Source organism: Gigantopelta aegis, chromosome 7, assembly GCF_016097555.1.
Source record: "Gigantopelta aegis isolate Gae_Host chromosome 7, Gae_host_genome, whole genome shotgun sequence".
Taxonomy (NCBI): domain Eukaryota; kingdom Metazoa; phylum Mollusca; class Gastropoda; order Neomphalida; family Peltospiridae; genus Gigantopelta; species Gigantopelta aegis.
Genome location: NC_054705.1, coordinates 26,861,120 through 27,003,343, shown reverse-complemented (window position 1 = coordinate 27,003,343; position 142,224 = coordinate 26,861,120). Strand labels below are relative to the sequence as shown.

The following is a 142,224-nucleotide window of genomic DNA, read 5'->3' as shown; positions in this document are numbered from 1 at the left end:
ACCGGCCTCGATGGTGTCTTGGTTAAGCCATCGGATATAAGGCTGATAGGCACAGGGTTCGCAGCCCGGTATCGGCTTCCACCTAGAGCGAGTTTTAAGGACTACTACACTCTCTTTTCTATCACTAACCACTAACAATTAACAACTAACCCACAGACAGTCCAGATAGCTGAGGTGTGTGCCCGGGATAGCGTGCTTGAACCTTAACTGGATATAAGCACAAAGATACGTTTAAAGGAAAGGAAAGGAAATCTTCTTTTTTGATACGGATATGAAGGCAACTGATGGAACGTAAAACACGCGCAGTTCCACCTTTAGTCTCTGTGTACTGAATTATCGACCACTTCAGTGACAATGCAAGTGAAGCTGCATACCTTGGCTGTTCTAGTATTTTGTCTTCGCCAGTGTATTAAAAATGAGATTTAATCTATGTAATTTTATGCTAATTTATTACGAAACGTTTTTATTTATACTGAATTTTTGTTTAAAAGGTTATTTGAATTCATATTAGTTTTAAAAGTTATCATATGAACATTATGGAGTTTCATGCCAATTCCTCGATTTCTTTTTCCACGTAAACGGACTCATAACGTTTTGTTACAACTTTTGTTTACAGATACTAATAACTTTTCTTGTAGTTTTATTATTACTTTCGTTTAAGAGTTCTAATAATGTACTGTTTCTGACAAAGAAATGTATAGTTTTATTTGAGTGTTCTAGCAGAGTTACTTTATTATATAATATAATTATATCTTTTATTAAAGAATGCTAATACTATCACGTTTCTTATAGTTTTATTAGTGTTCTAGTCGAGTCACTTTAATATAAAGTATAATTATAACTCTTGTTAAAAAGTGCTAGAACTATCGTTATTATTGAGAGTTTAATAAAAAATATGTATCGTGTGTTAATGAGTATAACGTATACATATATTTGTTAATAACTTTATTACCATGGTCGTACTCAACTGGGGTAAATAGGTGCAGTTGCACCTCAAACTATACGGAAAGGTATCTGTCTCTATTACTGTTGCCCCACTTAGACTAGGTACGGCACTGATTACAGAGTATATTTAATTCTAACCTTAGGCTAGGCACGGTACTGATTACAGAGTATATTTAACTTTAACCTTAGGCTAGGTACGATACTGACCTTAGGCTAGGTACGGCACTGATTACAGAGCATATTTAACACTAACCTTAGGCTAGGTACGGTACTGATTACAGAGTATGTTTAACTCTAACCTTAGGCTAGGTACGGTACTGATTACAGATATATTTAACTCTAACCTTAGGCTAGGTACGGCACTGATTACAGAGCATATTTAACACTAACCTTAGGCTAGGTACGGTACTGATTACAGAGTATGTTTATCTCTAACCTTAGGCTAGGTACGGTACTGATTACAGAGTATGTTTAACTCTAACCTTAGGCTAGGTACGGTACTGATTACAGAGTATGTTTAACACTAATCTTAGGCTAGGTACGGTACTGATTACAGAGTATGTTTATCTCTAACCTTAGGCTAGGTACGGTACTGATTACAGAGTATGTTTATCTCTAACCTTAGGCTAGGTACGGTACTGATTACATAGTATATTTAACACTAACCTTAGGCTAGGTACGGTACTGATTACAGAGTATGTTTATCTCTAACCTTAGGCTAGGTACGGTACTGATTACAGAGTATATTTAACTCTAACCTTAGGCTAGGTACGGTACTGATTACAGAGTATGTTTAACTCTAACCTTAGGCTAGGTACAGTACTGATTACAGAGTATGTTTAACACTAACCTTAGGCTAGGTACGGCACTGATTACAGAGTATGTTTAACACTAACCTTAGGCTAGGTACGGCACTGATTACAGAGTATGTTTAACACTAACCTTAGGCTAGGTACGGTACTGATTACAGAGTATGTTTAACTCTAACCTTAGGCTAGGTACGGCACTGATTACAGAGCGTATTTAACACTAACCTTAGGCTAGGTACGGTATTGATTACAGAGTATGTTTAACTCTAACCTTAGGCTAGGTACGGTACTGATTACAGAGTATGTTTAACTCTAACCTTAGCCTAGGTACGGTACTGATTACAGAGTATGTTTAACTCTAACCTTAGGCTAGGTACAGTACTGATTACAGAGTATGTTTAACTCTAATCTTAGGCTAGGTACGGTACTGATTACAGAGTATGTTTAACTCTAATCTTAGGCTAAGTACGGTACTGACCTTAGGCTAGGTACGGCACTGATTACAGAGTATATTTAACTCTAACCTTAGGCTAGGTACGGTACTGACCTTAGGCTAGGTACGGTACTGATTACAGAGTATATTTAACTCTAACCTTAGGCTAGGTACGGTACTGACCTTAGGCTAGGTACGGTACTGACCTTAGGCTAGGTACGGCACTGATTACAAAGTATATTTAACTCTAACCTTAGGCTAGGTACGGTACTGATTACAGAGTATGTTTAACACTAACCTTAGGCTAGGTACGGTACTGATTACAGAGTATATTTAACACTAACCTTAGGCTAGGTACGGTACTGATTACAGAGTATGTTTAACTTTAACCTTAGGCTAGATACGGTACTGATTACAGATTATATTTAACTGTAACCTTAGGCTAGGTACGGTACTGACCTGATTACAGAGTATGTTTAACACTAACCTTAGGCTAGGTACGGTACTGATTACAGAGTATGTTTAACACTAACCTTAGGCTAGGTATGGTACTGACCTGATTACAGAGTATATTTAACACTAACCTTACGCTAGGTACGGTACTGATTACAGAGTATGTTTAACTCTAACCTTAGGCTAGGTACGGTACTGATTACAGAGTATATTTAACACTAACCTTAGGCTAGGTACGGTACTGATTACAGAGTATGTTTAACTCTAACCTTAGGCTAGGTACGGTACTGACCTGATTACAGAGTATGTTTAACTTTAACCTTAGGCTAGGTACGGTACTGATTACAGATATATTTAACTCTAATCTTAGGCTAGGTACGGTACTGATTACAGAGTATGTTTAACTCTAATCTTAGGCTAGGTACGGTACTGACCTTAGGCTAGGTACGGCACTGATTACAGAGTATATTTAACTCTAACCTTAGGCTAGGTACGGTACTGACCTTAGGCTAGGTACGGTACTGATTACAGAGTATATTTAACTCTAACCTTAGGCTAGGTACGGTACTGACCTTAGGCTAGGTACGGTACTGACCTTAGGCTAGGTACGGTACTGACCTTAGGCTAGGTACGGCACTGATTACAAAGTATATTTAACTCTAACCTTAGGCTAGGTACGGTACTGATTACAGAGTATGTTTAACACTAACCTTAGGCTAGGTACGGTACTGATTACAGAGTATGTTTAACACTAACCTTAGGCTAGGTACGGTACTGATTACAGAGTATATTTAACACTAACCTTAGGCTAGGTACGGTACTGATTACAGAGTATATTTAACACTAACCTTAGGCTAGGTACGGTACTGATTACATAGTATATTTAACACTAACCTTAGGCTAGGTACGGTACTGATTACATAGTATATTTAACACTAACCTTAGGCTAGGTACGGTACTGATTACAGAGTATGTTTAACTCTAACCTTAGGCTAGGTACGGTACTGATTACAGAGTATGTTTAACTCTAACCTTAGGCTAGGTACGGTACTGATTACAGATTATATTTAACTGTAACCTTAGGCTAGGTACGGTACTGACCTGATTACAGAGTATGTTTAACACTAACCTTAGGCTAGGTACGGTACTGATTACAGAGTATGTTTAACACTAACCTTAGGCTAGGTATGGTACTGACATGATTACAGAGTATATTTAACACTAACCTTACGCTAGGTGCGATACTGATTACAGAGTATGTTTAACTCTAACCTTAGGCTAGGTACGGTACTGATTACAGAGTATATTTAACACTAACCTTAGGCTAGGTAAGGTACTGATTACAGAGTATATTTAACACTAACCTTAGGCTAGGTACGGTACTGATTACATAGTATATTTAACACTAACCTTAGGCTAGGTACGGTACTGATTACATAGTATGTTTAACACTAACCTTAGGCTAGGTACGGTACTGATTACAGAGTATGTTTAACTCTAACCTTAGGCTAGGTACGGTACTGATTACAGAGTATGTTTAACTCTAACCTTAGGCTAGGTACGGTACTGACCTGATTACAGAGTATGTTTAACTTTAACCTTAGGCTAGGTACGGTACTGATTACATATATATTTAACACTAACCTTAGGCTAGGTACGGTACTGATTACAGAGTATATTTAACTCTAACCTTAGGCTAGGTACGGTACTGATTACAGAGTATATTTAACTCTAACCTTAGGCTAGGTACGGTACTGATTACAGAGTATATTTAAAACTAACCTTAGGCTAGGTACGGTACTGATTACAGAGTATGTTTAACTCTAACCTTAGGCTAGGTACGGTACTGACCTGATTACAGAGTATGTTTAACTTTAACCTTAGGCTAGGTACGGTACTGATTACAGATATATTTAACACTATCCTTAGGCTAGGTACGGCACTGATTACAGAGTATATTTAACTCTAACCTTAGGCTAGGTACGGTACTGATTACAGAGTATATTTAACACTAACCTTAGGCTAGGTACGGTACTGATTACAGAGTATATTTAACTCTAACCTTAGGCTAGGTACGGTACTGATTACAGAGTATATTTAACACTAACCTTGGGCTAGGTACGGTACTGATTACAGAGTATATTTAACTCTAACCTTAGGCTAGGTACGGTACTGATTACAGAGTATGTTTATCTCTAACCTTAGGCTAGGTACGGTACTGATTACAGAGTATGTTTAACTCTAACCTTAGGCTAGGTACGGTACTGATTACAGAGTATTTTTAACACTAACCTTAGGCTAGGTACGGTACTGATTACACAGTATGTTTAACTCTAACCTTAGGCTAGGTACGGTACTGACCTGATTACAGAGTATGTTTAACTTTAACCTTAGGCTAGGTACGGTACTGATTACAGATATATTTAACACTAACCTTAGGCTAGGTACGGTACTGATTACAGAGTATATTTAACTCTAATCTTAGGCTAGGTACGGTACTGATTACAGAGTATATTTAACTCTAACCTTAGGCTAGGTACGGTATTGATTACAGAGTATATTTAACACTAACCTTAGGCTAGGTACGGTACTGATTACAGAGTATGTTTAACTCTAACCTTAGGCTAGGTACGGTACTGACCTGATTACAGAGTATGTTTAACTTTAACCTTAGGCTAGGTACGGTACTGATTACAGATATATTTAACACTAACCTTAGGCTAGGTACGGTACTGATTACAGAGTATATTTAACTCTAACCTTAGGCTAGGTACGGTACTGATTACAGAGTATATTTAACACTAACCTTAGGCTAGGTACGGTACTGATTACAGAGTATATTTAAATCTAACCTTGGGCTAGGTACGGTACTGATTACAGAGTATATTTAACACTAACCTTGGGCTAGGTACGGTACTGATTACAGAGTATGTTTATCTCTAACCTTAGGCTAGGTACGGTACTGATTACAGAGTATGTTTAACTCTAACCTTAGGCTAGGTACGGTACTGATTACAGAGTATTTTTAACACTAACCTTAGGCTAGGTACGGTACTGATTACAGAGTATGTTTAACTCTAACCTTAGGCTAGGTACGGTACTGACCTGATTACAGAGTATATTTAATTTTTCAATTTCTCTTCTTCTTCTACAATCAACGGCACTTTCTTGTAACTATACAAATAGTTTTAACAATTTTTATCGTTTTAGGTGAGGCTTAAACATTATTTGTCTTAATGAGCTTAAGTAAACAACTGTATAATTTTTGCTTATATACTCCCATCCCAATATTTGTTATTGTGTTAACGATATCACAAACATACGATGATTGTGAGATTGACGGAAACATATTGTATTGCTTTTTAAAGAACAAATGGATTAGGCACAAGTTATACAACTTACTAGACCTTCTCCATACTACATACTGGTTACGACAGCAATATATTTTTGCAATTTAAATATGAACAGAAATAAATATTATAGAAAAAGAGAAAGAAGAAAGAATAATACAGGAAACAGAGAAAAAGACGCAATACAGTTTTCAAGTTTATGGATTAATCCTCTGTGTCACACTCTATCAAATGTTTTTAACATATCACAGAACACAGCACAGAAGTGTTCCTTTTGTCCAAAGATTCGCAAATTTGGGAGTATAATTCTAACAAATGATGAACAGCACTGTTGTTAGGGCGATATGCGCACTAATATTTATATTAGAAGGTCAATGGATTGTGAAAGAAATATTGTTGCTTGATGACCCTTCCAAAAAAATAAAAATAATAATAAACAAAATAATAAACCCACAAAAAACAATAAACAAACAAACAACAATAATAATAAATAAATAAAACATTATTGTGAAATATAAACATTATACCGTGAATAGCATGCCCACAAATAAAATATCCAACTAATTCCACTTGTTACCATTTATTAAGTTATATTCCTGCAAAGTTCAATAAGGGTGACGTCAGAACTTGAATTTGTTTTGGATACACTATCATGTTTTTCTAATATACTTTATATCTTTATCCAAGAAGGGCGGGACGTAGCCCAGTGGGTTTTATACGCGGTCGGTTTGGGATCGATCCCCGTCGGTGGGCCCATTGGGCTATTTATCGTTCCAGCCAGTGCACCACGAGTGGTATATCAAAAGACGTGGTATGTGATATCCTGTCAGTGGGATGGTGTATATAAAAGATCCCTTGCTGCTAATCGAAAAGAGTAGCCCATGAAGTGGCGACAGCGGGTTTACTCTCTCAATATCTGTGTGGTCCTTAATCATATGTCTGACGCCATATAACCGTAAATAAAATGTGTTGAGTGCGTCGTTAAATAAAACATTTCTTTCTTTCTTTCTCTAAGACTATATGTCAAAATTACCAAATGTTTGAAAACCTATAGCCGATGATTAATAAATCAATGTGCTCTAGTGGTGTCATTAAACAAAACAAACTTCTTTTTTTACCTTTTTCCACAAATTCATGATTATTGTTTCTTGGTAATAAATATTTACTTTCCATTCTTCGAACATTAAATACTGAAATTCTATTTTCCAATATTAATACTGAAACATTTATATACCGATGTTAAGTACTTTTGTATATTTATTTGCTGTTTGGTTATGTGTGAGTGTGTGTGCGTGCGTGTGTGTGCATGTGTATGTGTGTTCGCGCGTGTGTTTGTTTGTTAGACTTTTTGTGTTTGTTTACTTTTGTTTTGCATGAGATTTTCTTTTTGAAACGGATCTTGTTTAATTACTTAGATGTTTAAATGACTAGTATTTTTTTCCACAGTTCTGGACGCCTGTAATTCTGTGTCAGTTGCGTCACAGCAAACCAGCGCCAAAACTGCCAAAGCTGGGAAACAGATATTTAAGGTCGTTGGCGTGGACCCGGATAATGACCCAGTTTTCTACACCATGACAACCGACGGGTCGAACAACTTTGAAATTGGACTCAGTAGGTTTTTCGTAAAATATAGCTAAAACGCTTTGCGATTTATAAACATTTTGACTTTGAACAGTTGGGTAACACAAACTGTGGTATTTTTATACCCCCTCCCCATCCCCGTGTAACGCTAAGACCATTCCCACTTGAACACTCATAGAGACCTAGATCGAATATTTTTGTCTCTGTAAAGCTACGTTTAATATTTAATATTTATTTATTTTATTTTATTATTTTATATTTATATCTTATGTTCCGTGGCTTTAAATTGGCTCTGTGAAACCACTGAACATAAGATATAAATATAAAATTGACTAATAATTTAAAAGATAAATATAAAATATGAAATGTAGCTCAAGAGAGACAGAAATATTCCGTCTAACAGAGACCCATCTCCCCTCCCACTTTCCGTCATTGTCACTTATTAATTTGATCTACATTATTCGGTTTTCTCCTTATATTTTCATGTCGTTTTCTTTTGTAATAAATATATTTTGTACAAAGTAAAAACAAATCGTCTATTAAAGACATTTTTTTATGAATGGCTAGAGTTTACTTCAATAAAAATTAGACATTGTTACGAAAAAACAAAACATAACATTTAACAATCTCTTTGAAGAATTTTATATATATATACATAACTAAAAATATTGAAATTTATGGCGGGGGATAATTTTATTAAAATTATAATATAATGGTTATTTTTACTATAATTATAGTAAATCAGCTTGACATATTATTTATTTCCGTAAACAGCTGACGGAATTATCCGAGCGAAGGTTGACCTATCGAGCGAGTGTTGGCCTCAGGTGATCTTCCACGTGTATATCACTGACGACCTTCTCAACATCAAGAGACGAGTTGGACCCGCCGAGATCACGTGCACTTACACTGGTACGTAACTAATACGCTGTTCGTGCCATTTTCATCACCTAACCACCACTTTTACAAAAATAGTGTATATTAATATATGTACATTGACCTTTAGTGACAACTATTATATATAAAATGGACTGCAAATATGTATCTTTGTGTTTATGTAACTTTTTTCTATTACCATTATCATTATGACCCATAAGCCTATAATAAGCTTTTACAGAGAAACCCTAAATGTAATTGTTCGATTTATTATTTCAACAAATATTACCGGACAAAACTCCAGGAATGTGTCCCCTGCACGTGCTGTAACCTCACCGTGGTGCAGGGGTGTAACATTCTCTTTGAGAATGGTAAATACAGCACAAATTGAAGTTTAGCGTAAAATTCTGTGATATTTGTATTTGTGTTTTTGCACAGTTCTTTACACTGTTTTTGTTTAAACCTTGAATTTTTATATTGATGTTGATCATCACTTTATTTATTTGCATTACCATAGTTTGACACCCAATAGCCGATGTATTTTTCGTGCTGGGGTGTCGTTAAACATTCATTCATTCATTCATTCCAGGAATGTGTCTGACATAACATAACAGAGCTTGTTATAATTCGATCAAGAGAAAGAGAGGGGGGGGGGGGTGCAGACAGAGAGCGATAGGGATAGACAGAGATATAGACAAATATATATATATATAGAGAGAGAGAGAGAGAGAGAGAGAGAGAGAGAGAGAGAGAGAGAGAGAGAGAGAGGGGTACAGACAAACAGGCAGACAGAAAGCGATAGGGATAGACAGAGATATAGACAAATATATATATATATATATATATATAGAGAGAGAGAGAGAGAGAGAGAGAGAGAGAGAGAGAGAGAGAGAGAGAGAGAGAGAGAGAGAGAGAGAGATAGGGCATATATCATATAAGAGTTTACAGTAAAAGAGCAACTTTAATTACGTACATGTACATGCTATTTTTTTCGAAGTACTTAAGTTAAGTACTTACGAAGTTATCAAAAGTAACTGATGTATGTTGGCTATAATGGTGATGATAACAAGCATTATGGTCATGATGATGGTCATGATGACGACGACGATGTTGATGATTATGATAGAAATTATTAGTAATAGTATTGTTGATGGTGTTGTTGTTTTGCTGTTTGCAGTCACTAGATGTATTGTCAAGATATGATGACTAGATACAGTTCTATATTTTCGGTCGGTGACCACAAATATGGCTTTTTGGGACGGAGTTACTTATTATTTTATTACCAGTTGATTGTGTTTTTTATTTTAATAAACGTTTTTTATACACTTTTATAATTTAAAAATAAAAAATAAACTATTGTTGTTTAAGAACAATTTTGTTTTGGTGTATAGATATTGTATGTGACAAGGAATTCAACACGAGTGGATAAACGGCTCTGGAAAACGGTAAAGTTGTGAAATAAAACGTTCATTTCATTCTTTACTCGTTTTATCACTCATAGGTATTCGTTTTATGTGGATTACAGGTTAACTAAAATAACTGGGGCCTAATTCACTAAATTCTCGCATCTTTGCGATCTCGCAGTGCAGTGTTAAAAGACTTACAAAGAGGATGCTTTGTTGTCTAGCAGAGCCGAAGAGATCTTTGTGAATTAGGCCGCTGATTACTGTCTTTTAAGTTATTGGCTTGATCTTGCTCAGGTTAAAATGCTTAATTCGGTTCGGCAGAAACTCGAGCCATTCGCTGTTCTAACTTTCGCTGAATACAGCCGATATCTTAAAACACTTACCAGTTATTCTTTATACATGTATTATTTCAGACTACTACAAACCAGTGACCATTAGCAACGTGAACAAGGAAATAAGTCGGCCGGAAGACGAGGCCTTTCCAAATCTGCAGTGGTTTCAGTTTTTCCCCAACACTCTCAACACCATCACGTACGAACTGGCTACCGAGCCGACCGGCGCCCTCTACCTGTTTGATGTACAGCGTAAGCGACTTCTGTCTGTACAGTGTGTCCACGTCTCCTTTATTTCAAAGAATCTCCTTTATTTCATGATTCTGCTAGATCTCCTTTATTTCCTCCTTTTTTCAACAAATCTCCTTTTTGGAAAAAAGGAGATTGTCTGCATTTTTATTGGCTTATTTCCTCACAATTGAGTGTGTAATTGTATTCAAGTGACGTTTATACTTTCAAATTGAGCTCCTTCTGCAATAAAACACTGGTTTATAAGGGTGTATTGTCTATTTTTCCATTCATGTCTATATTATAAGTGTATAGCTCTCCATCTATGGTGTAACAAGATAGGTCTTCACCAGTCCTTGGGTTTTAAAAAAGGGTAGGCAGGGCTGAATAATGATAACAACCTTCAAGATTAGCGTTCTTGCCTATACCAGCTATATCTTTAGCCTTGTGCAGGATTGTTACACGTAGGGGGGCCAGTATCCAATGAGATCAGAGCATTGATACAATGTCTGGTTCTTTGATAAAAGGTAATAATATAATGCACTGTATATCATATAGGTGTTAATGAAGTACATGTAGGTGAGGATGGATGGCTATGAGGGTAAAGGAGGAGGCCATTCATTGAAATATCCTCTCTTCTCGAACTCATCCCCCCCCCCCCCACACACACACATACACACACACACATGGTCACGTTGCGGCCGCAAATAAAGCCTATGGCTTTATCTCCTTTATTTTCATTTCAAGTCTGTGGACACACTGCTGTATAAAATAATACAGTATTAATTATACACAACACTCTCAACACCATCCCGTACGACTGGCTACCTGTTTGATGTACAGCGTAAGAGACTTCTATCTCTAGTAAACAATACAGTATTAATTATACACAACACTCTCAACACCATCCCGTACGACTGGCTACCTGTTTGATGTACACCGTAAGAGACTTCTATCTCTAGTAAACAATACAGTATTAATTATACACAACACTCTCAACACCATCCCGTACGACTGGCTACCTGTTTGATGTACAGCGTAAGAGACTTCTATCTCTAGTAAACAATACAGTATTAATTATACACAACACTCTCAACACCATCCCGTACGACTGGCTACCTGTTTGATGTACACCGTAAGAGACTTCTATCAGTAGTAAACAATACAGTATTAATTATACACAACACTCTCAACACCATCCCGTACGACTGGCTACCTGTTTGATGTACAGCGTAAGAGACTTCTATCTGTAGTAAACAATACAGTATTAATTATACACAACACTCTCAACACCATCCCGTACGACTGGCTACCTGTTTGATGTACAGCGTAAGAGACTTCTATCTGTAGTAAACAATACAGTATTAATTATACACAACACTCTCAACACCATCCCGTACGACTGGCTACCTGTTTGATGTACAGCGTAAGAGACGTCTATCTGTAGTAAACAATACAGTATTAATTATACACAACACTCTCAACACCATCCCGTACGACTGGCTACCTGTTTGATGTACAGCGTAAGAGACTTCTATCTGTAGTAAACAATACAGTATTAATTATACACAACACTCTCAACACCATCCCGTACGACTGGCTACCTGTTTGATGTACAGCGTAAGAGACTTCTATCTGTAGTAAACAATACAGTATTAATTATACACAACACTCTCAACACCATCCCGTACGACTGGCTACCTGTTTGATGTACAGCGTAAGAGACTTCTATCTGTAGTAAACAATACAGTATTAATTATACACAACACTCTCAACACCATCCCGTACGAACTGGCCACCTGTTTGATGTACAGCGTAAGAGACTTCTATCTGTAGTAAACAATACAGTATTAATTATACACAACACTCTCAACACAAACACAGGGGCGGAGTGTAGCCCAGTGGTAAAGCGTTCACTTGATGCGCGGTCGGTTTGGGATCGATTCCCGTCGGTGAACCCATATGGCTATTTCTCGTTCCAGCCAAAGGCCGTGGTATGTGCTCTCCTGTCTGTGGGATGGTGCATATAAAAGATCCTTTTACTAATGGAAAATAATTAAGCGGGTTTCCTCTCTGACATTATATGTCAAAATTACCAAATGTTTGACACCCAGTAGCCGATGATTAATAAATCAATGTCCTCTAGTGGTGTCGTTAAACAAAACAAATTTCTTCTCAACACCATCCCGTACGAACTGGCCACCTGTACAGCGTAAGATACTTTTGTCTGTAGTAAACATAATTTACATTATAAATAACAACAGCTAAATAAACAAACACCTTCCACCCCAAAGAAAACAAAAACACGAAAAAAATGTTTTAAATTGTAGCCCGCCTCTCGGTTTTAAATTAAATGTTTTTGGTGTAACGTCGATAGCGAGTTTAGCCGAACAAAATTTCCGTAAATGACGTTAAACAGTAAGAAAATTAATGTTGATGGTCTATGGTGGTGAAATAATAATAATCATATAAAACCTATACTCGAGACAGCAGCTTTAAATAGTTTTCAGTCTCATCTATCTACTGTGATGTTTAAAACGGGGTGTGTCTCCATGCTGGAGTAGCTCAATGCTAGACTGCTCACTTTTGGGGTAGTGGGTCGAAGGACGGATCGTTCTCCGTGATCAGTTGCGGTTTCCCCCCTTATAACCAGTGCACTACGGCTGGTATATCAAAGCTTAACGAATGTGTTGAGATGACGTCACCCAGTCATTCTGTTCCATTATGTGTGCCCGACAATAAAATATATACTATATTACTTTTAAACAATACTGTATTACTTTTAAACAATACTGTATTACTTTTAGACAATACTGTATTACTTTTAGCACCACAGAATTTCCTGCGCCTGATGAACAAGCTGAACTATGAGGGCAGCTATCAGAACATCAACATCACCATCAAGCCAATCGAAACCTTCTGCGCAGCCATTGAGCACTATCTGTACCTGCGCGTCACTGATGCCAACGACCCTCCGATACTGACTCCAGACACTTGCTTCAAAACTGTTAATGAATCATTCGTAAGTGTTGCTCAGGGCTGTCCAAGAATTGGCCACACGGGGGAGGGGGCCAGAGGCACTGTTTTGAATACCCAGCCCCCACAAAGCTCATGAGTAAGTTATTATAGGCTCAGACTGTCAACTGTTACAACGACGTTGGCCAACTCGTCGATTGCATGGTAATTTCCACAACTCCCGACATACGACTGGTGCGCTCAGATTAACAAGTAATCGGTCGTAAGAGTTGTATACGACGAGAATCTAGTTGTAAGAGTGCTTAAACTAGCAACTGGACAGTTGCGAGATTGGCGATTTGGCCAACTCCGTCGTGACAGTTGGTAGTCTGGGACTAGCATTGGTTTACATTTTAAATAGCTCAAGTCGTTGTGAAGTACTCACAGCCCTTTAAGCACTCGAGTGGGATTTTATTTTTTATTTCTTCCTGACTGGTACATCAAAGTTTCTTTTGTTTATCGACTCCACATTGCACACCGATTTATTAATCATCGGCCATTGGATGTCAAACATTTGGTAATTCTGAGGGAAACCCACTACATTCCCTCATTAGTAACAAGGGGTCGTTTACATGCACCATCCCACAGATTGGATAGCATAAGACAGAGCGCAGTGGAATGGAAGGAAGGAAGGAAATATTTTATTTAACGACGCACTCATTACATTTTATTTACGGTTATATGGCGTCGGACATATGGTTAAGGATCACACAGATATTGACAGTGGGCATCCGCTGTCGCCACTTCATGGGCTACTCTTTTCGATTAGCAGCAAGGGATCTTGTATATGCACCATCCACAAACAGGATAATACATACCATCAGTCGTGGTGCACTGGCTGGAGCGAGATATACCCCAATGGGCCCACCGACGGGGATCGATACCAGACCGACTGTGCATTAAGCGAGCACTTTACCACTGGGCTACGTCCCGCCCCCACTCCCAAAGGTGTAACATTCAAACATTAGTTGTCGGTTTTGCTTCTTGTTGTTATTGTTTTTGTATCAAGGATATGGCTGACGAAGGTAAGAAAGTAAAGTCTTTGGTCTTATTCTAAGTGGTTCAACTATGGTTACTCAAAATGTGAGCTTTAATAAATATATAGAGACATTGGCGTAGCAGGATTTTCGGTGGGGGGTGGGGGTGGGGGGTGGGGGGGGGGGGGCACTCACACTGTCTATTAGTCGTAAAAGGACGTATGGTTGGGGGAATGCCCCTAACCCTGCAAGCAGAAACGTATTTTCTTGATGATGATAATAATGATGACGATGATCATGATGAAGGTGATGATAATAAAGACAATGATGATGATGATACTGACGATGATGATGACGACGACGATAATGATGATGGTGACGACGATGATTATATTGTTGTTAGTGCTGCTGCTGCTGCAGTTGTTGTTTTCACATGACTATCACTTTGCAGGTTTACGTTGACTGTGCATTTTCGGTGTTTGATGAGGACTTCGCCGACAGCTACTCGTTCTCCATCATCCAGGGCAACGCGCTGGGTCTGTTCTCCATTCACCCCACCACCGGCATCATCACGGCATCGGCCACATACGACGTCGACGGGGCCGTAAACCCTACCACGGCGACACTGTTAGTACAGGTAAACATTGTGAAGTCTCGTTCATTATGTACACTGTAAACTATATTATATATATATATCACCAGGTGAAGGATATGACTAGTAACTCAGTGTACACTATAAACTATATTATATATACACCACAAGGTGAAGGATATGACTAGTAACTTAGTGTACACTGTAAACTATATTATATATATATATCAACATGTGAAGGACACGACTAGTAACTTAGTGTAAACTAGTAACTTAGTGTAAACTATATTATATATACATCAATAGGTGAAGACATGACTAGTAACTCAATGTACACTGTAAATTATATTATATATACATGAACAGATGAAGGACATGACTAGTAACTCAATGTACACTGTAAACTATATTATATATACATCAACCGATGAAGGATATGACTAGTAACTCAATGTACACTGTAAACTACATTATATATACACCACAAGGTGAAGGACATGACTAGTAACTCAATGTACGCTGTAAACTATATTATATATACATCACAAGGTGAAGGACACGACTAGTAACTCAATGTACGCTGTAAACTATATTATATATACATCACAAGGTGAAGGACACGACTAGTAACTCAATGTACGCTGTAAACTATATTATATATACATCACAAGGTGAAGGACACGACTAGTAACTCAATGAACGCTGTAAACTATATTATATATACATCACAAGGTGAAGGACACGACTAGTAACTTAATGTACGCTGTAAACTATATTATATATACATCACAAGGTGAAGGACACGACTAGTAACTCAGTGTACACTGTAAACTATATTTTATATACATCAACAGGTGCAGGACATGACTAGTAACTCAGTGTACACTGTAAACAATATTTTATATACATCACATGGTGAAGGATATGACTAGTAACTCAGTGTACACTGTAAACTATATTATATATACATCACACGGTGAAGGATATGATTAGTATCTCAATGTACACTGTAAACTATATTATATATACATCAACAGGTGAAGGACACGACTAGTAACTCAATGTACACTGTAAACTATATTATATATACAACACAAGGTGAAGGATATGACTAGTAACTCAATGTACACTGTAAACTATATTATATATACACCACAAGGTGAAGGACACGACTAGTAACTCAATGTACACTGTAAACTATATTTTATATACATCACACGGTGAAGGATATGACTAGTAACTCAATGTACACTGTAAACTATATTTTATATACATCACACGGTGAAGGATATGACTAGTAACTCAGTGTACACTGTAAACTATATTTTATATACATCACACGGTGAAGGATATGACTAGTAACTCAGTGTACACTGTAAACTATATTATATATACATCACACGGTGAAGGATATGACTAGTATCTCAATGTACACTGTAAACTATATTATATATACATCAACAGGTGAAGGACACGACTAGTAACTCAATGTACACTGTAAACTATATTATATATACAACACAAGGTGAAGGATATGACTAGTAACTCAATGTACGTTGTAAACTATATTATATATACATCACAAGGTGAAGGACATGACTAGTAACTCAGTGTACACTGTAAACTATATTATATATACATCACAAGGTGAAGGACATGACTAGTAACTCAGTGTACACTGTAAACTATATTATATATACATCACACGGTGAAGGATATGACTAGTATCTCAATGTACACTGTAAACTATATTATATATACATCAACAGGTGAAGGACACGACTAGTAACTCAATGTACACTGTAAACTATATTATATATACAACACAAGGTGAAGGATATGACTAGTAACTCAATGTACGTTGTAAACTATATTATATATACATCACAAGGTGAAGGACATGACTAGTAACTCAGTGTACACTGTAAACTATATTATATATACATCACAAGGTGAAGGACATGACTAGTAACTCAGTGTACACTGTAAACAATATTTTATATACATCACACGGCGAAGGATATGACTAGTAACTCAGTGTACACTGTAAACTATATTATATATACATCACACGGTGAAGGATATGACTAGTATCTCAATGTACGCTGTAAACTATATTATATATACATCAACAGGTGAAGGACACGACTAGTAACTCAATGTACACTGTAAACTATATTATATATATACAACACAAGGTGAAGGATATGACTAGTAACTCAATGTACACTGTAAACTATATTATATATATACATCACAAGGTGAAGGATATGACTAGTAACTCAATGTACACTATAAACTATATTATATATACAACACAAGGTGAAGGATATGACTAGTAACTCAGTGTACACTATAAACTATATTATATATACACCACAAGGTGAAGGATATGACTAGTAACTTAGTATATGCTGTAAACTATATTATATATACATCACAAGGTGAAGGACACGACTAGTAATTCAGTGTACACTGTAAACTATATTTTATATACATCAACAGGTGAAGGACATGACTAGTAACTCAATGTACACTGTAAACTATATTATATATACATCACAAGGTGAAGGATATGACTAGTAACTCAATGTACACTGTAAACTATATTATATATACATCAACAGGTGAAGGAATGACTAGACTCATGACAAGGTAGGATATGACTAGTCAATGTACACTGTAAACTATACTGTTTATTTATATACATCAACAGGTGAATGGATGTACATGTAAACTATATTATATATACTAGGTAGGACATCAGTGTACACTGTAAACAATATTTTATATACATCACACGGTGAAGGATATGACTAGTAACTCAGTGTACACTGTAAACTATATTATATATACATCACACGGTGAAGGATATGACTAGTATCTCAATGAGGTGAAGGACACGACTAGTAACTCAATGTACACTGTAAACTATATTATATATACAACACAAGGTGAAGGATATGACTAGTAACTCAGTGTACACTATAAACTATATTATATATACACCACAAGGTGAAGGATATGACTAGTAACTATGTACACTGTAAACATCACAAGGTGAAGGATATGACTAGTAACTCAGTGTACACTATAAACTATATTATATATACACCACAAGGTGAAGGATATGACTAGTAACTTAGTGTACACTGTAAACTATATTATATATACATCAACAGGTGAAGGACATGACTAGTAACTCAATGTACACTGTAAACTATATTTTATATAAATCAACAGGTGAAGGATATGACTAGTAACTCAGTGTACACTGTAAACTATATTATATATACATCACACGGTGAAGGATATGACTAGTATCTCAATGTACGCAGTATCACAAGGTGAAGGACATGACTAGTAACTCAGTGTACACTGTAAACAATATTTTATATACATCACACGGTGAAGGATATGACTAGTAACTCAGTGTACACTGTAAACTATATTATATATACATCACACGGTGAAGGATATGACTAGTATCTCAATGTACACTGTAAACTATATTATATATACATCAACAGGTGAAGGACACGACTAGTAACTCAATGTACACTGTAAACTATATTATATATACAACACAAGGTGAAGGATATGACTAGTAACTCAGTGTACACTATAAACTATATTATATATACACCACAAGGTGAAGGATATGACTAGTAACTCAATGTACACTGTAAACTATATTATATATACAACACAAGGTGAAGGATATGACTAGTAACTCAGTGTACACTATAAACTATATTATATATACACCACAAGGTGAAGGATATGACTAGTAACTTAGTGTACACTGTAAACTATATTATATATACATCAACAGGTGAAGGACATGACTAGTAACTCAATGTACACTGTAAACTATATTTTATATAAATCAACAGGTGAAGGATATGACTAGTAACTCAGTGTACACTGTAAACTATATTATATATACATCACACGGTGAAGGATATGACAAGTATCTCAATGTACGCAGTAAACTATATTATATATATACATCACAAGGTGAAGGACATGACTAGTAACTCAATGTACGTTGTAAACTATATTATATATACATCACAAGGTGAAGGACACGACTAGTAACTCAATGTACGCAGTAAACTATATTATATATACATCACAAGGTGAAGGACACGACTAGTAACTCAATGTACGCAGTAAACTATATTATATATACATCACAAGGTGAAGGACATGACTAGTAACTCAATGTACGTTGTAAACTATATTATATATACATCACAAGGTGAAGGACACGACTAGTAACTCAATGTACGCAGTAAACTATATTATATATATACATCAACAGGTGAAAGACAAGAAAGGTAACGCCGTCGACAATACGACTGTGACGATCACCATCGTTGACGTGAACGACAACGCGCCCATCATGCAGGGCTCGTACGCTTTCTCCATCACCGACTGCGCCACCAGTGTGGGCAGCACCGTGGGTAACATCCTGGCGACAGACGCTGACTCCGCTTTCAACTACAACAACATCATCGAGTACGACTCCTCGACGAACGGGCAGCTGACGAGCCACGCCGACGGCAGCATCGTTTTGTCGGCAGTCATCCCAGCGGGCACTCAGTCTGTTATATCTGTAGGCTGTACCGACAAGGGGCTGTTCCCAGGAAATCTGAGGTACAGTACTGCTGTGCAGGTGCGTGTGCAGGGGGTGGGCTGATCGAACCTCTCTGTTTAGAGAAAATTGTCTTCTTTCTTTGTTTTCAATATATATTCCGAGGGAGCATGACTTGATCCCCCCCCCCCCCCCTCCCGAAACTTCGCCCGTCCCCTCTCCTGCATACATCCATGCACACGCACCTGCTGTTGTCGTGATGGTGATTAATATAACATTGATGATGGTAGTGATGATGATAATGTTCGTGATGGTGGAAGTGACGATTATGATGCTGATTAATACAACATTAGTGCATTTTAAAGCAATGATGGTGATGGTAATAATGATGATGATTACGATGATGATGATGATGACGATGATGACGACGGCGGCGGTGATAATAATAATAATGATGAGAATAAGAATTATATTCAATTAAGGTTTCAAAGGTGTTCGACTTTAAGCTGGTCATGAGTGTATAATTGTAAAACTAGAAAGAAACTCATGCTTATATTCTGAACATTTAATATGTTGTTACAGAATAATATTATTACGATATCACATCTTTCTGTCTCTGTCTCTCTCTCTCTCTCTCTCTCTCTCTCTCTCTTTGTCTGTCTGTCTGACTGTCTGTATATCTGTCTATCATTTTCTCTCTATTTCTATTTATCTGCGTGTGCTTTTTTAATGCAATTACGTATTTACCTTAAGATGTATCCTAACCGGACGCGAGTGACGCAAGCGATGGGAGCAATTATTTTAGAAATCATTTATTTCAATTGACTCGTCCTAACCGCACGCGTGCGACGCGAGCGATTATGTTAGAAATCATTAACTTCAATCGCCGTATCCTAACCGCACGCGTACGGAGTGACAGATAATTATGTCACGCCGCACGCGTTCGGTCAGGATACGGCAATTGAAATCAATGATTTCTAAAATAATCGCTCACATCGCTCGCGTCCGGTTAGGGTACAGCTTAACATTTATCTAGAACACGTCGTCTTTACCTGTTACAGATGCGTCACCTCAACAACAGTGACTGTCACTGGCACGGCCTGCCCCACAACGCCCACAGTACCGACTACCACGACGGTGACAGTGCCCACTGTGGCCACAGTGCCGACCACGACGCCGGTGTACGGTATCGGTGTCCTGCCCACCGGCCCGCCATCTGGCGACGTCTTCAGCAGCAAAGACAACGTCGCCTGGATAGTCGTGGCCGCTCTCGCTGGAGTTATCGGTCTTGGCATATTTGCCTATATGATATCAAAATTCTGCATCCCATTCTTTCAGAGCGGTGGGTCGATTTGGAACACGTGCAACATCCCGGACAGCTGGTGCAGAAACAGCAGCAAGAGAGTGAACAAGTAAGCCGGAGAGTTTCAAACACGTCCATGAGTCGCCTCTGTGTTGAGAGGCAATATATTGTTTACTTTGTTTTCTTTGGGGAATTCGTTAGTGGCAGTGTTGATTGTGTGACTATGACTGACGGTGGAGATAATGGTGTTGGGGGCCTCTCCGTGGTGATAGTTGTGGTAAACGTGGTCCATGCTGATTGTGGTAAATGTTGTCCCCTAGCACTGAATGTGGTTGGGTTGTTTGTAGGACTGATACTTGTGATAGTTGGTGTTGGTCAATGGTAATGGTGTTGGGGCGTCATAGTAGTGGTGGTCAATGTGGTTGAAGTTGATGGTTGTAAATGTTGCCTCTGCTACTCGAGATGGTGGAGAAGTTGCAAGTGGTTGGTAGTGGAGTGGTAGTTGTGGTGCTGTAGATGCTGGTGCTTGTTATGGTGGTGGTGGTGGTGGGGGGGGGGGGGGGGGCTTTTAGTGCTGGTGATAAAGGTGGCGCCTGGTCTTGCCCAATGAGGTGGTAGTTCTTGACGTTGTTGCTGAATATTGTTTTAATTTATTTTGATATTTTTACATTTACAATCACGTGACATCTGGTTTATTTATAGGATTCCCGTTACACCCCGCCAAGGTCGAACTGTCGTGACTCCTCGAGATATCCATCCTAAAGCTAACGAAACGAACGCACTGTAAGTATTAAACATGATGATGAACGTGACAACATCTCGTCGGACCAAGACAGCTGGCTCTGAGCATATGTCAGACCTGTTAATCCCAGTCTGTGGGCATACTATTATTGAACTAGTTCTCGTCCCACCCAGTGCACCACAAATGTTACATCAAAAGCCGTGGTATGTGTTGTCCTGTATGTGGGATGGTACATATAAAAGATCCCTTGCTACTAATGGAAAAATGTAGCAGGTTTCCTCTAAAAGACTATATATCAAAATTACCAAATGTTTTACATCCAATGATGATTAATAAATTAATGTGATCTAGTGGTGTCGTTATAGGAAACAAACTTTAAATAAACTTTTATATCAAAGATGTGTCTCAAGCGAGAGAAAACGAGTCAATGCTAAGCTCTAAGGATTCACTCATAGACGACGGTTTAAGCACGTTTAAGTAGTTATTGGTAATTTGACCAATTTGATCAACAATTCAGTAGCCAAATCCATGTTTAATGTTGCAATGAACACACTAGCTTTTTATGAACTCGTAATGATATATATCTGTTTCAACTTTTGGTGATTTTGTGAACAACAACATAAACCTTGCTTAAGTACTGCTCCTAAAACCGAACTCTATCACTGAAATCCAATAGCCGATGATTAATAAATCAATGTGCTCTAGTGGTGTCGTTAAACAAAACAAACAAACTGTAAACTAGATTTACGTTTCGTTTAGTATAGCTTTGTTCGTGTTACAATTGTGTATGTCGGGGATGGGTGGGGTGGCGGGTTTCGGACAAAAGGCTGTTCAGTTCATTGCATGTGTACTTGCAACATACCACAAAGGGCACACTTTCTTTATTTATAGACAGCCTTATAAGGGCGGCCAGAGTGGACAGGGCCCCCATGCAGGCCAGGGACCCCATGCAGGCCAAGGAGGAGGCCAAACCAACGACATCTTCTGGCGTGAGAGTAAGTACATTTAAAGGGAAAGTCCCGAGTTTGCTACCATTGTAAAATGTTTACGACTAACATTATTTTTATGATTAAATTTACCTATATTTCTCTACTGAGTGCTGAGGGTGTGTGCGGTCCTACTGTTGCGTCCAATGTGTCTGCGGTTTGCTTTTTGTGCAGACAGACAGACAGACAGATAGTTTATTAAAGTCTCACCTCATTAAACTATGTAAACTAAATACGATTATTTTATTGCTGCTGGCGGCATGCGTTTTGCAGACGCACACATCGCACGCATTGCACGCATCGAGTCTACGCTATTACTGAACCGTAACCATATGTCCGACGCCATATAACCGTAAACAAAATGTGCGTCGTTAAATAAAACATTTCCTTCCTTCCTTAATAAGCTAAAAGCACTCTTTTAGTCGGAAATAGCTTGCAATGACAGCAGATTCAGGATAGTCGCTTTAATTAGCATAAAGCTCATACTGCCACTCCAGCACTGCACTTGGGGTGGGGTGGTCGAGTTTACGCCTGAGGCGCAGTAAGTCGTGATCCTCGACTGACTCAGTGGTTGCTGTCACTGGACTTGTACATCAAATGTATGTACTCTATGGGGAAATGTGTTTAATATGCGAGATTTTAAATGTGGAGCAATTTGAGTAACACCTAAAACAAACATTCCTTCACGTTTCCATAAATAAATCAAACACAATAATTAGTAAATCGGTCTAAACGAAATTAGTGGCTTTAGATACTAAATACCTCATACATTCAGTTTGAACACGTTTCTATATTTCAGGGTACCCAAATGATTATTACTACAATCCACACCCGCCACCGGCAAAGAATGCGCTGCCTAACCCAGCAGATGGGATATAAATGGTACCAGTCTATATATAGTCATCTCTAAGGACAGGCAGATTGCGTGACGTCAAGCGAGTTCGGATTTGAAAACTACAACTCAGAATCATTAACATTTCACTGTGTATTTTAGTTTGATATTTTGTGTATCAAGGACACTCCTTATCAATGTTTTGAGCACGCCACAACAATGTTCCTTTAGCGGGCAAGTTTATTCAGATGTTTCTTATTATTGTTTGTCGATCTGGGATCAGTTTCATAAAACGCTATAGGCCAAGTGTTTTGCAGTTAAACGTAAATCTCCGACTAAAAAAGTATGTTGTAAGTACAACCAGTACAAATAATCCATTTCGAAATACATAGCAATTGTGTGGTTCTTTCGTCTTTACTGTGATCGGTCTTTCGTAATACTTTAATATTTGATGTAAAATAGATACCAAACTATAAAAACATACCACAGGTGTTAAACGGCTAATATAACCGTTAAGTACAATTACGATGTTTTGTGAAATTGTCTTCTGGCTCGTAGATCCTAAAGGCCGGGTTAAGGGCGAATTCATAGCTACAGCTTCAGAAATGAGTATTGGGCCGGGGTAGGGGCGAATTCATAGCTACAGCTTCAGAAATGAGTATTGGGCCGGGGTAGGGGCGAATTCATAACTACAGCTTCAGAAATGAGTATTGAGGTGGGGTAGGGGCGAATTCATAACTACAGCTTCAGAAATGAGTATTGGGCCGGGGTAGGGGCGAATTCATAACTACAGCTTCAGAAATGAGTATTGGGCTGGTGTAGAGGGCGAATTCATAGCTACAGCTTCAGAAATGTGTATTGGGCTGGTGTAGAGGGCGAATTCATAGCTACAGCTTCAGAAATGTGTATTGGGCTGGTGTAGAGGGCGAATTCATAGCTACAGCTTCAGAAATGTGTATTGGGCTGGTGTAGAGGGCGAATTCATAGCTACAGCTTCAGAAATGAGTATTGGGCTGGTGTAGAGGGCGAATTCATAGCTACAGCTTCAGAAATGTGTATTGGGCTGGTGTAGAGGGCGAATTCATAGCTACAGCTTCAGAAATGAGTATTGAGCTGGGGTAGGGGCGAATTCATAGCTACAGCTTCAGAAATGAGTATTGGGCTGGTGTAGAGGGCGAATTCATAGCTACAGCTTCAGAAATGTGTATTGGGCTGGTGTAGAGGGCGAATTCATAGCTACAGCTTCAGAAATGAGTATTGAGCTGGGGTAGGGGCGAATTCATAACTACAGCTTCAGAAATGAGTATTGGGCTGGGGTAGGGGCGAATTCATAGCTACAGCTTCAGAAATGAGTATTGGGCCGGGGTAGGGGCGAATTCATAACTACAGCTTCAGAAATGAGTATTGGGCTGGGGTAGGGGCGAATTCATAACTACAGCTTCAGAAATGAGTATTGGGCTGGTGTAGGGGCGAATTCATAACTACAGCTTCAGAAATGAGTATTGGGCTGGTGTAGGGGCGAATTCATAACTACAGCTTCAGAAATGAGTATTGGGCTGGGGTAGGGGCGAATTCATAACTACAGCTTCAGAAATGAGTATTGGGCTGGGGTAGGGGCGAATTCATAGCTACAGCTTCAGAAATGAGTATTGGGCTGGTGTAGAGGGCGAATTCATAACTACAGCTTCAGAAATGTGTATTGGGCTGGTGTAGAGGGCGAATTCATAACTACAGCTTCAGAAATGAGTATTGGGCCGGGGTAGGGGCGAATTCATAACTACAGCTTCAGAAATGAGTATTGGGCTGGGGTAGGGGCGAATTCATAACTACAGCTTCAGAAATGAGTATTGGGCCGGGGTAGGGGCGAATTCATAACTACAGCTTCAGAAATGAGTATTGGGCTGGTGTAGAGGGCGAATTCATAGCTACAGCTTCAGAAATGTGTATTGGGCTGGTGTAGAGGGCGAATTCATAACTACAGCTTCAGAAATGAGTATTGGGCTGGTGTAGAGGGCGAATTCATAGCTACAGCTTCAGAAATGTGTATTGGGCTGGGGTAGGGGCGAATTCATAGCTACAGCTTCAGAAATGAGTATTGAGCCGGGGTAGGGGCGAATTCATAGCTACAGCTTCAGAAATGAGTATTGGGCTGGGGTAGGGGCGAATTCATAACTACAGCTTCAGAAATGAGTATTGGGCCGGGGTAGGGGCGAATTCATAACTACAGCTTCAGAAATGAGTATTGGGCCGGGGTAAGGGCGAATTCATAGCTACAGCTTCAGAAATGTGTATTGGGCTGGTGTAGAGGGCGAATTCATAGCTACAGCTTCAGAAATGTGTACTGAGCTGGGGTAGGGGCGAATACATAACTACAGCTTCAGAAATGTGTATTGGGCTGGGGTAGGGGCGAATTCATAGCTACAGCTTCAGAAATGAGTATTGGGCCGGGGTAGGGGCGAATTCATAACTACAGCTTCAGAAATGAGTATTGGGCCGGGGTAGGGGCGAATTCATAACTACAGCTTCAGAAATGAGTATTGGGCTGGGGTAGGGGCGAATTCATAACTACAGATTCAGAAATGAGTATTGGGCTGGGGTAGGGGCGAATTCATAACTACATTTTCAGAAATGTGTATTGGGCCGGGGTAGGGGCGAATTCATAACTACAGCTTCAGAAATGAGTATTGGGCCGGGGTAGGGGCGAATTCATAGCTACAGCTTCAGAAATGTGTATTGGGCTGGTGTAGAGGGCGAATTCATAACTACAGCTTCAGAAATGAGTATTGGGCCGGGGTAGGGGCGAATTCATAACTACAGCTTCAGAAATGAGTATTGGGCCGGGGTAGGGGCGAATTCATAACTACAGCTTCAGAAATGAGTATTGGGCCGGGGTAGGGGCGAATTCATAACTACAGCTTCAGAAATGAGTATTGGGCTGGTGTAGAGGGCGAATTCATAGCTACAGCTTCAGAAATGTGTATTGGGCCGGGGTAGAGGGCGAATTCATAACTACAGCTTCAGAAATGTGTATTGGGCTGGTGTAGAGGGCGAATTCATAGCTACAGCTTCAGAAATGTGTATTGGGCTGGGGTAGGGGCGAATTCATAGCTACAGCTTCAGAAATGAGTATTGGGCCGGGGTAGAGGCGAATTCATAACTACAGCTTCAGAAATGAGTATTGGGCTGGGGTAGGGGCGAATTCATAACTACAGCTTCAGAAATGAGTATTGGGCTGGGGTAGGGGCGAATTCATAACTACAGCTTCAGAAATGAGTATTGGGCCGGGGTAATGGCGAATTCATAGCTACAGCTTCAGAAATGTGTATTGGGCTGGTGTAGAGGGCGAATTCATAACTACAGCTTCAGAAATGAGTATTGGGCCGGGGTAGGGGCGAATTCATAACTACATTTTCAGAAATGAGTATTGGGCCGGGGTAGGGGCGAATTCATAACTACAGCTTCAGAAATGAGTATTGGGCCGGGGTAGGGGCGAATTCATAACTACAGCTTCAGAAATGAGTATTGGGCTGGTGTAGAGGGCGAATTCATAGCTACAGCTTCAGAAATGTGTATTGGGCCGGGGTAGAGGGCGAATTCATAACTACAGCTTCAGAAATGTGTATTGGGCTGGTGTAGAGGGCGAATTCATAGCTACAGCTTCAGAAATGTGTATTGGGCTGGTGTAGAGGGCGAATTCATAGCTACAGCTTCAGAAATGAGTATTGGGCTGGTGTAGAGGGCGAATTCATAGCTACAGCTTCAGAAATGAGTATTGGGCTGGTGTAGAGGGCGAATTCATAACTACAGCTTCAGAAATGTGTATTGGGCTGGTGTAGAGGGCGAATTCATAGCTACAGCTTCAGAAATGTGTATTGGGCTGGTGTAGAGGGCGAATTCATAGCTACAGCTTCAGAAATGAGTATTGAGCTGGGGTAGGGGCGAATTCATAACTACAGCTTCAGAAATGAGTATTGGGCCGGGGTAGGGGCGATTTCATAACTACAGCTTCAGAAATGAGTATTGGGCCGGGGTAGGGGCGAATTCATAACTACAGCTTCAGAAATGAGTATTGGGCTGGTGTAGAGGGCGAATTCATAGCTACAGCTTCAGAAATGTGTATTGGGCTGGTGTAGAGGGCGAATTCATAGCTACAGCTTCAGAAATGTGTATTGGGCTGGTGTAGAGGGCGAATTCATAGCTACAGCTTCAGAAATGAGTATTGGGCTGGTGTAGAGGGCGAATTCATAGCTACAGCTTCAGAAATGTGTATTGGGCTGGTGTAGAGGGCGAATTCATAGCTACAGCTTCAGAAATGAGTATTGGGCCGGGGTAGGGGCGAATTCATAACTACAGCTTCAGAAATGAGTATTGGGCCGGGGTAGGGGCGAATTCATAACTACAGCTTCAGAAATGAGTATTGGGCTGGTGTAGAGGGCGAATTCATAGCTACAGCTTCAGAAATGTGTATTGAGCTGGGGTAGGGGCGAATTCATAACTACAGCTTCAGAAATGTGTATTGGGCTGGGGTAGGGGCGAATTCATAGCTACAGCTTCAGAAATGAGTATTGGGCTGTGGTAGGGGCGAATTCATAACTACAGCTTCAGAAATGAGTATTGGGCTGGGGTAGGGGCGAATTCATAACTACAGCTTCAGAAATGAGTATTGGGCCGGGGTAGGGGCGAATTCATAACTACAGCTTCAGAAATGAGTATTGGGCCGGGGTAGGGGCGAATTCATAACTACAGCTTCAGAAATGAGTATTGGGCTGGTGTAGAGGGCGAATTCATAGCTACAGCTTCAGAAATGTGTATTGGGCTGGGGTAGGGGCGAATTCATAACTACAGCTTCAGAAATGAGTATTGGGCCGGGTTAAGGGCGAATTCATAACTACAGCTTCAGAAATGAGTATTGGGCTGGGGTAGGGGCGAATTCATAACTACAGCTTCAGAAATGAGTATTGGGTCGGGGTAGGGGCGAATTCATAACTACAGCTTCAGAAATGAATGAATGAATGAATGAATGAATGTTTAACGACACCCCAGCACGAAAAATACATCGGCTATTGGGTGTCAAATTATGGTAATGCAAATAAATAAAGTGATGATCAACATCAATATAAAAATTCAAGGTTTAAACAAAAACAGTGTAAACAACTGTGCAAAAACACAATTCATAACTACAGCTTCAGAAATGAGTATTGGGCGGGGTAGGGGCGAATTTTACTCTAAACTTCAGAAATTGTGCTGTATTGGCCATTCTCAAAGAGAATGTTACACCCCTGCACCACGGTGAGGTTACAGCACGCACAGGGGCTTCAGAAATGTGTATTGGGCTGGGGTAGGGGCGAATTCATAACTACAGCTTCAGAAATGAGTATTGGGCCGGGGTAGGGGCGAATTCATAACTACAGCTTCAGAAATGTGTATTGGGCCGGGGTAGGGGCGAATACATAACTACAGCTTCAGAAATGTGTATTGGGCCGGGGTAGGGGCGAATTCATAACTACATCTTCAGAAATGTGTATTGGGCTGGGGTAGGGGCGAATACATAACTACAGCTTCAGAAATGTGTATTGGGCCGGGGTAGGGGCTAATTCATAACTACAGCTTCAGAAATGTGTATTGGGCCGGGGTAGGGGTTAATTCATAGCTACAGCTTCAGAAATGTGTATTGGGCTGTGGTAGGGGCGAATTCATAGCTACAGCTTCAGAAATGAGTATTGGGCTGTGGTAGGGGCGAATTCATAACTACAGCTTCAGAAATGAGTATTGGGCTGGGGTAGGGGCGAATTCATAACTACAGCTTCAGAAATGAGTATTGGGCTGGGGTAGGGGCGAATTCATAACTACAGCTTCAGAAATGAGTATTGGGCTGGGGTAGGGGCGAATTCATAACTACAGCTTCAAAAATGAGTATTGGGCCGGGGTAGGGGCGAATTCATAACTACAGCTTCAGAAATGAGTATTGGGCCGGGGTAGGGGCGAATTCATAACTACAGCTTCAGAAATGAGTATTGGGCTGGTGTAAGAGGGCGAATTCATAGGTACAGCTTCAGAAATGTGTATTGGGCTGGGGTAGGGGCGAATTCATAGCTACAGCTTCAGAAATGAGTATTGGGCCGGGTTAAGGGCGAATTCATAACTACAGCTTCAGAAATGTGTATTGGGCTGTGGTAGGGGCGAATTCATAACTACAGCTTTAGAAATGAGTATTGGGCTGGGGTAGGAGCGAATTCATAACTACAGCTGCAGAAATGAGTATTGGGTCGGGGTAGGGGCGAATTCATAACTACAGCTTCAGAAATGTGTATTGGGCCAGGGTAGGGGCGAATTCATAACTACAGCTTCAGAAATGTGTATTGGGCTGGGGTAGGGGCGAATTCATAACTACAGCTTCAGAAATGAGTATTGGGCTGGGGTAGGGGCGAATTCATAACTACAGCTTCAGAAAGCTTCAGAAATGTGTATTGGGCCGGGGTAGGGGCGAATTCATAACTACAGCTTCAGAAATGTGTATTGGGCTGGGGTAGGGGCGAATACATAACTACAGCTTCAGAAATGTGTATTGGGCCGGGGTAGGGGCGAATTCATAACTACAGCTTCAGAAATGTGTATTGGGCCGGGGTAGGGGCGAATTCATAGCTACAGCTTCAGAAATGTGTATTGGGTCGGGGTAGGGGCGAATTCATAGCTACAGCTTCAGAAAGTAGTATTTATTTACCAATGACGTTTAAACCAGCCACACATTGCTATCTAATGTGCTCTTCAGATGTTAGTAACTCGTGTCTAAAACACTAACAATTGAATTTTCACGATTACGTATGTCACAACAAGACAGACCGGCCGTTCTAATATCCTCCCTACCGGTCTATTGTGTATTGTTTGTTATTATATTACTTAGTAAGGTCATATATATATATATATATATATATATATATATATATATATATATATATATATATATAGTACGCATTATTTATTAATTTTGTTACAAATATATTTTTAAATCATTATATTATGTATTGTTAAAGTAATTATGTTTTTCATTTAATTATGCCCAAACCACCATTATTTAAAATAAAAAGTATTTATTACGTGTATATTAAATGTTCAAGAATGCACGTCGAGAAGTGTGAACATCTATTATTTAAACCCCTTTCATGTTACATAATTCTGAACGTCCATCCCGACACCTCCCGCCTAATGTGACATTGTGATGCCAACATCCAACTTTGGCTGCATATACCCCCTAAAACGTACCCATCCATCACATACAAACACTTCAAATTTGTCTCCAACGAAACTTGTACGTAAATAAATATGTCTCCGTACAGAGAGGAATTGTATTGGTAGTTTCCAGAAATACACGATTGTATTTTAAAACTTTAATGTAAGCGAACCTGTTGGACATATATCTAAGTACAACCCTTTCAACTTAACGCAGTTAAATAAAACAGTTCTTTCTTTCTATTCTTCAGTATACGTCATAGAAGTTCTATTAATATTTTGAGTTTAAAAAAAAAAAAATAATAAAAAAAAGTAAGTAAATAAGAAAGTAGTTAAGTAAATAAATAAATGAATTAATTAATTAATAATTTGTTATGTTAAAAATTAAAAGACTAAAATTGCAATAATGTACTTTTGACACGAACGTTTCAACAGCGAATTAGTTCAGACGTTTTATTTACATCAGCAGGAGCAGATTCGAGGTGTTCCAGGAAACCGAACCCTCCCACACCCACATACCCGCTCTGTTCACGACAAAAAAGCTTTCCCATGTATTTTAAAGTGCATTCACGCTTCAATTTAAGTAGTTGCACATAGACACTCCTTGGAAATATTTGTTGATCCGCACCTGGTACGTGCTTCAGGGTAGATCGATTTCACTCTATACCATGACAATGTAACCTACATTACAGCTGTTTGTACCGGTTATTCGTTAACACGTTATGTTATTAGGCATAATTTATTTATTTTTATGTATATTTATATCTATAAAATGAATACCGAAATAATAACTTTTTATTATATATTTTCATATTTTTGTGTTTTTTGGTTATTGTATATAAAAGAATGATATATACTGGCGAACAAAAGTTCCTGTGCACCAAATGAACGAATGAAAAAGTGCATTTACTTGGAATCTGGTGATGAACATTTCAAGAAATGATTGGGTAACTAATTCCTTTGATATTCCAGAGGTGTTCTGTCAATGGCACGTGCTATTCACACTTTTTGAGCAGTTTTCCTTCTGCGCATTTCGAGTGACGTTCCGACGCCATATAACTGTAATTCTAACATAACTGTCATATAAGCCTTTTCGCCATTAGTTAATTTTCGTGATAAATCGGACGATAGATGTACGCTGTCATGGGCAACCAGGATTTATCACAATGACAAAATTCCGAAAACTCGTCCAATATGCTGTCACTTGGCCTCGTGTGAGGTGTTTTCGTTAGTATATTAATTCCATTTTAGTGCCGACGCAGTGATCGGCCACGTTACTTTGTCACAAGTTAGTGAGAGACTATTAATTATTCCTCTGTTATGACTACACTTTGAGACGCTGGCGTATGCTGGGATAGGTGGGTGGGGTGGGTGGTGGTGGTAAATGACCTCTAACTATAATCACACCTCTCTTTTTTCTTCGTCAAGTTGTTTATTTGCTTGTAGACACATAACAATGTGCTTTCCCCTCCCCCAATATAGAATCATGTCTACGCCAGTCTTGTGGAGTAAAACAGTAGTTAGTGTAATTAATACTCGATCTGTCACCAAGTGTCACAAGAAGCTGCTTGACGCCCAGTATTGGCCAATACAAAAGATGATAGTGACGTATTAAATAAACACCCCTCTCCTTTCCAGCCGTGCGAGTACACGCCTGTATCATGCGCTTACTGTGGGGGAGGGGGTCGATCACAAGATTTACTTTATAATCAAAAAACAAGTAATAAAGCTGGCCTAATCTACGCCAAGTGCTTCTTAATTCCAGTGGTAAGCCTGAACACTTTCCGAGGCGGTCACACTAATCCCGATGGGCAGATAGCAGGTGTGTGGTCAGGGTGGCATCAAGAAACAAAGCAACGTGTGTGGGCGGAGATAAGGACACTAAAAGAAGTTTAAAAATAGGACGAGATGTCAGATCGGGAATAAAGAAGATGGAGTTCAATGGAGCGGCTTTATATATATACGACAACATCTATTCACTCATGCAAGATAAACGGTGTTGCCTTGTAGCTCGTTGAAATATTATATATATATAACAAAAAACATAACCTTTACAAAAGCACAAAACTCATGACAGCTAAATATTGCTATTTTGCTGAGATACTAGTAAACGACAATGGACATCAAAGGATCGAAGTTTCAAACACCCTTGACCCCGATTGTCTGTTCTGCCAAACAACTCACCACCTCCCCACCCTACACCCCAACACACACACAAGACACTCACGCAAACACAGAGCGAGAGCGAGAGCGAGAGAGAGAGAGAGAGAGAGAGAGAGAGAGAGAGAGAGAGGCAGAGGGAGTCACAGACATACATGCACGCGCGCACACACACACACACACACAAATGACCAAATAAAACATTACTATGTCTCAATGAGAAACTAATTTAACAGCATATAACGCAATAACAACACAATTGCTTCTAACATTATTTTATTACAGAAACATCATCGTGATAGAAAAGTAATTTTATCACAGAATTTAATGTACTAAAACATTTTACTTTAGTTCACATAGTAATTTTGTTTCACAAGCCGCCAAATGAAGCCACCAGTGTCTTGAACTTTGATAGACACTAGAACAACTGAGAAGAAACCAGCTGTACCTTGTATGTTCATCGAGGAACATTCTGAGCTACAAATCAAGACTGGTCCGAAAGTACCGTTCGAAGTGTTTTAGTCATTACGTAACTACACCTTTTCCCCCAGACCAGCATAGGTTTCAGAATTGGAGTGGCAACTCAAAACGTGACTCACCTAAAACGGAATGAAATTTTTGATCAATAATATTAGGTTTATTTAATGAGCTTCTGTTCTGTGGTTTCAGACATTTCTTTCTGAAAGCATTTCTTTCTTTCTTCTTTCTTTTCCTTTTTTTTATGTTTCAGCAAAACCAATGAACTAATTATACGCGAGAAAGTATTGAAAGGGGCATATGTATGCCACGGACACATATTTCTACGTTCTTCACACAAAATTGTGATCGTTGAAAATAAGAGTAAAATGAAAATATTATTTACAAATAAATTCACATCTATGACAAAAACATAAAAGCAGTATATTAAAATACACACGGCATCTATGCAGTAAAGTGTGATTATGTGAATCTCTATAATGGCTGCATAAATGAACAGCATAAAACTAGCATATTATCCAGGTCTGCTACCACCTTATACAGTGGCGGATCCAGAAATCCATTTAGAGGGGGAGGGGCAACGACATGAGGTGGAAAGCCAAGGGAACTTTGAGGAGCTTTTTAGGGGGATCGTAAAATATTTAAATTAATATATAAACATTTATAACTATCGCAAAATTTAGGAGGGCCCGAGCTCCTGCCCACCCCCCCCCCCCCACCCCCGACCCCACCCCACCCACCCACCCCGATCCGCCTCTGTTATACTTGTATCATCGAGCAGTGTAAAGCTAGTATATTATAAAGTATATTTTGGCATCTCATAACAACTGCATAAATGAAAAATATAAAACTAATTGTAATACGTGTAGTTTTCACAGGATGCATACTGTTGCTATTTGGTTTTGTTGTCATTGAATATAACTTTAAAAAGTAAAACGTTTAGACGTCTTACTATATTATGTTTAATCTTAGGCTTACATAAAAGTCAAAATAAAAAAAGTGGACACACACAAAGAAAATGCCCACAAAAACAATCCCCACTCCTTCCTACAAAAAATACCCATACAACAACAAACAAACAATAACACCAGACGTTTAAGTAATAAGATAATAAGTTGAAATTAAAACAATTGAATATGGATTTGTTTTAGAGTAGCTAATCATCGACATCTCCAGATACTTCTTTTAAAGTGTTTCCATTATTACTTTGTTTTAAAATGATTGAATAAAAGAGCTATTAAACAATTCATATAGATTCTAACAACATTAATTAATACATGTAAAAATCACTTCGGTGAATATAGTTCATTCCGAATCATATGTATGCATGTAAAGTACATAGGATAATACACTTAAATTTCATTTAACAGATCGATCACAACAGAATACAGGAACTATTTTCATAGAAATTGTTGACTGTAGTTGTCACATACATATAGAATACTATACGAGTTTTCGCTATATATCATTTTTACGAAACGAGTGAACTTCCCAAACGTATCTGACCGAACGAAAGTGAGGTCAGATACGTTTGGGAAGTTCACGAGTTTCGTATAAATGATATCTAGCGAAAACGAGTGTGGTATTTTATTTATTACCCTCCTTTAAATCACGCAAATTATGAAAAATAAATAAATCAATCAATCAATTTTGTATTTCAAAACCGGATGTTGATTTGCATAACTAGCTGGTGCACGACTATGTACTGCCGCATTGAGAAATAGTTCGTTGTACTTCCGCTACTTCTCAGTCACGTTTTCAGGGGAGTGGTGTAGACGTACTTCCCCATAAATTTCCATAGGGTTTCTTTTTTTAATTTAAAAAAGCTGTAAGGTACATGCATAAATATAAGTTTATTTTCATATTGGGTAAAAAATGGGTCAAACTAATGCATAATTCCATATTTTAACAAAACGCCCCCAAGAAACAAATGTTCCCGTTACGCCACTGGTTATGCTAATAATGATGAATTCACAAATCACAACTGACAATAACAATTTGTTGACCAAAAATCCAACCAATAAGAGAATAACAAGTGTTTTTACAGTTAAAAACGTGTAGCTTGCAAAAGCAGCTGAGTTCACGGGAAAACTAAAGTTATAAGTTTAAGGTCGACGACAGTCACTTTTAGCGCCCTTGTTGTGGCTTTGTACACAATAAATATAGCGTATCTTACCGTAATTTCACTTGAAATCCATATTTCGTAAAATGTACAATTTTTAATCACAGAATTTTCTTCAAACACATTCAGGTGCTTCAGTAATGTTTCAAAAAACCCAAACAAAACCAATAGGAATTTTGCACTGGATTTTTTCCAGCATTCTTAAAACGGAAACTTCATGTACCCAATTTATGGTTATTGTAAGGAGGTGCAAAGTGACGTCATTGGAATTCTGACGTCATTCAAATTTAAATTAGCTATATTATTACAATGCTTCGCCACATTAAAATAAAAACTGGTCTACTAACCTTGACCCCCTGTTAAATTTCTACAACAAGCAAAAACGCTGTTTACAGGTCGGTATATTTTAATTTTTCATAATTCTACAAAAAATATTAAGTTTAAGTTTTAAAAAATAAAAAAGTACCTTTTGTCAAATATATCATATGAAAAAATTAACGTTGGATATGTTTCATTTATTGTGTACGAAGCCAAAACGGGTCCAAACAGTGACTGTCGTCGACCTTAATAATGATGAATTCACAAATCACAACTGACAATAACAATTTGTAGACCAAAAATCCACATAATAAATAAAATAAATATGTTTAATTATTGTTCTTTTCATTATTTTATTTTTATTTTTTATTTAAAAATATTTCTCGCGCGATCCAGTTTACATCAACTTTTAATGAATGACATTGCAGAATCGGTGAATGACATTTGTAGTAAAAGTTGTGGATGTTACTGACCTTGACATTAATTATGAATGAAAAAAATTGTCCCGTTATGCTAATAAGGTCGCTGTCCAACCAATCGAAATTGACTCTGTTCTCTGTTGACAAATCAACATACAGTTTGTAATACGCACCTGGTGGTGCGTACGAAATTTGTACGACACCGCTATATCTTCACCAGGAGGGTAATAAAAAAATAATAAAATAATAAAATATATATATATATATATATATGCGCACTGGTTTCCATTGCATGTTTGTAAGAATACTAAAATAATTAACATTCACTGGTTATATATAATGTGCAAACCTGTAAAACAACTGTATATACCTGAACGAAATGTACTCAAATAAAACACCGGAGACATGTAAGGCCTTTTAAATATAAACGTTCAAATTTCTTTGATAAAATCTATTCACATTTCGATCATATGTCAGTCACGTGTTGTAGGTAAATGTTGTCAATTTAATCATTAACAGTTCTGCTGGTCATAATTGCTTTTAGGTCATGTGGGATTTTCTGTTGTCTCCAAAGTTTCGTTTAGCAGAGTACTGAAAATAAAACAACATAAAATAATCAACGATTCATGTGATGGAAGTGAAAATAGCTAAATATCTCAAAGCATTTTATATTATCCATGCACACCATGATACTCTTAGTACAGTACAACTTGCACATTTTACAGTCAGCAGCAGAAGCTTGTTTTAGGATGATACAATGAAAACACAATCCAACGTGTTGGTGTTAAATGCCATTTACAAATGTCATGAGTGTTGTGAAGACATCATAACCGGCCAATATTTATTTATAAAATCACACACACACATACACACACACAGACAGACACACAGACACATACACACACAGACACACACAGATACACACATACGCACACAGACACACACACACGCACATACGCATATACACATATACATACATACACACACATGCACATACACAAACACACACATACACACACACACACGTACATACATACACACACACGTACACACATACACACACACATACACGTACACACACACAAATTTACAATTATGAATTAACAAAATCAAACATGTAAATTGTGTTATTCAATGTATAGACAGACCATATAGCTGAATTGCTTCTCGTGTGTGTGTGTGTGTGTGTGTGTGTGTGTGTGTGTGTGTGTGTGTGTGTGTGTCTGTGTGCGTGTGTGTGTATCTGTGGGGGAGGGTAGTGAAACATAAATTGCATTATTATCATCACGGTGTGAAGTCCATCATCATATTGTTCACTTTATTTTAACTGATTAATAATATCATTCAATAAATAGCACATGCATGAAGATAAAGGGTGTTAGAGGCAAACAATTAGGCCTACTGTGCCCACCAAATAAACATAATTCTTATTAATTTAGTGATTTCTTTAAATATTCAAACTGTAGACATTACAATATATAATGAAATGACTAAGAAAACACAAGTACATGTTATATATGACACCCATTTTTGACGACGAAAATATGTAAGGGTTCGTCCTCCAAAACCCTCCCATTACACGCCTGCACACGCATTTTGGAATCAAGATGTTGAAATGATAATTAAACTTTTAAAAACTTAAATCACCCTCCCCACCCTCAATTTTATGACCTATTCTTAATTACCACATCCACCCAACCCGCTAACATATTAGCCTCTATTCTACTATATTAAGTGTTGAGAAATACAAACCGACGGACGCCACTACAGAAGATGGACGGAGCTGGCGACTGGCTGTTGCGCCACGGGGACTGTTTCCACTGACGTCATCGACTGCACGGGTTCATACTGCACCGACGTGCCCGTGTACACCCACTTAGTGTCACCACTCGCTGATCATAATGATAATAGTAATTATTATCATAATAATAATAATAATAATAATAATAATAATAATAATAATAATAATGATAATGATAATAATAATAAGAAGACTATTATTAACAACAACAACAACAATAACAATAATAATAATAATAATAATAATAATAATAATAACACCACCAATAATAATTGTAATAATATGTAATTTTATAGGGGGTCGAGTCATGTTCCCCAGGAAAATGTATTGAAAAAAAAAAGAGAGTTATAATTTGTTTTGTTTAACAACACCACTAGAGCACATTGATTTATTAATCAGCGGTTATTGGATGTCAACCATTTCGTAAAATATCTAGTCCAATGGATCGATCCTAGACAGTACACGCGCCTGGATCCGTCATCACAATATAAATAAATAAAGAAAGAAAGAAAGAAACCATAATAAATAAATAAATAAATAATAACAGTAAAATAACAGTAAAAACAAGAACAAAAAAGCAAACAAACAAAAACTAAACAAAAAATATAATAAAAATACAAAGTACAAGCGAAGTGCACAAGGGAGATAACTGTATACTGTTATATGTACTAAAATTACATAATGTCATGACGTCATAAAGGTTTTCATATTACATTTAGTTAGCAACGTTAACGTAACTAACAATGACTGCTGGACGTTGTAAGGATGATAGGGGCTTTCTTTCTGGATTTACTGCTTTGATCTCCCACTACACAGTGAATAGCTGGTAAGAACTAAGCTATAATCAGGCCAGTAGGCTTAGTTCCCTCTCGGGAGGGGGGCACAATATCTAGTGTAGGTTTTTGTTTAACGACACCACTAGAGCAGATTGGTTTATTAATAAACATTGGCTATTGGATGTCCGACATATTCTGACATATGGGGAACTAGCCCGAGTATTCTGCCGTTCGAGAGCTAGACGGACATTTGGACGGTTATGATCGCTGTTCAGTACACCCATCCACCCCCTGTAACGCTAAATAACATTTGGATCTGCATCATCACACTCGAGCGTTACGTAATATTTGAATAGCCTCATAGTCTTAGAGAGGCAACCCGCTACATTTTCCCATTAGTAGCAAGGGTTTTTTTTTATGCGCCATCCCACACACAGGATAACACGTACCATGACCTGTGAATACACCAGTTGTGGTACACTCCTGGAACGAGAAATTGCTCAATGGGCCCACCGACTGGGATCGACTCTAGACCGGTCGTGCATCAAACATGCCGTTTAATGCACGGGCGTTCGGGTCCTGGTCTGTGGTTATAGGTGTATGATTAGTAGTACCAGTCGATGGAACACCGTAGCACGCATCGCTCCTAGAACTACTACAGAGACATAAACAACTACCACTACACCATAGGCGTACAGCGCTCCCATTTTTGTGAAGGGGCAGACTGCTTTTTGCACCAATTTAGAGGTTTTAAACGAAAATGGCCCGTTTATTCTTATTTGCATTATTACCAGTTAAAAACAGAGTTGCAAACGAATCACTACGCATTTTTACAACTAATGAGTATTAATGTACACAATAGATATGTATTGTTTATATATGCAGTTGCTCTATTCACATGCATGCTGGCCTGAACAAAACATTCTGCTTTGGGAGGCATGTTTAGTCACCATCCCCCACCCCTACCACAAACACATACTGACTTAAAAAATGCACTCCTATAGATCTTGGCGGGACGTAGCCCAGTGGTAAAGCGCTTGCCTGATGCGCGGTCGGTTTAGGATCGATCCCTGTCGGTGGGCCCATTGGGCTATTTCTCGTCACAGCCAGCGTACCACGACTGTTATATCAAAGGCCGTGGTATGTGTTGTGCTATCGGTGGGGAAAATGCATATAAAAGATCCTTAAAATTTAGCGGGTTTCCTTTCTGGGATTATATGTAGGTTTGACATCGTGAAAGGCTGTACTTGGACGATGCAGCAGACTTGTTAGTATGGACAACAAAAGAGTTTGTAAACGTATTTTTATCTGGTCAGGACATTTAAAAAAAACCTACGATTTAAGAATTGGAATTTTAATGTGCACTAGTTTTGTTTGCAACAGAATATTCAGAACTTTACTAAAATGTATTATTAAAGAGAACTTCCGATCAGCTTGTAATGTTTTGGGCACAAGCTATTTTACAGAATACGGGGGGGGGGGGGGGAGGAAACAGATAAAGAAATGTTTTATTTAACGACGCACTCAACACATTGTATAATATTTACGGTTATATGGCGTCAGACATGGTTAAAGACCACACAGATATTGAGAGAGGAAACCCGCTGTCGCCACGTCATGGGCTACTCTTTTCGATTAGCAGCAAGGGATCTTGTATATGCACCATCCCACAGACAGGGTCATAATACAGGAAAACTAAGAACTTATCGTTTGTTAAAGAACAGTTATTGTGTTGAGCAATGTGTAGATTTTAATGCCAGGACAGGCCAATATTATAGGAGTGCCTTTGCGAACTGTTGATGTGATTTTGCTCCTATTCTGTTAGAGACCGGTGTAAAAGGAACGCAGGTCCTAGGAACGGTAGTCCTATCGAACCTCCATAGCTTAGTAACCATAGTCCTACCCGGACTTTCATACCTAGTTTATTTTTAATTTGTTTTTTCCTAGGACTTGTATTCCTACTGGACTTAAATTCCTTCTACAGCAGTGACAGAAATACTAGTCCGGCAAATTAGATGTCCGTTTGTTATACTCTGCAATTTGCACGAGCTGTCAGAAAGACACGAAAAAAAAGTGAGGTTTTCGCAGCCTTCCCTCGTAGTGTGATGAATAAGTGTTCGATACTTTTAAGATTATTGTTCAAATCTCTATGTCAAAAAAACATTTTAAAGTTTGAGTATCAACTTAATTATTTGTTTCCGTCATAGACTTGTGGATAAGACACGTAAGTGAATTTTTGTAATCGTCTTACATTTTTGTTAGCATATTGAAATAGGACGAGTATCTTGCTTTTTTTTAAAAGTATATAATGCAACTACAGATATAAAGTAGGCTCAACACGAAGACTCCACCCCCACCCCCACCCCCAGAAACCCCCAAACAATATGGAGCCCAAAATTGGTTTGTTGGGGGGTTTTTTAATATGAAAACTGGCAACTCCAAAAAACAAAAGAAAAGTCCGTGGGACTTTCATTACTGGTACTCCTAGTCCACAGGACTTTCAATCCTAGTATTCCTTGTCCGCTGGAATTTTATTTCCGATATTTTGCTTATTATATATATACATGTACATGACTCCTGAAAATCCCTGAAATAAAACTTTGAAAACTGTACTTCTAGTAGTTAGTACTAGTAACTAGTGCTATAATGTCCAGTTACTACAATATAAAAATAACAGGAATAATAAGCATGAAAACTGTTCTTAGTTCTAGCAGTTAGTACTAGTAACTAGTGCTATAATGTCCAGTTACTACAATATAAAAATAATAGGAATAATAAGCAGAACAAATTGCCTTTTATAGATGAACAATTAATAAAGATGAACAATTAAAATTAGCAACAAAACACTTCAAATTAATTATCACTGACTGCTTTATGGCACTTTTGATCATCATAAGCATACGAGACGATTTGGGAAAGGATCTCTGTATTATTATACCTGGCCGTTAGGAATACCATAAGCGTACGAGATACGTTCTGGCAAAATGAGCTGGCCTGAAAACTTCACCATGTATTTCCATCATTCTGCTCACAATATTAGTTGTAATTCATGTAAAAATACAGACTGATTTGTTTGGAATTCTATATAGCTTTTTGGTAGTAATGCGAATATAAATATACGTTGTGTTTCAGATTCGGACATTTTCATTTCATTCGGGCAATAAAAATCAGCCTGCCCCCACCCAACCCAACCCGTTCTTTCAAAAAGGGAGTTTGAGTACCTATTGTGTCCAAAACTGTCAGGTGTAAAAGTGTCATGAGTAGTTAGTCTGTTTAAAAGTATCTCTGTAAATTGTGTGTGCATATTACTGACATTATAATTGTTCATGGGTTATAATACTGTTTTGTTTTAGTCGGTGTAGTGACTTATTGAGCTGTTAAAACCCACTCTTAGTCATTGATATTTCTATTAATTGATAAAACTTAATGAAAACAATTTTATCAATAATATGGTTGGTTCGGACTAAGATATCATAGAGCCCAATATGCACGGGGTTGGGGGGGGGGGGGGGGGGGGGGGGGTCGATATTACACCAAATTAATTTTTGAAAATGAGCAAAATTGACAAAGCAGGCACATGTTCAGTGCGTTAGGCTGGTGAGGCTGGTGGAGGTCTAGACCGTGGCAAGTAGAAATTTGCTTTGAAGAGGGGTATTGAAACCACGCCACCCCACTCCACACCCTATGTACACGTGTCTGCAACATTATTGACAAACAGGCACAAACTTAAAATATAAAATAACGAGATAATTTATATAACTCAAATATCACATTTTTATAGTCCTTTTCGTTTTATTTACTTTATAATTTAATTTGTATGTGTACGACCGGACTTAAGTTTTGATTGCGGTTTGTACATCTCAGAAGTGTACAGATGAAGAATCCAAGTGATGTCACCCTGGCACCTTTTTTTTCTTATTACGTATGCAATGGTTACTAATCTATTGGATATGCCTCATTGCTAACGACATTCTAAATTGTACACTATTCTACTGTACTTTAAAAAAAGCATTGACTATAAGCAAAAGCACACAAGTAAAACCACCTTTCGTGTTATCATTTTGTGGGTTCCTACAAATGATACGCTGCATGTAGGAGTTTTAGCAACATATGTTGTTATTGTCGTCTTTCAGTGTGGACAGAACGAACATCGGTTTGTTTAACAAGAAACTAACATTTATATAAATTATGGTCAGTGGCCAGTCGACAACGATTTGATTTGGTTTTGTCTAACGACACCACTAGAGCACATTGATTTATTAATTGCCGACTATTGGATGTCAAACATTTTGGTAATTTTGACGTATAGTGTTAGAGAGGAAACCCGCTACATTTATTTTTCCATTAGTAACAATGGATCTTTTATATTCACCATCTCATAGGCTAGCACATATCACGACCTTTGCTTTTGACAGTCATGGTGCACTAGCTTGAACAAGAAATAGCCGAATGGGCCCACTGATTAGGATCGATCCTGTACTGACCGCACATCAGGCGAGTGCTTTACTACTGGTCTACGTTCCGCCCCAGAGAGAGAGAGAGAGAGAGAGAGAGAGAGAGAGAGAGAGAGAGAGAGAGAGAGAGAGAGAGAGAGAAATACAATTCGTTTCAGAAATTTGATTTAATTTCAATACCGAAATTTATTTAGCGATTTATGCACAGTGTTTGGTATAGATGAACAGTCACACTCTATATTATCCAGAAACTATACTCAGAGGCTAGTACACACACTAAATCATTTCTCTTTCTTCAATGAAAACACCGTGTTGCGCCACATGTTGAAGCGTGTCCTAGCCTTGTTTCTAACTAAAGCTTCTTGGCTCCTGATGCAAACTGTTGGCAAAACTTTTGTACTGACCTTTAGTGTCAAAACATTTGAAGACATAATTAGTCAAACTCCTAACCCTACCCTCGTGATTGTATTCTCCCCCATATGTTAGTAATACACAAACAGCTTAGCTTTAAACAAGTTGCTAACACAATCATATCTCTAAGAAAACACAAGTGGGTCTGTCATTAGATGTCTTTTTGTGACGTCAGTCTATATGCAACGTCAGAAAAAAAAGTTTATTAACGCCAGTCTAAATTAGTATGACGTCTGATTATGTTTCTGTGACGTCAGTCTACATTTGACGTATGAATAAGGTTCTGTGAAGTCATTCTACACGTGACGTATCAGCAAGCAAGTTTCTGTGACTTCAATCTACATGTAGCTCAGTCCATATTTAGGAGCTGTTGTAGTCGGTGCCGGCGTTTCAACTGAAAGTGAAAATACATTCTGTACGAGTTTCATTTGACATCTACATGTGAGAGATAGCCAATGACTTTCATTGGAATATTTACATAATATATCGACAGGACGAGAGAGGGGGGTGGGATAGTGATATTCAAAGGGTCAAAGTTCGAGGTGCACCCAAACTTTTGATAGAGTCCTGTGAAATATGAGTGTGTTGGTTGTAAAAACAATTAGTTTCATCTGGGCAAAAAAATAAAAAAAAAAAAAATGTACCACTGTGTTAAGTAGCCTTGTGCTTGAAACATGTATGGGGTACCTGTACAAAAAAGTAACAAAATGTTGTGCTGAGCTAGGGTAGTCATAGACGCTTCCCGTTATCTCTGAAATGAGCAGTTTGACACCCATTTTTTTCAGATTCACTTTAAGGGTAAGCGGCGGTAGTATTTATATCCGTGGTGTTTATGTCGATTGATACGCTGCATGTAGGAGGTTTAGCCACATATATTGCTATTGTCGTCTGCAGAATTTGATTTGGTAATATAAACCCTGACATACTAATGGTGTAACGACTGATTACAACGCATGGTACTGTACTCTGGAATACTGAGTGATGATGTAAAGATTGATTACTACGCATGGTACTGTACTCTGGAGTACTGAGTGATGATTCAAAAAATTCATTACGATGCATCGTACTGTACTCTGGAATACTGAGTGATGATGTAAAGAGTGATTACGATGCATGGTACTGTACTCTGGAATACTGAGTGATGATGTAAATATTGATTACAACGCATGGTACTGTACTCTGGAATACTGAGTGATGATGTAAATATTGATTACGGTGCATGGTACTGTACCCTGGAGTACTGAGTGATGATGTAAATATTGATTACGATGCATAGTACTGTACTCTGGAGTACTGAGTGATGATTTAAAGATTGATTACGATGCATGGCACTGTACTCTGGAGTACTGGGTGATGATGTCAAGATTTATTACGATGCATGGTACTGTACTCTGGAGTACTGAGTGATGATGTAAAGATTGATTACGATGCATGGTACTGTACTTTGGAGTACTGATCGATTACAATACATGGTACTGTAATTTTGAATATTGAGTGCTGATGTAAAGATCGATTACGATGCATGGTACTGTACTCTGGAGTACTGAGTGATGGTACTGTACTCTGGAGTACTGGGTAATGATGTAAAGATTGATTACGATGCATGGCACTGTACTCTTGAGTACTGGGTGATGATGTAAAGATCGATTACGATGCATGGTACTGTACTCTGGAGTACTGAGTGATGGTAGTGTACTCTGGAGTACTGGGTGATGATGTAAAGATTGATTACGATGCATGGCACTGTACTCTGGAGTACTGAGTGATGATGTAAAGATTGATTACGATGCATGGTACTGTACTCTGGAGTACTGGGTGATGATGTAAAGATCTGTACTCTGGAATACTGAGTGATGATGTAAAGATCGACTACGATGCATGGTACTGTACTCTGGAGTACTGAGTGATGATGTAAAGATCTATTACTACGCATGGTACTGTACTATGAGTACTGAGTGATGATGTAAAGATTGATTACGATGCATGGCACTGTACTCTGGAGTACTGAGTGATGATGTAAAGATTGATTACGATGCATGGTACTGTACTCTGGAGTACTGGGTGATGATGTAAAGATTGATTACGATGCATGGCACTGTACTCTGGAGTACTGGGTGATGTTGTAAAGATTGATTACGATGCATGGCACTGTACTCTTGAGTACTGGGTGATGATGTCAAGATTTATTACGATGCATGGTACTGTACTCTGGAGTACTGAGTGATGATGTAAAGATTGATTACGATGCATGGCACTGTACTTTGGAGTACTGATCGATTACAATACATGGTACTGTAATTTTGAATATTGAGTGCTGATGTAAAGATCGATTACGATGCATGGTACTGTACTCTGGAGTACTGAGTGATGGTACTGTACTCTGGAGTACTGGGTAATGATGTAAAGATTGATTACGATGCATGGCACTGTACTCTTGAGTACTGGGTGATGATGTAAAGATTGATTACGATGCATGGTACTGTACTCTGGAGTACTGAGTGATGGTAGTGTACTCTGGAGTACTGGGTGATGATGTAAAGATTGATTACGATGCATGGCACTGTACTCTGGAGTACTGAGTGATGATGTAAAGATTGATTACGATGCATGGTACTGTACTCTGGAGTACTGGGTGATGATGTAAAGATCTGTACTCTGGAATACTGAGTGATGATGTAAAGATCGACTACGATGCATGGTACTGTACTCTGGAGTACTGAGTGATGATGTAAAGATCTATTACTACGCATGGTACTGTACTATGAGTACTGAGTGATGATGTAAAGATTGATTACGATGCATGGCACTGTACTCTGGAGTACTGAGTGATGATGTAAAGATTGATTACGATGCATGGTACTGTACTCTGGAGTACTGGGTGATGATGTAAAGATTGATTACGATGCATGGCACTGTACTCTGGAGTACTGGGTGATGATGTAAAGATTGATTACGATGCATGGCACTGTACTCTTGAGTACTGGGTGATGATGTCAAGATTTATTACGATGCATGGTACTGTACTCTGGAGTACTGAGTGATGATGTAAAGATTGATTACGATGCATGGTACTGTACTCTGGAGTACTGAGTGATGATGTAAAGATTGATTACGATGTATGGTACTGTACTCTGAAATACTGAGTGATGTAAAGATTGATTACGATGCATGGTACTGTACTCTTGAATATTGAGTGATGATGTAAAGATCGATTACGATGCATGGTAGTATTTATATCCGTGGTGTTTATGTTGATTGATACGCTGCATGTAGGAGTTTTAGCCACATATATTGCTATTGTCGTCTGCGGGATTTGATTTGGTAATATACACCTTGACATACTGATAGTGAAACGACTGAATACAACGCATGGTACTGTACTCTGGAATACTGAGTGATGATGTAAAGATTGATCACGACGCATGGTACTGTACTCTGGAATACTGAGTGATGATGTAAAGATTGATCACGACGCATGGTACAGTACTCTGGAGTACTGAGTGATGATCTAAAGATTGATTACGATTCATGGTACTGTACTCTGGAATACTGAGTGATGATGTAAAGATCTGTACTCTGGAATACTGAGTGATGATGTAAAGATCGATTACGATGCATGGTACTGTACTCTGGAGTACTGAGTGGTGATGTAAAGATCTATTACTACGCATGGTACTGTACTCTGAGTACTGAGTGATGATGTAAAGATTGATTACGATGCATGGTACTGTACTTTGGAGTACTGATCGATTACGATGCATGGTACTGTACTTTTGAATATTGAGTGATGATGTAAAGATCGATTACGATGCATGGTACTGTACTCTGGAGTACTGAGTGATGGTAGTGTACTCTGGAGTACGGGGTGATGATGTAAAGATTGATTACGATGCATGGCACTGTACTCTGGAGTACTGAGTGATGATTTAAAGATTGATTACGATGCATGGTACTGTACCCTGGAGTACTGGGTGATGATGTAAAGATTGATTACGATGCATGGCACTGTACTCTGGAGTACTGAGTGGTGATGTAAAGATCTATTACTACGCATGGTACTGTACTCTGAGTACTGAGTGATGATGTAAAGATTGATTACGATGCATGGTACTGTACTTTGGAGTACTGATCGATTACGATGCATGGTACTGTACTTTTGAATATTGAGTGATGATGTAAAGATCGATTACGATGCATGGTACTGTACACTGGAGTACTGAGTGATGGTAGTGTACTCTGGAGTACTGAGTGATGATCTAAAGATTGTTACGATGCATGGCACTGTACTCTGGAATACTGAGTGATGATGTAAAGATCTGTACTCTGGAATACTGAGTGATGATGTAAAGATCGATTACGATGCATGGTACTGTACTCTGGAGTACTGGGTGATGATGTAAAGATTGATTACGATGCATGGCACTGTACTCTTGAGTACTGGGTGATGATGTAAAGATTGATTACGATGCATGGCACTGTACTCTGGAGTACTCAGTGGTGATGTAAAGATCTATTACTACGCATGGTACTGTACTCTGAGTACTGTGTGATGATGTAAAGATTGATTACGATGCATGGTACTGTACTTTGGAGTACTGCTCGATTACAATACATGGTACTGTACTTTTGAATATTGAGAGCTGATGTAAAGATCGATTACGATGCATGGTACTGTACTCTGGAGTACTGAGTGATGGTACTGTACTCTGGAGTACTGGGTAATGATGTAAAGATTGATTACGATGCATGGCACTGTACTCTTGAGTACTGGGTGATGATGTAAAGATCGATTACGATGCATGGTACTGTACTCTGGAGTACTGAGTGATGGTAGTGTACTCTGGAGTACTGGGTGATGATGTAAAGATTGATTACGATGCATGGCACTGTACTCTGGAGTACTCAGTGGTGATGTAAAGATCTATTACTACGCATGGTACTGTACTCTGAGTACTGTGTGATGATGTAAAGATTGATTACGATGCATGGTACTGTACTTTGGAGTACTGATCGATTACAATACATGGTACTGTACTTTTGAATATTGAGTGCTGATGTAAAGATCGATTACGATGCATGGTACTGTACTCTGGAGTACTGAGTGATGGTAGTGTACTCTGGAGTACTGGGTGATGATGTAAAGATTGATTACGATGCATGGCACTGTACTCTGGAGTACTGAGTGATGATGTAAAGATTGATTACGATGCATGGTACTTTACTCTGGAGTACTGGGTGATGATTTAAAGATTGATTACGATGCATGGCACTGTACTCTGGAGTACTGGGTGATGATGTAAAGATTGATCACGACGCATGGTACTGTACTCTGGAGTACTGAGTGATGATCTAAAGATTGATTACGATGCATGGTACTGTACTCTGGAATACTGAGTGATGATGTAAAGATCTGTACTCTGGAATACTGAGTGATGATGTAAAGATCGACTACGATGCATGGTACTGTACTCTGGAGTACTGAGTGATGATGTAAAGATTGATTACTACGCATGGTACTGTACTCTGGAATACTGAGTGATGATGTAAAGATTGATTACGATGCATGGTACTGTACTCTGGAATACTGAGTGATGATGTAAAGATTGATTACGATGCATGGTACTGTACTCTGGGGTACTGGGTGATGATGTAAAGATTGATTACGATGCATGGCACTGTACTCTTGAGTACTGGGTGATGATGTCAAGATTTATTACGATGCATGGTACTGTACTCTGGAGTACTGAGTGATGATGTAAAGATTGATTACGATGCATGGTACTGTACTCTGGAGTACTGAGTGATGATGTAAAGATTGATTACGATGTATGGTACTGTACTCTGAAATACTGAGTGATGTAAAGATTGATTACGATGCATGGTACTGTACTCTTGAATATTGAGTGATGATGTAAAGATCGATTACGATGCATGGTAGTATTTATATCCGTGGTGTTTATGTTGATTGATACGCTGCATGTAGGAGTTTTAGCCACATATATTGCTATTGTCGTCTGCGGGATTTGATTTGGTAATATACACCCTGACATACTGATAGTGAAACGACTGAATACAACGCATGGTACTGTACTCTGGAATACTGAGTGATGATGTAAAGATTGATTACGACGCATGGTACTGTACTCTGGAATACTGGGTGATGATGTAAAGATTGATCACGAGGCATGGTACTGTACTCTGGAATACTGAGTGATGATGTAAAGATTGATTACGACGCATGGTACTGTACTCTGGAATACTGAGTGATGATGTAAAGATTGATTACGACGCATGGTACTGTACTCTGGAATACTGAGTGATGATGTAAAGATCTGTACTCTGGAATACTGAGTGATGATGTAAAGATCGATTACGATGCATGGTACTGTACTCTGGAGTACTGAGTGATGATGTAAAGATTGATTACTACGCATGGTACTGTACTCTGGAGTACTGAGTGATGATGTAAAGATTGATTACGATGCATGGTACTGTACTTTGGAGTACTGATCGATTACGATGCATGGTACTGTACTTTTGAATATTGAGTGATGATGTAAAGATCGATTACGATGCATGGTACTGTACTCTGGAGTACTGAGTGATGGTAGTGTACTCTGGAGTACTGGGTGATGATGTAAAGATTGATTACGATGCATGGTACTGTACTCTGGAGTACTGAGTGATGATTTAAAGATTGATTACGATGCATGGTACTGTACTTTGGAGTACTGATCGATTACGATGCATGGTACTGTACTTTTGAATATTGAGTGATGATGTAAAGATCGATTACGATGCATGGTACTGTACTCTGGAGTACTGAGTGATGGTAGTGTACTCTGGAGTACGGGGTGATGATGTAAAGATTGATTACGATGCATGGCACTGTACTCTGGAGTACTGAGTGATGATTTAAAGATTGATTACGATGCATGGTACTGTACTTTGGAGTACTGATCGATTACGATGCATGGTACTGTACTTTTGAATATTGAGTGATGATGTAAAGATCGATTACGATGCATGGTACTGTACACTGGAGTACTGAGTGATGGTAGTGTACTCTGGAGTACTGAGTGATGATCTAAAGATTGATTACGATGCATGGTACTGTACTCTGGAATACTGAGTGATGATGTAAAGATCTGTACTCTGGAATACTGAGTGATGATGTAAAGATCGATTACGATGCATGGTACTGTACTCTGGAGTACTGGGTGATGATGTAAAGATCTATTACGATGCATGGTACTGTACTCTGAGTACTGAGTGATGATGTAAAGATTGATTACGATGCATGGTACTGTACTTTGGAGCACTGATCGATTGCGATGCATGGTACTGTACTTTTGAATATTGAGTGATGATGTAAAGATCGATTACGATGCATGGTACTGTACACTGGAGTACTGAGTGATGGTAGTGTACTCTGGAGTACTGAGTGATGATGTAAAGATTGATTACGATGCATGGTACTGTACTCTGGAGTACTGGGTGATGATGTAAAGATTGATCACGACGCATGGTACTGTACTCTGGAGTACTGAGTGATGATGTAAAGATTGATCACGACGCATGGTACTGTACTCTGGAGTACTGAGTGATGATCTAAATATTGATTACGATGCATGGTACTGTACTCTGGAATACTGAGTGATGATATAAAGATCTGTACTCTGGAATACTGAGTGATGATGTAAAGATCGATTACGATGCATGGTACTGTACTCTGGAATACTGAGTGATGATGTAAATACTGATTACAACCCATGGTACTGTACTCTGGAATACTGAGTGATGGTGTAACGACTGAATACAACGCATGGTACTGTACTCTGGAATACTGAGTGATGATGTAAATATTAATTACGGTGCAACGTACTGTACCCTGGAGTACTGAGTGATGATGTAAAGATTGATTACGATGCATGGTACTGTACTTTGGAGTACTGATCGATTACGATGCATGGTACTGTATTTTTGAATATTGAGTGATGATGTAAAGATCGATTACGATGCATGGTACTGTACTCTGGAGTACTGAGTGATGGTACTGTACTCTGGAGTACTGGGTGATGATGTAAAGATTGATTACGATGCATGGTACTGTACTCTGGAGTACTGAGTGATGATGTAAAGATTGATTACGATGTATGGTACTGTACTCTGAAATACTGAGTGATGTAAAGATTGATTACGATGCATGGTACTGTACTCTTGAATATTGAGTGATGATGTAAAGATCGATTATGATGCATGGTAGTATTTATATCCGTGGTGTTTATGTTGATTGATACGCTGCATGTAGGAGTTTTAGCCACATATATTGCTATTGTCGTCTGCGGGATTTGATTTGGTAATATACACCCTGACATACTGATAGTGAAACGACTGAATACAACGCATGGTACTGTACTCTGGAATACTGAGTAATGATGTAAAGATTGATTACTACGCATGGTACTGTACTCTGGAATACTGAGTGATGATGTAAAGATTGATTACGAGGCATGGTACTGTACTCTGGAATACTGAGTGATGATGTCAAGATTGATTACTACGCATGGTACTGTACTCTGGAATACTGAGTGATGATGTCAAGATTGATTACTACGCATGGTACTGTACTCTGGAATACTGAGTGATGGTGTAAAGATTGATTACTACGCATGGTACTGTACTCTGGAATACTGAGTGATGGTGTAACGACTGAATACAACGCATGGTACTGTACTCTGGAATACTGAGTGATGATGTAAATATTAATTACGGTGCATGGTACTGTACTCTGGAATACTGAGTGATGATGTCAATATTAATTACGGTGCATGGTACTGTACCCTGGAGTACTGAGTGATGATGTAAATATTGATTACGATGCATGGTACTGTACTCTGGAGTACTGAGTGATGATGTAAAGATTGATTACGATGTATGGTACTGTACTCTGAAATACTGAGTCATGTAAAGATTGATTACGACGCATGGTACTGTACTCTGGAATACTGAGTGATGATGTCAAGATTGATTACTACGCATGGTACTGTACTCTGGAATACTGAGTGATGGTGTAAGGACTGAATACAACGCATGGTACAGTACTCTGGAATACTGAGTGATGATGTAAAGATTGATTACGACGCATGGTACTGTACTCTGGAATACTGAGTGATGATGTAAAGATTGATTACTACGTATGGTACTGTACTCTGAAATACTGAGTGATGATGTAAAGATTGATTACGACGCATGGTACTGTACTCTGGAATACTGAGTGATGGTGTAACGACTGAATACAACGCATGGTACTGTACTCTGGAATACTGAGTGATGATGTAAAGATTGATTACGATGCATTGTACTGTACTCTGGAATACTGAGTAATGATGTAAAGATTGATTACTACGCATGGTACTGTACTCTGGAATATTGAGTGATTATGTAAAGATTGATTACTACGCATGGTACTGTACTCTGGAATACTGAGTGATGGTGTAACGACTGACTACAACGCATGGTACTGTACTCTGGAATACTGAGTGATGATGTAAATATTAATTACGGTGCATGGTACTGTACCCTGGAGTACTGAGTGATGATGTAAATATTGATTACGATGCATGGTACTGTACTCTGGAGTACTCAGTGATGATGTAAAGATTGATTACGATGCATGATACTGTACTCTGGAGTACTGAGTGATGATGTAAAGATTGATTACGATGCATGGTACTGTACTTTGGAGTACTGATCGATTACGATGCATGGTACTGTACTTTTGAATATTGAGTGATGATGTAAAGATCGATTACGATGCATGGTACTGTACTCTGGAGTACTGAGTGATGGTACTGTACTCTGGAGTACTGGGTGATGATGTAAAGATTGATTACGATGCATGGTACTGTACTCTGGTGTACTGAGTGATGATGTAAAGATTGATTACGATGTACGGTACTGTACTCTGAAATACTGAGTGATATAAAGATTGATTACGATGCATGGTACTGTACTCTTGAATATTGAGTGATGATGTAAAGATTGATTACGATGCATGGCACTGTATTCTGGAGTACTGGGTGATGATGTAAAGATTGATTACCATGCATGGTACTGTACTCTGGAGTACTGAGTGATGATGTAAAGATTGATTACGATGCATGGTACTGTACTTTGGAGTACTGATCGATTACGATGCATGGTACTGTACTTTTGAATATAGAGTGCTGATGTAAAGATCCATTACGATGCATGGTACTGTACTCTGGAGTACCGAGTGATGATGTAAAGATTGATTACTACGCATGGTACTGTACTCTGGAGTACTGAGTGATGATGTAAAGATTGATTACGATGCATGGTACTGTACTCTGGAGTACTGAGTGATGTAAAGATTGATTACGATGCATGGTACTGTACTCTTGAATATTGAGTGATGACGATGCATGGTAGTATTTATATCCGTGGTGTTTATGTTGATTGATACGCTGCATGTAGGAGTTTTAGGCACATATATTGCTATTGTCGTCTACGGGATTTGATTTGGTAATATACACCCTGACATACTGATGGTGAAACGACTGAATACAACGCATGGTACTGTGCTCTGGAATACTGAGTAATGATGTAAAGATTGATTACTACGCATGGTACTGTACTCTAGAATACTGAGTGATGATGTAAAGATTGATTACGACGCATGGTACTGTACTCTAGAATACTGAGTGATGATGTAAAGATTGATTACGACGCATGGTACTGTACTCTAGAATACTGAGTGATGATGTAAAGATTGATTACGACGCATGGTACTGTACTCTGTAATACTGAGTGATCATGTAAAGATTGATTACGATGCATGGTACTGTACTCTGGAATACTGAGTGATGGTGTAAAGATTGATTACGATGCATGGTACTGTACTCTGGAATACTGAGTGATCATGTAAAGATTGATTACGATGCATGGTACTGTACTCTGGAATACTGAGTGATCATGTAAAGATCGATTACGACGCCTGGTACTGTACTCTGGAGTACTGAGGTACTGTACTCTGGAGTACTGAGTGATCATGTAAAGATCGATTACTACGCATGGTACTGTACTCTGGAATACTGAGTGATCATGTAAAGATCGATTACGATGCATGGTACTGTACTCTGGAATACTGAGTGATCATGTAAAGATCGATGACGACGCATGGTACTGTACTCTGGAGTACTGAGTGATGATGTAAAGATCGATTACGACGCATGGTACTGTACTCTGGAGTACTGAGTGATGATGTAAAGATCGATTACGACGCATGGTACTGTACTCTGGAATACTGAGTGATCATGTAAAGATCGATTACGACGCCTGGTACTGTACTCTGGAGTACTGAGGTACTGTACTCTGGAGTACTGAGTGATCATGTAAAGATCGATTACTACGCATGGTACTGTACTCTGGAATACTGAGTGATCATGTAAAGATCGATTACGATGCATGGTACTGTACTCTGGAATACTGAGTGATCATGTAAAGATCGATGACGACGCATGGTACTGTACTCTGGAGTACTGAGTGATGATGTAAAGATCGATTACGACGCATGGTACTGTACTCTGGAGTACTGAGTGATCATGTAAAGATCGATCACGACGCATGGTACTGTACTCTGGAGTACTGAGTGATGATGTAAAAATCGATTACGACGCATGGTACTGTACTCTGGAGTACTGAGTTATCATGTAAAGATTGATTACGATGCGTTATACTGTAGTCTGGTGTACTGACGGTGCATAATTTCCAAGTTGCATTCCTTTCCTAAACAATATACATCCAATCCTCTACACAGGGATGATGTTACTGCGAAGTAGCTTATGATGCGGCGCATTTTTGCCCTGCCATGGCAAAAGGAAGAAAAATCACTTTTTGAACTTTTCGAGAAAATAAGAAAACACATAAACTTCGTTGGCTCTCACAGCTGAACATTAATGTGTAATACTCTTTTTTACCCTAAACCTTACCCGTAATATCCATGTCATAAACCCATTTGATATTCTTCATTAATAACTCAGTTAATAATATTTTGCTGTCATTCGTTTATAGCCAACAAGACTTGTATACCTGAGATTTAGTTAAAGTGTGTGACGTGATGTTACAGGTGAGGCGACTTCAGAACTTTGACTATTTACTATTATGTCTTATAATTATAGTACTGTATCGTAGTTACCGTTAATGTTATAATATTTACCATCTTGTCAAAATCGTGTTTCTGATTTAAATGTATATTATTAAATGAATTGAATTGAATTGAATTGAATTGACTTACTAAATATCGAATTAAAATGTTTAGAACTGTTATAGGATAAATATAATTCGCTACTCGAGATTTTTAATCAACCTCGTCTAGTTTGATATTTTTCATATAGAAAACCCCACTCATGACAAATCCTCTCTTCATTTAGTTCTTTCTAAACACTACTCTTTGATGTTACATTTGAAAGGCTAGTTTAAATTTTGGACCCTAATTTGGTGTTTGCTTCCTTTTGCCATTGCGCTATGGTAAGACGCATAAGTTAAAATAATCCAAATACACTTTATATGCAACTAATGTATTTTGAAATACAAAATAACTACAACATGAACGTTTTAACAGAGACAATTGATTTATTTCAGTCAATTTGATGTGCGCTTTTCGTTTAGAATTGGCCCAATAAATCTACCGAGTTATCATTCACTGATATAATTATTTATTGAACACTTTCTATGATTCTTGAGCATAAATGGACACATTCTTTTATGATGTTCTTCTTCTTAACCCATCGAGGTTTTTCACTGGATGAGACTTCACTGTCATCAAGTAATAAATTGCCAACCTTTTTTTCACAAACAATTAACAGCATCCACCGTTGGTTTCCAGTATAAAAGAGCAGACCTCATTGTCAAACATGTTGGTAGAAGCCCTGCCATACTTAGATATAACTGACTAAAAGTCATCGAAGTCACACATTTCCTTCTATGCACGCATCCCGTTTTCTATCCAAACGTGATAACAATCTGCCATTATAAATGTATGTCCCTTTTCTCAGTATTTTATAGTCACCTTTTCTGCATCTTGCCAGTGCATACATGTATATAAAAGTAATGAAAGACACGCCACACAGGGACTGTACAATCTGTACATTTAGGCCAATAATCGCAGCGCCCAACATACAAATTGGACTCATTACATTGATTTGACATTTGAAGGGAACAGTTAAAAGTTAGTTAAAAATTGTTTTGTTTAATGACACGACTGGAGCGCATCGATTAATTAATCATCGGCTATAGGATGTCAAACATTTGGTAATTCTGACTCGTAGTCTTCAGAGGAAACCCACTACATTTTTTCTCATGCAGCAAGGGATCTTTTATATGCATTTTCCCCCAAAAGGAAAACACATACCACGGCCTATGTCCAGTTGTGGTGCCCTGGTTGGAACGAGAACAACATCAGCTGAATGGATCCACCGAGGTGGTTCGATCCTGCGACGCAAGCACCTCAAGCAAGCACTCAACTCACTGAGCTAAATCCCACCCTTTGAAGAGAACAAGCGAGGAGGTTAAAAAGGAGACTTTAAAAAATACTTGAAAAGGACTTACGTTTATGCCAGCAGAATTTTTTTCATGCCAGTATAGCAAAACAAAAAGTATCGTACAAAGAAAGAAATTTGTGACATCGATGACTTTCAGTAGCAGGGCTTCTATGAACTTAAAACTTCTACCAACAAACCCTTTTGATGTGGTGTACAAAAAAGGAAGAACTAGGTTATATTGGAAAACAACCATGCATTCTGTTAAAAAAAAATTAAGTTGCCAATTTATTACTAAATGGCAGTGAAGTCTCATCCATGGACAAACCTTGAGACATCAGTAAGGTTAAGAAGAAGGACATCATCCAAAATCTATATCCATTAATACCCTAGAATCGCAGAACATTTTAGATAAACATACCAGTGAACGATAATTCGGTAGATTTATTTAAATGCACATCAAATTGACTGAAGTACATCAATTTTATCGGTTAAAACGTTCCATGTTACAGTTCTTTTGTATTGCAAATAAATTAGTTGAATATAAAGTGTATTTTGATATTTTAACTTTTGCCTTTTTAAATAAAAAGGTATCTTGCCATGATGCAATAGCAAAAAAAAAGAACCACACCAAATTTGATTCTAAAATTTAAGCCAGCATTTCAGATGTAACACCACATAGTAGTTTAGAAAGGGCTAAATTATCAGATAAACAATGCATTGTAATGTTTAGCTATAAGAGCCAACAACGTTAATGTCTTTTGCATGAAAAAGTTACTTGCTTCCGTTTGCCATAACAGGACAGCATAATGCATAGTTGTTCTAGAAATAAAAACAAACAACCTATCCCAAAATATGTCATACATGCTTGCCTTCTAAATGTACAAATATATCAGCAAATTTCATCGTTGTGTAGTGTGGTTGTGTGTCAATACTTGGAAGTGACTTGTTTGGGGAAATCTGATTGGATACATAAGTAGCAGAGTTAAATTATGATTGGTTGACACTTGCTTCCAACTGCCTCTGCTTATCTACTGTGGACTGTAACTTGCTTATTTTTTACAACTTCAGTTAAACCAATTTGGGCTATTAATATTGCTATATACCTGTGGCAGAACATGTAACATATTTCCTCAAGACTGACGGACGTATAAGTTACATTTTGAAGCAAAATGTCACTTACTTACTTTTTCTATGACTGAGCAGAGTTAATCACACTGGTTTGGGCTATGGCACCTTTGTTAAGCAATGTAATTGCTATTTAACACGTATTACGCCAGGCGTGTATGCAGATCAAGCGCTAGCTACATATAAAAGCATATACACGTTATTATAAGCACACAAGCATAATACTCAAGCATGCCAAAAGAAGCAATTTGTACCTAGTAATATTGCATAAATCCACATAAAATACTATTATTCAAGAGTGCCATCATCACATGTTATATTCAGCTTCATTATATTTTTTGAAGAAGGGATTACATGCCCCACCCCCTGCCTTAACTACTTATTGCTCTGTATATAAACTACACATTACATCTAGCTGCATATAAATGGGCTATCCCACCTTCTGTCATCTGAATGTCTGTGGAATCTCGAATTCGGTTCGATCCCCGGGAGGCGCCGTTAGAACCGCGCGATGCAGCCCGTTCACTGAAATGTAACATACGTAGAATTACCTTTATAAAAAGACAAGGAAAACACAACACAGGAATCCCTATAATAAAGAAACGAATGCCTGTTTATCAACACATCAGTACAGTGCTTGTTAAGTAGCAATTTTGATGACTATCATTATTATGGCAGTTCTAACAAAATGAACAAAGAGTACACGTATAAGCATTTATGTTACACGCGTTGCTGTTGGTGTTATTGTTATAGTTGTTGTTGTATTAATTACTGTTTCTCGTACTATTATTGTTGTTGATGTTGTTATTTACTTGGTAGTGCTATTATTGCTGTTAGTTATATAGTTATGCATACTGTAGTTATTAATATTACTGTTGTTTTATTTAATGATACTGGTTTTATTTTTATATTAGTTATTGACTGTGTTAACATTACTGTTGCTGTTGTTGCTATATTAGTTTTTGATAGTGGCATTACTGTTGATATAAAAGTTATTGATACAGTTATTATTATTTATACTGTTGTGTTTTATTTATTATTATTGCTGCCCTTGTTTTATTTATAGATAGTCTTATTATTATTAATTAGTTATTGATAGTTATCATTATTGTTACAATATAAATTATTGATACTATTATTATTATTGCTGCAGTGTTTTTTATATATTAGTTATTCATACTGCTATTATTATTATTGTCGCTGTTGTACATTAGTTATTGATATTGTTAATACTGATTTTATATTAATTATTGATACTGTTATCATTGCTGATGTTGTACATTAGTTATTGATATTGTTAATACTTATTTATATATTAGTTATTGGTACTGTTGTTATTATTATTGTTATTGTTGTATTTTAATTATTGTTGTTATATTAATTATTGATACTGTTATTGTTGTTATATTATTTACTGTTACAGACATTATTGTTGTTACAATAGTTTTTGTTATGGATGTTAATATTGTTATTATTGTCGTTATTTTTGTTGTTATTGTTATATTTTGTTATTAATACTGTTATTATTATTATTGTTGTTGTTGTTGTTGTTTTATTATTGATATTACTATTATTATTATTATTATTATTATTATTATTGTTATATTGGTTATTATTATTTTTCTTATTAATGTTGCTCTTGTGTTTATATTAGTATTTGATACTTTTATTAGTATTAGTCGTACATTAATTATTCTTAATGTTATTAATTATCGATATTATTATTATTATTATTATTGTTGTTGTTGTTGTTGTCACTGTTGTTATTATTGTTGATATTGGTTAGAGATAAGTTGCTATTGTTGCTATGTTAGTTATTGATACAGTTATTATTATTGTTGCTTTTTTATATTTGTTATTGATAGTGTTATTGTCAGACTAGTTATTCTTATTGTTATTAGAGTTGTACATTAGTTATTGTTAGTGTTATTATTGTTGTTATATTTGTTTTGATATTGTTATTGGTATTGCTGCAGTTGTTGATACATCCATTATAAATACTGTCTTATTGTTCTATATCAGTTATTACTATTGTTATTATTACTGTTTACCAGTTAGTCATAATGTTATTATTGTTGCTGTTATATTAATTACTGTTGCAGGTATTATTGTTGTTGTTACATTAGTTCCTGCTATGGCTGTTAATATTATTATTGTTGATGGGTTGGTATTTTTATTTATTGATGTTATAATTTGTTATTGATACTGATGCTATTAGTTATATTAACATTGTTGTTTTATTATTGTTAATGTTGTTATTGTTATTTTAGTTCTTGATATTGTTATTGTTGTTGTTATATTAGTTACTGTTACTTTTTTATTATTATTATTATTGTTGTTGTTGTTGTTGTTGTTGTTGCTTTCGTTTGTATATTACTTTTTGATAGTGTTATTACTGTTAGTCTTATATTAGTTAATTAATACTCTTTATTTATTTTGTTTTCAGTTCAAATTATGTATTGTCCCCAGAAACAATGTCAGTCCACAGTTAAAAGGGGAACAGCACTTTTCAAATTATAATTATTTTTAAAATATATAACATTAATTACACATTACAAGACACACACACATACACACACACGAGCGCGTAGACTTTCATCCACTACCTATCATATTGCATTGCTACACACGCGTCTAGAACATTGTAGTACCATAATGGCTAAGTTACAACACTGTATATATACATTTTACATACATGATGATACATCCACAAGTACATGATTCAAAACAATTTTTGATGTTATTAATCTTGGAGGGAAAGGACTGCATATTTTGGTCATTTTTTAAAAACAGAAATCAGCTTTTCTTCATTTTTCAAATTGATATCTTGTATATAATTCATTTTTTAAATATTCGATATTTGGTCAAATATTTTTCACGTTACATTTACACATTAAAACATTTGAAAAGAGAACTAAAAATTCCAGTCCAACATCTGTTAGCGGGGGGAGGGGTGTAGACCAAATATTATTAGTTCTGCACTTAATTTAAGATTTTCAATATGGAGGCAGTTAGTTTTGACCTATTTATAAATTGCGTCCAAAAAATATTTACAAATGATTTAAAATGTCAGTTGTCCATCTACAAAAGCTGTCTGCGTTTTTTATTTTATGCATAAATCTATTTGTAGTTAGATTCCCGTATATTAGTCTAAACTCAAATCACTCGAGTTTGGTTTCAGGAGTGGTTATATAAGGTAGTAAAAATACTTTATTCCAATCAATATTGGTACCAAACTGCTTTTTACATTTTGTTTTGGCTTTCCAAACACTGGAAGAATTTAACATTGTGAACTATATATCTTTTGAACCTTTCTTGGCTGATAGTAAGCATGAGTTCGCTGCTCTTTGGTCCAGTGCCATGTTAGTAGTTTCCTGTTCAATATCTAATGGTGTTCAACACATTTAGATTAAAGATATAATGCCAAAAAAGTCTACGAAAGAAATAGGAATTGTAGACACATTGGAAAATTGTTCATGGGACATAAATGTTCCATCTGTTAAATCACAAATTTCAAAAACGTTAGCATCTGTCCAATATTTTCAAAATACAAACTTTCTGGCAACTAGTCAAAGCATTTTAATAAATCATCTACTTGTTATACTGAAAAGATACATATATAGTTGTAAACATAAAGAAAAACTACCAAAATTTATGGATGCTCTTAGTTTTATCAAATATTATCAAATAGAAACATATATTTTAGGGTACAATGAAGACCGCTTCGCAGAAAAATGGAGCATTTTACCTCTTTAAAATTAATACTTTAAATAATAATAATAAGTCCATCAATTCAACTTAGTTTATTTTTACGCTAATGGAAACATCCTTACAGCTGGAGATAAACCATTTCTTTAATTTTCTTACTAATATAACTGTCCTCCATGACTTTGCCGATCCCTATCATGTAATAGATGTACATAGTTATTTTTCATTATTATTATTTTGCGATGTTATTTCTTCTAATATCATGTATACTATTTATTATGTATATGTGTGTATAGTATACCCAAGCCACGTGGGTATATAACACGTATGTCAATGTGGTGTAAGGTCGACAAATTGGAATTCGATTAATTATGTCAGGCTTCTGTCCCCACAAAAAGGAAAACAAGTATTTAATGCAATTCTTTTTATAAATTGATCCGAACGATTTGGGAGAGTAAGAAGAATAGAATTAAGTTTTGATATCGATAAAGCCTTATTTATGACTGCATTTTTACGTAGTGGAGTAATACGTCTCTTCGTCCAATTGTTTATTCTTTGTTTAATTTCATATATAATTAATTAAGATTAACCATATCTTCCACATTTGTTGACAAAATAATAGTCTGAATCTTGAAAGTTTAATTTTTAACCCAGCTAAATTAGAAATTCTACTGTATTGACTTTGATACCTTTGGTTTTAGTGTTATTCACCTGAAACCATGGGAGACCTCGACCATTCACAAGACAAGACCGGATGTTGTTATAAACAATATGTATTCATCTTTTAATGTTATTTCCAACACCTCTCCAAAACCAAACACAGTTAATGTGTATTTGTATAAAGGACCAGTAAACAGAATCAAATGCTTTCCCGAGGTCAACACTGAAACGAATTCCTGGAAACTGGTGTTCTTTGGTGTGATAGATAGTATCATATAAAGTACGAATTGATTAAATCCGATTGATTGTCATTTATTATCTCAGAAACAACAGTCTTTATTCTGTCTGCACTGCAAGAAGATATTAATTTATAAATTACATTAAGAAGTGAGATACATGTGTAGGTATCTATTTTTTTTTATAAATGGCTTAACTTTATCTGATTTCGGAATACAAATTATAATTCTTTGTTTCTGTATAGCAGAGAGTTCACCCTTTTAAATGCATAATTAACAGAGTTGAAAAGAAAATATCCTAAATTTTTCCAGAAGAATTTCACAAATTCAGTTAAAAAGGCATCGAAACTAGGACTTTTGTTGTTTTTAATTTTCGTAAGAGCTGTTGACAGTTCACTATAGCTTAATGCATTTTCTAGCGTCACTGATGCATCCGCATTTAGAGTTGTAAAATCATAATTTGCCAATACATCACCCATATTTCTATTATCATCCTGATAATTGGTACAACTTTTCATAAAAGATTTTGTTTCTAATAGAATATTGTTAGTTTCAGTTCTAATTTTCCCATCAGCTTTCACTAGTAGAGTTATTGTTTTACAGATTGATTTAGTTTTAAGATTACGAAAATAATTAGTAATTTTTTCACTTCCTTCTATCCATGTTAATATACCCTGCATTTTATTTTTTCTTATTTCTTCTAGTCCATTTCTCCTTTTTCGTTTTCCGATTTTTCTAGACTATTTATTACGTCTGTTTCAATTTGTATTCTTTCTTTTTTTCTTAAACAAAGCGTATGAAATAGGTTTGTTTTTTATCGGATTTCCATCAACAATATTAAATATTAGTTTTAGGTGAATGTCGGAGATTAGAAGATTATCAATATCATCGACGTTGTAAACCAAAGCTCAGCTGCTGCACTTTTGTTATCACCTTATGTACAGTTTTAACGTATAATTTTATTATATTTCAGAAGTGTTTGCATTGACTTGTTTACAATGGAGTTGCATTTGTCTTCATTCTACTTACAAAAGAACAAATATGTTCTGAAAGAAGGAAGAAATCTAACCGTGCTTGTTGTAAAGGGTTCTTTTTCCTCCAAAAAAAATTGTATTCATCAGGATTCTCCTCACGTCAGATATCAACGAGGTCAAACTCCCCCATGTTTTCTAGAATTTGTTTCCTAGCTCGAGGATTATTTATTTGTGTTTTAGTATTTTGATACTCTTTATTAATATTGCTATTATATTATTTATTGATATTATTATTATGGTTGTTGATATACTACTTATTGATACTGTTGTTATTGTTGCAGTTGTTATTAGTGTTGTATATTATTATTATTGCTTATTTATATTGTTATTATTGTTATATTTGCTATTGACACTATTATTGTTGTTGCTGTTGTACATTAGTTATTAATACTCTTATTTTTGTTGCTGTTATATTAGTTATTGATATTGTTGTTAATATTGATACTGTTGTATTTTAGTTATTGATACTGTCATTAATGTTGTCATATTAGTTGCTGTTACTGGTATTATTTTGTGTCATATTAGTTTGTTACATCGGTTATTATTGTTATTGATGGAACTTGTGCATATATTAATTATTGTTACTGCTGCTGCTGTTATTGTTATTATTATTATTATTATTATTATTATTATTATTACTGTTCTGTTATTGTGACTGTCATTAGTAGTACTAGTAGTAATAGTAGTAGTTAGTAGTATTGTTATTACTGTTATTATTCTTATTGTTTTGTTTTAAAAAACTTTTATTGTTTCTGGTATTATTGTATTTTTACATTTGTTATTATTATTGATAATGTTTCTGTATATTAGCTATTGACTATGTCATTATTGTTATTATATTAATTATTGATGAAGTTATTATTATGGATATTAATACTGTTATTATTATTTTTGCTGTTATATATTGTTGTTCTTATATTAATTATTGTTAATGTTATTATTGTTGGTTTCATATTAATTATTGTTATAGGCATTATTGTTGTTGCAATAATTCCTGTTATGGCTGTTATTGTTGTTTTGTTTTATTGTTGTTATTTTGTTATTAGTTTTATTGTTGTCATTATTATTGCTGTTGTACATTAGTTACTGGTACTGTTATTATTGTTATTGTTATGTTAGTTATTGATACTGTTATTGTTATTGCTACTCTCGATATATTATTTTTATAATGTTATTAGCGTTGCTGTTTTATATTAGGTCAAACAAAACAAAATGCTAGTCTCTGATCAGCGTGCGTGTCGATTGTGGCCCTCGCACTTGAACATTATTTTGTTTTAATTTCCCGCGGTATGACGTCGATTTTTGCTGGGCTTTTATTGCTAAGATATCAAAGCGCATTTGGAGCCAAAGTGGTCTATATTCTGGCTTGGACAATTAGCTTTATTTTATTTCTCTCCAAAACAGGTTCAGTTTTTTTTGAATGAGTAGCATGGCTTGTTTTACAAATATTTGTAGCTAGTCGAGTAATAAAAATTGCCTTGGATATGTGCAAAATGTTTAGGAAAATATTTAGGGTACCAAAGGAATAGTGGTGCACCGTGGCCATCGAGGATGGACGAAGGCAGATGAGGAGGACGTAAAACAGTAAATGTACTAGTACCCATCATTTCTGTGCAATCCATGAAAAAAAAAATCAATTCTGGAACTTCGGTCTAACCAGAGACCAATTCTTTTGGCCTTAGTTATCCATACTGTTATTATTATTGTTATATTAGTTACTGTTACTGATATTTTGGTTATATAGTTATTGTCACTCTTAATATTTTTGTTAATTATTGTTACCGATATTTTCGGTAACAGCTGTTGTTATTATTATTACTGTTGTTCTATTATTGTGACTGTTGTTATTCTTTTTCTTTTTTCTTTTTTTCGTTGTTGTTATTTTATTGTTACTGTTATTGTTTTGCTGTTTTTATTATATTTCTTACTGATAATATAATTATTTTGCTGGTTTTATTATATTTCTTATTTTTATTATTCTTAATGTTGATTATATTATTATTGTTCCTTTTTTAGTTACTAATAATAATATTATTGCTGTCATTATGTTAGGTATTGTTACTGTAATTATTATTGTTGTTGTTATATTAGTTCTTAATACTGTTACTATTGTTGGTGTTGTATTAATTACTCATGTTATTATTATTGTCACCATTGTATATTAGTTATTGATAATGTTATTATTGTTGTTTTTATATTAATTATTGATAGTGTTGATATTAATACTGTTATTATTGTTTCTGTTTTTGTTTATTGGTTGTTGTTACTGTTATTATTGTTGCATGTTAGTTATTTATATATTTATTGTTGTTGTTATATTAATTATTCATACTGTTATTATTACAGTTGTACATTATTTAATGATACTGCTATTTTTTTCTTGCTGTTGTGATATTTAATGATACTGATACTATTATTGTTGCAATTATATATTAGTTATTGATACTGTTATTGTTATATACATTAATTATTGTCCCTGTTATTGTTGTTTTTATATTAGTTAGTGATACTGTTATTATTGTTATTCTTATATTCGTTACTGTTAATGGTATTATTGTTGTTGCAATAGTTATTGTTAATGTTATTATTGTTGTTATATTAATTATTGTTACTGGTATTATTGTTATATTAGTATATGTTAAAGCTGTTGTAATTATTGTTATTGTTGTCATTTTAGTTGTTATTGTTTTTATATTAATTAGTGTTATTGGTATTATTATTGTACTACTACTGCTGTTCTATTATTGTGACTGTCAGCAGCATTATTATTGTTGTTATATTAGTCATTGTCACTGTTATCATCATTGTTGCTGTTATTGTTATATTATATTATATTATATTATATTATATTATATTAATTATTCATACTATTATTATTGTTCATGTGTTAATTATTGATACTGTTGTTATTGTGATTATTGTTGTTATTGATATTATTATTATTGTTGTTGCTGTTGTATTTTAGATATTGATGCTTATTTTTGTTAGCTACTGATACTGTTATTATTAATATTGTTGTTTTTACTATATTGGGTATTGATACTCTTATTGTTCTTGCATATTACTTATTTATACTGTTTTTCTTATTGTTCCTGTTGTTATTATTGTATATTACTTATTGATATTGTTGCCACTGTTTCGTTAGTAATGGATACTGTTATTATCCTTGTTATTATTAGTTATTGATACTGTTGTTGTTATTATTATTATTATTATTATTATTATTATTATTATTATTATTGCTGCTGTTTCTATATTAGTTTGATATTGTTATTATTGTTGTTGCATATTAGTTATTGAAATTTTTATTATTGTTATATTGGTTATTGTTACTGTTATTATTTTTGTTATTATTATTTATTATAATAATTTTTGTTTCCGAAATTATTGTTTTCACGATAATAGTTCCTCCTATTGCTGTTGTTATTGGCATTGGTGTTGTTGGGAGTTTTTTGTGTTATTGTTATATTTTGTTATTGTTACTTGTGTTAATATTATTGTTTTTAATGTTGTTTTGTTATTATTTTTACTGTTATTTTTATTGATGTTGTAATATAGTTACTGATATTGCTACTATTGTTGTTATATTAGTTATTGTTACTTTTATTGTTATTGTTGTTGTTATATTAGTTATTGTTATGGTTATTATTTTTGTTGCTGATTAGTTATTTACACTGTTATTAATTTAATTTTTTTACTTATTGATATTATTGTTGTTATCTTAGTGTTACTGTTATCATTGTTGTGTCTATTATTATAACTGTTTTTGTTTTGTCAATTACTGAAAGGAAGGAAATGTTTTATTTAACGGCGCACTTAACACATTTTATTTACGGTTATATGGCGTCAGACATATGGTTAAATATGATTTTTGCAATGCCTGGAGATGTCAAGATGAAACATTGTATATAGTTTTATCATCTGTATATAGCTTTACAGATGAACTTGTTTTATGGTGATTTACCCACTTTTCATAGTTATGGCCCTTGAACTTAGGAGATACGAAAAATTGTTGAGCCCAGTAGAGGACATGTATTGCTTTAGCAGTACTCTCAAAATGCTTGTTGATAATGTCATTATTATTATTGTTCCTGTTATTATTATTATTGTATATTAGTTATTAATACTGTTATTTTAATGGAGTTGCTGATGTACATCAGTTATTGATACAGTTATTGTTATATTGATATTGATATTGTTATTATTGTTCTTTTTATATTAGTTATTGATACTGTTATTGTTGTTAAATTAATTACTGTGGCTATTTCTGTTATTATTATTATTATTATTATTATCATCATTATTTATTATTATTATTTATTATTATTGTTGTTGTTGTTGTCATTATTGTTATGTTATTGTTGTTATTATTACTGTTGCTTTTTGGGGTTTGACGAATGAATTGAGAATACACACACTGTAACCATGTGTGTGTTTTTCCTCAAGAAACATGCTCTTAACTTTATTTTGTATTAGTTTATTCTGAGAGAAACAACAACAAAATGATTATGTATTTAAGACCACACATACCTGACATCATAGTGATTGGGTGTTTTTGCTTTTCCCTTTCCGCATGCACCTCTGCTCCATAATTTATATGCACCGAAAATACCAAGGGCAGCTAACCCTGCTCCAGCTGCGAGTAATAGGGCCATCATGGCGATAATCCCCGGATTGTCCAGCAGACTGCCGCTGGCGCCGCCACTCCCACTACCATTGCCACTTCCACTGCCGTTGCCGTTGTTGTTGTTGTTGTTATTGTTATTGTTATTGTTGGGGGGCTGAGTCATGGGAGGTGGCGTTGTAGGTGGAACAATGTACTGGACGTCAACAAAGCCAAGACTGCATTTTTTAGGATAACCTTGGTCGCAGACCTGAGGAAATAAAATAGTTTAGTTAAGAAGACAGTCCCGAGTTGTTTGCCTGTGTTAGATATTTCCGACTAAGATGGTTTCATTTAGATTCAAGTATATATACTATTAAAGGTGCTGTATCATAGTTACAGATGCCATATTTGGTTATTTTTACATTTATTTGTTATAGATAACTACATATTAATCGACCAGACCATTCCCGTGCATATCTTTTCAAAAATAACTAATTTTCAATTTTACAACCTGGAATATTTAGATCATATGGTATTTCAAACCAGATTACGACTTCCAAACAGTCAAAGTTTGTTTTGTTAAAGAACACCACTAAAGCACATTGATTTATTAATCATCGGCTATTGGATGTCAAACATTTGGTTATTCTGACATATAGTCAGAGAGGAAACCTGCTACATATTTCCATTAGTAGCACGGGATCTTTTATATGCACCATCCCACAGACATGATATCACATACCACGGCCTTTGATATATGAGTCGTGGTGCACTGGCTGGAACGAGAAATATCCAAACAGTCAAAGGTATTAATAGGCACTACGACATTGTACAGAAAACACTTCAGGCTTTGTGAAATTGAAATAAAATAGTAATATTTATAGGGAAAAGATACACAGGAGGTTACTATCTATCCCAAAGTCAACTGTCCAGTTAATAATAGCCGTATAAAACTGTGATTTAAAAATTGTCCGTTTTTCATCTGTAAACGCTCCTCGTGTAACCAATGTTCAGAACAAAAGAAATTGTTATGTTTTGTGTGCTCTCATATTATAAAGTATCCAGTATAAACCAATAAACAAGGTTCTTTTCTATAATATATATACTAGTATAAGATCCATTTTATAATAATTATATGAAGTTAAGTAAACATAGATGGATTGCAGGCCCATGTGAACGATATCTGGAGCGAGGGACACAATCTTTAGTAACGGAGAAGTCTCTTGCAATGGGCCACAAGCAATACTTTTTTGTATCTTTATATAGCTCATAAAAAACGTACATTTTCGTCCTCAAGTAGGGGAGCACAGGTCCCTTTCCCCGGACCTTTTAACAACACTTCCAAAGTCCCTATATCAGAACTGTCAGGGCAATGAGGGTGTCATAAATATCATCCCAAACACATAGTTGCAGGGCGTATACATACAGGGTTTTTTTTTTAGGAACAGCATCGTTCAATGTTTTTCTGTCTTTCTTTCTTTCTTCTTCCTCTTTTTAATGTGTTTGGATAAGCACACTTTACTAATTTTGTACATAGCCCACAACAGTTGATACGCGTATTTCATGAATAAGGCTGAAACGTTCTGCAGACACAACACGTGTCATTTTGATGTCAGACTCAGTTTCGATGTTATTATATATATATATATATATATATATATATATATATATATATATATATATATATGTATATGTATGTATGTATATATAGTGACTTTAATTGTTATTTCATTCTATTTTAAATCAAATAAATATTTTTTAAATACTTTATCTTAATAATTAATATAAAAACAAATTAATTAGCTAAATAAATTTGTTAAATGTATTACCCCGTTCAATTATCATCGAAGATGTATTTTTTAAGAAGCCTTGCAAAAGAAAAGTAGGCCTACCCTCAAACGCATTTGTTTGTCGTTTTTAAATAAAATACATACATACAATAGTGTGTAGGGTTTTTTTCTTAATCTTCTTGTTCTAATTTATAGGAATCATGTAATCATTTTGCTGTCTCCAGCTTTTCTTATTCTTTCTATTAAAAATCCGACCGCAAATGTCAAAAATGTGCGCGTGATACCAGAATGAACTCGCTGAGGTAGATAACGAAAATGGGTTAAAGTTAGTACATCTCGGAAACTTGGGGACTTTTAATATGTTATTACTAATGATGTTCTGCATGTATTCTGAAAAAATCATCTATGTACTAGCTATTTCTGGGTTAAACCCTAATATTCCTGGACTATATGTATTGTTTACCTTTTTAATTTTAGAATATGGGTAATACCGTGCGTCATTAGCAGAAAATGAATAACAACATCAACTCACTTCAATCTCCAGCTTGAACGTCTCCCCATTGGCCACCTTTCCATCCAGCGGCTCCTTGATTTTGATTTGTCCATTGGAGTCCATGGTAATGTACTGGTCGCCAGTGGCGGGGCTTACGCTCTTCACAGTGTGGGTGAGGGTGCTGTCCAGACTTTTCGCAAGATCTTTATCTGTCGCAGCCATCGTACCCAGAACCTTCCCAGCAGGGTCACCCTCGGTGATGGTGTAAGACACAGCGGGCGTGGTGTAGACCGGGGTGTGCTCGTTCGCCTAAGTAATATAAATATGCATCTGTTTATTTTGGACTGCCGATCGTGTCGTAGTGTAATCCACATATATATCAATGCATTACAGCAATACAATCCTGTTCAAGCCAGTGTCCCACGAATGGTATATCAAAGGTTGTGGTATGTGTTGTCTTGTCTGTGATAAGTATACAATAATATTCCTAGCCACTAATGAAAACATATATTGATTGATAGAAACATATTGCTTTTAATTTATTTATTCAATTTAAATATTAACAAAAGTAAGTATCATTGAGAGAAAGAATGAAGAAAACAAAACAAGCAATAAAGGTATACGTGTGTTCGATAATCAGACAGCCGGTTTGCTACAGAAACAAAACACACAAACAAGGTATCGCAATGATTGTGTAATGGCCACATACACACAAACACACACACACAAACACACACAAAAAACCCCGCCCATACACTATTTTGTTTTGTTTCGTTATTGTCTTCTTCATTTAGAGCACGTTAACCATTTAAAACCATTTTGTAACTTGATTGGTTGGAATCTGTGCAATGAATTACAGAGAATGCATAAGGTTTCCTTTAAATACTTTTCTGTTTAAGGGCAAATAGCCGATGATTAATCATTGTATACAAATATACAATTACAAGTGAAACTAATAAATGGTAATACACAATGTACTATTTAAAAAACAAAACGATTTGACAACATGAATGGTTTGTTGAATTTATCTTATTAGTGTGTCCTCACTGGTTTATGAAGTTGGGTCTCAAACATAATCGATATAACAAGGCAGAAGATGCCAACCAACAATTACAAAACAGACTACAGGCGAAGGGGCAGCATGGATGCATTAGCCTAATGATTAGGGGAGGGAGAGTGTGTTTCTTGAGACTTACATAACGTTTCCAAAACGAGTATCTCATTTCATGTATAAAGTATAACGTAAAAGTTTATTTTGTTCTTTAACAAATTATTCTCTATCTAGCATTTATTTCCAAACAAAACAAACATAAACTCAAACAGAACACGTACTAATATATAGATAATTTTGGTGGGGGGAGTCAAGTCAATGTTACAATACATTACATAGCGGTAGGTGTATAAAAATGCCACATTTTACATTACACCATTATTAATAATAAATGAATGAATGAATGTTTAACGACACTCCAGCACGAAAAATACATCGGCCATTGGCTGTCAAACTATGATAAAGGCAAAAATAACACACCATTAATAATGCACGACGCTTAGAAATCAGAAAGTATATGCTTAAACGAGACATATCAGCCTATAGAGCTTCAGTATTTAATTTTCAATTTGATCAATCGCAGATAATTTGTAAACACTACCTAGTGTCAAATTTTTACTTGTAGTCCGTCCCATAGGGAACGTTTTTTTTTATACTACGAAATTACTACAAGTCATTTATTTCTAAGTCAATTGTGTCAAACTGTACGAGAAGAAAGACTTGAAAGGAAAAGCTGACGGATGGACAAATCGGTAAGACAAAAACTCCGATGACTTAAACGTGGATATGACAGCAGACCTAACAAAAACTCAAGATACAAATTTATATTTCACAATAATTCATGCTAACAGACTAAAGTAAGAAATATATTTTAAGTGAAGACATTTTTTGACAAACAAAGCACCATCCTCGCCTAATGACTGTTAGTTTATCAGTTATCATATTTCACCAAGTCGATTATGTGGCAAAAGCCTTAAGTCTTGTTTGTTGTTACTTTTTGTTGTGTTTTGTTAATTATTTCAGCTGGGCTTGACATTAAATAAAATGAAAAGTGGTTTATAAATAACAAATATATTTTATTTGGATGTGCAGTTTGTAAAATCGAAACTTCCGTTAATGTATAACACAACAGCAATTATCACCCATGTCGTATTTCCATGGAGTCGGATATTGTTTTCTTTATTAGTTTATCTTACTAAGCTCCTCACTTAATTATTATTTTGTTACTATCTCTCAACTAGTTGGAGAACTATTTCTGGTGTATGTATGATAAAAATAGAGGCAATATAATTTCTAACTTTATCGGCACACTTCGTTATACATAAACAACACGCTAATACATTAGCACACAAAATAAATAAATAAATAAAAAGACTTCATGTTTACTTCTAAGATTAATATTACTTCCAAATAACTGACACACACACATACACACACACACACACTTGCACACACACACGGAATTACTGAGACGCGCGCGTGCAGACACACACAGACACACACACACATATATATATATATATATATATATATATATATATATATATATATATATATATTTATATATATATATATATAGAGAGAGAGAGAGAGAGAGAGAGAGAGAGAGAGAGAGAGAGAGACACACACACACACACACACACACACACAACACGCTAATACATTAGCACACATAAAAGAGAGAAATAAATAAAAAGACTTATGTTTACCTCTAAGATTAATATTACTTCCAAAAATTACAAGTTTATCTTTACAACTATAACTACTCCTAACATTGAAATTTATAAGTTCACCTCCAAAATGACAAGATCGATATCAGCAACAACTTTCAAGCCTCCTTTGTCCTCGACAGTCATTTGAATTGTGGATTGTGCCTTCGCCCCTTTGTCAAGATCGAGTTCCTTGGTTTTGGTAAGGACACAGTTGGCGGGGTCTGTGATTTTGAAATTGTTTGCGTTGGTTCCAGTCAGAGTGATCTTGAGGATGTCGTCCTTATCCACGTCAAAGACGTCGCAGCCCAGAGTGACGCTCACAGCCGTGTCGTTCTACAAACGAAATAAACACTTAATAATGCAACAAACAAACCTAGCATCATATCAAAATATTTTGTTTTAACATAGCACATTTTAAAGTATAATTATTTGTATTTTTCATGACATGTCGACACATGGTTGATTGATGCGGGACATGTCGACACATGGTTGATTGGCGCGGGACATGTTCACTGGACAGTTCCTTCAGTTTAAATGATGGTTGATTGGTGCGGGACACGTTAACTGGACAGTTCCTTCAGTTTAAATGATGGTTGATTGGTGCGGGACATGTTCACTGGACAGTTCCTTCAGTTTAAATGATGGTTGATTGGTGCGGGACATGTTCACTAGACAGTTCCTTCAGTTTAAATGATGGTTGATTGGTGCGGGACATGTTCACTGGACAGTTCCTTCAGTTTGAATGATAGAATAAGTTGGGTTTATTTTATTACTGAATAAATATTAAAGATAAAATTAGCTATTTGTAAGGTCTAATCCGGGGAACACGACAATGTGTCATGATCCTAATAATTCAAGTCTTAAGTAAGTATAATCCTTACCGATTGTATGACTTAAAGTTGAGCAGTAGATTCAAATCGATAATTCCAATATATTGCTAACACTAACAGTGAGAGATTGTGTTTCGTTTGTACTTAATTCTTGGGCGGTAGCATCAAGTTTTGGTGCTAGTGAAATGATTAAGACATCGGACTTAAGACAGGTAGGAACTGGGTTCGCATCCCAATAGTAGTTCCCACTACATCAACTTCTCTCTCAACAGCCACCATCCATTAAGTTTGTACTAAACAGACAGCCAAAATAACAGGTGTGTGCTCAGGACAGCATGTTTGAACTTTAATTAGATATAAGCAAGAAAATCAAATTGAAATCAATGTTCTTTCTTTAAAACCTCTTATTATACAATACTGTTATTGCGACTAAGGTGGTGAGTGCTGGGTGGTTTTTTTACTGTCGTGGAAGCATACCATCATGCAGGGCTTGACCTTAGCAGTAGCTCGGTGTGTTTTCGCTAGCGATTTCTCACTCAGACTACAAATTGTCTAACCCCGGTAGTCCGCCGGACTACCAAATGTTTTGGCTTGTCCAGTCACTCCACAATCAATAAGACATTTAATTAATCAGTGTCTGAAATTCCACCTTTCATGTGCTGTCTGCTTCCACAAGTCGCTGTAACTGTTAAATGCTCCCCTTGTCTAACCCACAGGTGGCGGTTGCGCAGTATGATTTAGTGAAATAAAGGAGTCATAGTTACAGCCCTCTCTGACAGGTCATAGTTAGAGCCCTCTCTGACAGGTCATAGTTACAGCCCTCTCTGGCAGGCTATAGTTACAGCCCTCTCTGACAGGTCATAGTTACAGCTCTCTCTCTCTCTCTCTCTCTCTCTCTCTCTCTCTCTCTCTCTCTCTCTCTCTCTCTCTCTCTCTCTCTCTCTCTCTCTCACCATGCATACCTCGTAAAACTTGGCACTGTATTTCAATCCATTGCGCATGACCGGATCTTCGTTGATGTCTTGGATTTCAACCCTGAGTTCTGACTTGGTGGAGGTGAGACAGCCGTCACTGGCCGTGAACGTGAACTGCAGCACAGGAGGTTGACCGGCGAAAATAGGATCCTCAAAATTAAGAGTCTTACCTGGGGCCAGCTTGACGACAGCATCTGTAAGTGAAACAAAGACAAATTTAATATTTAGCTACCTGTTATTATATACATTATTTTAAACTATGCTGATGAGGAATGGCATAGCTTCAGTTCTTAAGGAGGACCACAGTAACTGGTCCACCAATGTAAAATCCTGGCTATGTATGACTAAAGAACTGACTCTTTAGAATTTAAACATGGTTATCAAAAGCAACTTCTTACAATAATTGAATGTCCACTAAAACAATATAAATGATAAAATTATGAAATAGACCAGAAAACATACCTTGATCCTTCTTCTGCACCATTATCTGTTTAAAATGTTTGCACACATCGTACATTTCAAGTAACGAGACTCTTTAGTAGTTTTTCTTTAATACTTTACTGCCGTCCTCATTCTGACCTGGATCTACTACATTCTATAATAAATACATACTCTGTCAAAAAAGAAACGCATAGGCGAAATATTCATGGAATTATCTCTTTAATACAAAGTGGCATAATTTCGTTATTTATGATCGTATCACAGTCAAATTTGACATGAGTATGTGACAATGTTCTTGCTATGGACTGAAGGCAGTGGAGGCGTTTTCGTCACCAAACAGCGTCGCACGAGGGCGCTGAAATCAGTACATTGCGTGGCCACCAGCAGCAGCAGCAATCACTGTGCGACATCTCCTTGGTATAGACTGACTGAGTCTCTAAATCCGGGCACGTGGAATCCTAACCCATTCTTCCTGCAGTGCATGTGACAGTTGCGGAAGCGTCCCTGTCCCGAGTCAGACCCACGATCCTATCGGAGGCCGGACTCGGGATAGGCGTGTTCGAAACCCTAGTGGTATATGGACACATTAAACCAGTTACTAAGCTAAGCGGAAGCGTTCTAGGCTCTGGGTCATGCTGGCGTACACATCTGTCCAGTTCGTCCCATAGATGTTCAATGGGGTTGAGATCTGGCGATCTTGATGGCCATGGCAGCACATTAATGTTCTCATTCTGTAGGAAATCCATTGTTACACGTGCCGTATGCGGCCTGGAATTGTCCTGCTTAAAGAGTTCTCTCTGTCGATCCAAAATGGGAAGCATGTGACGGCGAAGAATTTCATCCCGCTAGCGTACAGCTGTCAGGTTGCCTTATACGAGCACAAGTTCACTTCTGCCGGTATATGAGATGGCTTTCCACATCATGACACTCCCTCCACCGAATTTGTTAACTGGGGCGACGCAGTTGTTGGCAAAACGTTCATTGCGGAGTCTGTAAACACGTTGTTATCCATCACGTCGCTGTAGAAGGAAATGTGACTCGTCGCTGAACCATACTCGCCGCCAGTTTCCCAAGTTCCACCCCTGTACATTCGTGCACCAGCGAAGACGTAAATGTCGATGTTAACGTCACAGGACGGGGCAAACATACGGTCTTCTAGCCCGTAAACCAGCTTCTCGAAGTCGATTCCAAATAGTTTGTGCAGACACCCTTCTCAAACCAGGTATGTGTCCAGCAGTGTTCGTTGCTGTGGCAGTTCGATGAAGCAAGTGCAGAACCCGGATGTAGCAATATTGTGCTGCAGTTGTTATGCGAGGTCTTCCACTTTTGGGCCGGTCTTCAGCTGATTGAAACTGCTGGTACCTGTCCCATAGACGTGAAATGAATGGTGCTCTGATGGACGTTCATGTGGCGTGCGACTGCTGACTGTGATTCACCTAACTGGAGGCGGCCTATTGCAATGTTTCGATTCGGCAGGCATAGTCTTGGCATCTTGTAACTCGTCTACATCAAAATGTAAATGAGGCATCATTGCCAGCATTGCAGATTTAAATACCCATCACTACCCCAATCTTTTCCCCGAGTTTCACGTGCATTCGCCAAAATCTGACCATTTCACGCCGATTTCCTGCAATAGTCGCACAACGTGCATTAAATTTGTTTTAGGGTGCATTTGGGCATGCTGTCCCATTCCAGGAGCATTAACAAACATGGTCATTCAGCAACATTGTATTAAAAAAAACCCGATATTTTGTAAAATCAAACACTTTTCTTCTTTCCCTATCGCCTATGCGTTGTTTTGTTTTTTTGACAGAGTATATAACACCACGCATTGCTTAGTTACCTCGACTGCATCATCTATTAGGAGAAACGAATAAAACTACTTGCCTGTTCCACTGACAGTGACGTCAAAGAGGTTCGACAGTTCGGGATAGTTTTCCAGTTTCCAGTTCATGGTGATACCAGGTCCACACGTAACTGCGTCTGTCATTTTGATGGTATAAATATCGGATCCGGATGCCAGGGTTTCTGGGACTGTCAGGATCTTTGGTAGGTTGTCCATTGTGGGAGGTACGTTAACATCTGTTGAAACAGATGGTAACTAGTTATTGTTATACGAGGCCTGTGGGAACTGAAGGTGGGGGTGGTGGGGTCTGGACAAGGGCTCTCACTTGACGCCTAAAACATATAATTGTTTGTCTTACTATATGTTTTAAGGAAAAACAAATTTGCATCTTCCCATAACTACACCCAATTCATATATTGTTTCTGCAGGTCAGTGTATGATACTGCAGGTCAGCTCTTCCAGTCAGAACAGTTCCCCACGACTGTTACATCAAAGACCAGAAGAAGTATGTACTAGAAAATTATATATCAAAAATCACTTGCTGATTTTTGCATTTGTGGATCCAACAGGTTCTCATAACATAATACGAAACACTTCTTCTTTAAGTTTCTATATACACGCTGCAGTCCATGCATTGCAACTACAGAAAGAATAACTACTACTACATAGAGGGCCCACGTACAGCCAAGCAGTGTCTCAGTTACGAGGCGTTGTTGGTCTTGTAAAAGAAAGACAATATTCGTTACAACATTAAGCACAGTTTAAACTACAGTTATTTGGTTTCTGTTACAACATTAAGCACAGTTTAAACTACAGCTATTTGGTTTCCGTTACAACATTAAGCGCAGGTTAAACTACAGCTATTTGGTATCCGTTACAACATTGAGCACAGTTTAAACTACAGCTATTTGGTATCCGTTACAACATTGAGCACAGTTTAAACTAAACCTATTTGGTATCCGTTACAACATTAAGCACAGTTTAAACTACAGCTATTTGGTTTCCGTTACAACATTGAGCGCAGCTTAAACTACAGCTATTTGGTATCCGTTACAACATTGAGTGCAGTTTAAACTACAGCTATTTGGTTTCCGTTACAACATTAAGCACAGTTTAAACTAAACCTATTTGGTATCCGTTACAACATTAAGCACAGTTTAAACTACAGCTATTTGGTATCCGTTACAACATTAAGCACAGTTTAAACTACAGCTATTTGGTATCCGTTACAACATTGAGCGCAGCTTAAACTACAGCTATTTGGTATCCGTTACAACATTAAGCACAGTTTAAACTACAGCTATTTGGTATCCGTTACAACATTAAGCAGTTTAAACCACAGCTATTTGGTATCCGTTACAACATTGAGCGCAGGTTAAACTACAGCTATTTGGTTTCCGTTACAACATTGAGCGCAGCTTAAACTACAGCTATTTGGTATCCGTTACAACATTAAGCACAGTTTAAACTACAGCTATTTGGTATCCGTTAACAGCCGTTGTTGTTCTTGTAAAAGGAAGACAATATTCATTACAACATTGAGCGCAGTTTAAACTACAGCTATTTGGTATCCGTTACAACATTGAGCACAGTTTAAACTACAGCTATTTGGTATCCGTTAACAGCCGTTGTTGTTCTTGTAAAAGGAAGACAATATCCGTTACAACATTGAGCGCAGTTTAAACTACAGCTATTTGGTATCCGTTACAACATTGAGCACAGTTTAAACTACAGCTATTTGGTATCCGTTACAACATTGAGCGCAGTTTAAACTACAGCTATTTGGTATCCGTTACAACATTGAGCGCAGCTTAAACTACAGCTATTTGGTATCCGTTACAACATTGAGCACAGTTTAAACTACAGCTATTTGGTACCTCTAGGTTTCCACACTTAAAAACCCGCATCCACCACAGTGTAATCCTATTACTGAAAAAGCAGTACACCGCCATGCCGGCAGAAATACTTACTGGTAAGCGGGATGGTGATAACGCACGTTCCAGCGTTCTTCTCGGGGTCTTCAGCGACAATCTCCAGTGTTACTGACGTCGTCCCCGACGTGTCCATCTTCAAGTCGCCGGTAGTGGAAATCTTGCCACCTGAAATAGTTTTCAGTTAGCTTAGAATTATGGCTTTCCTTAGTAAATATCTTTCAAACTTTAAAACCTAGAAATATTTAAATTACTAACCTTCAAAAACGACTGTCCCCGGCAAGCAAACGCATGTTAACATAGAGACTTGCCGGATGGGTGGATGGATGGATGGATGGATGGAAGGAAGGAAGGAAGGATGGATGGATGGATGGATGGATGGATGGATGGATGGATGGATGGATGGATGGATGGGCGAAAAGACAAATTACTGGACAGATATCCATATGGATGGATGGAAGGATGGAAGGATGGATGGAAGGATGGATGACTGGACAGATATCTTGATTACATATTACACATTTTAACTGTGACTGGGTATAAATGTTATAGTCCAAGATCCAAAACCCATTTTTTGAGGTATACCTGACATGGTAAGCTGCAGAAGGTTTCTATGCATTTTGTAATACAATGTCATCACCTGAAACTATTCAGGGTGGGGGTACTGCATTGTAACTTTGGCATGGTACTTTATTTGACTATCATTAATGAGGTATTGTGGGAAAAATTTATAGCTATTTTAATCAAATGCATCAGAGTATTCTGTAATATAAACTGATTAAACTTTTAATCAAAAATAATATATAAAAATAATTAAATAATAAAACCAAAAAGGTAATCCAAATTCAAAGCATAAAAAAAACATTAAACTTGCAAAACAGGGACTACATAACCCAAAACTTTAATTACCCCCCCCCCCCCCCCCCCCCCAATTGTTTTGTTTTTTTTAAATTAAATTGCTATTGCGTTTAATAATAAACTGAACTAAATACTTTCAGTAGCATTACCTCCTACAGAATGACAAGGGTATAATTGTAATCAATGTTTATAAGCAAAATGGGCTTTGATGGTGAATTATGTTTTATTCATCACACTTAATGCTGATAGGTACTGGTTTCATATCCTGATAACGTCTTCCATTCTGATTGAGTTTTACCGGCTATACGGCAGCTACACCGACTTCTCTCTTACTAAAACTAAATACTAACCATTAACCTATTGTACTTGAGAAACAGCCCACATAGCTGAGGTGTATGCCAGGATACCTTGTTTGAACATTAATTAAATAAACGTCTGGTTTCCATAAAATATGTAGCAGGTCTGCAACAGACGCAGATCGACGGGAACCATCAAACTGTTTTGGTCTGTATCAAAACCAAGCTTTAGGATGAAAATCAGGTTGAAATATATTAATAAAATAAACATAGGGTCTCTGAACTGTTACGTTGCCGGCCCTGCTAACAAGAATCCTTGACGATACAAAACTTGTATTATTGGTAATGGTTGTAGCATTTATATACTGACTCACATAGAAAACGCACCATGATATTTAGCTTAAATAATGCTAGATACGTATAACAATAAATTAACATGAAATTCAATACATTTTATTTTATGTAATGTAAGTATTGATTATAACGACATTCATAGCAGCAAAGACCAGTTATACGGTGAATATTTCTAAAATACTCTTACATGATTGGGGATGGGGCGGTGTCACAATTGAAAATGTCAGGTCAATCAAACTGATAAATTTCAGTTTCGATTACGCACTAGTAACACATATGTCTCCCATTTGAGGCAATACACGATGTACAGCGTCTCCTCGTTGAGTTAACAAGTCTTTGGAAAAATACTTGTGGCAGATCTTTCCAAGCATGCACCAAGGCTGTTTCCAGTTGCTAGAGAGTGTGTGGCTATATTACACGCTGAACATGTCCTATCTCATCCCAGATGTGCTCAATAGATGACGTGTTGGGTGAAATGGATGGACATGGCAGAACGCTGTCCTGTGTTAAGAACTCAGTTGTGACCCCAGCTGTGTGGGGACACGCATTGACATATTGTAAAAACTGCAATCTTGGATTAGCTCTAAACATTGTCTCTGTACACTATGGCATGTAGATCCCATCTGTTGGACTCAAAAACACAACAAACTGTTTACCACTGCACCGCCATATGCGAAGCCTACCATCTGCATGTGATAAGTGAAAACATCTTTTGTCAGTAAACAGAATCGTTTTCCACTGTGATCTTCTCCAGTTGAAATGTTGCTGGATTCACTGTACGCGACGCTAGTGGTGCTGTTGTGTCCAATGTGAGGATGTCTGCAGCTGATATCTGCTGCTCTTAAAAACTGTTTCTAATGTTCAACATGGTGCTTGAAAGCGATTTTGGAGATGGGTTACCTGGATGTAACAATCTTCTGCCGCTGTTGTTACTCTATGTCTTGACATTTTGTAAAGAATACAAGTTGGCCCACACAAACATACACTGAGAATGACATATGTGAAATTGTGGACTTCCTTATTGTTGATGACATGTATGTCGAATTGAGGGATAAAACTTTTAAACAAGAACATTTCCCCCAATAGGTACCAACTGTGTCACATTACTTGCCTCTTTCTGTGTCTATGAATATGAATCACAATTACTAATTAATTTGATTAAATCAAAGCAAAACAAATCTAGCTACGTTGATCTTACATCAGTTAAAATTGGCAGCCAAAATAGCACATTACTTTACATTTATTTACACACCAGAATTAAAAATGCAAGAAACTACCGAAGGTACCCAATCAGTTTCAAACCTCGATCTATATATACATGTAGACATAAAGATTCAAACTGACGCTAGCCTCCAAACTAAGCTGTATAGAACAAGAGCCCGGGCCCTTGAACTCAAACGAATTAGGTACTAATAACTGAGTATATGGACATTCAGGTAGTGGCATACGATGCACAATGATTTTTCTGCTGGTGACACCTTGCATATTGGGGGACCCACAATATGACTTCCAAAATGGATTATATTTAAACAATCAAAAGCAATTCAAAATATTACACATTACAAACCTGAACATGGGCTCACGTGTAAAAGACAAGTTAGAGTGCATAAGGACCCATACCACCAAATTGTGTCCCCCAAAGTGGGTTATACTTAACGTAGGACGTATGAGATAAAACCTACTTTCAATGAGAAAGTAAATAGCTGTCTGGGCAATGACAATTTGGACTGCTTTGGTCCTCCCCGACACCCCCAATACGTAAACCCTAAATGTAGTTTGATTATACTAAAAAATATGTGATACCAGATAAAACTAACTTAAAAGAAGGATGTATATCGCACAGAATCTGAAATGGCACATGACAGGCAATTTGGACCCTGCGTTGATACCCCCGCCTTAAAAATTTATCAAGTGTAAACTGGTTATAACGCTAAAACATGGGGATACCAGATAAAACCAACTTAAAGGAATAAGGACATCACAGAGTGTGAACTGACCTATCACAGACAGTATGACACATGCGTTGGCTCTGCTTGACACTCCTAGTTTGTATAACACAATGGACAACTTCAGTTTTCCACTAGACTGTTTTCCCTTTAAGTTGAGCAATATTCCTTGAGCTCCAGCTTTTGTTATCTACATATCACATCTTCTGCGATACCTTTGAGCATGGTCATTACGGTTTTAAAATAATTTCATATCATTCTGACACATAATTTGTTCCATCATGGTTACGACATTAAAGGACTCTGCGGATTTGAGAAACTTTCTTTGTGGACATACTGAGGCTATTTCTCAATATGACGTATGATTGACAAATATTTATGTTTGATACTATACTTTATGTTCACCTTGTATTAAATTGTCTTTATTTATTGCTTTTATGAAAACAACAGTTGGCAACTATTGGCTGTGCTCTTGACAAGTGCTCTACCGGTGGGGTGGAAAATGTGTATACTGTCTCAACTGTCTTAATATCCATAAAGCTGTCTTGTGCAGGTGATTTTGCCTGCTCTTCCTGTATTGGAGTTAGGATATAGCTTACAAGTAGAGTACTTGCCCCATGCGTAATGGGTTTTAGGATCCATTGCCCTCTGTAGACCTGTCACTTTTATACCAATGCACCATACAGGAATATCAACGTCGATCTCCATGGTGTATGCATTCCTGTTTGTGGTAAATAGTATATACAAAATACCATATTTCCATTATGTAAGAGTAGCATTTGTGATTATACACGTCCTATCTCACATCTCGACCAAGTTTCCAAATAACTTTATGTTCGATATCAAGAAGACATAATTCAAAAACATGTGTTGGGGTATCATTAAAAATATATTCCTTTCTATAATTCTTTTGTCTGTTTTATTATCTTAGTTCAGTAAGAACCATTTCAAACAGAGAAGATAATAAAATAAATGAAGAAACAGGTTTTAACTTCAAATACAATGCACACAAAGGCAATGCATGCAAAATCTGATGGCGGCCATTGTGGATTATGATATCATGTGGCCAAAATTAGGCAATGTACAGTTGATCACATATTAACTTTTATACTTTAACAAAACTAAATGACAAAAGCAGACATCATTTTTCATATGCAATTTATATTTCCATTTGTAAAAATACAGAATGCATATTGTCACTTTTGTCGTAAGTCAAAAAGGAGCGTGGCATTTGGGACTAATACAGGAAGTCTATTTTAATTACTATTGGTTTTAACTCAAGGGGTCCACTAATGGAATACATAGTAATTTAGCGGATACAGGCATGTATACATGATTATTCCATCAGTATGTGGACTGCAGTGCTTTAGAAAATGAATGCATTTACAGTCTGGACAATCACAAATATCGTCCAAAATAATGGGGTTACCATTATTTGATTTTCAGTACCCCCACCCTAGTTTCATTCCGGATATATGTACAAATGATAAAATAATGACAAGGCTTCTACAGCTCGCGGTGTCAGATCCATCTAGAAATAGCACACCTACAAGATCTGGAGCTTGGACTATTAAATATTTATAGTTTATTGAAGTAATCGTTGGATGTAAGTATATATATATATCACAAATTTTATCTTTGATTGAGTATAAGCATAATATATTTTACTCTGTTTAGGTATGAGTTTTATACACCTACTTCTACTGACTGTGAACTGGGCCGACCCTGGAGCGATGGAGTTCAGTTTGAAGACGACGTTGTCACCTTCAGGTTCTGTGGCAATGATGGTGTGGATGTCCACGTTTGCGCCGGTGGCTCCAGCGTCAACGGATGGCAAGTCCTCTGAAAAACAGCATCTTAGTTGTCGTCACATGATGTCCAGGTCAGAAATAACGCCAACAGTAGTAACTAAATGATTTGTGTTACATGGACAGTTAGGATCAGAGTTCTCGTCACTTAGTCATTACATTTTTACATTAGTAATCCGAAATTACATTACATTAATATATCAATGTTCCAGCAACCTTATTCTTAATAAAACTGATAGACCCATGACTGGGCTGGCAGTCCATGGTAGGGGTCTGGTTATTCATGACATTCATTATGAGTTCGTGACATACACATTTTCATTACATTGATGTTACCCTCCATTTCAACCCTAAACACGATACTGAATCTAACTTTTGGTTATGACAGCAGGTGAGGTTGGAGGATGGGCTGGGGATTTTTTTGGTTAATTATGAGACCCTTAATATCGGATCTGAATTAATTAAATTGAGGGTATACCCACGTTAAAATACTATATCTGTGCATGAATATAACTTAATACTGGACTCTCAGTGCATGGTGTGTGAATTATGACTGTCTGTCCATGGTGTGTGAATTACGACTGTCTGTCCATGGTGTGTGAATTACGACTGTCTGTCCATGGTGTGTGAATTACAACTGTCAGTTCATGGTGTGTGAATTAGAACTGTCAGTCCATGGTGTGTGAATTACGACTGTCAGTCCATGGTGTGTGACTTATGACTGTCAGTCCATGGTGTGTGAATAATGACTGTCAGTCCATGGTGTGTGAATAACGACTGTCAGTCCATGGTGTGTGAATAATGACTGTCAGTCCATGGTGTGTGAATTACGACTGTCAGTCCATGGTGTATGAATAATGACTGTCAGTCCATGGTGTGTGAATAATGACTGTCAGTCCATGGTGTGTGAATAATGACTGTCAGTCCATGGTGTGTGAATTACGACTGTCAGTCCATGGTGTATGAATAATGACTGTCAGTCCATGGTGTGTGAATAATGACTCAGTCCATGGTGTATGAATAATGACTGTCAGTCCATGGTGTGTGAATAATGACTCAGTCCATGGTGTGTGAATAATGACTGTCAGTCCATGGTGTGTGAATTACAACTGTCAGTCCATGGTGTGTGAATAATGACTGTCAGTCCATGGTGTGTGAATAATGACTGTCAGTCCATGGTGTGTGAATTACGACTGTCAGTCCATGGTGTATGAATAATGACTGTCAGTCCATGGTGTGTGAATAATGACTGTCAGTTCATGGTGTGTGAATTACGACTGTCAGTCCACGATATGTGAATTATGACTGGATTGTCAGTCCATGGTGTCTGAGGATGGGCTGGGGATTTTTTAGGTTAATTATGAGACCCTTAATATCGGATCTGAATTAATTAAATTGAGGGTATACCCACGTTAAAATACTATATCTGTGTATGAATATAACTTAATACTGGATTCTCAGTGCATGGTGTGTGAATTACGACTGTCTGTCCATGGTGTGTGAATTACGACTGTCTGTCCATGGTGTGTGAATTACGATTGTCTGTCCATGGTGTGTGAATTACAACTGTCAGTTCATGGTGTGTGAATTAGAACTGTCAGTCCATGGTGTGTGAATTACGACTGTCAGTCCATGGTGTGTGAATAATGACTGTCAGTCCATGGTGCATGAATAATGACTGTCAGTCCATGGTGTATGAATAATGACTGTCAGTCCATGGTGTGTGAATAATGACTGTCAGTCCATGATGTGTGAATTACGACTGTCAGTCCATGATGTGTGAATTACGACTGTCAGTCCATGGTGTTTGAATTATGACTGGACTGTTAGTCCATTGTGTGTGACTTATGACTGTCAGTCCATGGTGTGTGAATTACGACTGTCAGTCCATGATGTGTGAATTATGACTGTCAGTCCACGGTGTGTGAATTACGACTGTCAGTCCATGGTGTGTGAATTACGACTGTCAGTCCATGGTGTGTGAATTACGACTGTCAGTCCATGGTGTTTGAATTATGACTGGACTGTTAGTCCATTGTGTGTGACTTATGACTGTCAGTCCATGGTGTGTGAATTACGACTGTCAGTCCATGGTGTTTGAATTATGTCTGTCAGTCCATGGTGTGCGAATTACGACTGTCAGTCCATGGTGTTTGAATTATGACTGGACTGTTAGTCCATTGTGTGTGACTTATGACTGTCAGTCCATGGTGTGTGAATTACGACTGTCGGTCCATGATGTGTGAATTATGACTGTCAGTCCACGGTGTATGAATTACGACTGTCAGTCCATGGTGTGTGACTTATGACTGTCAGTCCATGGTGTGTGAATTACGACTGTCAGTCCATGGTGTTTGAATTATGACTGGACTGTCAGTCCATTGTGTGTGAATTATGACTGTCAGTCCATGGTGTGTGAATTACGACTGTCAGTCCATGGTGTTTGAATTATGACTGGACTGTTAGTCCATTGTGTGTGACTTATGACTGTCAGTCCATGGTGTGTGAATTACGACTGTCAGTCCATGATGTGTGAATTATGACTGTTAGTCCACGGTGTTTGAATTATGACTGTCAGTCCATTGTGTGTGAATTACGACTGTCAGTCCATGGTGTTTGAATTATGACTGGACTGTTAGTCCATTGTGTGTGACTTATGACTGTCAGTCCACAGTGTGTGAATTACGACTGTCAGTCCATGATGTGTGAATTACGACTGTCAGTCCATAATGTGTGAATTACGACGGTCAGTCCATGGTGTGTGAATTACAATTGTCAGCATAACATACATGTGGGCTGGCAGCCCATGTTTAATGGTCTGATTTTTCTTGACATTGATTATGAGGTCCTTCATATCAGATCCGCAATTATTATTTTATATTTCCACCCGTTTAAAATGCCTGATCCGCGAACGAGTATAACTTACTGCTGGGCATGCAGTCCATGGTGGGGGGCTGGTTCTTCTTGACGTTAATTATGAGGTCCTTGGTGTCAGACCCTCCCTCCACGTCCTCGCATATGACCGTCACCAAGTATTGGGTCGGAGCCCCCGGGGACAGAGTCAGAGGCTTGCTGTTGGTATACCACACGTGAAAATCTGCCGAATAAACAATTAAAAACAATCAAAACGAGATCCATATTTATATGGTCATAATAAGTTTGTTGTGCAAAAAGAAATGGGTTACCTGGAAAGGGTTAATGGTTTACTAATTCTTAGAGGCCTGAATTTATCATGCTATAATTCTATTCATATACCTACCTTTGTTTGACACCCAGTAGCCGATGTGAATTGATCATGTTATAATCATGTTCATATACCTACCTTTGTTTGACACCCAGTAGCCGATGTGAATTGATCATGTTATAATCTTGATCATATACATACCTTTGTTTGACACCCAGTAGCCGATGTGAATTGATCATGTTATAATCTTGATCATATACCTACCTTTGTTTGATGTTTGACATCATGTTCATATACCAGTAGCCGATGTGTGAATTGATCATGTTATAATCTTGATCATATACCTACCTTTGTTTGACACCCAGTAGCCGATGTGAATTGATCATGTTATAATCTTGATCATATACCTACCTTTGTTTGACACCCAGTAGCCGATGTGAACTGATCATGTTATAATCTTGATCATATACCTACCTTTGTTTGACACCCAGTAGCCGATGTGAATTGATCATGTTATAATCTTGATCATATACATACCTTTGTTTGACACCCAATAGCGGGGGGCGGGATGTAGCCCCGTGCTAAAGCGCTTGCTCGATGCGTGATCGGTCTGCGATCGATCCCTGCCGGTGGGCCCATTGGGCTATTTCTCATTCCAACCAGTGCACCACGACTGGTATATCAAAGGCCGTGATATGTACTACCGTGTCTACGGGATGGTACATATAAAAGAACCCTTGCTGCTAATCGAAAAGAGTAGCCAATGAAGTGGCGACAGCGGGTTTCCTCTTGTCCCGCCCCCGCTAAATAAAATGTGTCGAGTTTGTCGTTGAACAAAACATTTCTTTCTTTCTTCCCAATAGCGGATGAGAATTGTTGTGCTGGGGATGTTGATAAACATTCATTCATTCATTCATTCATTCATTCATTATCATGCTAATCAATAGTTAAAATGCGACAACAGTGTTTGTTTTGTCTTTTACGTTTGGTCATGTCATGTTTTGACTTTGAAACATAAACAGACTTCTACGTGCTATGGTTCTCCTGCATGGGAGCGTAGAAACTACAATAACCACAAAATCTGTATGATGAAAAGTCTCTTTTTCAACGACATGACTAGAGCACATCGGCTATTGGAAGTCGAACATTTCGTAAGTTTGAGTTTTGTTTTTGGCTTAGAGAGGAAACACGCTACATTTTTCTATTAGAAGGAAGAAATATTTTATATGCATCATTTTACAGACAGGACAGCACATACCACGGCCTGTGATATAGCAGTCGTGGTGCACTGGCTAGAACGAGAAATGGCCCAAAAGGCCCACGTACGGGGATCGATCCCAAACCGACCACGCATCAAGCGAGCGCTTTACCACTGGGCTCCATCCCACCCGCCATTATCATTGATTCAAACACTGACGTAACCGTGTTCCCAACCCATCTCACCCAGATTATATCTCTTTTTCCCACCTCATTTTATATTTTCCTGTCGCCCTATTACACGACTCAATGACAGTGTACGCCCCATCATGAGCTGATTAGAAATAGGACAATTTTCATCAAATAATCAATTAAAATTAATGCGTTACCTTTATCAGCGTTCTTGCGTACTTCAAATGGTATATCTGGAGGTATGGTTGGTATTTTGTGGCGGCAGAAGAAATTATCATTCTCGGGGTCGGTGACTTTGACAGTGAAAAGATCTTTAGCGAAATTCTGACTCTCCACGACGTCCACTTGGTCTTTCAGGTTGTTGATACTTGGCGGCTTGTTCTAAAACACAGTGCACAGCTGATTACTGTTTCATTCAGCTGGGACGTTTCGCTGACACGCCACCATCTCTGTGTCCTTTGCTAACATTATTTTTCAAGCTATTATATAATTAAAAGACATACATGCTGTACTGGTCACATATCTCAGACATCTGCTCTCTCTGTCTCTCTCTCTCTCTCTCTGTCTGTCTGTCTGTCTCTCTCTCTCTCTCTCTCTCTCTCTCTCTCTCTCTCTCTCTCTCTCTCTCTCTCTCTCTCTCTCTCTCTCTCTCTCTCTCTCTCTCTCTCTTCTCTCTCTCCGACTATGCCAGGACTCCCATGTTTAGTGTTGAGTGACAGACAAGGCGGTATACAGACACCAGGCTGTGCACTCGCTATTCCTTGCCTAGAATATTGGACCCAGTACCTACCAGCATTAAATCCATTCATCCAACAACTGAACTGAAGTAGTCACACTGATATGATATTGACTTTAAAATTGCCATGCATAACCTTCATCTGTAGATAATTAGGAAGGGCGGTTGTGACGTATAAAATATATATCCCAGACTAGTAGCTAACCTTACCGATTTTGTCAGTAGTAGATGATTAATAAGTACGCGCGTGGCTTATGTTGACAGGTAGGCGTGGCTATGACATCACATGATTGGTAGCTGTGGTATGTGACATCACGAGATGGACGTGGCTAAGACGTCACATGACTGACAAGTGGGCGTCGCTAAAAACAGGTCAAGTAGCGGTGGGTCTCTGGATTCACTTTTTTTTTTTTTTTTTTTCACCCACCCGACTGACATATCTTAGATCCGCTCTTGGTTATAACGACAGACTCTTATGTCCTACTACACAGTTCACTTCCAGGTGAGAGTCCATTCATCATGATCACGATAGTTCCTAACAGTGACACATGCTGTAGGTCACATATTCACTTCCTTCTAATAATTGGGGAAGAATTAAAATTACTTTTAAGTTTTTCAATGGTCAGCCGTTGGGCCCTGTTGTACGAAACGATTTTAGTCTAAGATCATATTCTGTGCATAGATACCTTTATGTACTTTCGGTGACCTTAGCGTTAAGATCATTCCGTCAATCGCGGCCCTGGTAGCAATTTACTCATGTTATTTGGTAACATTGTGCATTGGCGTTTTGGGACATAAATCTGCAATGAACTGGAACTGGTATGAACCGGTTCGTGCCTACCAACTGTGCCAAATACATCATAACACAGGCAAATGGGTTCATACAGCAAAAAAAACCCTCAAATAATTATAAACAAACTGAGACGTTATTTTCACAATTTATCTTTTGAATGGTATTTGTCGCTAGTGCCAACAATAACATGTTCTATTAGCAATCTTGATTTGAAGATGGTCCATTTAACATGGATATCACTGATGACGTTTGTGTTGTGAGACCTTATGCGCATTATTATACTCAACGTGGAATGTCCACCCTCAAACTGTAATCTCCGTATTTTGAATGACCAATTGTCAGTCTCATAATAACTACTTACCCATCCGATATCAAGTTGTAGTGTACTGCTCCGAATAGTCGCCCGATTGTCTTCTACTTTGACGTCACAAGAGATCAACTTGCCATAGAGAGTATTAACCAAAGGTTTATTCAACGTCACAGCTGTCGATAAAAAAAAAAAGTAATGTTGTTGTGGGCTTTCTACTGAACATAGCATAACAAAAACTGTTTTTAAAAAGCTGTTTTGAAAATATAATACACATACATTTTCATAATTTGTTCAGTATCGCGAAAAAATTTCAACAAAAGGTAAAGATGATTCCATCACATTTTTTCTACCAAAGATATTTTTCTACTTTCCTTCAAAATGAATTAGTGAATGTTTAACGACACCCTAGTACGAGCTTTCCTTTAGATGATAGCACTGAAACTTGATGTTGATCATCACATTGTGTTTCCATTACCTGAGTTTGACACCCAATAGCCGATGTATTTTTCGTGCTGGGGTGTCGTTAAACATTCATTCATTCATTCATTCATTCATTCATTCCACCAGAATGTATGCCCTATGCGAGCACGATACAATACTATTTCATCCTTCCTGCACCGCCTGTAGGAGGACTTCCAATCTCACAGGACTGGCTTGACGAAAGAAGCTTGTTCGCAAACCGCACTGTTCCAATCTTATTGCCAAGTTGAAAATTAAATTGGTTAATGTTGTGTTTAAGATCAGTATAAGACAACCCTGGCATTAGGCAAATCCAAAACAGACTTGTGTGTGTGTGTGTGTGTGTGTGTGTGTGTGTGTGAGAGAGAGAGAGAGAGAGAGAGAGAGAGAGAGAGAGAGAGAGAGAGAGAGAGAGAGAGAGAGAGAGAGAGAGAGAGACAAAGAGAGAGAGAGACAGAGAGACAGAGACAGAGAGAGACGGAGACTGAGACTGAGAGACAGAGACGGAGAGAGGTGGGGAAGAAGGGGAGAGATTCTCCCATATGTGTGCGTCTGTCTCCGTATGTGTGGGTGTTGTGAAGCACTAGCCTGTTTTTCTGTTGGGGTTTTCTTTTTTCCTTTGCTTGACATTAAATAAAGATGTTAATGTCAGAATCAGAAGAACGTCGGTAATCGGCAACTAAACCTATGTCTTGAACACATCCCAGGTCCTGGTTCAAGTCGTTTATTATGTTTATCAAATACTATTATTAATTTCAAAGCAAAATAATTCTAATAATAAAATATTATAATGTGTCGATGACAGTGAGGGGTAAGTAATTATAAGTAAATCTAACTAATGACGTCAACATGTGTGAGTTTCGTACCTCCCGTGTTTGGATTTACGCTGAAATAAGTACACCCTGTGGTTGTGGAAACCATTGAGTATGTCAGTGCTCCCGGACTCTTGTCGCCGATGTCAAGATCAGATGCAGACAGCGTGGCAACCAACGTCGTTGACGGCATACTCAGTCCCACAGACACGAGGGCAGGTGTAACAGGATTGGTTGCGTCAAACATGGGATCGTTGTCGTTAATCTCGTTGATCTGAAAACATTAAAGTAAGAATAAAAAACCTCTTCAGATATGCTATTAGAAAAAAGGTCACCACGTTGAAAATATGTGTAAACATTGAAAGAAGATCGACACTAGCCTTGGTGACCCAATGATTAAATTATCGGCCTTAAGGCTTGTCTGTGCTGGGTCCACATGCTGTTTTCGGTTGCCAACCACTTTTAATGGCTGAAAGAGGAGGCGCAAGGCGAAGTTACTATTGACCTTATTTTGTTATAATTCTTGTTCCTGAGCCCTACCATACACTACTGTTCCAAATTCCTAAAACGTCCAATGGAGATAGGTACTACCCCGATTCTGAAATATTAAAAATTCTACCTGACGATCTCAAATCGAGCCAGTCACTACACACACACACACACACACACACACACACACACACACACACACACATATATATATATATATATATATATATATATATATATATGTGTGTGTGTGTGTGTGTGTGTGTGTATGTATGTATGTATGTATGTGTGTATGTATATATATATATATATATATAGAGAGAGAGAGAGAGAGAGAGAGAGAGAGAGAGAGAGAGAGAGAGAGAGAGAGAGAGAGAGAGAGAGAGAGAGAGAGAGAGAGAGAGAGAGAGAGAGAGCCCGCCTTACATAATAACTTTTAGCCTTTGGGCCATCATTTTCTATTGACCCTTTGTGCTTCCCTAACATTTTCATTTTAAGGACCACTATTCTAGAAGAGGTAGGAAAATCGTTTGGTGCATGCCATTATTCTGTCCTGTTGGAATACAACGTTGGCGCTATTTATAATTGGAACAAATTGTGGTTGCAAAATTGTATCTCGATATCCCTGTGCCGTTAAGTTGCTTTGGATGTGAACCAGGTTGGTCAGGCCAATGTGTAAAATTGCTGCCCATATCATCACACTACCACCACCGAATCTATCCACTTCCTGTATGCAGTTTGCAGCATAACGTTCACGACGACGTCTGTACACTCGACATCTTCCATCAGCGCGAAGAAGCAAAATACGAGACTCATCACTAAACCATACACTTCTTCATCGCAGTTAGGCCATACTCTGTGGACTTGACACCACTGACGATGTAGTCGATGATGTTGTTAGAATCAAAATGACACCTGTTACAGGCTGTCTGTCTTGAATACCTGCCTCATGTAGTCGGTTCTGCACCTTCTGAGCTGATATCCTACGCAAACTTGGCATTGTTGAAGCAGTAGAGGTTGTCGTAGTGGTCCTCTGCCATAGATGAGTTACCCATATGTAGCGGTTCTGGGCCACTGTGGTCATATGTGGCCTACCTGATCTGGGAAGGTTACTTGTTGTCTGATGTTGCTGGAACCGATACCACAATCTCGATATGGTGCTTGGGGATACATGGAACGTCCTTGCTATGGCCGACCTGGATTCGCCTGCTTGTAAACTACCAGTGACGTTGTCTCGTTGTGTTTCACTCAGTCGCGGCATATGTTTTATGTTGTGTAGTAACCAAAATAATGAGGACAAGTAATGTGCACAGATAATGTGGTTAGCAAATGTTTATTTTTTTAATTAGTACGATTGTTTTCTGTATTCCATGTTGGCCGTAACAAAGGCAATATGTTTGGATCACCAAATGGCATTATATTCAAAGAAACAAAGTTTATTTTGTTTAACGACACCACTGGAGCACATTGATTAATTAATCTTCGGCTATTGAATGTCAAACATTTAGTAATTCTGACTCGTAATCATCAGAGGAAACCTGCTACATTTTTCTTTTATATGCAGTTTCCCACAAATGGGAAAGCACATACCACGGCCTTTGACCAGTCGTGGTGCACTGGTTGGAAAGAGAAATAAACCCAATTAGTTGAATGTATCCACTGAGGTGGTTCGATCTTGCGACGCAAGCACCTTAGGCGAGCATCAACCAACGGAGTTAAATCCCGCCCCCTGCATTATATTCACGATTTGTACATCGTTTAATTTTTTGAAGAGTATATATGTTGACGTTATTAGTTTATATATATATATATATATATATATATATATATATATATATATATATTATATATATATATATTCTTCAAAAAAAGTAGGGGAACATGAAATATTAATGTTAATAGCAAGTATTAGACCGAACATACGTTTTGACCACAGACATCCTAGTAAAGAACGTTCATGTCTGTTTATCAACAAACCGACACACATTCCATACTTTGCACATGCATCACGCAGTTGCCCAATATACGTGCGCGGGTTGTCATTCTCGATTTTGACAATTTCCAGGAATGTCCATTAATCACTGTGGAACATTATTTCTGTCAATCTTTTTCATTCTGTTGATCATACGGTTGTTATTGTTTTGTTTTCAGGAATTTTTATTGTTTGAATTTGCGATTTACTGATTAAAAAAACGTCAATTTTCAAATTTCACTCCTGACCCCAATCGTCCTTCAAGATCTTTGGTGGTCATAAATCCTACTGTAAATACCGAACTACCGGTTGTAATGTTTGCCCAATGAATTAAGAGTTCCCCTACTTTTTTGAAGAGTATATATATACACATACACATACACATACACGTACTCAAACACACACACACACACACACACAACACACACACACACACACACACACACACACGTACATACATACATTCATGCACGAGGGGGAGCGAGGGTATAAGTGAGTGTATAAAAAGGATTAAGACTTTAAGCTAACCGTTATGAGGACTTCTGCCGTGTCGGTCATGCCGCCACTGTCAGTGACTTTTATATCTACTTTCAGCTGGTTCGTTTGGCCCTTGTCCACGTCGAGTTCCACGACGTTGGTCATCACCCCAGTCGATGGGTTGATGGAGAACATGGCGCCATCTTTTCCAGGAAGAATGGAAAACGTGTGGGTGTCTGCCGCGTCCGTGTCCGTGACGGCGACGTTAGCATTCACTGTAACAGTGTTAGTCTGGGGGGAAAGAAGAAAGGAATGGTTTATTTATGGTTAATGAAGACACAGCTAATGAAAGAGGAAACTGGCTGCCGCCACACAATGGGCTACTCGTTCAGGACTAGCAGTAACGAGCTACTCTCGATTCACTAATATCAAAACCTATATTAGCTCGGCCATTTACCTTTCGACCGACCGTTCAAAATTGCGCCAAATTCCCTCAATCAAAATTCCATAGCACCACCACCACCCCCACCCGCCTGATACCGATTTGATCGGCTCTTGTGCCCACGACAGGCGTGCGCTACAACAGCTTGTTCTGAATGTGCACGTAAAACCCTATGACATGACAGTAAAATATATTTTTGATGCCAAAGCAAAATTTGATCTTGACACGTCTACCTACAGGTCACAGAGACGATCGTAGTGATCTTACTATTATTTACTTCATTTCCCCTTCATCCACTGTGGTGCTAAATGTCATTACAATTATGAATTTTGGCGGATCGTTATCGTCTGTGATTGAAACCGTCGCTGTACCAGTGGTCTGCATGATACCCATCGTCAGCATAATAATCTTTACCTTGAACACATGGTCCGCCATATGTTTCGTAGTCAAGACCACTTTTCATATTTGATTTTGTTTGCTGAAAGCAAAATTAGGCAACAAGAACGCAGTTTTATATCATCACTACCATCTGGTAGGTACTTTTATTGTCGAGTATTTTTATCTCCAAACTCCATCACTTCGTTGTTCAAGATCATCATCATCATCACCGCCATTGATCACCATCATTATAAGGTCATCATTGTGCTGTGTCCTGTGTGTGGGAATATATATATATATATATATATATCGTATATATAGCCTTTGTATATCTAATATGTATATACCTTATGTTTACGTATATGATGTGATATATATATCAATGTTCTAGTATACGTTATATATATATATTTGTCATACGAGAAATTAAACAATTATTGGTTGTATTTTTATTATATTGTAACGGAGGTCATGAATTCAGCTTACTAGCAGGATCAATCTCGAAGAAACTAGAACCGGAAGTTGGTGTCACAGACATGGTCACCGTAGTTGGGTCAGTGTCCTGGACATCGGTCGGAAACAGAACAGTTCCCACAGCTGTGTTTTCTGACCACGACACAGTCTGCCCAGCATTGGCTATGACTGGCGCCATGTTCAGATCTAAAATTTAAAATTATAATATACAGTATAGTCACAGTAAAGAAATCCGGGTAGCAGACGCATTGCTCGTCTCGTAAAGCTGTCTAACTGGCACTGTTAATACTTAATATGTAAAAGAGTAAACACTTACTTTTCTTAAAACGTCGAAGCGGGGGTAATACCATTATTCGAAATGTGTTAGAGGGGAAATGCGGTTTGTTCAATGAGGGGTGCAACTCTCAGATTGAAAGTCCAAAATATGTGAAAGTGAACCCCGTGATTGGAATGAAATGAATTTATCAGTACAGAGGCCATTGTAATCGTGAATTTTTTTATATTTAAAAAAAAAAAAAAACTATATTTAGTTTTGTTTGTAAGCAACTGGCTAAACAACAACACGTTTATACATTAGAATTAGACAAAGCTTTAACATAATACATATAGCTTGCACATCTATGTTTAAGTGCTACATACCGACATATTTTATAAGTCATGGAAATGGCACGTTTTAATTTGGTTTTTGTTTTTTTATTTGTGTTTTTTTTGTGGTGCGACACTAACTTGTTATTGATATTGTTAATACGCATGTCACAGGAAGGTTTTTGCCGTCGTTGATATTCACATTCAGGGTATACGATGACTGGGTTTCAGTCCGTAGATCCTTCGTTACCTCCAACTTCTGTGTGCCTGAAAACAGAGTTTAGTGGTAATCACCCACATGGACGAGACTATAACAAAGTTTAACTTTCAATTTTTTTTTTATGAAAACCTCAGAATTGTGGAAAATCGTCCTCCTCAAAATGTTTAAGAGGAGAGGAAAATCAAGCGACCTAACTAGCGCAGGTTTGTCACATATATATTATACCACAGTCCAGTAACAACCGAACTAACTAGAGCAGGTTTCTCACATATATATTATATGATAGTCCAGTAAAACAGAACTAGTGCAGGTTTATTACATATATACTACTCAAAAGAATTTAAGGGTCAGACGATATTTTCGACATTATTTTCTGAATGTCAGTTATATTAGCTAGACCATAATGTCACGCATGGTATTGTTCCATTTTGACGAAAGTGGGTCTAAGCAACCCATAAATGAATTAAAATCCACTGTCATTGACACTGTCGACTAGTTCTAATGGCGAAAACATGCTTACATTTGCACGTAAATTAGGGCGAAAGCGAAAGGTCTGCTAAGTGCCCATAACTTGCTTTTTCACAAAGCGCTTCATTTGCACGCTTTGCATGTGTATTCCATGTTCCCAATGCTGAATTTCCGTATAATTGGAGCTTGCGTTCGTGTACGGTGCACACTCCAAATTCGACAATGGTACGACGTCAACTGACTATCGAAGATCGAGGAAGGGCTATTGCTTGGCTTCAGGATGGCAATACGCAAAGAAATGTTGCTCTGAGACTTGGTGTCAGTCAGAGTGTCGTTGGCCGACTGTGGCAACGGTACCAAGCAACGAATTCTGTTCGAAATCGTCCACGTTCGGGAAGACCCCGAAGCACTACAAATAGAGAGGACCGCTACATCACCAATATGGCTCTACGTCAACGCACAACCACTGCACGCCGATTACGTGACAATCTGCGGACTGCGACTGGAACTCGAGTGTCTGATCAAACCATACGCAATCGTCTGAGAGCCAATAATCTACGCTGCCGTCGCCAGGCTGTTCGACCACCACTCCTACCACGTCACAGAACGGCCAGACGTCATTGGTGCACGCTTCATCTGCGGTGGCAACGTGTTCAGTGGGGTCGAGTGATGTTCACTGATGAGTCCAGGTTTAGTCTCCAGTTCAACGACGGTCGGGTTCGTGTCTACAGACGTCCTGGGGAGCGCTTCGCTGACGTTAACGTTAGACAACGTCACCTGTTCGGTGGGGGCAGTGTCATGGTGTGGGGCGGCATCTCTATCCACCACAGGACCCCCCTCTATGTGGTGGATGGCAATTTGAATGGAATCCGCTATCTGAATGAGATTATCCGGCCGTTGGTTCTCCCAGGCCTTCAGCAGATTGGCGGAGGGGCAGTTCTGCAGGATGACAATGCCAGACCCCACCGCGGCAGGGTGGTAACGGACTTTCTCAGACAACAAGGTATCGCCAGGATGGATTGGCCAGCATATTCGCCTGACTTGGCCCCAATAGAGCACGCCTGGGACGAATTAGGCAGGAGAGTTCGGGATAACCATGCCCCTCCGGCCAACCTTCATGATCTGGGTCAACTTCTTATGGCAGAGTGGCAGGCCATTCCCCAAGAGTTCTTCAGACGTCTGATCAACAGCATGAGGCAACGATGTGTCGAGTGTATTCGCGCCAGGGGTGGATTCACACACTATTAAACGAATGTTCTAATGTGTAAAATCCATGTTTGACAACCTTCAACTTTGACAGCATGTCATGTGACTTTCTTGTATACAGTGACGTTTATTTGTGTTTTTTTGTAAATATGGAACAATAAATTAAATTTTTGGTGTAGTTTACATCATCAATCTAATACACTCTGAAACTTATTTGGTTATACATTTTTGACCCTTAAATTCTTTTGAGTAGATATATTATATGACAGTCAAGTATCAACCGAACTAACTAGCGTACGGCTGGCGCCAGGAACGCCTACCTGTATTAACTACGAACATCCCTGTTGACGGAGTTTCTGTGATGGTGATGGTGATGGGGTCGTTGTCGGGGTCTGTGACACGGAAGTCGTACACGGCGGTGTTGGCTGGGATCGGTGTACTGACATCCAGTGTCACTCCAGCTGTTGGAGAAAAAACATTAATAAATAAAAATCCTATTACAGATTTCAGACTAAAAGTAATAGACGGTTCACTGTATATTTGTGGCTAATACTCTGAAATCAAGTCTGTTCGTGATGTCAAAAAAAAATGTGATTCGTGGATTAGTCCAGTCAACGAAAATATAATACATATACATATTATACGAATTTTTGATACTACCTTTTCGACCCACGAATTTGCGTACACTACCAAATACGTTGTTTTAGCAAAAACCTGAAAATTTACGTCCACAAAAATAAAGGATTTCACAGTAGTACGTTTTTATGAGCTGAACACACATGGGTTGCGCACGCATGTGTTGTGTTTGTGTGAATATATGTGTGGGCGGGGAGGGGTAGGGTTTTTTTCATGATTCCAATTAGCTCCATATACAAAATTACGATTTTTTGGAGACAAAACATATTTGGCGATAGCAAATATGGATGAAAATGAGATGAATGGTGAAGCCTGTTTCCATTTCTCTCGCTGTCAGTTATCTCGGGATCACCTGTGATCAGAGCCCCGGATGCACGGAACCAGTTGCGGTGTCTGCCGGGAAATAATCCACTATCACTGATTATACACTCGGAAGACACGCCCATAATCACACCCATGGAATGGTATATGTGGTCTTAAACACACACACACACGCACGCACGCACGCACGCACACACGCACACACACACACACACCACTGAGTTGTCGGTGCATTCACTCTGGGTTGGAGTCAACTGGAATGAAATATTTTGTTGCGTCAGGTGGGATACGAACCCAGTACCTACCAGCCTATGACTTTGACCATTACACAATTGCAACCGAGGCCAGTTATCTTTAATGAGTTTAATCGATGATTGTAGGCCTACCGATTCCTGAACTTCGTTTACTGCTAAACAGATTGAAAGATGTTACATGTGAGTTACATTGCCTTCAAACCAATTTTTGCATTTACTGATCTTAATTACTGTTAATTAGGAATTAATTTTCTCCATTTTTCTTTTCTTTACTTTTTCATTTCTTTTCTTTGTCTTTCTTTTTTTCAGTTCTCAAGTGCTCAAGTCCTCTACAATCCTAACCGGTTCCTTCGGACCTGCAAATACAATGCAAATCGGCCCATTGGGTTTGTGACTAGTACAAACGTTGCTAGAAGAAACCTGTCGACAGCTCCATTTGGATCTGGCAGACGACAGCTGCAAAACGTTTTCTCCAGACCGTTTTACTGTTCACTGTTTCAACTAGCATCTTTATATCGTTTTGAACGCAGCTTGTGTGAAGTAAAGTTCAAGCAGTTTACGGGTACCCTCACCTGACGGGGTGCAGGACGATGAAGGTGCTTTATTCGGCTCTATGTTCAGAGTGATGAATTTCGAGTCTTTCCCCCCGTTCCCGTCGCTGCAGTCCACTGTCAGTTTGTAGCTTGCAACAGACGTGCTATCAAGAGTTCCGCCGTCAAACTTGATCCCATACGCTGTCAAAGAGAAATTACAATTTATATTTTAAATGCTTTATCTCATTACAATGGTATGTTACTAGGATGGTATTTGCTTTCGGATGCTGGATTCAGGTGTGTGTGTGTGTGTGTGTGTGTGTGTGTGTGTGTGTGTGTGTGTGTGTGTGTGCATCCGTGCGTGAAGATATAAATAATGTATGTTTCTTTGTTTATTTCCCTATATCTATCCATTCGTTCATCTATCTATTCCACCTTTTCTCCCTCTGTTCCTCCCTCCGTCCATCTATCCTGTCGCTGTTGTTATTCCATTACTCATTGGCCTGCTAGACAATATACAAAATATACCACTTGGACAAAATACTTAGTACACTGTTCTCCTTTGTAGCCCCCCCCCCCCCCCCCCCCCACACCTTCCCTCTTACACATAATCTGTGTTCACACTTACACAAGTTAAACTGGTTTAACTATTCTGCTTTAGCTTACACACTTTTGGTTGGAAATGACGACCGTTCACACGTGTAACAGCTAACGTTTAGTTACTCGCACGTGCGCAAGACATCAAAACAACGTTTAACTACAACAGTTTACTTTCACACTTACATTTAAACTTTAATTAAACTAGTTTTAAGTGTAAGAGTGAACGCGGCAATACTCGCACTTTCTGGTGCCAGTTTAGTTAAACTAGTTTAAAGTGTAAGATGAACGCAACAATACTCGCACTTATTGGTGCCAGTTTAGTTAAACTGGTTTTAAGTGTAAGAGTGAACGCAACAATACTCGCACTTACTGCTGCCAGTTTAGTTAAACTAGTTTAAAGTGTAAGATGAACGCAGCAATACTCGCACTTACTGGTGCCAGTTTAGTTAAACTAGTTTACAGTGTAAGATTAACGCAACAATACTTACTCGCACTTACTGGTGCCAGTTTAGTTAAACTAGTTTACAGTGTAAGATGAACGCAGCAATACTCGCACTTACTGGTGCCAGTTTAGTTAAACTAGTTTAAAGTGTAAGATGAACGCAGCAATACCCGCACTTACTGGTGCCAGTTTAGTTAAACTAGTTTAAAGTGTAAGATACAATAGTGTATTTAGTTAAACTATGAACGCAGATTAACGCAACAATACTCGCACTTACTGGTGCCAATTTAGTTCAACTAGTTTACAGTGTAAGATGAACGCAACAATACTCACACTTGCTGGTGCCAGTTTAGTTAAACTAGTTTGAAGTGTAAGACTGAATCAGTTTAGTTAAACTAGTTTAAAGTGTAAGATGAACGCAGCAATACCCGCACTTACTGGTGCCAGTTTAGTTAAACTAGTTTAAAGTGTAAGATGAACGCAGCAATACTCGCACTTACTGGTGCCAGTTTAGTTAAACTAGTTTAAAGTGTAAGATGAACGCAACAATACTCGCACTTACTGGTGCCAGTTTAGTTAAACTAGCAACAATACTCGCACTTACTGGTGCCAGTTTAGTTAAACTAAGAGTGTAAGATGAACGCAACAATACTCGCACTTACTGGTGCCAGTTTAGTTAAACTAGTTTACAGTGTAAGATGAACGCAACAATACTCGCACTTACTGGTGCCAGTTTAGTTAAACTAGTTTAAAGTGTAAGATGAACGCAACAATACTCGCACTTACTGGTGCCACTTAAGATGAACGGCAATACTGCACTTACTGGTGCCAGTTTAGTTAAACTAGTTTAAAGTGTAAGATGAACGCAACAATACTCGCACTTACTGCTGCCAGTTTAGTTAAACTAGTTTACAGTGTAAGATTAACGCAACAATACTTACTCGCACTTACTGCTGCCAGTTTAGTTAAACTAGTTTACAGTGTAAGATTAACGCAACAATACTCGCACTTACTGCTGCCAGTTTAGTTAAACTAGTTTACAGTGTAAGATTAACGCAACAATACTTACTCGCACTTACTGGTGCCAGTTTAGTTAAACTAGTTTAAAGTGTAAGATGAACGCAGCAATACTCGCACTTACTGCTGCCAGTTTAGTTAAACTAGTTTACAGTGTAAGATTAACGCAACAATACTTACTCGCACTTACTGGTGCCAGTTTAGTTAAACTAGTTTACAGTGTAAGATGAACGCAACAATACTCGCACTTACTGGTGCCAGTTTAGTTAAACTAGTTTACAGTGTAAGATGAACGCAGCAATACTCGCACTTACTGGTGCCAGTTTAGTTAAACTAGTTTACAGTGTAAGATGAACGCAACAATACTCGCACTTACTGGTGCCAATTTAGTTAAACTAGTTTACAACGCAACAATAGTCGCACTTACTGCTGCCAGTTTAGTTAAACTAGTTTACAGTGTAAGATGAACGCAGCAATACTCGCACTTACTGCTGCCAGTTTAGTTAAACTAGATTACAGTGTAAGATGAACGCAGGTGCCAGTTTAGTTAAACTAGTTTACAGTGTAAGATGAACGCAACAATACTCGCACTTACTGGTGCCAGTTTAGTTAAACTAGTTTAAAGTGTAAGATGAACGCAACAATACTCGCACTTACTGGTGCCAGTTTAGTTAAACAGTGTAAGATGAACGCAGCAATACTCGCACTTACTGGTGCCAGTTTAGTTAAACTAGTTTAAAGTGTAAGATGAACGCAGCAATACTCGCACTTACTGCTGCCAGTTTAGTTAAACTAGTTTACAGTGTAAGATGAACGCAACAATACTCGCACTTACTGCTGCCAGTTTAGTTAAACTAGTTTACAGTGTAAGATGAACGCAACAATACTCGCACTTACTGGTGCCAGTTTAGTTAAACTAGTTTACAGTGTAAGATGAACGCAGCAATACTCGCACTTACTGCTGCCAGTTTAGTTAAACTAGTTTAAAGTGTAAGATGAACGCAGCAATACCCGCACTTACTGGTGCCAGTTTAGTTAAACTAGTTTAAAGTGTAAGATGAACGCAACAATACTCGCACTTACTGGTGCCAATTTAGTTAAACTAGTTTACAGTGTAAGATTAACGCAACAATACTCGCACTTACTGGTGCCAGTTTAGTTAAACTAGTTTACAGTGTAAGATGAACGCAACAATACTCGCACTTACTGGTGCCAGTTTAGTTAAACTAGTTTGAAGTGTAAGACTGTCAGTTTAGTTAAACTAGTTTAAAGTGTAAGATGAACGCAGCAATACCCGCACTTACTGCTGCCAGTTTAGTTAAACTAGTTTAAAGTGTAAGATGAACGCAACAATACTCGCACTTACTGGTGCCAGTTTAGTTAAACTAGTTTAAAGTGTAAGATGAACGCAGATCGCAACGCAGTTTAAAGTGTAAGATGAACGCAGCAATACTCGCACTTACTGGTGCCAGTTTAGTTAAACTAGTTTAAAGTGTAAGATGAACGCAGCAATACTCGCACTTACTGGTGCCAGTTTAGTTAAACTAGTTTAAAGTGTAAGATGAACGCAGCAATACTCGCACTTACTGGTGCCAGTTTAGTTAAACTAGTTTACAGTGTAAGATGAACGCAGCAATACTCGCACTTACTGCTGCCAGTTTAGTTAAACTAGTTTAAAGTGTAAGATGAACGCAGCAATACTCGCACTTACTGCTGCCAGTTTAGTTAAACTAGTTTAAAGTGTAAGATGAACGCAACAATACTCGCACTTACTGGTGCCAGTTTAGTTAAACTAGTTTACAGTGTAAGATGAACGCAACAATACTCGCACTTACTGGTGCCAGTTTAGTTAAACTAGTTTAAAGTGTAAGATGAACGCAGCAATACTCGCACTTACTGGTGACAGTTTAGTTAAACTAGTTTACAGTGTAAGATGAACGCAACAATACTCGCACTTACTGCTGCCAGTTTAGTTAAACTAGTTTACAGTGTAAGATGAACGCAACAATACCCGCACTTACTGGTGCCAGTTTAGTTAAACTAGTTTAAAGTGTAAGATGAACGCAACAATACTCGCACTTACTGCTGCCAGTTTAGTTAAACTAGTTTACAGTGTAAGATGAACGCAACAATACTCGCACTTACTGGTGCCAGTTTAGTTAAACTAGTTTACAGTGTAAGATGAACGCAACAATACTCGCACTTACTGCTGCCAGTTTAGTTAAACTAGTTTACAGTGTAAGATGAACGCACAATACCCGCACTTACTGGTGCCAGTTTAGTTAAACTAGTTTAAAGTGTAAGATGAACGCAGCAATACTCGCACTTACTGCTGCCAGTTTAGTTAAACTAGTTTAAAGTGTAAGATGAACGCAGCAATACTCGCACTTACTGGTGCCAGTTTAGTTAAACTAGTTTAAAGTGTAAGATGAACGCAGCAATACTCGCACTTACTGCTGCCAGTTTAGTTAAACTAGTTTAAAGTGTAAGATGAACGCAGCAATACTCGCACTTACTGGTGCCAGTTTAGTTAAACTAGTTTAAAGTGTAAGATGAACGCAGCAATACTCGCACTTACTGGTGCCAGTTTAGTTAAACTAGTTTAAAGTGTAAGATGAACGCAACAATACTCGCACTTACTGCTGCCAGTTTAGTTAAACTAGTTTACAGTGTAAGATGAACGCAACAATACTTACTCGCACTTACTGGTGCCAGTTTAGTTAAACTAGTTTACAGTGTAAGATGAACGCAGCAATACTCGCACTTACTGGTGCCAGTTTAGTTAAACTAGTTTAAAGTGTAAGATGAACGCAGCAATACTCGCACTTACTGGTGCCAGTTTAGTTAAACTAGTTTAAAGTGTAAGATGAACGCAGCAATACTCGCACTTACTGGTGCCAGTTTAGTTAAACTAGTTTAAAGTGTAAGATGAACGCAGCAATACTCGCACTTACTGGTGCCAGTTTAGTTAAACTAGTTTACAGTGTAAGATGAACGCAGCAATACTCGCACTTACTGCTGCCAGTTTAGTTAAACTAGTTTAAAGTGTAAGATGAACGCAGCAATACTCGCACTTACTGCTGCCAGTTTAGTTAAACTAGTTTAAAGTGTAAGATGAACGCAACAATACTCGCACTTACTGGTGCCAGTTTAGTTAAACTAGTTTACAGTGTAAGATGAACGCAGCAATACTCGCACTTACTGGTGCCAGTTTAGTTAAACTAGTTTAAAGTGTAAGATGAACGCAGCAATACTCGCACTTACTGGTGCCAGTTTAGTTAAACTAGTTTAAAGTGTAAGATGAACGCAACAATACTCGCACTTACTGGTGCCAGTTTAGTTAAACTAGTTTACAGTGTAAGATGAACGCAACAATACTCGCACTTACTGGTGCCAGTTTAGTTAAACTAGTTTAAAGTGTAAGATGAACGCAACAATACTCGCACTTACTGGTGCCAGTTTAGTTAAACTAGTTTACAGTGTAAGATGAACGCAACAATACTCGCACTTACTGGTGCCAGTTTAGTTAAACTAGTTTAAAGTGTAAGATGAACGCAGCAATACTCGCACTTACTGGTGCCAGTTTAGTTAAACTAGTTTAAAGTGTAAGATGAACGCAACAATACTCGCACTTACTGCTGCCAGTTTAGTTAAACTAGTTTACAGTGTAAGATGAACGCAACAATACTCGCACTTACTGCTGCCAGTTTAGTTAAACTAGTTTACAGTGTAAGATGAACGCAACAATACTCGCACTTACTGCTGCCAGTTTAGTTAAACTAGTTTACAGTGTAAGATTAACGCAACAATACTTACTCGCACTTACTGGTGCCAGTTTAGTTAAACTAGTTTAAAGTGTAAGATGAACGCAGCAATACTCGCACTTACTGCTGCCAGTTTAGTTAAACTAGTTTACAGTGTAAGATTAACGCAACAATACTTACTCGCACTTACTGGTGCCAGTTTAGTTAAACTAGTTTACAGTGTAAGATTAACGCAACAATACTCGCACTTACTGGTGCCAGTTTAGTTAAACTAGTTTACAGTGTAAGATGAACGCAGCAATACTCGCACTTACTGGTGCCAGTTTAGTTAAACTAGTTTAAAGTGTAAGATGAACGCAACAATACTCGCACTTACTGGTGCCAATTTAGTTAAACTAGTTTACAATACTCGCACTTACTGCTGCCAGTTTAGTTAAACTAGTTTAAAGTGTAAGATGAACGCAACTCGCAATACTCGCACTTACTGGTGCCAGTTTAGTTAAACTAGTTTACAGTGTAAGATGAACGCAACAATACTCGCACTTACTGGTGCCAGTTTAGTTAAACTAGTTTAAAGTGTAAGATGAACGCAACAATACTCGCACTTACTGGTGCCAGTTTAGTTAAACTAGTTTAAAGTGTAAGATGAACGCAGCAATACTCGCACTTACTGGTGCCAGTTTAGTTAAACTAGTTTAAAGTGTAAGATGAACGCAGCAATACTCGCACTTACTGCTGCCAGTTTAGTTAAACTAGTTTACAGTGTAAGATTAACGCAACAATACTTACTCGCACTTACTGGTGCCAGTTTAGTTAAACTAGTTTACAGTGTAAGATGAACGCAGCAATACTCGCACTTACTGCTGCCAGTTTAGTTAAACTAGTTTAAAGTGTAAGATGAACGCAGCAATACCCGCACTTACTGGTGCCAGTTTAGTTAAACTAGTTTAAAGTGTAAGATGAACGCAACAATACTCGCACTTACTGGTGCCAATTTAGTTAAACTAGTTTACAGTGTAAGATTAACGCAACAATACTCGCACTTACTGGTGCCAATTTAGTTAAACTAGTTTACAGTGTAAGATGAACGCAACAATACTCACACTTGCTGGTGCCAGTTTAGTTAAACTAGTTTGAAGTGTAAGACTGAATCAGTTTAGTTAAACTAGTTTAAAGTGTAAGATGAACGCAGCAATACCCGCACTTACTGCTGCCAGTTTAGTTAAACTAGTTTAAAGTGTAAGATGAACGCAACAATACTGCACTTACTGGTGCCAGTGCCAGTTTAGTTAAACTAGTTTAAAGTGTAAGATGAACGCAGCAATACTCGCACTTACTGGTGCCAGTTTAGTTAAACTAGTTTACAGTGTAAGATGAACGCAGCAATACTCGCACTTACTGGTGCCAGTTTAGTTAAACTAGTTTAAAGTGTAAGATGAACGCAGCAATACTCGCACTTACTGGTGCCAGTTTAGTTAAACTAGTTTAAAGTGTAAGATGAACGCAGCAATACTCGCACTTACTGGTGCCAGTTTAGTTAAACTAGTTTACAGTGTAAGATGAACGCAGCAATACTCGCACTTACTGCTGCCAGTTTAGTTAAACTAGTTTAAAGTGTAAGATGAACGCAGCAATACCCGCACTTACTGGTGCCAGTTTAGTTAAACTAGTTTAAAGTGTAAGATGAACGCAACAATACTCGCACTTACTGGTGCCAGTTTAGTTAAACTAGTTTACAGTGTAAGATGAACGCAACAATACTCGCACTTACTGGTGCCAGTTTAGTTAAACTAGTTTAAAGTGTAAGATGAACGCAGCAATACTCGCACTTACTGGTGACAGTTTAGTTAAACTAGTTTACAGTGTAAGATGAACGCAACAATACTCGCACTTACTGCTGCCAGTTTAGTTAAACTAGTTTACAGTGTAAGATGAACGCAACAATACTCGCACTTACTGGTGCCAGTTTAGTTAAACTAGTTTAAAGTGTAAGATGAACGCAACAATACTCGCACTTACTGCTGCCAGTTTAGTTAAACTAGTTTACAGTGTAAGATGAACGCAGCAATACTCGCACTTACTGGTGACAGTTTAGTTAAACTAGTTTACAGTGTAAGATGAACGCAGCAATACTCGCACTTACTGCTGCCAGTTTAGTTAAACTAGTTTACAGTGTAAGATGAACGCAGCAATACTCGCACTTACTGGTGCCAGTTTAGTTAAACTAGTTTAAAGTGTAAGATGAACGCAGCAATACTCGCACTTACTGCTGCCAGTTTAGTTAAACTAGTTTAAAGTGTAAGATGAACGCAGCAATACTCGCACTTACTGGTGCCAGTTTAGTTAAACTAGTTTACAGTGTAAGATGAACGCAGCAATACTCGCACTTACTGCTGCCAGTTTAGTTAAACTAGTTTAAAGTGTAAGATGAACGCAGCAATACTCGCACTTACTGGTGCCAGTTTAGTTAAACTAGTTTAAAGTGTAAGATGAACGCAGCAATACTCGCACTTACTGGTGCCAGTTTAGTTAAACTAGTTTAAAGTGTAAGATGAACGCAACAATACTCGCACTTACTGCTGCCAGTTTAGTTAAACTAGTTTACAGTGTAAGATGAACGCAACAATACTCGCACTTACTGGTGCCAGTTTAGTTAAACTAGTTTACAGTGTAAGATGAACGCAGCAATACTCGCACTTACTGGTGCCAGTTTAGTTAAACTAGTTTAAAGTGTAAGATGAACGCAGCAATACTCGCACTTACTGGTGCCAGTTTAGTTAAACTAGTTTAAAGTGTAAGATGAACGCAGCAATACTCGCACTTACTGGTGCCAGTTTAGTTAAACTAGTTTACAGTGTAAGATGAACGCAGCAATACTCGCACTTACTGGTGCCAGTTTAGTTAAACTAGTTTACAGTGTAAGATGAACGCAGCAATACTCGCACTTACTGCTGCCAGTTTAGTTAAACTAGTTTAAAGTGTAAGATGAACGCAGCAATACTCGCACTTACTGCTGCCAGTTTAGTTAAACTAGTTTAAAGTGTAAGATGAACGCAACAATACTCGCACTTACTGGTGCCAGTTTAGTTAAACTAGTTTACAGTGTAAGATGAACGCAACAATACTCGCACTTACTGGTGCCAGTTTAGTTAAACTAGTTTAAAGTGTAAGATGAACGCAGCAATACTCGCACTTACTGGTGACAGTTTAGTTAAACTAGTTTACAGTGTAAGATGAACGCAACAATACTCGCACTTACTGCTGCCAGTTTAGTTAAACTAGTTTACAGTGTAAGATGAACGCAACAATACTCGCACTTACTGCTGAGTTACTGCCAGTTTAGTTAAACTAGTTTAAAGTGTAAGATGAACGCAACAATACTCGCACTTACTGGTGCCAGTTTAGTTAAACTAGTTTACAGTGTAAGATGAACGCAACAATACTCGCACTTACTGGTGCCAGTTTAGTTAAACTAGTTTACAGTGTAAGATGAACGCAACAATACTCGCACTTACTGGTGCCAGTTTAGTTAAACTAGTTTAAAGTGTAAGATGAACGCAACAATACTCGCACTTACTGGTGCCAGTTTAGTTAAACTAGTTTAAAGTGTAAGATGAACGCAGCAATACTCGCACTTACTGGTGCCAGTTTAGTTAAACTAGTTTAAAGTGTAAGATGAACGCAGCAATACTCGCACTTACTGCTGCCAGTTTAGTTAAACTAGTTTACAGTGTAAGATGAACGCAACAATACTCGCACTTACTGCTGCCAGTTTAGTTAAACTAGTTTACAGTGTAAGATGAACGCAACAATACTCGCACTTACTGCTGCCAGTTTAGTTAAACTAGTTTACAGTGTAAGATGAACGCAACAATACCCGCACTTACTGCTGCCAGTTTAGTTAAACTAGTTTAAAGTGTAAGATGAACGCAGCAATACTCGCACTTACTGCTGCCAGTTTAGTTAAACTAGTTTACAGTGTAAGATGAACGCAACAATACTCGCACTTACTGGTGCCAGTTTAGTTAAACTAGTTTACAGTGTAAGATGAACGCAACAATACTCGCACTTACTGGTGCCAGTTTAGTTAAACTAGTTTACAGTGTAAGATGAACGCAGCAATACTCGCACTTACTGGTGACAGTTTAGTTAAACTAGTTTAAAGTGTAAGATGAACGCAACAATACTCGCACTTACTGGTGCCAGTTTAGTTAAACTAGTTTACAGTGTAAGATGAACGCAACAATACTCGCACTTACTGCTGCCAGTTTAGTTAAACTAGTTTAAAGTGTAAGATGAACGCGCAATACTCGCACTTACTCGCACTAGTTTACACTGGTGCCAGTTTAGTTAAACTAGTTTACAGTGTAAGATGAACGCAACAATACTCGCACTTACTGGTGCCAGTTTAGTTAAACTAGTTTAAAGTGTAAGATGAACGCAACAATACTCGCACTTACTGGTGCCAGTTTAGTTAAACTAGTTTAAAGTGTAAGATGAACGCAGCAATACTCGCACTTACTGGTGCCAGTTTAGTTAAACTAGTTTAAAGTGTAAGATGAACGCAGCAATACTCGCACTTACTGCTGCCAGTTTAGTTAAACTAGTTTACAGTGTAAGATGAACGCAGCAATACTCGCACTTACTGCTGCCAGTTTAGTTAAACTAGTTTACAGTGTAAGATGAACGCAACAATACTCGCACTTACTGGTGCCAGTTTAGTTAAACTAGTTTACAGTGTAAGATGAACGCAGCAATACTCGCACTTACTGCTGCCAGTTTAGTTAAACTAGTTTACAGTGTAAGATGAACGCAGCAATACTCGCACTTACTGGTGCCAGTTTAGTTAAACTAGTTTAAAGTGTAAGATGAACGCAACAATACTCGCACTTACTGGTGCCAGTTTAGTTAAACTAGTTTACAGTGTAAGATTAACGCAACAATACTCGCACTTACTGGTGCCAGTTTAGTTAAACTAGTTTACAGTGTAAGATGAACGCAACAATACTCGCACAGTTTGTTAAACTAGTTTGAAGTGTGCCAGTTTAGTTAAACTAGTTTAAAGTGTAAGATGAACGCAGCAATACTCGCACTTACTGCTGCCAGTTTAGTTAAACTAGTTTAAAGTGTAAGATGAACGCAGCAATACTCGCACTTACTGGTGCCAGTTTAGTTAAACTAGTTTACGCAGTGTAAGATGATGAACGCAGCAATACTCGCACTTACTGGTGCCAGTTTAGTTAAACTAGTTTAAAGTGTAAGATGAACGCAGCAATACTCGCACTTACTGGTGCCAGTTTAGTTAAACTAGTTTAAAGTGTAAGATGAACGCAGCAATACTCGCACTTACTGGTGCCAGTTTAGTTAAACTAGTTTACAGTGTAAGATGAACGCAGCAATACTCGCACTTACTGCTGCCAGTTTAGTTAAACTAGTTTAAAGTGTAAGATGAACGCAGCAATACTCGCACTTACTGCTGCCAGTTTAGTTAAACTAGTTTAAAGTGTAAGATGAACGCAACAATACTCGCACTTACTGGTGCCAGTTTAGTTAAACTAGTTTACAGTGTAAGATGAACGCAACAATACTCGCACTTACTGGTGCCAGTTTAGTTAAACTAGTTTAAAGTGTAAGATGAACGCAGCAATACTCGCACTTACTGGTGACAGTTTAGTTAAACTAGTTTACAGTGTAAGATGAACGCAACAATACTCGCACTTACTGCTGCCAGTTTAGTTAAACTAGTTTACAGTGTAAGATGAACGCAACAATACCCGCACTTACTGGTGCCAGTTTAGTTAAACTAGTTTAAAGTGTAAGATGAACGCAACAATACTCGCACTTACTGCTGCCAGTTTAGTTAAACTAGTTTACAGTGTAAGATTAACGCAACAATACTTACTCGCACTTACTGGTGCCAGTTTAGTTAAACTAGTTTACAGTGTAAGATGAACGCAGCAATACTCGCACTTACTGCTGCCAGTTTAGTTAAACTAGTTTACAGTGTAAGATGAACGCAGCAATACTCGCACTTACTGGTGCCAGTTTAGTTAAACTAGTTTAAAGTGTAAGATGAACGCAGCAATACTCGCACTTACTGCTGCCAGTTTAGTTAAACTAGTTTAAAGTGTAAGATGAACGCAGCAATACCCGCACTTACTGGTGCCAGTTTAGTTAAACTAGTTTAAAGTGTAAGATGAACGCAGCAATACTCGCACTTACTGCTGCCAGTTTAGTTAAACTAGTTTAAAGTGTAAGATGAACGCAGCAATACCCGCACTTACTGGTGCCAGTTTAGTTAAACTAGTTTAAAGTGTAAGATGAACGCAGCAATACCCGCACTTACTGGTGCCAATTTAGTTAAACTAGTTTAAAGTGTAAGATGAACGCAACAATACTCGCACTTACTGCTGCCAGTTTAGTTAAACTAGTTTACAGTGTAAGATTAACGCAACAATACTTACTCTCACTTACTGGTGCCAGTTTAGTTAAACTAGTTTACAGTGTAAGATGAACGCAGCAATACTCGCACTTACTGGTGCCAGTTTAGTTAAACTAGTTTAAAGTGTAAGATGAACGCAGCAATACTCGCACTTACTGGTGCCAGTTTAGTTAAACTAGTTTAAAGTGTAAGATGAACGCAGCAATACTCGCACTTACTGGTGCCAGTTTAGTTAAACTAGTTTAAAGTGTAAGATGAACGCAGCAATACTCGCACTTACTGGTGCCAGTTTAGTTAAACTAGTTTACAGTGTAAGATGAACGCAGCAATACTCGCACTTACTGCTGCCAGTTTAGTTAAACTAGTTTAAAGTGTAAGATGAACGCAGCAATACTCGCACTTACTGCTGCCAGTTTAGTTAAACTAGTTTAAAGTGTAAGATGAACGCAACAATACTCGCACTTACTGGTGCCAGTTTAGTTAAACTAGTTTACAGTGTAAGATGAACGCAGCAATACCCGCACTTACTGGTGCCAGTTTAGTTAAACTAGTTTAAAGTGTAAGATGAACGCAGCAATACTCGCACTTACTGGTGCCAGTTTAGTTAAACTAGTTTAAAGTGTAAGATGAACGCAACAATACTCGCACTTACTGGTGCCAGTTTAGTTAAACTAGTTTACAGTGTAAGATGAACGCAACAATACTCGCACTTACTGGTGCCAGTTTAGTTAAACTAGTTTAAAGTGTAAGATGAACGCAACAATACTCGCACTTACTGGTGCCAGTTTAGTTAAACTAGTTTAAAGTGTAAGATGAACGCAACAATACTCGCACTTACTGGTGCCAGTTTAGTTAAACTAGTTTAAAGTGTAAGATGAACGCAGCAATACTCGCACTTACTGGTGCCAGTTTAGTTAAACTAGTTTAAAGTGTAAGATGAACGCAGCAATACTCGCACTTACTGCTGCCAGTTTAGTTAAACTAGTTTACAGTGTAAGATGAACGCAACAATACTCGCACTTACTGCTGCCAGTTTAGTTAAACTAGTTTACAGTGTAAGATGAACGCAACAATACCCGCACTTACTGCTGCCAGTTTAGTTAAACTAGTTTACAGTGTAAGATGAACGCAACAATACTTACTCGCACTTACTGGTGCCAGTTTAGTTAAACTAGTTTAAAGTGTAAGATGAACGCAGCAATACTCGCACTTACTGCTGCCAGTTTAGTTAAACTAGTTTACAGTGTAAGATTAACGCAACAATACTTACTCGCACTTACTGGTGCCAGTTTAGTTAAACTAGTTTACAGTGTAAGATGAACGCAGCAATACTCGCACTTACTGGTGCCAGTTTAGTTAAACTAGTTTACAGTGTAAGATGAACGCAGCAATACTCGCACTTACTGGTGCCAGTTTAGTTAAACTAGTTTAAAGTGTAAGATGAACGCAACAATACTCGCACTTACTGGTGCCAATTTAGTTAAACTAGTTTACAGTGTGAGATTAACGCAACAATAGTCGCACTTACTGCTGCCAGTTTAGTTAAACTAGTTTAAAGTGTAAGATCAACGCAGCAATACTCGCACTTACTGCTGCCAGTTTAGTTAAACTAGATTACAGTGTAAGATGAACGCAGGTGCCAGTTTAGTTAAACTAGTTTACAGTGTAAGATGAACGCAACAATACTCGCACTTACTGGTGCCAGTTTAGTTAAACTAGTTTAAAGTGTAAGATGAACGCAACAATACTCGCACTTACTGGTGCCAGTTTAGTTAAACTAGTTTAAAGTGTAAGATGAACGCAGCAATACTCGCACTTACTGGTGCCAGTTTAGTTAAACTAGTTTAAAGTGTAAGATGAACGCAGCAATACTCGCACTTACTGCTGCCAGTTTAGTTAAACTAGTTTACAGTGTAAGATGAACGCAACAATACTCGCACTTACTGGTGCCAGTTTAGTTAAACTAGTTTACAGTGTAAGATGAACGCAGCAATACTCGCACTTACTGCTGCCAGTTTAGTTAAACTAGTTTAAAGTGTAAGATGAACGCAGCAATACTCGCACTTACTGGTGCCAGTTTAGTTAAACTAGTTTAAAGTGTAAGATGAACGCAACAATACTCGCACTTACTGGTGCCAATTTAGTTAAACTAGTTTACAGTGTAAGATTAACGCAACAATACTCGCACTTACTGGTGCCAATTTAGTTAAACTAGTTTACAGTGTAAGATGAACGCAACAATACTCACACTTGCTGGTGCCAGTTTAGTTAAACTAGTTTGAAGTGTAAGACTGAATCAGTTTAGTTAAACTAGTTTAAAGTGTAAGATGAACGCAGCAATACCCGCACTTACTGCTGCCAGTTTAGTTAAACTAGTTTAAAGTGTAAGATGAACGCAACAATACTCGCACTTACTGGTGCCAGTTTAGTTAAACTAGTTTAAAGTGTAAGATGAACGCAGCAATACTCGCACTTACTGGTGCCAGTTTAAAGTGTAAGATGAACGCAGCAATACTCGCACTTACTGGTGCCAGTTTAGTTAAACTAGTTTAAAGTGTAAGATGAACGCAGCAATACTCGCACTTACTGGTGCCAGTTTAGTTAAACTAGTTTAAAGTGTAAGATGAACGCAGCAATACTCGCACTTACTGGTGCCAGTTTAGTTAAACTAGTTTAAAGTGTAAGATGAACGCAGCAATACTCGCACTTACTGCTGCCAGTTTAGTTAAACTAGTTTAAAGTGTAAGATGAACGCAGCAATACTCGCACTTACTGGTGCCAGTTTAGTTAAACTAGTTTAAAGTGTAAGATGAACGCAACAATACTCGCACTTACTGGTGCCAGTTTAGTTAAACTAGTTTAAAGTGTAAGATGAACGCAGCAATACTCGCACTTACTGGTGCCAGTTTAGTTAAACTAGTTTACAGTGTAAGATGAACGCAGCAATACTCGCACTTACTGCTGCCAGTTTAGTTAAACTAGTTTACAGTGTAAGATGAACGCAACAATACTCGCACTTACTGCTGCCAGTTTAGTTAAACTAGTTTAAAGTGTAAGATGAACGCAACAATACTCGCACTTACTGGTGCCAGTTTAGTTAAACTAGTTTACAGTGTAAGATGAACGCAACAATACTCGCACTTACTGGTGCCAGTTTAGTTAAACTAGTTTACAGTGTAAGATGAACGCAGCAATACTCGCACTTACTGGTGCCAGTTTAGTTAAACTAGTTTACAGTGTAAGATGAACGCAGCAATACTCGCACTTACTGCTGCCAGTTTAGTTAAACTAGTTTAAAGTGTAAGATGAACGCAGCAATACTCGCACTTACTGCTGCCAGTTTAGTTAAACTAGTTTAAAGTGTAAGATGAACGCAGCAATACTCGCACTTACTGCTGCCAGTTTAGTTAAACTAGTTTAAAGTGTAAGATGAACGCAGCAATACTCGCACTTACTGCCAGTTTAGTTAAACTAGTTTAAAGTGTAAGATGAACGCAGCAATACTCGCACTTACTGCTGCCAGTTTAGTTAAACTAGTTTAAAGTGTAAGATGAACGCAGCAATACCCGCACTTACTGCTGCCAGTTTAGTTAAACTAGTTTAAAGTGTAAGATGAACGCAGCAATACTCGCACTTACTGCTGCCAGTTTAGTTAAACTAGTTTACAGTGTAAGATGAACGCAGCAATACTCGCACTTACTGCTGCCAGTTTAGTTAAACTAGTTTACAGTGTAAGATGAACGCAGCAATACTCGCACTTACTGGTGCCAGTTTAGTTAAACTAGTTTACAGTGTAAGATGAACGCAGCAATACTCGCACTTACTGGTGCCAGTTTAGTTAAACTAGTTTACAGTGTAAGATGAACGCAGCAATACTCGCACTTACTGGTGCCAGTTTAGTTAAACTAGTTTAAAGTGTAAGATGAACGCAGCAATACTCGCACTTACTGGTGCCAGTTTAGTTAAACTAGTTTACAGTGTAAGATGAACGCAGCAATACTCGCACTTACTGGTGCCAGTTTAGTTAAACTAGTTTACAGTGTAAGATGAACGCAGCAATACTCGCACTTACTGCTGCCAGTTTAGTTAAACTAGTTTAAAGTGTAAGATGAACGCAGCAATACTCGCACTTACTGCTGCCAGTTTAGTTAAACTAGTTTACAGTGTAAGATGAACGCAGCAATACTCGCACTTACTGCTGCCAGTTTAGTTAAACTAGTTTACAGTGTAAGATGAACGCAGCAATACTCGCACTTACTGGTGCCAGTTTAGTTAAACTAGTTTACAGTGTAAGATGAACGCAGCAATACTCGCACTTACTGCTGCCAGTTTAGTTAAACTAGTTTACAGTGTAAGATGAACGCAGCAATACTCGCACTTACTGCTGCCAGTTTAGTTAAACTAGTGTAAGATGAACGCAGCAATACTCGCACTTACTGCTGCCAGTTTAGTTAAACTAGTTTACAGTGTAAGATGAACGCAGCAATACTCGCACTTACTGCTGCCAGTTTAGTTAAACTAGTTTACAGTGTAAGATGAACGCAGCAATACTCGCACTTACTGCTGCCAGTTTAGTTAAACTAGTTTACAGTGTAAGATGAACGCAGCAATACTCGCACTTACTGCTGCCAGTTTAGTTAAACTAGTTTAAAGTGTAAGATGAACGCAGCAATACCCGCACTTACTGCTGCCAGTTTAGTTAAACTAGTTTAAAGTGTAAGATGAACGCAGCAATACCCGCACTTACTGCTGCCAGTTTAGTTAAACTAGTTTAAAGTGTAAGATGAACGCAGCAATACCCGCACTTACTGCTGCCAGTTTAGTTAAACTAGTTTAAAGTGTAAGATGAACGCAGCAATACCCGCACTTACTGGTGCCAGTTTAGTTAAACTAGTTTAAAGTGTAAGATGAACGCAACAATACCCGCACTTACTGGTGCCAATTTAGTTAAACTAGTTTACAGTGTAAGATGAACGCAGCAATACTCGCACTTACTGCTGCCAGTTTAGTTAAACTAGTTTACAGTGTAAGATACTCGCACTTACTGCTGCCAGTTTAGTTAAACTAGTTTACAGTGTAAGATGAACGCAGCAATACTCGCACTTACTGGTGCCAGTTTAGTTAAACTAGTTTACAGTGTAAGATGAACGCAGCAATACTCGCACTTACTGGTGCCAGTTTAGTTAAACTAGTTTACAGTGTAAGATGAACGCAGCAATACCCGCACTTACTGGTGCCAGTTTAGTTAAACTAGTTTAAAGTGTAAGATGAACGCAGCAATACTCGCACTTACTGCTGCCAGTTTAGTTAAACTAGTTTAAAGTGTAAGATGAACGCAGCAATACCCGCACTTACTGCTGCCAGTTTAGTTAAACTAGTTTAAAGTGTAAGATGAACGCAGCAATACCCGCACTTACTGGTGCCAGTTTAGTTAAACTAGTTTACAGTGTAAGATGAACGCAGCAATACTCGCACTTACTGGTGCCAATTTAGTTAAACTAGTTTACAGTGTAAGATGAACGCAACAATACTCACACTTGCTGGTGCCAGTTTAGTTAAACTAGTTTGAAGTGTAAGACTGAATCAGTTTAGTAAAGCTAGTTTAAAGTGTAAGATTGAAAGCAGCAATACTCACACTTGCTGGTGCCAGTTTAGTTTTACTAGTTTAAAGTGTAAGACTGAATCAGTTTAGTTAAACTAGTTTAAGTCTAAGATTGAATGCAGCAATACTCCCACTTACTGGTGCCAGTTTCAATGGCGGCTGAGAAGGGCGCCGATGGGGGCGTTGAGCTCGCGACAATACACCCGTAGACGTCGCCCTCGGCGTCGGTGACAGCCAGTGTGTGGACGAACGTGCCCGCCGCCGTGTTCTGTGATATCGACTTCGTTACATCCGGGCCACTGATAATCGGACGCTCGTTCTGAAATACAAAGGGTTAAAATACACCACACTCGCGTGCACAGACATACACACAAATATACACACACGCACACACACACAGATACAAAACACACACATACGCCACACACACACACATAAAACACAAACACACATACACACACACACACACACACACACACACACACACACATACACAACGGTGTACTTACAGATGGGGGTGGCAATACTAGTTATACTTTTATGTCTGCTGGATTTGTGTCATCGTTTGTGTCATGGTTAGTAGCGAATATACATACAATTATATATAGAGTGAAAAAGAAGGCCCTAATCACAATGCTCTCTTAAGCAACATCGTATCGGCCCTTGCAAGTATTGTTTACAGTGGACTGAGACATCGCAACATTGCCAGAGTTTAATGAGTTAGACCCCAGGGGAGGATGGAACAATATTTGAAGTGGGAGGACAATCTCGTGGGGGGACGGGGGAAGAACACTCTTGATTTTTTTCTTAATTTATATTATAGAGTCGGTAAACAAAACCCACCCAAAAAAACCACCCGTACATTTACGACCTCAAGCAGGGTGCATACCCACCCACCCCCCCTGGTTCTTATAGGTCTGCCAACGTTAAAAAGTAATTAAATGTCACAAAGGCACATCTTACCCATATGAATGAAATCGTCTGCGTATCCGACAGTGGGCCAGGGTCGACTCCCTTGTCGGTTGCCAGGACGTCGCAGGAAAGCGGTGTACCGTACAGCACGTTTATTGTTTGTGCTAACGTAATGAAGTCCCCAACAATGGCGAACAGACCAGATGCGACACAACTTGGATCTAGAGAGTACACTATGTCGGCGTTTTCGTTCGAGTCTTTATCCGTGGCCACCAGTTGCTGGAACTGAGTAGATGCGGGGGTAGTCAACGACACTTTGTGTGTGTACGTGCCGGCGGCAAATTGTGGCTTGTTGTCATTGATGTCCTGCAATATAGTATAACCATATTAGCAATAATCAGTGTGACAAAATGTTACCACTAACCGATTACAATATGCATGTATATGTAATATATGTGTTATAATATACTCTTCAAAAAAGTTGGGGAACATGAAATAATAATGTTAATATCAGCTATTAGACCGAACATACGTTTTGACCACAGACATCCTAGTAAAGAACATTTAGGTCTTATTTTCAACACACCGAAATACCTTCTATAGTTTGCACGTGCATCACGCAGTTACCCAGTACACGTGCGTGGGGTGTAATTCTCGATTTTGACAACTTCCAGAATGGTCCATTAATCATTGTGGAACATTATTTCTGTCAATCTTTTTCATTCTGTTGATCATACAGTTGTTATTGTTTTGTTTTCAGTAATTTTTATTGTTTGAATTTGCGATTTACTGATAAAAAACGTCAACTTTCAAATTTCACTTCTGACCCCAATCGTCCTTCAAGATCTTTGGTGGTCATAAAACCTACTGTAATACTGAACTACCGGTTGTAATGTTTTCCCAATTAATTCACTATTATCATAAACCATTCCCCACAGTTACTATATCTCACAATTTTGGCAATTGTAAATTCTTATTAGAGTTGCCATACTTTTTTTTAACAGTATACAATTAAAATTTTCTTTTTAAACTGTACGAGTAGGTTGCTGTAGGGTTTGAAAAGGACAATCTACATTAATCAGAGAAGACTATGATTAAAATGGGCACCTACATTTCACTTGATTTTTACAACACTTTGGAATTCGAAAGACCCCCAAACCATCCCCCTGACTCTGCACTTTCCGACCTACTAGTTGTGGTGTAATGTTTTCCCCATAGACGTCACGAGGCCATGGTCAAGGACGCTTAGTACACAAAGGTCATTCTGACAGAAAGGCAGCATTCCATCAAGTGTATGAGTCAATAAACTTTATGCACCGGAACACTAAGGTATTCCGTTAATGTATAAAAAGATTGACGACTTGAAAACGTTTCTTAGTAACGATCTATTTTTACTCTATCTTTAGAATATAGTAAGACAAATGGTAAAGAGGGAAAAGAAGAAAAACCGCTCAAAAGCGAACATTAATTTCAAAAGAATAGGCATCGGAAGTTAAAACTTTGTTTTGTTTAACGGCACCACTAGTGCTCAGTAATTTATTAATCATCGGCTATTGGATGTCAAACATTTGCTAATTCTGACAATCTTAAAGAAGAAACCTGCTCAATTATTCCATTAATAGCAAGGAAATATTTTGTATGCACCATCCCACAGACAGGATAGCATATACCACATTATTTGATACACCAGCATTGGTATACTGACAGGGATGAGAAATAGCACAATGAACCCACTGACAGAGATCGATCCTAGACCGACTGCTTTACGTCCTAGATATCGGAAGATCATTGCAACTGGGGAAGGGGGCTAGCGGTTATATTGTAATTTGCCTTTCAACTAGGGAGCCAATGCATTACCTTCAGAGTTGGGCGTGGTGTCATCCCCCACCCCCGATCCCGCTTCCGGCGCCTGTGAAAGGGCATGAATAATATAGATGTATTATAGTAACTAAATATAAAATTAAATTTTTAAAACCCCCAGACCGACTGGACAGGTAAAAACAAGTAACATTTGAACTGGAGAGATCGTCGTTGGTTGGCTGCCATTGATAGCAATGGAACCTTTTTTATTGATTACAATTACATAAAATAAAACTAAATCGAGCTTTTTGTTTAGAATGTCAGTGTCTGTATATATCCAGTGTGTTTCTGGTCATCCTGATGTTTGTAGTGTCTCAAACTGTAATATAGGTTTTACTTCTGTTCGAAAGTATTGCGACATGAAATCCAGTTTGGGCTACTACAAATATTAGGACTATCAGAAACACATTCAAAAGTCAGACAGTGATAACAACGAAAGAGTATTTAAAATATATGGGCCGAATTTACGAAGCTTGTTTTTCTTAAACGCAGGTGTTTAAGCAATGTAAATGTATGTAGTCACACGCGTGTAAGACATAAAAGGGGTTTAAGCAATGTAAATGTATGTAGTCACACGCGTGTAAGACATAAAAGGGGTTTAAGCAATGTAAATGTATGTAGTCACACGCGTGTAAGACATAAAAGGGGTTTGTAAATTTGGCCCTATAAGTTTAGTAATGGACTGGGCTGCATTGCAATGTTGGCGTGGTGAGGGCAGACAGCTATATGTGACTGCCAGGAGACGCTGTGTAGCTACCTTCAGTGTGATGTCCACCAGGGCACACGCCTGGCCGCCCTTCCCGTCACTGGCGCACACCTCGGCCCGGACGGGTTTCGGCGTCGTCGCGTCCTCGTAGTCCAACGCCACTATGTTGGTCAGGGCACCGGTCGACGGGTCGACGCTGAACATGGAACTCTGGGATGCCGTTCCTATGGAGTAGGTCACGGTATCGCTTTCCGCGTCTGTGGTTGCAAATCCTGGCGGGGTGAAGGTCCGCGTGTTCGCCTGAAGTGCAATAACACAAATTGTTGTAAATCAAACAAAACAATAATAAAACAAACTGTTGTAAACCAAACACAATAAACCAATAAGAAAACTAACTGTTGTAAACCAAATATAAATAAATAAATAAATAAATAAAAACTATTATAAACCAAACCAAACAAAATAATAATAAAACAAAATGTTGTAAACCAAACCAAACAAAATAATAATAAAACAAAATGTTGCAAACCAAACCAAACAAAATAATAATAATAAAACAAAATGTTGTAAACCAAACCAAACAAAATAATAATAAAACAAAATGTTGCAAACCAAACCAAACAAAATAATAATAAAACAAAATGTTGTAAACCAAACCAAACAAAATAATAATAAAACAAAATGTTGCAAACCAAACCAAACAAAATAATAATAAAACAAAATGTTGTAAACCAAACCAAACAAAATAATAATAAAACAAAATGTTGCAAACCAAAAACCAAACAAAGCAATAATAATATAAACTGCTGTAAACCAAACCAAGCAAAACAAAATTATAAGCAAACTGCAATATACTATACCAAACTAAACAACCTAAACATTATGTACAATCTATCACAACCAGAATTACCCAGATATACCAGACACGTACTAGTGGAAAATATACCCTTAAATCTTAAACTGCTCACCCAATTTATTAGGAACGTGTTTGTTTGTGTGGGGTTATTTTTCTGGGGGGTTGTATTATTATTTGCCTTATTATTATTTTTTTCTTTTTTTTTTTCTTCTTTTTTTTGTACTACGAAGACCAGGATGAGTAAAACCACTATATTATGCAAGCAATGGTAAGTAAGAAGCTGTAAGTAATGTATAAATTAACGCTATAACCTGCCAAAGACGAAAACTAGAGAGAGCGGCTGTAATAATGAGTTGTTTTGAGCAGTTTGGTGTAACGGCGTACAACTGAAATGAATACTCACACCTCCCTCGTTTACCGCCACGGCATACGTGGGCTGGGAAAACACAGGGGGGTCATTCACGTCCTGGATAGTTATTGGTATGGTGTACGGGGGACTTGACAGGAATCCGTCAAACAGGGTCACCGTGACATTGTACGAGGTCCGCACCTTGGCATCAAATTTCTTACCCGCAGCCAGCTTCACTGAATACGCTGAATTAAAAAATAAAATAAAATTACAATAGACGGTTACATAAATATCGTACACCCCAAACACCACCACCACCACCACCACTCACGCTAGTCTGGGAGTGGCAGTCCTCTTTGTGGCGGTCCTCTTTGTGGCAGTCCTCTTTGTGGCGGTCAAGACGTATGTATTGCACAATAAAGGATCATATCGGAAGTTCCTGTCCTCCTGTAAACGAGACACTAACTTTGGTATTTGGTTTGGTTTTCATGGAATCAACCACTATTTTGACAAATTACCTTTCGACTCTGCATTGTGCTGAGATACGGTTTTGATCGCGCTTAGCGGTTTTGTTCCTTACATTTATGGCATGGGTCATAACAAAACCTTGAACACTGATATGGAGCACTTCTGACGTCATGAGTCGCTATAGCAGTTGCAAGTTTGCTGCAGTTGCTGCTGTGAAATTGACATCGCTGAATGTTATTAACATCGATTATGAAGCAATTACAATCATATTTAACGTTTCTTATAAATCAGTTTGTGGATACTAAATACATTATAACATTCACTGGAGTGCTATACGAGAAGAATAAAACAATTCTCAAATTCGTGTTATAAATTCCGTATGGTACCTCCGCTCACGGTTACATAAATATTGTATTTTTCAACGCTATTATTATGGCATAGATCAGAACAATACCTTGAAAACTTCACGAGGCACTATAGCAGCTGCAAGCTGGCGACAGTCGCGGCTATGACATCATTAAAGCTGTATCCTAATCTGTCGCGTCGCACGCGTGTGGTTATGATGCAGCAATTGAAATTAATGGTTTCTAAAATAATCGTTCGTGTCGCCCGCGGCCGGTTAGGATACAGCTTTAAGGTGCATCCTAACCGAGCGCGTGTGACGCGAGAGACGCGAGCGATTTTTTTAGAAACCACTGGTTTCAATTGAAGCATCATCCTAACTGCACGCGCGCGACGCGACAGATTTATATGTCGTGTCGCGCGCGTACGGTTAGGATACGGCAATTGAAATCAATGATTTCTGAAATAATCGCTCGCGTCGCTCGCGGCCGGTTAGGATACAGCTTAAATTAGCGTCATTGTAAATGACAGCATTCAGCGTCATTGTAAGTAACATCGCTGAATGTTATTAAAGGAATATTGTCACAGACCACTGACCTATTTAATGGTCTAACAAAGTATTACCTGAACAAAAATAATTTGATTTGTCAATAAATGTACTTTATTCAACCATATTCATAACTACCATACTCCTTTTATTAATGATATTTTATATAAATTTTTTTTAACAAATTGAATTATGGCAATGGTCCATAATTAAAAAACTAAAACTGCCGAGAGCATTGACATGGATTTCACTCCATCATGGTTCAGTTGAGGTGATGCGATAGCTAGATTTGGTTTGCAACAATTAATGTAATTTTTATTTATTATCCATTTTTAGATAAATAAGGTCGTTAAATCCGTGACAGGATGCCTTTGATATATACTGTGAAGCGATTACGATTATAAATCACATTTTGTGGATAATAAATTATAACATTCCAATAGCACTCAAGCTAATGCAGTTAGCTAGATATATATATAAATACATAAATATATATACTGAACAAAAAAAAGAAACTTCCGATTTGTACATATAGTATTTGTTGTGTTAAAGAATTCATTGTGTAATGAAATTATATAGGTAGTATTAGCCTTGAGCTGTATTATCAAGATTCATGAATTTTATCGATTATTTTTGCACTGTTAATCGTCGACAACGTGAAATTCAATTTGCACGTGCATGCATGGTTCGATGTGTCTCGTGTAGTATTCGGTCAATTTGTTTTACTTGTCTTATTGACATTGTTGTCAAGTGAACAAAAACACATAAAAATGTAAAACAATTTAACGTTTTTTACATTGTAGCATTTTTAGTATGCCAAGAATACCCAATAATTTACGCGAACGGGCGATTGGCATGCTTAATGCTGGCATGTTGGGAGTTCTAGTTGAGCGATACGAAATCTTCGCGTAAGATTTCGAACGACAGTAAGCACCAACGACTTGCCACGTCGTGGACGACGGCGTGTTACAACGCGTGGTCAAATAACATTGATTTCATTATGACTGGCCCGCTAAAAGTCCTGATCTCAACACCATCGAGCATGTCTGGGATAGTATGGACAGAAGATTGAGGCGTCGTCCCAACCCACCCGCTAACGTCAACGAACTTCGTCAAGCGCTCATTCAGGAATGGAACAATATTCCACAGGCAGAAATCAACATTTTAGTCAATTCTATGCGCCTGCGATGTACTGCAGTGGTCAATTCAAGAGGTGGTCATACCCGTTATTAAGTGGGTGGGGGTTTGTTTAACCCCTACCACACTTGGTCAAAATTTCTCCCAGTTTCTGTTTTTTTTTTTTTTGCATGATTTTTGCACCAAACGATGCATCATGGAACACTTTTTAAACGCATATATATATAACAATTATTCCCCCGGTTTGTTTTTATCAAGTTATGTTCAAGCAAAGTTAGCGGAAGTTTCTTATTTTGTTCAGTACATATATACATATACGCATTGTGGTTAGTCAGCAATTTGCGGGCGATTCGGTGCCATAGTTTCGAGTCTCAGCGGCGGCATGGGACAATTTGTGAGGCCAGAAAGGATTTAATTATCCCCTGTGCCAGTGCGTTAATATTTTTGTATGTAACAGTCAACCTCGACGCACATACAATATATAAATATTCATACATCAGTACATACATACATACATTGTGTCTAGTTCACAACATCTTCGCAAACCGAAGTACTATTCCGTTTGGCATACGCAATTACGAAATGCAACACGGAATGGTACCTTGGCTTGCGATGATGGGTTCACGATGACCCAACACTATTTTCGATTCATTATTTATTACATTATATTTATTGACTAAATTTGCTACATTATAATTAACTCGAGCGAAAGTGAAGTGTATAATGTTGAAAGTTCGTCCGAGTGACCTATTTTAACATAACGTCATCGATTTATACACAGCTAGCGTGACGTTCCCTATTAAATATGTTTATTTCAATTATCCTTATACCGTGTGAATGGAGCATGATAAAGTTGTATTACAGTACTTAGTGTGTGTGTGTGTGTGTGTGTGTGTGTGTGTGTGCATTCGTGTGTGTGTGTGTATGTGTGCGTGTGTTTGTATGTGTGCGTTCGTTTGTGCGTGCGTTCGTTCGTGCGTGCGTGCCTGCGTGCGTATGTATATGTATGTAAATATTGGAATTATAGGAATTATATACTAGATGTAGTAACACATGTGGCTTGTAATGGTAGAGGTATAATAAAGATAAATAATTCGGGTTTTAAAGACAATTACGGCATTTGGCCTGGTATGCTTAGTCAACGATATATACTGCACATTATTGCTGAATATCAACAAGTATAATCGTATAGTTAATTCATAAAACGCTTAAATGTGACGGCTATTATATATAACGGGCGCAGACATTTTGTACCATCTGGCGAGCTGGTGGTTACATAATACCTAACGTGTCCCGTCAGGAATTACTCTTCGAAGTGAAGAAACAAAACATACCTGATTTTTGCGGATGCATCGCAATGTTCTGTAATAATATCCATCCCAGTAAGCCAGCACCAAGTATATAATTATTTTTCATTATAAAATAAACCACCATTGTCAAAGTGTTGAAATAACTGTATTATGGTTTATACATAAATTAACCCACGTACTGAAATAATAATATGACTGTTTTCTTAGTTAATTGGTATTTTCTTTCCGTGGCCTGTACCTGTGGTAGCTGTATATTTAGACGGTCCCCAGACACTGTGTCTAGACACACTAAAAATACGTTCCTCTTTTAAGATTACTGGGTATTGTGTGATAACCGCGCGGACGCCCCTCAAATCGTAATGGACATTATCAGCCGTCCTGCTTTATTACTGTAAGTAATTCAGTGAAACCCTTGATTAAGTAAACTTTCCCATCGAAAATCACAAAACTGACCAATTACGTAGTCCCAAATAAAAGAAAATTATCACTTGGGTATTGTGAGTGGTCGTTTTTATTTTGAACGTACCCTACCAACAATATGCATTTTTTCTTTGGATTTTTTAAAAGAGTAAAATACTAGAACTCCTTGGTGAATCCATTTGTTGTTTTTGCTATCTTAGGTCGAAATATGTGCTGTCCTGACTATCGAAAAATGTTAATGAAAAATGTAGCGGGTTTCCTTTAAGAATGTTTGACATCTAATAGCCGATGATTAATTAATCAATGTGCTCTCAAGGTGTGGTTAAGCAAAACAAACTTTGGTTGCATGCTAGATTTTGATATTTTATATTTATTTGTGAAAATAATTATCACTAATGTAACGTACACATATTTTTTAATATAATTAACTTGACAATATATATGGCGTATACGGTGACGTTGTCATGAATCATATATAAGAATGACACCCATCTAGCTCAAGTGACCTCTAGCCTCATCCTGCTTTTGTGTTACTATTAACTAAATGGATAACCTTTTTCAAACATTGCCAGTTTACTAATAAATGAAAGGAAACAAGACAAGGTATCCGTAACTCTGTATTGAAAGAACGAAAAGAAAGAAAGAAATGTTTTATTTAACGACGCACTCAACACATTTTATTTACGGTTATATGGCGTCAGACATATGGTTAAGGACCACACAGATTTTGAGAGGAAACCCGCTGTTGCCACTTCATGGGCTACTCTTTCCGGTTAGCAGCAAGGGATCTTTTATTTGCACTTCCCACAGGCAGGATAGCGCAAACCATGGCCTTTGTTGAACCAGTTATGGATCACTGGTCGGTGCAAGTGGTTTACACCTACCCATTGAGCCTTGCGGAGCACTCACTCAGGGTTTGGAGTCGGTATCTGGATTAAAAAACCCATGCCTCGACTGGGATCCGAACCCAGTACCTACCAGCCTGTAGACCGATGGCCTAACCACGACGTCACCGAGGCCGGTTAACTCTGTATTGAAGATATAAACAATGATAGAAATATTCGATCTATCGCAACTGATTCGGATACTTACGGCCAGCGTCGTTAAATTCAAACATGGATGTTTCGGAAGCAGGATTGACTGTTCCGGATATAGTGACCTTTGGCACTGCCAGGCTGTCGTCAACGTCCAGTGTAAACAAATCGCCTGGCCCCTGGTCTTCTGGGATCGTCACTCCTGGCGACAAAGCTGCGAAATTACGCAAGACTGGTACGACGTTTAAATCTGGAGTGACAAAATCACAAACAAAAACGAAAACATCAAACATGTGACCATTAGTAGTGACGTCATTTGTTTATAAGTGACTGTCCTATTTACCCGGTGTTTCAATCTTTACAAAATAACCACCGCGTGTCGATATTGTTTTGACGAACCAAGACAGTATTTGGTGTGATCCTGTAGTGTTGATTTCTTCAGACAAAGAATGATGTTTGGGCCTCACTACACAGATGTCATCTGCCATTGAAACACATGTTAAATTGCCCTCAACTTCAAATGAGGATTGCCAATAGAACGGGTTCTCATTGGCGCTAACAACATACACCATTGCAAACATACATTGTATAAGCATTTATTTTCACTCCAAAATTGAAAACATTTCCGTCTCAGTGTTTTGCTATATGATCGCATCTGGCTGAAGTACCGGTCCGAACAGGTGGTTCATTAACCGATTCACTCCGGCTGTCTCTTGCGCTATATAGCCATATCCCAAAAGGTCAATGCACAATATTACACAACATGGACAAAATACAGCCAGAAGGCTTACCATTAAACATACATATTGTTTTAATTCTTCACCATTTCTTAGAAGTGAATATGTGAACCATAACGTGTGTCATAATTAGGAACTATAGTGGATCAATGAACTCTCACCCGGAAGTGATCTGTGTAGTGAGACCTTTGTACATCTGTGTAAAAAGGCAAACCATATCAATCCTACTATATTTACTCGTAATCGTAATCGTAATCGTTGCACAGAAACACTAAAGTTGGTACTGTAACAAGACACTATTTATACAATGTACTCACTTTGAAGGTTGATCACGATGTTGGCGGTTACAGGGGTATGTCCAGCGACGTTGTCGGACACCTCAACGGTCAACGTTGCAGATGTCGCCGTCATCGACCTCGGGTCGGCCGATGGGAAGATCTCGCCTGTGTCTGTAAAATAATCCGCACCAACAGTTAAAGTTGGTCTTATGTAACGACACAACTAGAGCACATTGAATTATTAATCATCGGCTATTGGATGTCAATCATTTTGTAATTTTGACAGTCTTTAAAAGAAAGGAAACCCGCTTCATGTTTCCATTAGTAGCAACAGATATTTTATATGCGGCCTTTGTTATATCAGTCGTGGAGCATTGGCTGCAAAGAGAAATAGCCCAATGAGTCACTGACGGGAATCGATCTCAGACCGATCGCACATGAAGCGAGCGCTTTACCAGTGCGCTACGTCCCGCCTAATGGGCCTGAAAGTGGGGCCAATACTACGGAAGGTCGCTGGAGGCCCATTTGGCCGAATATAAACACTTATTGCTTTCATTTGAACTTATTTTACTACTTATGTGTAACTAAGACTCAAGCACGCTGTCCTGAACATGCACGGGGGGATATGGACTGTGGCGAGTGAAGTTTACAGGGGTGGTCGAGTCATTCTTTGGAAAATATTTAGTGAAAAAAAAAACTTTGCTAGAGGATGGGTGGTGTTGTTAAGGGACCGTTCAGTATTTATGTCATAAAAGCAATATTTGGCAACTTTATCCCCCTGGTACTATGCAACGTTTTGTGACGCTAAAACCACTCCCTAATTTAAATTCACCAGTCAAGATCTCCCTATTTGGGTTAGGCTCATTTGGTAATATATACTAGATTTAAAAAGTAATAATTTAACAATTTTTTAAGAACAAAATGGCAATGACTATCTGCATTTTATTTTATGAATAAAAAAAGATATATTGTTTTGAAAACGTGACGTATAAGTCATGATAAACACCCGCTCCGTCTAAATAATGTTTCGTAACGCACCGCGTGATAGTCCGTGTCCCCTTGAGCTTTCAATTGTTTGGCCAGAATTTACGAAGCCTGTTTATGACTTACCCACGTGTAACTACATGTACATACATATACTATTCTGTTTTTAACACCCGTGTAACTACATGTACATACATTTACTATGCTGTTTTTAACACCCGTGTAACTACACGAACATACATTTACTATTCTGTTTTTAACACCCGTGTATCTACACGTACATACATTTACTATGCTGTATTTAACACCCGTGTATCTACACGCACATACATTTACCATGCTTTTTTTAACACCCGTGTAACTACACGCACATACATTTACCATGCTGTTTTTAACACCCGTGTAACTACACGTACATACATTTACCATGCTGTTTTTAACACCCGTGTATCTACACGTACATACATTTACCATGCTGTTTTTAACACCCGTGTAACTACACGCACATACATTTACCATGCTGTATTTAACACCCGTGTATCTACACGCACATACATTTACCATGCTGTTTTTAACACCCGTGTATCTACACGCACATACATTTACCATGCTGTATTTAATACCCGTGTATCTACACGCACATACATTTACCATGCTGTATTTAACACCCGTGTATCTACACGCACATACATTTACTAACTACACGCACCTACATTTACTATGCTGTATTTAACACCCGTGTTTAACAGGAAAAACAGGCTTCGTAAATTCGGCCCTGTATGTGCAATATTACACGTCATGACTGCATGCTTACTTGGATCGACAGTGAAATTAGGATCTCCGGTGGTTGTCGTAAACGTGATGGCGTCGTTGTCAGCGTCTGTCGCTAGAATCGTGAACACTGGCGTCCCCGTGGTGTAGGTAGAAACGTCCAGTGTAGCGGTCACTGTGTCGTGCAAAACAAAATACCTGATTAACACATTTTCACAATATTAAGGTTTTATTAGCAGTCGGTGGTTGGTCACTTTAGTTTTTTAACGGATGGATGGATATATAGATAGATGTATAGATAGATGGATGGATGGATGGATGGATGGATGGATCGGTGGATGAATGGATCGGTGAATGGATGGATGGATGGGTGGATGGATGGTTGGGTTGATGTGGGTGAGTGGATATATGAATGTATGTATTGATCAATCGATGGATGGATGTATGCATGGATGGATCGGTGGATGGATGGATGGATCGGTGGATGAATGGATCGGTGGATGGATGGATGGATGGTTGGGTTGATGTGGGTGAGTGGATGGACGAATGGATGGATGGGTGTTTTGTTGGATGGTAAGTGGCTGGTTGTTTTTGTTTTAACGGATGAATAAATAAATGAATGGGTGGATTTGCATTAAGCGTGAGAGAGAGAGAGAGAGAGAGAGAGAGAGAGAGAGAGAGAGAGAGAGAGAGAGAGAGAGAGAGAGAGAGAGAGAGAGAGAGAGAGAGAGAGAGAGAGACGTGAAGAAATTGAAAAATGCATTGAAAAAGAATATTGAAACAACAAATTTAAAGAAAGACAAAAAACGCAAAAAAGAACAAACAAAATAGCATCATGGGAGAAATGGATGAAACTACTATATACTATATAGGGGCTTCGCTCCTGGTACCTACGTGACGGGCTGCCTGCGACGACTGGCGGCTGATTGGGTTCCACGTAAACACGTATTACACCGATATTTCCTTTCCCTTCCTTGTCCGTACACGACACACTCAGGTCATATTGAGGAGGCGTCAAGGTACCGCTAGTGTAATACAGGCAAAACTCTGAAAGATATATTACAACAATGTTTCTATAACATTAATAAAAATAATTGTTTAGAAAAACCTTCAAACAGCTCTATCATGCATTCGTATATTAAATTAAAAAAACAAAGCAAAGCAAAACAGCAGCAACAACAACAAACAACAACAACAAACAAAACAAAACAAAACAAAAATAAACAAACATACACACATACACACACACGCATGCACACACATACATACATACATACATACATACATACATACACACACACACATACATACATACATACATACATATATACACACACACACACACACGCACACACATAAATACATACATACATACATACATAAAAACAAAAGCAAACCAAAAAAAAGCAAGAAAAAAAGCCAGACTTCAAGAAGCTCTAGCTTGCTGTTTCCTGCCAAAATGACTGATACGTTTGTTTTAAATGTAAACACTATACCTTGAATTACATTCCTTTATAAGTAATAATTATTTAAACTTTAAAACAAAACAAAACAAACAAACAAACACGCTTCAATAAGCACTATCATATTGTTTCTTTCCAAACACATTGATACATTTTTTGTTTTGAAATGTAAACACTATCCATTGAACTTTTTAGCGGCCTCGGTGGCGTAGTGGTTAGGCCATCGGTCTACAGGCTGGTAGGTGCTGGGTTCGGATCCCAGTCGAGGCATGGGATTTTTAATCCAGATACCAACTCCAAATCCTGAGTGAGTGCTCCGCAGGGCTTTTTGGGTAGGTGTAAACCACTTGCACCGACCAGTGATCCATAACTGGTTCAACAAAGGCCATGGTTTGTGCTATCCTGCCTGTGGGAAGCGCAAATAAAAGATCCCTTGCTGCTAATCGGAAAGAGTAGCCCATGTAGTGGCGACAGCGGGTTTCCTCTCAAAATCTGTGTGGTTCTTAACCATATGTCTGACGCCATATAACCGTAAATAAAATGTATTGAGTGCGTCGTTAAATAAAACACACCGGCCTCGGTGGCGTCGTGGCAGGCCATCGGTCTACAGGCTGGTAGGTACTGGGTTCGGATCCCAGTCGAGGCATGGGGTTTTTAATCCAGATACCAACTCCAAACCCTGAGTGAGTGCTCCGCAAGGCTCAATGGGTAGGTGTAAACCACTTGCACCGACCAGTGATCCATAACTGGTTCAACAAAGGCCATGGTTTGTGCTATCCTGCCTGTGGGAAGCGCAAATAAAAGATCCCTTGCTGCTAATCGGAAAGAGTAGCCCATGTAGTGGCGACAGCGGGTTTCCTCTCAAAATCTGTGTGGTTCTTAACCATATGTCTGACGCCATATAACCGTAAATAAAATGTATTGAGTGCGTCGTTAAATAAAACACACCGGCCTCGGTGGCGTCGTGGCAGGCCATCGGTCTACAGGCTGGTAGGTACTGGGTTCAGATCCCAGTCGAGGCATGGGGTTTTTAATCCAGATACCAACTCCAAACCCTGAGTGAGTGCTCCGCAAGGCTCAATGGGTAGGTGTAAACCACTTGCACCGACCAGTGATCCATAACTGGTTCAACAAAGGCCATGGTTTGTGCTATCCTGCCTGTGGGAAGCGCAAATAAAAGATCCCTTGCTGCTAATCGGAAAGAGTAGCCCATGTAGTGGCGACAGCGGGTTTCCTCTCAAAATCTGTGTGGTTCTTAACCATATGGCTGACGCCATATAACCGTAAATAAAATGTATTGTGTGCGTCGTTAAATAAAACATTTCTTTCTTTCTTTCTTTCCACTGAACTTCGATACTTTTTTAAAATTACAACACAAATAATGTAACTTACAAATACAAGCAAATTAATTTTATGAACGCTGAAGAATTGGTTTTCAAGTAACGTAGATTGTTTTCTTTACTTTCTATTTTCGCCAACTTTACAACCTTTTACGTCGAATAGCTGAACATTACAATTTTAATATTCTCCAGTGAATTATATGAAAATTCATTTGAGTTATTTGCAACAAATTTGGTACTTGCAACTATAATATTGCACCTTTAAAACACGAATTTCAATAAAACACTGCAATTAGTTGTTTACCTGTTTACCTGTTGACCAATATATCATTCATATTATTTGCACAAAATATTACGGTGACCCTGTCAAAAGCAAAGGGCACTGCACCACAACGCTGAAAATAACGCATTGTAAGACACACACACACACACACACACACACACACACACACCTACCAAGTGAAAATCAAATCAGTATATAGCTGCCCCTCTCACAGTTGTTTAGTACACGAAAAGGTAATTATTTTGATATGAAGATATTATTAGCTTTGGAAAGGGCGCAAGGCTTTTCATCCCCACCTAACGTAAATACATATAAAATGTCAGTGTTCTCTTAGTCTAGTTGGAGTACATCCTATATTGCAGTGCCGAGTGCCCTTTTGTTTGTCACTTCCCAGCACACCCTGATATTAATAATTGCGCTCTCCCCTTTGACAAAAGCATGTGTCCGTCCCAGGGTTCTGATTAAAACAGTAAGATTTTTACTGACTTCACAAATCACCTGGGGCAAAACGCTTGATGCACCATCGGTTTAGGTTCGATCCACGTCAGTGGACCTATTGGGCTATTTCTCTTTCCAACTAGTGCTCCACGACGGGTGTAACAAAGCCCGTGGTATGTACTATCCTGTATGTGGGATGATCATATAAAATATCCCTTACTTCTAATTAATCGGAAAGAGTGACGGCTGCGGGTTTCCTCTCTCATTATCTGTGTGATCCTTAACCATATGCCCTACACCATATAACTTAATTAAAATGTGCTGAGTGCGTCGTTAACTAAACCAATTCTTCCTTCATTCACTAGTCACCTGGATCTGCGGCTAGTTTCTGGACCGTGAACTCTGCTTGCGCCGTTTCAAGGTCACACAGGTAGGCGTCGCCGTCGGTTTCATTGACCGTCAGCGGCTTGATACACTTGGGCGGTGTGTCGCTCACCTTCACGTTACCGGTGTCGAATGCTGGCACTGATGGTGGTGCCTGTAATGGTAATTACTAAATGTTGATCAATTAAATGAACATATCAGTATGTAGTTTCATGCTTGTACCTAGCCTAAAATAACTACGGGAGGGGAGTTTTAAAATAAAAACATAATGATAAATGATTATATAAATAAATAAATAAATATATATTTTGTTTTACTCGCAAGTAACTACATGCATTTATAAAGCTGAAATACCGGTGTTTAAGAAAACAGGCTTCGTAAATTCGGCCCAAGGATTCTCAAGCCAGACTAAACTAACAAAATTCTCTTTTCTTATTTTGGGAACGACTGCACCGTGTCCCAATAGTATGCCCTAATCATATTTTAATATACTGCTCACAAAATATAGGGGATATTCCCCAAAATTACAAAAACTCTGTAACACTGAAATAATTTCAACATTTATTTCAACATTAACATATACACAAGTTATATAGGCACTGGATTTCATTGGTTTTAACAACATGAAAGCTGCTTTAAGTCAGACAGTAAATGTAACGCCGGTCAGGGGTGGAGATAAGATAATCATAAGATGTGAATATCGTGTTGAACATCCTCTAGAGTCAATACATGCATTATACCTTTGTCGCATAGTTCTTATATGGCGGCCTATCGCCATATGTGGAACCTGATGCCACTTCCGCCAGTACCCTAATTCTACCAGCGTTGGTGGTGGCTGTTGACGTTGCTGAATACGTCTACCAAGGATATCCCATACGTGTTCTATGGGCGAAAGGTCAGTGGACATTGGTGGGGAAAAAGCAAGGTCTGGAGTTGCTGTCTTTATAGATTATCTGGTGAGCTCTGGCATTGTCATCGTGGAACACAAAAACTGCGCCATGACGATGAGCAAATGGTAGAACGTGACGATTGATGATGCTATCTCTGCAGTACAGACCTGTGACTCTCCCTTGACAAATGTGGAGATATGTTCTGCATGTCATTATTGACTCACTTCCATACCGATCAAGAGGTAATATAGCATCTTTTTAGTGGCGTTCACCTAGCCTGCGCAAACCTTTACACGACCGTCATTGAAGTCCAGATTAAACCTGGATTCGTCACTAAACATGACATTTGTCAATCGATTGTTATATAAATGCCTCACCTGTTCTTCCACTCAATCATTGCCAGCTCTAGCCTACCAGTAATGGCTTCACTACTTTTGTATTGCATTGTTTTGTATTGTTTTGTATCGTATTGTATTGTATTGTATTGTATTGTGTATTTTGTACTGTATATATTTTTTTTTTTTTTTTTTTATTATTATTATTATATTATTTTTTTTAAATTATTATTACTATTTTTTTTATTATTTGTGTTCTTTGTTTTGAGTTGTTTAATTCCACAGCCAACTCATTATTAAGATGTATTTATACTTTGCTACAAGTGTTTTGTAATACTTAATGCAATAAACTATATATATTGCAGTTAAAGGTAACGGAATATCCCATCTACTGTTTGTGTGCAGACCCCTGTTGCCTGTTGCAGTTGATGTTGTAGCTGAGTTAATTGATCTGATGGCTCTGGCGATAAGGTGCCTGTCTTGGCATCTGGTGGTGGCACTTGGACGTCCACTTTGTCGGGGTTGTTTTGCACACTACCGGTTGTTCTTTGTTACTTCCACAGTGTGCTAATGACTGACTGTGGCCACGTGTTGTGTCACCGTTAACGAATCGCCACATGGTAAACAGCGTAGAAACCGCAGGAATCATCGATAGTCTCGTGTAATGTTTTTTGACGAGTCCAAATTCACTCTCAACTTCTTGGATAGGCATGGGCCTAAGAGGTCGACTTCCAGTTTTTTACTCGCTCCAGCCAGTGCACCACGACTGGTACATCAAACACCGTGGTATGTGCTATCCTGTCTATGGGATGGTGCATATAAAAGATCCCTTGCTGCTATTCGAAAAGAGTAGCCACAGCGACAAAGTGGCGACAGCGGGTTTCCTCCCTCAATATATATGTGGTCCTTAACCATATATCCGACGCCATATAATCGTAAATAAAATGTGTTGAGTGCGTCGTTAAATAAACCATTTCCTTCTTCTTCTTCTTCCACTTTTTTATTTCTCAATTTTTAAAAGATAGATCTTTTAAAGTTCGGGTGGGGTCGACTTTGTCCGATATTTACCCACATGAGATGGGTGTGCCTCAAGGTAGTATCCTGTCTGTAACTTCTGTGAAAATTAAAAGCATCACCTAGTGTTTAACACCTGGTGTGGATTGTTCGTTATATGTGGATGATTTTCAGATTTGCTGTATATTATCCAATATGAGTATCATTGAACGTAAGTTGCAGCTTTGTTTGAATAAAGTTAATCAATGGGCAACTGATAATGGGTTTAGATTCTCAAATGCAAAAACGGTTTGTATGCATATCTGCGTGAAAAGAGGTCTCCACTTAGATGCACAGTTGTTTCTGAACAAAAGTCTGATTCCAGTTGTGGAGGAGACCAAATTTCTTGGGGTTATATATGACAGGAAGCTATCTTTTGTACCCCTAAAATATGTTAAAAAGAAGGGCTTAAAGGGACATTCCTGAGTTTGCTGCAGTTTTTAAGATGTCATTGGCTAACAGAGACATTTTTCTGCATAACATATTAGTGGCTGTATATTAAACGTGTTTCTGATCGTTCTAATATTTGTACTGGGTTAAATTTCGTTTTATTTCCGAAAATATCATTTTTTGTACGTACGAAATTATTTGAAGACGAAATCCAGTTTGGGCTTCTTACAAATACTAAGACGACCAGAAACACATTGAATATACAGACACTGATCTTCTAAACAAGAAAATATAATAAATATGTAAGTTTAATCGTAGAAATATTTTATTAGTCGGAAACATTTTACAATGCAGCAAACTCAGGAATGTCCCTTTAAAGCTCTCAATATTTTAAAGGTTATTGGTAATACGGAATGGGGAGCAGACCGCAAGGTTATGCTACGTCTGTATAGATTTCTTGTGATGTCAAAAAGTGATTACTTGCAGATGTTAGATCCTATACACAACCAAGGACTTAGGCTTTGTCTTGGTGCACTTAGAACATCTACTGTTGAGAGCTTGTACGTTGATGCACACGAACTTTGTTTAGGTGCTAGACGTGAAACGCTTTCTCTGCAGTATGCTACCAAGATTAAATCATTACCGAAACATCCTACACATAATGTTAAGTTGTTTGATGCAAGACCAAATGCTATTCGTATATTTGGTCTTCGTATTCAGCGTTGTTGTTGTTGTTGTTGTTGGGTTTGGTTTTTTAGGGTTGTTTTTGTTTGTTTGTTTTGGGGGGTTTGGGGGGTGTTGAGTTTTGTGGGGGGTTTTGTCGCTTTCCAACATTGATTTACCTGACACTTAGGAAACTCCTTCATATTTTGTTTTACCACATTGGTGTATTACCACCTAAAATTGTGTTTGATCTTGAAGAAAGATCGTACAGATGCTGTTGTCTATAAACAATTGTTCATAGAAATGCAAGACAAATAACGTGGTTACATTCTTGTTTATACAGACGGATCACGGGATGGAAATTCTGTGGCTTGTGCTACAGTTTTTCCTTCAAATACAATCATTTCCATGAGATTGCCTGACTCAGCATCGATCTTTAGTGCTGAAGTTTGGGCAGTCATTAAAGCCTTAGGAGAAATCAAGGATTCAATAGCATCCAGATTTATTATTTTTATCGACTCACTTTCGTGTCTCCAAGCTTTACGAAATATGAAGCTGGACCATCCGTTACTTGGGATAGTGATACGACGATGTGTCTTTTTATCCATTGCCAATAAAGATATCGTATTTTGTTGGGTGCCCAGCCATGTTGGCATCAGTGGTAATGAAAAGGCAGATTCTGCTGTAAAGTCTGCTTTGGATTTGCCTCATGCCAGGGTTGGTGTACCTTATACTGATTTTAACTATAGTATCAACCAATGTATCTCTTTCGACTTTGCAACATGACTGGGACGGTGCGGTTGCGAACAAGCTTCGTGCTATCAAGCCAGTCTTGGGAGAGTGGCAGTCCTGCTATAGGCAGTGCAAGAAGGATGAAATAGTCTTTTGTCGTGCTCGCATCGGTCATACTTACTTGACCCATTCATTTATCTTGAAGAAAGATCCTCCACCTCAGTGTCTTCTGACAGTACGCCACATTTTGGTGGAGTGTAAGCATCTCAAAGAAACTCGAAAAGATATATTTGGACAACGAATTGTGGTGGAATCCTTTCGATTCCTTCCAGAACTTTTATTACAATTTCTACGTGATGCTGTCTTTTATTCTAAATTTTAATTTTATTTTTCCGTTATATTTGTATTTTACACAGTTCTTTACATTGTGTTTTTATTTAATTGTTGAATTTTTATATTGATGTTAACCATCACTAAGTTTTGCCTTTACCATAGTTTGACATCCAATAGCCGATGTATTTTTCGTGCTGGGATGTCGTTAAACATTCTTTCATTCATACTTGGATAGGCGTGGTCGCGTTTGGCGACGTCGACATGAACGGCAAGCAAACGTCAACCTCAGGCCAAATGACAAATTTGGTGGTGATTCAGTCATGATGTGGGGTGGCATCACTATGACTGACAAAACACTACTCCATATTGTTCAAAGGAGAGTCAGTCACTGGTCAAGTACTACCGGGATAACATACTGGCACCGATTGTTGTCCCATTTGCTCGCTGCGCTGGTCGACGGTTTTGTGTTTCAAGATGACAATGCTCAGGCCCACCGTGCACATATTGTAAATGTCTACCTTCAGCAGCAAAACATTACCAGAATGCCATGACCAGCAACGAGCCCTGACATTTCCACCACAGAAGACGTCTGGGGCATGATAGGGAGTCGTATACGGCGACGTCAACGACCGCCAGCTACTTTAGTTGAACTTGGCAATGCGCTGCAAGAGGAGTGGGGTACACTGATACGTAGTATGCCACGTCGAATGTTTGGCGAATCGTGGGGGTATTACCCATTATTGATCAAAAGACTTAACGTTCAATGTTCACATGTCACCCCTATCTTGTTTCAATGTCGTATCTATCTATCTATCTATCTATCTATATATATATATATATATATATATATATATCTGTCTGTCTATATATATATATATATATATATATATATATATATATATATATATATATATATATATATATATATATATATATATAAAGGTTTTTCCATGTTTAAAATTAAAACACAAAAACGTTACCTAATTATTAATCATATATATATTGATTAATAATTGGGTAACGTTTTTGTTTTTTAATTTTAAACATGCAAAACCTTTATTGTACGAAGATGTTAGAGCTTTAGGATAATAAAACATTTAGAAAAGTCTGGTATCTTCACGTCGATTTCATGTTTGACTAACATTAACTTTCTTTCAAACAAGTCTTTAAACATTTATGAAAACGTAAGAATGTTAATCTGTGGATAGATGGACAGATCAACGAACAATGACTAACGACTGACAGATGGATGCACCAATAGGCAGATGGGAGGATGAATGGATACATACATATATATGTATATCTTAATTGCGGAGACGAAACTGAGGAGTTCTCCATGGCCAGTGATCTCAATGAGGCAGAAGACGTTTTGCCATTTGACTAACAATGTTACAAGATGTTTAATGAAGTAAACGAAGGAGAAGGTCTCGTAAGCTGGATACCTTGTGCCCAGTCATGTTGTATGTTTTACCTTATATGTAATGAAATTACTTCAATCAATATATTAAATCAAGGAAATACAGGAAAAGTATTAAATAAACAAAATAATTGGGAAAATAAGCGCGTTACTTAATAAGTAAGTAAATAAATAAGTAATTAAATATATATTACCTGAGACAGTACCACAGTCGGGATCGACAAATACACAACACACAGAAGAATCCACATTCGGGAAAACATCCCGCTTGTCTGTCTGTCTGTACTGGAACGTAGTATATAGTATATAATTTAAACTGTTAAGCAAACCTCGAGACGTCCACTTCTGTAACCACTGCAGAAATCTATGTAATACCACCGGGAAAAACACGGCACTTAAAATCAGTGTTGGTGTCTGGTTCGGCTGTCATTAACACGGTTAATTGTTATGTTAAAGAAAATTGGTATAGAATATATACTCTTCAAAAGAAGAAACGCAAAACCACATTGTCGTAACATTTGGAGAATTGATTTAATTATTGAATGGTGAGTCCGATAATTACCAAATGTTGCAGGATTGTTCACAATTCACTCTAGTCCATTGTGAGTAAGTGATAGGACACACCACGAAGGTCAAGGTCATCTGGAGTCAATACCGGGTGTGGCCTCCGCGTGTGTTGACAACTGCCTGGCACCGCCTGCCCATTGAAGCAACCAGAGTACGGATGACGTCCCGGGGGATGGTGGCCCACTCGGCCTGCAAGGCTGCTGCCAGCTCGGGCAGGGTCTGGGGCTGTGGTTGTCGCTGTCGGAGGCGTCGGTCCAACTCGTCCCATAGATGCTCATTTGGGTTCAAATCCGGTGATATCGATGGCCAAGGAAGGACATTAATGTTGTTG

General features: G+C 38.0%; 3 protein-coding genes across 3 annotated transcripts in view; 1 reads left to right on the top strand and 2 right to left on the bottom strand.

Moving 5' to 3' along the window:
- Positions 1 to 23,865, top strand: part of LOC121378004 — a 40,142-nt gene extending 16,277 nt beyond the window's left edge. Inside the window, exons 6-15 of the mRNA XM_041506100.1 lie at positions 7,437 to 7,601; positions 8,346 to 8,483; positions 10,267 to 10,437; positions 13,242 to 13,435; positions 14,857 to 15,042; positions 19,325 to 19,659; positions 20,659 to 21,009; positions 21,603 to 21,683; positions 22,534 to 22,637; positions 23,428 to 23,865. Coding sequence (XP_041362034.1) covers positions 7,437 to 7,601; positions 8,346 to 8,483; positions 10,267 to 10,437; positions 13,242 to 13,435; positions 14,857 to 15,042; positions 19,325 to 19,659; positions 20,659 to 21,009; positions 21,603 to 21,683; positions 22,534 to 22,637; positions 23,428 to 23,507 — 1,805 coding nt within the window. The 3' untranslated portion in view covers positions 23,508 to 23,865. The remainder of the gene's footprint in view (positions 1 to 7,436; positions 7,602 to 8,345; positions 8,484 to 10,266; positions 10,438 to 13,241; positions 13,436 to 14,856; positions 15,043 to 19,324; positions 19,660 to 20,658; positions 21,010 to 21,602; positions 21,684 to 22,533; positions 22,638 to 23,427) is intronic.
- A 19,497-nt stretch (positions 23,866 to 43,362) lies between these two features.
- On the bottom strand, positions 43,363 to 96,576 carry LOC121378002 (protein dachsous-like). The gene is made up of 15 exons (XM_041506099.1): positions 96,523 to 96,576; positions 95,562 to 95,801; positions 92,627 to 92,846; positions 91,353 to 91,474; positions 89,660 to 89,843; positions 87,816 to 87,986; positions 84,780 to 84,923; positions 79,667 to 79,795; positions 77,738 to 77,932; positions 75,398 to 75,603; positions 73,687 to 73,938; positions 70,882 to 71,151; positions 68,484 to 68,827; positions 58,755 to 58,840; positions 43,363 to 44,019 (listed from the first exon to the last, which is right to left on the bottom strand). The coding sequence occupies exons 1-15, from the start codon at positions 96,574 to 96,576 to the stop codon at positions 43,964 to 43,966; spliced, it is 2,673 nt and encodes an 890-aa protein (XP_041362033.1). The 3' UTR covers positions 43,363 to 43,963.
- Positions 96,577 to 96,799: 223 nt separating this feature from the next.
- Positions 96,800 to 140,412, bottom strand: LOC121378001 (protocadherin-16-like). The gene is made up of 14 exons (XM_041506098.1): positions 140,326 to 140,412; positions 135,499 to 135,667; positions 132,500 to 132,652; positions 131,649 to 131,780; positions 129,890 to 130,021; positions 128,894 to 129,085; positions 123,632 to 123,822; positions 122,424 to 122,672; positions 119,858 to 120,172; positions 119,033 to 119,213; positions 101,067 to 101,228; positions 99,604 to 99,744; positions 97,531 to 97,656; positions 96,800 to 96,990 (listed from the first exon to the last, which is right to left on the bottom strand). Exons 1-14 carry the CDS (start codon positions 140,410 to 140,412, stop codon positions 96,800 to 96,802), a joined length of 2,421 nt encoding a protein of 806 aa, XP_041362032.1.
- Between the last annotated feature and the right edge of the window lie 1,812 nt (positions 140,413 to 142,224).

Coding starts and splice junctions, on each gene's coding strand:
- LOC121378001 (XM_041506098.1), bottom strand. CDS start 140,412: ATGTGCACGGTGGGCCTGAGCATTGTCATCTTGAAACACAAAACCGTC. Junction 101,229..119,032: donor CGCCATTGAAACTGGCACCA/GTAAGTGGGAGT, acceptor TCTCTTTGACAG/CGTATGGGATCAAGTTTGAC. Junction 96,991..97,530: donor ATTAACAATATCAATAACAA/GTTAGTGTCGCA, acceptor TTTAAATTTTAG/ATCTGAACATGGCGCCAGTC.
- LOC121378002 (XM_041506099.1), bottom strand. CDS start 96,576: ATGGTGATCAATGGCGGTGATGATGATGATGATCTTGAACAACGAAGT. Junction 91,475..92,626: donor CGTAAATCCAAACACGGGAG/GTACGAAACTCA, acceptor TTTTATCGACAG/CTGTGACGTTGAATAAACCT. Junction 73,939..75,397: donor ACAGTGCCAAGTTTTACGAG/GTATGCATGGTG, acceptor TTTCGTTTGTAG/AACGACACGGCTGTGAGCGT.